At 41.4% G+C, this 139,003-nt stretch overlaps 15 protein-coding genes and 1 long non-coding RNA gene across 20 annotated transcripts in view; 6 read left to right on the top strand and 10 right to left on the bottom strand.

Annotated features, from left to right (window-relative positions):
* Window positions 1–6,093: 6,093 nt before the first annotated feature.
* LOC311502995 (uncharacterized protein) lies at window positions 6,094–11,033 on the top strand. 2 transcript variants are annotated; one of them, XM_084565477.1, is made up of 7 exons: window positions 6,094–6,237; window positions 6,516–6,857; window positions 7,743–7,832; window positions 8,329–8,393; window positions 8,711–8,789; window positions 8,888–8,918; window positions 10,672–11,033. In XM_084565477.1, the coding sequence occupies exons 1-7, from the start codon at window positions 6,204–6,206 to the stop codon at window positions 10,814–10,816; spliced, it is 786 nt and encodes a 261-aa protein (XP_084421603.1). In that variant the 5' UTR covers window positions 6,094–6,203; the 3' UTR covers window positions 10,817–11,033. The 2 variants fall into 2 exon arrangements, with proteins under 2 accessions (XP_084421603.1, XP_084421604.1); XM_084565478.1 differs by having other exon boundaries at window positions 8,891–8,918.
* A 9,125-nt stretch (window positions 11,034–20,158) lies between these two features.
* On the bottom strand, window positions 20,159–21,028 carry LOC311502944 (histone H2B 1/2-like). The gene has a single exon (XM_084565406.1). The coding sequence runs from the start codon at window positions 20,750–20,752 to the stop codon at window positions 20,336–20,338; it is 417 nt and encodes a 138-aa protein (XP_084421532.1). The 5' UTR covers window positions 20,753–21,028; the 3' UTR covers window positions 20,159–20,335.
* A 23,574-nt stretch (window positions 21,029–44,602) lies between these two features.
* On the top strand, window positions 44,603–46,577 carry LOC311501972 (cornifelin homolog B-like). Its single transcript, XM_084564046.1, has 3 exons — window positions 44,603–45,418; window positions 45,814–45,968; window positions 46,203–46,577. Exons 1-3 carry the CDS (start codon window positions 45,322–45,324, stop codon window positions 46,323–46,325), a joined length of 375 nt encoding a protein of 124 aa, XP_084420172.1. The 5' UTR covers window positions 44,603–45,321; the 3' UTR covers window positions 46,326–46,577.
* Window positions 46,578–46,775: 198 nt separating this feature from the next.
* On the top strand, window positions 46,776–49,153 carry nhp2 (NHP2 ribonucleoprotein homolog (yeast)). Its single transcript, XM_084564184.1, has 4 exons — window positions 46,776–47,046; window positions 47,352–47,421; window positions 47,508–47,613; window positions 48,775–49,153. The coding sequence occupies exons 1-4, from the start codon at window positions 46,878–46,880 to the stop codon at window positions 48,898–48,900; spliced, it is 471 nt and encodes a 156-aa protein (XP_084420310.1). The 5' UTR covers window positions 46,776–46,877; the 3' UTR covers window positions 48,901–49,153.
* Window positions 49,154–56,642: 7,489 nt separating this feature from the next.
* On the bottom strand, window positions 56,643–58,160 carry foxi3a (forkhead box I3a; the record flags this gene model as incomplete). The annotated part of the gene is made up of 2 exons (XM_084564312.1): window positions 56,643–57,280; window positions 57,626–58,160. The coding sequence occupies 2 exons, from the start codon at window positions 58,158–58,160 to the stop codon at window positions 56,643–56,645; spliced, it is 1,173 nt and encodes a 390-aa protein (XP_084420438.1).
* Window positions 58,161–60,355: 2,195 nt separating this feature from the next.
* On the bottom strand, window positions 60,356–70,192 carry lcp2a (lymphocyte cytosolic protein 2a). The gene is made up of 22 exons (XM_084564151.1): window positions 70,022–70,192; window positions 69,688–69,929; window positions 68,944–69,006; window positions 68,348–68,394; window positions 67,725–67,793; window positions 67,502–67,524; window positions 67,236–67,276; window positions 66,735–66,903; window positions 66,426–66,514; window positions 66,260–66,323; window positions 65,242–65,310; window positions 65,059–65,081; window positions 64,884–64,903; window positions 64,082–64,186; window positions 63,964–63,982; window positions 63,729–63,744; window positions 63,194–63,278; window positions 62,640–62,686; window positions 62,336–62,406; window positions 61,759–61,833; window positions 61,403–61,552; window positions 60,356–61,096 (listed from the first exon to the last, which is right to left on the bottom strand). Exons 2-22 carry the CDS (start codon window positions 69,763–69,765, stop codon window positions 60,947–60,949), a joined length of 1,473 nt encoding a protein of 490 aa, XP_084420277.1. The 5' UTR covers window positions 69,766–69,929; window positions 70,022–70,192; the 3' UTR covers window positions 60,356–60,946.
* Window positions 70,193–73,537: 3,345 nt separating this feature from the next.
* On the bottom strand, window positions 73,538–76,551 carry zmat2 (zinc finger, matrin-type 2). The gene is made up of 6 exons (XM_084564520.1): window positions 76,468–76,551; window positions 75,685–75,784; window positions 74,850–74,973; window positions 74,583–74,656; window positions 74,146–74,291; window positions 73,538–74,056 (listed from the first exon to the last, which is right to left on the bottom strand). Exons 1-6 carry the CDS (start codon window positions 76,534–76,536, stop codon window positions 73,913–73,915), a joined length of 657 nt encoding a protein of 218 aa, XP_084420646.1. The 5' UTR covers window positions 76,537–76,551; the 3' UTR covers window positions 73,538–73,912.
* A 390-nt stretch (window positions 76,552–76,941) lies between these two features.
* Window positions 76,942–83,413, top strand: slbp2 (stem-loop binding protein 2). Its single transcript, XM_084564633.1, has 9 exons — window positions 76,942–77,015; window positions 77,698–77,862; window positions 78,821–78,901; window positions 79,203–79,280; window positions 79,982–80,125; window positions 80,434–80,595; window positions 80,674–80,824; window positions 82,079–82,205; window positions 82,479–83,413. The coding sequence occupies exons 1-9, from the start codon at window positions 76,963–76,965 to the stop codon at window positions 82,541–82,543; spliced, it is 1,026 nt and encodes a 341-aa protein (XP_084420759.1). The 5' UTR covers window positions 76,942–76,962; the 3' UTR covers window positions 82,544–83,413.
* Window positions 83,414–86,426: 3,013 nt separating this feature from the next.
* On the top strand, window positions 86,427–93,048 carry fam53c (family with sequence similarity 53 member C). Of its 2 annotated transcripts, XM_084564631.1 has the most exons (4): window positions 86,633–86,699; window positions 87,553–87,610; window positions 87,692–88,701; window positions 88,960–93,048. In XM_084564631.1, exons 2-4 carry the CDS (start codon window positions 87,604–87,606, stop codon window positions 89,248–89,250), a joined length of 1,308 nt encoding a protein of 435 aa, XP_084420757.1. In that variant the 5' UTR covers window positions 86,633–86,699; window positions 87,553–87,603; the 3' UTR covers window positions 89,251–93,048. The 2 variants fall into 2 exon arrangements, with proteins under 2 accessions (XP_084420758.1, XP_084420757.1); XM_084564632.1 differs by having other exon boundaries at window positions 86,427–86,699; window positions 87,553–88,701.
* An 828-nt stretch (window positions 93,049–93,876) lies between these two features.
* Window positions 93,877–95,867, bottom strand: LOC311503073 (heat shock protein beta-11-like). The gene has a single exon (XM_084565589.1). The coding sequence runs from the start codon at window positions 94,899–94,901 to the stop codon at window positions 94,254–94,256; it is 648 nt and encodes a 215-aa protein (XP_084421715.1). The 5' UTR covers window positions 94,902–95,867; the 3' UTR covers window positions 93,877–94,253.
* Window positions 95,868–96,176: 309 nt separating this feature from the next.
* LOC311501973 (dynein regulatory complex subunit 2-like) lies at window positions 96,177–99,837 on the bottom strand. Of its 2 annotated transcripts, none has more exons than XM_084564048.1 (8): window positions 99,445–99,837; window positions 99,192–99,359; window positions 98,935–99,104; window positions 98,509–98,659; window positions 97,977–98,135; window positions 97,530–97,748; window positions 97,082–97,207; window positions 96,177–96,998 (listed from the first exon to the last, which is right to left on the bottom strand). In XM_084564048.1, the coding sequence occupies exons 1-8, from the start codon at window positions 99,571–99,573 to the stop codon at window positions 96,726–96,728; spliced, it is 1,395 nt and encodes a 464-aa protein (XP_084420174.1). In that variant the 5' UTR covers window positions 99,574–99,837; the 3' UTR covers window positions 96,177–96,725. The 2 variants fall into 2 exon arrangements, with proteins under 2 accessions (XP_084420174.1, XP_084420173.1); XM_084564047.1 differs by having other exon boundaries at window positions 96,177–97,010.
* A 3,341-nt stretch (window positions 99,838–103,178) lies between these two features.
* LOC311502337 (early growth response protein 1-like) lies at window positions 103,179–105,614 on the top strand. The gene is made up of 2 exons (XM_084564521.1): window positions 103,179–103,874; window positions 104,080–105,614. Exons 1-2 carry the CDS (start codon window positions 103,676–103,678, stop codon window positions 105,186–105,188), a joined length of 1,308 nt encoding a protein of 435 aa, XP_084420647.1. The 5' UTR covers window positions 103,179–103,675; the 3' UTR covers window positions 105,189–105,614.
* Window positions 105,615–109,561: 3,947 nt separating this feature from the next.
* LOC311502846 lies at window positions 109,562–111,660 on the bottom strand. The gene is made up of 4 exons (XR_014699557.1): window positions 111,599–111,660; window positions 111,402–111,428; window positions 110,964–111,045; window positions 109,562–110,630 (listed from the first exon to the last, which is right to left on the bottom strand). It is a non-coding gene; the product is annotated as an uncharacterized lncRNA (long non-coding RNA).
* A 7,055-nt stretch (window positions 111,661–118,715) lies between these two features.
* On the bottom strand, window positions 118,716–122,728 carry timd4 (T cell immunoglobulin and mucin domain containing 4; the record flags this gene model as incomplete). Its single annotated transcript, XM_084564313.1, has 8 exons — window positions 118,716–119,076; window positions 119,729–119,762; window positions 119,856–119,967; window positions 121,245–121,341; window positions 121,398–121,469; window positions 121,567–121,871; window positions 122,081–122,259; window positions 122,668–122,728. The coding sequence occupies 8 exons, from the start codon at window positions 122,726–122,728 to the stop codon at window positions 118,992–118,994; spliced, it is 945 nt and encodes a 314-aa protein (XP_084420439.1). The 3' UTR covers window positions 118,716–118,991.
* Window positions 122,729–125,054: 2,326 nt separating this feature from the next.
* Window positions 125,055–134,118, bottom strand: LOC311502351 (uncharacterized protein). Its single transcript, XM_084564535.1, has 5 exons — window positions 133,482–134,118; window positions 128,515–128,720; window positions 126,954–127,065; window positions 126,303–126,486; window positions 125,055–126,170 (listed from the first exon to the last, which is right to left on the bottom strand). Exons 1-5 carry the CDS (start codon window positions 133,938–133,940, stop codon window positions 126,121–126,123), a joined length of 1,011 nt encoding a protein of 336 aa, XP_084420661.1. The 5' UTR covers window positions 133,941–134,118; the 3' UTR covers window positions 125,055–126,120.
* Window positions 134,119–136,263: 2,145 nt separating this feature from the next.
* Window positions 136,264–139,003, bottom strand: part of LOC311502976 (uncharacterized protein) — a 3,764-nt gene continuing 1,024 nt past the window's right edge. The window contains exons 2-5 of one of the 2 annotated variants that reach the window (XM_084565458.1): window positions 138,254–138,459; window positions 137,690–137,807; window positions 137,340–137,523; window positions 136,264–137,217 (exon numbers count right to left, since the gene is read on the bottom strand). In XM_084565458.1, the coding sequence (XP_084421584.1) occupies window positions 137,168–137,217; window positions 137,340–137,523; window positions 137,690–137,807; window positions 138,254–138,459 (558 nt within the window). In that variant the 3' untranslated portion in view covers window positions 136,264–137,167. Of the gene's footprint in view, window positions 137,524–137,689; window positions 137,808–138,253; window positions 138,460–139,003 lie in introns of both variants that reach the window. The other variant, XM_084565457.1, reaches the window with a different exon arrangement.

The raw sequence follows: 139,003 nt of genomic DNA on the forward strand, positions 1-139,003 counted from the left end.
ATACAAAAAGCTCAAAATTGATCAGAAATTACTGTGTTTTGCTCTTTGTATTTTTTTTTTTTTTGTTCTTCTTCCTTCTTGTACCCTTATTTTTGCAGTGCTGTACCCTGCATCTCAAAAACTTTATCTCTGTGATACTGTAATTCTTGTTCTTTGATGATATGAACCTGTAACCAGTCGAAATCTATTGAGCAGTCAGTACTGAAAACAAATGGAAAGCACAATGTTCAGGGCCATACAATTTGTTTATTGTACCATATATACAGCCAACAACATGGTCTATGATTGTTGCTCGAATTTCATCGGATATTTCCACTTTTTGTCTTCCTCTTCCTCTTCGTCCTCCTCTTTCTCTCTCTTGCCCTCCTCCTCTTTCTCCTCGTCCCCCACCTCGCATACGCACTCATCCTCGTCCTCTCACATAAATTCTTCTGTCCATTCTCACAGTTTCTCATTCCCACCTTCAACAACCTGTTTGCTCTCTGAACTGGCTTATATTGGTTGTCACATCATTTGAAACAAGTGAAATCAGTTTTGACTGATTGTGTTCAATCAATGACATTTCTGCTCTCTTTATATGTAATTGTTGCCACTTGTGTTTACCAGTATGGATGACATGTGCATTAGAGTGCAGAATGTGTTTTAAGAATGAGAATGTGTTTAGAGTTTTGCTAAACCATGTGAAATGGTTTAAGGTATTGACAACAGACTGAACAGTTAGCTTAATGAGTTCAAGCAACTGAGAACCTTCTTCAGCCAATGGATTTTAGTGTTTTAGCAACTGAGAAAAACTGTAAAAACGTTGATAGGTCGTTGGAATAACGTCCAATGGTGACAGCTGTTTCTCTTGCTGATGCTGGCAGGTCTTCATAATCAGTGTTTTAGTTCTGTCTCTTTGTTTGTCTTTGTGTTATTTACAGTTTTTTACAATCACTTTGCTACTATTTTCAGAACCTTGATGTCATTTTTCACAACTCTAGACACAAAACTCACAACCAATGATCAAAATGCACATTTTTCAAAACTCTAACCCTTTTCTCAATTGCTTGGATACAATACACATAAAACTTATATCATTTGTTCATTCAAAAAAAATCACCTGTTCAATATGATACAACTTAACATCAAAATACTACTATTTCAAAAGGCAATTCACACATTACATTTCAAATGAGTGTCTATTCATTTCCTTACAATGATCTAATTATCAATTGATACAACTGCTCAAAATAATAAGTAACTGTTGCATTACTCTGAATGCATAGTTGTATGGAAACAAATCCAAATCCACAACACAGAGTTGATGACAATGTAGAAGTACAGTAATCACTCCTGTTTTGTTTCTTACATGTACAGTACAAGCAAGCAAGTTGAGGAACACCGCATTTGATGTTTTACAGTACTGTCTTTTATTTTCTACTGTATTTCATAGCTAATTACAGTATTTTTGCTTTGATTCAAATACTGTAAACCTATGTTGTGATTGTACTGTCTTGAATTTCCCCTTGGGGATCAATAAAGTATCTATCTATCTATCTATCTATCTATCTATCTATCTATCTATCTATCTCTATCTAGTGTTTTGCATCAATATACTGCATTACAAACTTTGTTCAATGATTCCACTGTGTCTGTAGTATTCTCTCTACTACTGCAGTACTTTTACAGAGATGTATTTACTGTACTGTACATGTAGTACCATAATGAAACCTGTATCACCTATTTTGTTCTACAATATTTAATGATTGTACGAACAATGACACAGTGAAACTATCGGTTGCTTGTGTGTGGGTGATCTATAGTTCTGTTTCAATGGTATTTCACAGTAAATTTGTTTTTTGAACCAATGATTGTGCAAGTGCAAGATTTATTTAAAGATGTGAATGCACAATGCAATGTTTTGAACATTAGACAGCCTGTATTACAAGTGATAACCGTTTTGAGTTTTGTGTCTAGAGTTGTGAAAAATGACATCAAGGTTCTGAAAATAGTAGCAAAGTGATTGTAAAAAACTGTAACACGATCAGAATCAGATGCTGGTGTCGAACCTGAACCAGTTTGATGTTGTTTGTCTCCTCCTGGCGGCCAAACTACTGAACTGCAGCTGCTCAGATGAACGTGACATGAACGGGTATAAAAGATGCTCTGGAATTTTATTTGTATGACATTTTTCAAGCATGAAATGCAGCTAAAATAACTTCAAATAAAAAACAAATAAAAAGAAAAACAATTATTTCCTGTATCTGAGACGTCAAAATAAAAACCGGTCCAGAATCCAGTTCAGCACGTTGATCCGGTTCGTCAGAAACCTCTATCCCAATCACTGCAGTCTTCCTCTCAGACAGGTAACATTATCACATGTTCTTCTTCTTCTTCTGCTTTAATTTGTTGTTTTCACAGGAACAAAGACGTGAACTGGTTATTCTACAGTAGGCTTTTATATTTGTCTGTTTGTTCAAAAACCTGTTTCCTGTACAGCTGAGAAGAGTCCACAACAAACTCCATTCAAATATCTTTTGATTTAACATCTGCCCGGTGGAGGATGAGCTGGACGGTGTCGAATCAGCCTCAGGTCATTTCCTCTTTTGCAGATGAGTGGGCTTCTGGGATCTGTGACTGCTGCCATGACATGAAACAATGTACAGTAACACGGTTTATAACCAGAAGGCGGACTGGTACAAAAAAAGTCGGCCCTGGCATTTTGTACCAGACAGACCCACCAAATTCGATAGTGCACACATTTTCGGTCTTTTTGGTCTCTTGAATGTGTATTCCAACTATGCAACTCCTTAAAACCACGTACCTTAAGCCAGGGGTTCCCAAACTTTTCCATGCCAAGGCCCCCTTAACAGCATTAGCTTCTGACCGAGGACCCACTTTGCAAACCCACGGACAATGCTACAAAATATGTAAAGAAACATCAACTATTAGAATGTTTTTTCTTACTTTTATTCACTATTCAATAACTATTACATTTGTTTAGCATAAGTGCTGCCTCATATTTTCTGATTTTAGTTGGCCAGGAGTTCTCAGGTTTTTTTGCAGCAGTGTCCTCCTCAGCAGGGCTGTTGGTCTGTTCCTTCAGTCTCTTTCTTGTCAAAAGAACTGTCCATTTACACAGATTATGAGGTCATGAACAATGTTTCTACTGGCAGGGAATCAGAAAGATGAGCATGGCAAATAACATTTCGATCATATTGAAATTATTATAATGTTATTATTTTATATTTTATTATACTATGAAAATGATTTAAAAATAATTAGATTGTATTTTTTTATTTTTGCAATTTTTTTCTTATCTCCCCTCCAATTGTCCGAGCCCCCAGGAGGCCTCCTCCCCTACTTTGAAAACCACTGCCTTAAGCCATGCAATGAGTTAACGGGAATCCGTGAGAGTGGACAAATACTTCCAAAAGTGTCATTTATTAACACTACAAAAATGTATACTCCACCACTCCATCACAGTAATGAATCTCAAAGCAGCATTCATCCGTTTTTACTGGTGAATATCGTTTGCACTACTGGATTTCTGTCATTTTGTTGTGGGTGGTGATCCAAAAAGCTCTGTAACATAGAAGGCTCGGGACAGACAAAGTAAATTATGTCCTCCTGCTTTCTCGCTGTGTCTCTCCTCACTGTCGCCAACACTCTCCTCTCTCTCAGTAACACTCTCCTCTTCTGGGGATGCTATCTCAACCTAGCTCAACAAAACATGAATAGAGACTGTGGGGTGAGTTTTTTTCCTTCTTTCTTTTTAAACATAAGGATATAGTCGGGTCCAGAATTACTTGATTCTCTGATAAACAGACACACAGCTGCATTGATACAACACTGGCAATGAACAAAATGATGTCATTTTAAGAAATGTGATGTTCTTTCATTGTAGCCTACATTGTGTTTAGCCACCTAGGCTACATAGAAACTGATCCAAACTCATTTTTCTAGGCCTAAAAAGTAGCTTGACCTAGGCCTACTAGTTAAACAATTAATAGCCTAATAACGAAGTCAGAATGACTCACTTTTCATGTTGGTGAGTGGTGGCTTTACATTTATAAATACACCTAGAATTATTGGATTCTCTTGTAAAGAGGCGCACAGCTGCATTGGCATAACATAGGCAACAGACAAAATGATATAATTTTGTGAAAGTGTGAGTTTCTTTTATTTCTGTACATTGTCCCTAAACACCAACATAAAAACTATCAAACACATTTTCCCAGGGCCAAAAAGTAGCATAGCCTTGGGCTAGCCTACTACTCACACCACAAACAATAATCGTCTAATAATGAAAGTAGAATGCTGCTCGCTGACTTACTGTTATTGCTGGTGAATAGTGGTTTTAAAAAAGTGTTCTCACATTCAAGACTATTTAGTTCAGGATAACGTTATGTTCATCCTCCATTGCAGTGCACACTGGCGCACCGAGCCAAAGGGAGGAGGTGTTTCATGATATGATTGGTCCAGCCCCGAGAAAATAACCACTCACTGATCTTATCTCGTCTGATCTTCTGTAACAGCGAAGGGTCGCAGGGGGGCTGGAGCCTATCCCAGCTGTCTATCACAGGGCAAGAAGCGGGGGTACATCCTGGACAGGTCACCAGTCTATCGCAGGGCTAACACAGAGAGACAGACAACCACTCACATCCACACCTACAGCCAATTTAGAATCACCAATTAATCTAATGAGGATGTCTTTGGATGGTGGGAGGAAGCTGGAGTACCCAGAGAGAACCCACGCAGACACAGGGAGAACATGCAAACTCCACACAGAAAGGCCCAATCGGCCCTGGAACCTTCTTGCTGTGAGGCATCAGTGCTAACCACCACGCCACTGTGCCGCCCCCAAAAAATAACCAACTAACACTAAAACAAAAGTGTCGGGAGTGACAAATAGCACGCTGGCCCACCGGGAAAAGGCCCAGATGCCAGTCCGTCCCTGATCTGATCTACCTCATTTGACATCTTGAATTGGTCAGTATGTCTATGTTAGCTATCCCACAAGTCACTTTCATTTTTCTCTTTTGCTTATTGTTGTGTGTATTAGCCTCCTTCCGATTAATCGAAATGCAATTGCCTGTAAACAAAAATATATATATATATTTTTACAGGCGATTACTTTCCATCATATGTATGGGGGGGTGATGTTGATGTAACAGTACGCTAAGTGGCTTTACAATGTTTGATGTTCAGATGAAAATAAATGAAATTAAAAAAAATAATAAAAAATCAGTGTTTGTTGTGATTATGTAGTTGTGTGTTCTGGTTATTTGAGCATGATTAAACATGCTTTTAATATGGCAATAAAAAAATTAAGCGTCCCCCCCCAAGCATGTGGCAGGATTCAGGGAGCACCAACCTAGTCAGGACACAGAGATAATTCATCCCACCTCACAGGTATGGCATATCAAGATGCTGATTAGACAGCATGAATATGGCACAGGTGTGCCTTAGGCTGGCCACAATGATATATGTATGTAATAATAATAATATGTATATGTCTATAGTTATTGGGATCTGAAACCGCAAGCAGTTGGCAGCAATTGTTGCAAACAGGAAGTCACAAGTTCATCGTGATCTGAAACCGTGGCCAACCGACTACATCCTGTCTACCCTGATAATATTATACAACTACATATTCAATTCGATGCTTGTCAGACAATGTGCTAGATTTCCTTGTGTTGTCACTTTCTTTAGAGTTTCTCATTACATTAAATTATAATTTATGTAGAGCATCTTGTTGTCATAGTGACAGCTGGTTGCTAGGGAGTGTGGAATGGCTGCAGATCACTGATGTCTGATCTGATCCTGATAATGTTTCATCTCCATCGTTGTCTGCTAAAGGTTCATGCTGCTGATGTACGAAGGCAGCTGATCTAAAGAGCCACACTTTCTGTCTCCATTTAAAACCATCGAAACACCTCTCTGACTCTGGCCTTCAATGAAATAAGTAGCAGAGATTAAGGGTCCTCAGCAAGATGCAGCATCATCGACTTTCATGAGAACCAGGTCTCACCCAGTCTCTTTGTGGTTTTTCTTTCTGCAGCTGGTGCTTCTAGTTTTTATTAAGTTGAGGAGTCAACTTGCACGTTTTAATGGAGGGTCCTCACAGAGCTAGAAAGAGGAGTGAGTGTTTGTGTGGTGACGTGTTGTGTTGAAATTTGTTGCTGAGTATTCACACTCACACTCAGCGCTCAGTGTTCATCATGAAGATCGTACTGCTACTCGCTCTACTCTCAGGTTTGTTTAAAGACGCCTCTCTATCTGTTACTACGGAGATATAATATAATATAATATAATATAATATAATATAATGTTGTGTTTGAATTGTCAGAATTATATAAAAACACTTCCTTTTTTCTGAATCAAAGTTGCAGCTCAGATTTTATGTAGTTTAATTATCAGATCTTCAGCTGGTGATTTTAATAAATCCCAGATGAAACAAATAGTTGCTCTTAGACAATAATGAGACAATAACTGAGTTGAATTTTAACTTCCTATCCTTCTTTTACTTACAGTGTCTCGATGCAGCAGCAGTGGAGTTGTTGGTCATCCTGGTCAGGACGTCACTCTGAACTGTAAATATGATGTAAAGAAATATGGAGCTCTGACAGTTTGTTGGGGTCGAGGAGATTTACCAAGCAGAGGCTGCAGTGATCAGCTGATCTACATAAAGGGAAATAAAGTGACAGAAAGACGTTCTAGCAGGTATCAGCTGCTGGGACAACTGGACCAAGGAGACGTTTCTCTGACAATAGTGAAGATCACTGAAAACGACGCTGGAAAATATGGATGTAGAGTGATGATACCTGGACTATTTAATGATGATAGCTATCACGTGGATCTGAGTGTGGAGAGAGGTGAGAATATGATTCTACAAATAATAAGATTTGAGTCTGTTAGTAAAAACCTGATCCAAAACTAAAACATGATTTAATATTAATTATAAAACAATCACTGTGGTCTGAAACATGAAGACATTTGTTTTTAAAAAATCACGGAAACACAAACTTTATTCAGAGTGGGTAAAGCAGGTCTGTGCTTCTATACCATGGTTACAGGTGGTATATTGATATATGATGATAGATAGATAGATAGATAGATACTTTATTAATCCCGAGGGAAATTCAAGCATCCAGTAGCAGTAACATACATTGAACATACAATACAAAAGCTATATAAAAAATAGAAAGTAACTAGAAATAAAATGTTTTATACAACTATAAACTATGTTAAAAATATAAAGTGACCAGAAGAAGTAGAAGGTTTTTTTTTTTGTTGTTGTTGTTTTTTTTATAAATATGAGAACTACAAATGGGGAGGACTGTGTGCAATTAAATTAAATTAGATGTAGCTATAGAGCAAACAGACTCCTCAGCAAATCCAGTTATTATTCTTCATTATGAGCATTAGCATTAGCATTAGCCCTCAGTCGTTCATTAACTTCCTGTTTCCTAACGTGGGGAAACAATGTAAGTATTTCGTGAAAAATGTCAACGTTTACATCCACATCAGCTGATTGTGCTACGTTGGCTTAGCTCGTCAGAAGTGTGTGTCTCAGCTGTTCTGTTGTTGATTCTTGTCTGATTCTGGTTAAAGTTTCCTAACGTCACATGAACATTGAATGAAAGAAGCTTCTTACTGACGACAGATCAAACTGATCGATAAAACATAAAGTGGTTTCATGTGAAGCAGACTGAGGTCTTCCTGATGTTAATGGTGTTTGTGTCAATTGTCTGTTTCAGCTACGCCAACAACCACACCGCCAACAACCACACCAACAACCTCTCACACTGAGACGTCGACCTGGCAGACAACAGCTAATGAGACGACAGGTAATCAGATCAACGAGGAAGTAGTTCAAGATAAAGTACTTGCTGATAAAACGAGGTGTTTCAGCTTTGATTTGATTAGCGTTCAGTTCAGAATCAGCATTTAGAATCAAACAGATCTCAGATCAGTTTAAATAACCTTTATCAACGCGTGAAAATCAAACGACCTGATTGGAATGAAACATCAAATATAGTGGAATGTCCTTTAGAGGATTAGATGTGTTCCTATGTATGTTCCTGTTGATAATGACGCTTTAGATTGTTGAGACAGAGCTGATAAAAACATAAAGATCCATTGTCAAATGTTTGGACTGAGTCAGTTCCTTATTTTCCAGCTGACGTCAGATTTGATCAGAGTTACCAGAGTTCAGTCTTCAATACAGCAGATAGGAAGTTCTGCTTCCTTGAATCAAGAGTCCAGTTATATCTGTCGATCATGACGTCCTGCTGCTGACACAGCTGTCCTAAAAACATCTACTTTCATTTCCTCCTCCTGCAGATCACATGACATCCATGGACGACAACATCCCAACTTCCTCCTTCAGCGACATCAAGGATACAGAGGTGACAAAACATGAAGTCTCCCTGTGTGAGATGACAAATTAGACTTGAAAAATCACTTCCTGTAGATTTAACAAGCACAAAACATAAAAAATAAAATGAACATTCATAAAAAAAAAAGAAAGAAAAAATGTTTTCAAAGAAGCTCGCTTGGTTAGGATTGGGGTTGACGCTAGGGTTGACGCTTGGTGTAGGAGTAATGCTAGGGGTAGGGATGAGGCTAGGTTTGGCCTTGTGCTGAGGTTTAGTGTTTGGAAATTTATCATGTCAATTCAAGTTTCATACAAAGATAGAAACCCTATTTTTTCTCTTTGCTACAGGAAGCCAATGGTCTGATAGTGGTTCTGGTTTGCGTTCTGTTTGGGTCTGTGGTTCTGGTCGCTGCACTCGTCGTCATCGGTGAGTTCCGCGAATTTAAAGTTTTTCCAAAGCTGAAGTTCTCCAAAGTTTGTGCAACGAAGGCGAAATTCTCTCTGATCATCCTGTTTGTGTCTCAGCAGCCAGAAGATGTCGGCGAATCGACAAACTGTGAGTGACTCATATTTAATGTTCCACTTCCTAATTTTTCTGAACACTGGCGTCTTAAATTCTGACCGTTACTGACTCAGCTGTGCTGTGTGACAGAGTGTGTTAAGAATGAAACTCGTGAACGAGAATAAGATCAGAAAACCACACGGCAGATTTCAGAAACTCAGAGTCGAATACAACCCACAACCTTTATTCTACCCACTCGGACAAGAAACGATGAGAAAAGATCAGATGTTCATCAGCTGCAGATGAAAACCACGTGACAATGGTTGAAAGCTCAGACTGGAGCCAGACTGATCAATAATCTAATCAGCTGATTGTTTAAAGCTGCAACTGATTATTAGAAGACTAGGGTTTGAAGAATATCTATACATCTTAGACTAAACATCTGCTCCAACTGTTTCCAGAGTGATATCATCTCTAAAACAAATGAGAACAGTTAAATTTTGGTCATCAGGAGCAGCAGTTTTTCAGTTTCCATTGCTTCATCTTTGAGCAGAAATAGAAACTTTGAAACCTCTGAGGTTTCATGAGTTTTCATTCTGGAAATGTCACGGGTGCAATGTCACGTCATATGACTAATCAGAAAGTGACTAGTTAACCTCAATAAGTAACGCTGAGGTTCTTCCTGCTGCCTTATAACCAATAACGTCACAATAAACACGTCAAGAGGGATCACAACTAACGATCCTCTCCATCCAGTCATCAAAGCTCCTGATGAACTTTGAAACACAAAATGTTAAAAAAAAAAAGAAGCAAATATTAACAGAGATCACAGAGTTAACTTTCAAAGAACCTTCAGAAAAGTTCTTCCGAGTTTATTCAGTTAACGCAGCTGTTCCCAAACTTTTTCGGCCACGCACCCCCTTCTATATCCCAACCACGCTGACGCACCCCAAATCCCCCACAACCCACAACATAAATAACAAAGAGCATAGGCTCAGGAACACATAAAAAAATGAGGATCCATCTGACGATTTTCAAGTGCAGCACAGCTGGCTCAGTTAGTTGCGCATATACAGTGCATAGAAGAAGATAACTTCTTCTCCACCACTGTATTTTTCATCTCACGCACCCCCTAGAGGCAGTTCAAGCACCCCAAGGGGTGCGCGCACCACACTTTGGGAATCCCTGAGTTAACGGAAAGAGAACCTTCACATTTTAGAGAAATTCCAGTTAACCTCCAGAAATTCACCTTAAAAAAACGTTAAATTAATTTTCACAGAACGTTCATGAGAGCATTCAGATAACCTTCAGAGAACCTTTTGTTTGAGCTGAAACAGAAACACCTCAGAGGTTTCTTGCCAGAAATGACTCACTGAGTAACAGCTTTGTTCTGTTCTCTTATATCCAAGAACGTCAAAGTGAGGAGCGACCGCAACTAACAATCTTCACAAAAAAGTCAAATTAACTTTTTGGAAACACTAAAAGATAAATGTCAAAAAAGCAAACACTGCATAAAACCTCAAAAATATTCAGATTATCGTGAAAATGTAGAAGGAAAAACGTAAAATCAAGGAGTTTGAGACGTTAAAGTTTTAAAACATTACACCTTTTACAAAAAAGAAAAAAAAATCAATCAGCTTAGATGAATTTAAAATGTGAAATTATTTGTGTTGGACCAAGACGTTCATTTCAACAAACTGAGAGAGATAAATTCAGGCTGATGTGTTTTTGTTTTTTTAATAAAAAGTTTTTAATTTTGACAGATGTTTTTTGTTCATTATGGATTAAAGTTGCGTTTCTGTCTCAGCGTCCAGCAGCAGGTCAGCACTCCAGTCCAGTTCACTTCCACCTCGTCGACCCTGCATCTGCACAGTCGAGGCTCTGCAGTGGAGAACATCTATGAGATAGACAGGAGTGGAGACAGGGGAGGAGACTACGAGTACTGCCCCTGAGTGCTGAAGCTCTGCCCACAGTCCTGCCTCTGAGCATTAAAGGAGTTGTTTAATGAATGAACTCTGAAAACATTCAGCTCCACTACAAATCCCAGAGAGAACTGCTGTGGGAAATATCCAGCCACAGAGCTTCACTCATTCTTGCTGTGTTCACAACAAATGCAGAAATCACCAGTTTGTTAACAACCTCCATGTCAGGTCAACTTTTGGCACTGTATTATATATATACATATATATAAATTATATAAAAACACCAGCAGTCGTCTTCATTTGTTCTACAATGCTGGAGAGTGACAGGAACATGTGCGGTTGTGGCTCAGTAGTTAGTCTGTGTTAACAGTGTTAACAGTTCAATCCCTGGAATGTGCAACATGCTGAAGTGTCCTTGAGGAAGACACTCAAACCCCAGTTGCTCCCAGTGCATGGCACTGATGTGTGAATGTGTGTGTGCTTGTGTTGAGCGAATGGATAGACGCGTCTGTGACCGTAAAGTGCTAAGAGTAACAATAAGTAGAAAATTGCTATATAAAAACAAGGCCATTTACCATTTACCATAATTCCAACAGCCTTCACTAAATCGTTACAGAACGTTCAGTTAACTTTCAGATTTTGTTTATTAACCTTCGCAGAACCAATGTTAATGGTGACAGACATTTTAGATTTAGTCTCAGTTTTCTACATTTTAGTCATTTTTATCTTTCATAGTTTTAGTCAACAAAAAGTAATTTCATTTTTGTCAACTTTTAATTATTACACTAGTCCAACTGCAATTAACAACATTATTTTTTATGTCGTACTTAAACAAAATAGAAAATGTTTTTTTCCTGAAACGTCAAATTAAAATTAAACTCGTACGTTCAGAATCAGTACAATGTCTGAACATATTCCTGACATAACTTGTCTTCCAGTTCATTCCAGAGGAAAGTACTCATAACCGTTGGGGTGGTAATTCAAGTACAAACATAATGAGGTGAAACTATTTTGGGTGAACTCATTTAAAAGCTAAATAGCATTCAAATCTTAAACAGTAAATTGAAGGTTTGCAATTTGAATGGTCGACAGTATTAGCCTACTTTGTATTTGGACTCATACACAAGAAGGATTCATACCAGGAACTACATTTATGGACATTTTCAACTAAATGCTGAATCTTAATCCATTATCCACTCTACTGTCCACGGTTTAAAAGGCAATAACTTAATTTAACTCGTAAAGTACTTAGATGAGACTTCTTTAACTTCGTCAGCTACCACCAGTTTACAACTTAACCATATTTTCAGAAAATGTTCAGTAAATCTTTAAAGAACGGTCAGTTATCCAACAGAGAACATTAAGTTAACCTCCAGAGAATGTTCATAACCTTTAGAGAACATTCAGTTAATCCCTAGAGAACCAGTAACCTTCAGAAAATGTTTATTTACCTTTATTCTTTGCTCTCCGGGTGTTTCTGAGGCTTTATTTTAATAAAACGTTGATATGACGTTGGTGACAGTTGTTTCTTTTGCTGTTCCTGGCAGGTCTTTATAATCAGTGTTTAAGTTCTGTCTCTTTGTTTGTCTTTGTGTAATTTAACATGATCAGAATCAGATGCTGGTGTCAAACCTGAACCAGTTTGATGTTGTTTGTCTCCTCCTGGCGGCCAAACTACTGAACTGCAGCTGCTTAGATGAACATGACATGAACGGGTATAAAAGATGCTCTCGAATTTTATTTGTATGACATTTTTCAAGCATGAAATGCAGCTAAAATAACTTCAAATAAAAAACAAATAAAAAGAAAAACAAGTATTTCCTGTGTCTGAGATGTCAAAATAAAAACCGGTGTTTGAGTCTTCCTCTCAGACAGGTAACATAATCAAATCAAATCAAATCAAGTATATTTATATGGCACTTTTCATACCTATTAAAAGCAATACAAAGTGCCTCACAGAGGCTAAAAACAGCAAAAACAGAACAAAAAATCCAACCCTCCCACCCCATAAGAACACAGAGACATGAGACACACACATACCCCCCCCCCCCCCCCCCCCCACACACACACACACACACACACCCCACCCCCACCCCCCACCCCCAACACACATACACACACACACCCACACACACACCCCACACACACCCCGCACAAGAGAGACATGGCTAGACACCGAGACCTGGAGCAAGGAAAGAGCCACCTTTGGGGCCCAACCACACCAAGAGGGCCTCCAGCCCACGACTACAGGGAGCACTGCCATAGAGAGACAGCCCCGACCCGGGTCGACAGGAGGCCCCACACCAAGGTGCAAAGCCCTCCAGCCACCAGGGCCAGAGCCGCCCATAGGACAGCACCCCCGTGAGTAGACCAGCAGCAACTCCCAGTGTGGTCGGCCCCCATGAGGAAACACTGGGGCTAAAAGCCAAGGACTAAAACTGTAAAATAGGACAAAATGACCAATGTAGATAAAATGCTTTTCAGCTCATAAAATTAAAACATGTATTTGTAACATATAAATTAAAAATTAAAATGGAAAAGAAAATGACAAAAAAGTCTGATAAAAACTACTAAAAGCTAAAAATTGCTAAAAACTGAGGGACTAAAACTAAAACTGTAAAATGGGATAAAAACGTACAATATAGATAAAAACATGTAGCTAAAGCATATAGTTAAAATGTAAAAGTCTGATTAAAAGGAGGAAGATAATAATTTAGAAAGTCAATTAAAAGCCTGATTGAAAAGGTGGGTCTTGAGCCTCTTTTTAAAAACATCAACAGTCTCTCTTATCACCTGTTCTTCTGCTTCTTCTTCTTCTTCTGCTTTAAACAGGAACAAAGACGTGAACTGGTTATTCTATAGTAGGCTTTTATATTTGTCTGTTTGTTCAAAAACCTGTTTCCTGTACAGCTGAGAAGAGTCCACACCAAACTCCATTCAAATATCTTTTGATTTAACATCTGCCCGGTGGAGGATGAGCTGGACGGTGTCAAGTCAGCCTCAGGTCGTTTCCTCTGATGCAGATGAGTGGGCATCTGGGATCTGTGACTGCTACCACTACATGAAACAATGTACAGTAACACGGTTTATAACCAGAAGGCGGACTGGGACAAAAAAAATCGGCCCTGGCATTTTGTACCAGACAGACCCACCAAATTCGATAGTGCACACATTTCTTGCCTTTTTGGTCTCTTGAATGTGTATACCAACTGTGCAACTCCTTAAAACCACATACATTAAGGCATGCAATGAGTTAACAGGAATCAGTGAGATATTTCCAAATACTTCCAAAAGTGTCATTTATTAACACTACAAAAATGTATACTCCACCACTCCATCACAGTAATGAATCTTAAAGCAGCATTCATCTGTTTTTACTGGTGAATACCCTTTGGACTACTGGATTTCTGTCATTTTGTTGTGGGTGGTGATCCAAAAAGCTCTGTAACATAGAAGGCTCAGGACGGACAAAGTAATCTATGTCCTGCTTTCTTGCTGTGTCTCTCCTCGCAAACACTCTCCTCTCTCAGTAACACTCTCCTCTTCTGGGGATGCTATCTTAACCTAGCTCAACAAAACATGAATAGAGGCTGTGTTTTCTTTTTCTTTTTTTTTTTTTTAAACACAAGGATATAGTCAGGTCCAGAATTATTGGATTCTCTGATAAACAGACACACAGCTGCACTGATAAAACACTGGCAATGAACAAAATTATGTCATTTTAAAAAGTGTGATGTTATTTCTTTGTAGCCTATATTGTGTTTAACCACCTAAGCTACATAAAAACTGCCCCGAACTCATTTTTCCAGGCCTAAAAAGTAGCTTAGCCTAGGCCTACTAGTTAAACAATTAATAGCCTAATAATGAAGTCAGAATGACTCACTTTTCATGTTGGTGAGTGGTGGCTTTACATTTATGAATACACCTAGAATTATTGGATTCTCTTGTAACGAGGTGCACAGCTCCATTGGCATAACATAGGCAACAGACAAAATAATATAAATTTTAAAAGTGCGATTTTCTTTCATTTCTGTTCATTGTCCCTAAACACCTACATAAAAACTGCCTAACACATTTTCCCAGGGCCAAAAAGTAGCATAGCCTTGGGCTAATCTACTACTCACAAACAGTAATAGTCTAATAATGAAAGTAGAATGCTGCTCACTGACTTACTGTTATTGTTGGCGAATAGTGGTTTTAAAAAAGTGTTCTCACATTCAAGACTACTTAGTTCAGGATAACGTTATGTTCATCCTACAGCACTGTACACCGGCACACCGATCCAAAGGGAGGAGGTGTTTCATGATATGATTGGACCAGCCCAGAGAAAATAAACACTCACTCACTCACTCGTCTCGTTTGATCTTCTGTAACCGCTTGTCCTGCGAAGGTTCGCAGGGGGGCTGGAGCCTATCCCAGCTGTCTATCACAGGACTAACACAGAGAGACAGACAAGCATTCACACTCACACCTACAGAACAATGTAGAATCACCAATTAATCTAATGAGCATGTTTTGGATGGTGGGAGGAAGCTGGAGTACCTGGAGAGAACCCACGCAGACACAGGGAGACCATGCAAACTCCACACAGAAAGGCCCAATCGGCCCTGGAACCTTCTTTTTGTGAGGTATCAGTGCTAACCACCACGCCACTGTGCCACCCCCGAAAAATAACCAACTAACCCTAACCAATATGTTAATTAAAAAAGGGTCAGCAGTAACGGTCCAAATAGCCCGTTGGCCCACCGGGAAAATGCCTGGTGGGCCAGATGGCCAGTTCGTCCCTGATCTGATCTATCTCATTTGACATCTTGAATCAGTCAGTATGTATATTAGCTATCCCACAAGTCACTTTTTCTTCTCTTTCGCTTATTGTTGTGTTTTTTTCAGCCTCCCTTCCAGGGGCGGATGCTGTATAGGGGCGATTTGGGCAACGCCCTACCAGCTGGGAGAAAGAGGATCTTTTTTTTTTACAAATTCTATCACAGCAAAAGTAGTTTTCAGTGTTCTAGACATATTATCCGTCATCAGAATCGTCAGGTTCAAGTCGCGTTTCAAATGGTCCCGCCTCTCTGGGCGAATTCATCAACGTGGAAAATCGCCCCAGCTTCTCCCATTGACTCTCATGTTAAAACTTTTTTTTTCGGAAAATGAGCCTTCAATGCATTTTCAATGAGGATTCGGGGCTCGCCCTAACGCGCTTGAGTCATACGTAACTGAGCAAAGAGATGGCTGCTTGATTGGACAATTCATCAATCAATCACGTCCATCAGGAAGCATTCGCGCAATTTTCGTCGGTCGGCTGAATTGACTGTATATACTAGGTCGGCTGTGGAGAAGAAAAGGATGAAGGAGTTGGGACCCGACTGTCCGGACTTAAACATTTCGCAGCAGGCTACTGATCGTGGGAGGACATACACAAGGAGCTTCACCTCAAACGTGTATGCTAAACGGCTTTTTTTGTTTCCCCTGCGTGCTGTTTCAAAGTCCCGGGACAGAGATGTTATGGACTACAACGGGAATGAAGGACTTAAAACTAGGGCCGGGACTTTAACTTGTTAATTAAGATTAATTAATTACACAAAAATAACGGGTTAATCATTTTTTACGCATTTTAATCACGCTTATTTTTGCACCGCGGAACGTTTCTCACTGGATGAGTTCGGCGGACCGATTATAGTGGAGCACCAACTAGCGTCGTTACTTCCATAGACATATATACATAGACGCCTCATTAAGCGGGTTGGCCCGCTGCTGCGATACGTCAACGTCGCCGCCATATGGTAGAGGCGGCTCTGCCCCGCGAACCAATACGAGTCAATGGAGTGAACTTTATTAAGCGTCTGTTACTACGTGCTATAAGTTAATTCCTCTCATTTACACATTCACACACGGACGTATACATTCAGAAAACCGTTAGGAACCTAAAACTACGTCTGTAATGGTCTCTGATGATTATAAACGTGAACTATTCTTTATATGTTCAGTGTACAGATCGGCATCAAACCACTCGATGTATTTTATAATGTTTTCACGAGTGTTTAGCTGTTACTGTGATGATACATGGCAGTCAAAATATTGAATCTGTGTCTATAATAACCACCTGACATGGAAATGAGACATCTGTATTAATAAACAGCACCAGCATTTACATGGTACTGATGTTGATTAATCGTTTTTATATTTTAACGACTAATATTGACAATCATTGGGACAAGAAAATTAACAAAAGTCTGCAAATCATAATAAAGTAAAATGAAATAATAATAATGGCATAAAATACTGCAATTGCCTGGTCTAAACCATACTCTTTGATTTATTTATTTTTTTTTAGAAGGAAACAGATTAAAGAACATATATACATACTTATATTTATACACCTGTGTGTGCAAGGAAACAGATTAAAAAACACATACTTATATCAATACAGCTTTATTCATTCATTTGTTCATCTTCTATACCCGATTATTCCTGCTAAGGGTCGCTGGGGTCTGCTGAAGCCTATCCCAGCTGTCATCGGGCGAAAGGCAGGGGTACACCCTGGACAGGTCACCAGTCCATCGCAGGGCTAACACAGAGACAGACAACCATTCAATTCTAGCACAGCATCCGAGTATTACACACAACATAAATAGAGTAAAAATTACAATTGTGCAAATATAAGTATAAGGACAATTATTGCACATTGTCCTTGGGTGGTGTGTGTGCATGTGCATATTCTGATTCTGATTCTGATTCAGTGATTCCTTCACATTCATACAGGACTAAAACATTTTCAGTCAGTGTGGCATTGATTTATCTAATCCTTACAGCCTAGTGATACACCTAGCCTTTGGAGATGAGCTGGGAAACAGAACACAGAAGGAACAGCTCCATCTCTGCTAGCTAAGCAACTTTGAACACTCCGAGTAGTTAATTCGGGGCAATTTAGTTAAATACGACTGACTTCTTGGTTGTTTGAAGGCTGGTTTTAACGCGGGACTTCATAGTATTATGCGCGGGACTTGTAGTATCAACAAAAGTATGCATATTCTGATCTCAAAATGATGTTGTAATGATCAAATACAGTCAAAAGTAATTGTTCTGTCTTACTTGTGAAAAGTAATCCAGTGGAATCGGGTTTCGCTTGTCATTCGATTGAAACATTTCCAAGCAGCACACGAATGAGGCATCTTCCGACCGGTGATCGCTCCAGTTTGCCACTTCCAATATGGCGGCGACGCTGACGTACGGTACAGCGCTCAATGGGGCGTCTATGTATATACACTATATTACCAAAAGTATTCGCTCACCTGCCTTTACTCATTCTATGAACTGAAGTGCCATCCCATTCCTAACTCATAGAATTCAATATGATGTCGGTCCACCTTTTGCAGCTATTACAGCTTCAACTCTTCTGGGAAGACTGTCCACAAGGTTGAGGAGAGTGTTTATAGGAATTTTTGACCATTCTTCCAAAAGCGCATTGGTGAGGTCACACACTGATGTTGGTCGAGAAGGCCTGGCTCTCAGTCTCCGCTCTAATTCATCCCAAAGGTGTTCTATCGGGTTCAGGTCAGGACTCTGTGCAGGCCAGTCAAGTTCATCCACACCAGACTCTGTCATCCACGTCTTTATGGACCTTGCTTTGTGCACTGGTGCACAGTCATGTTGGAAGAGGAAGGGGCCCGCTCCAAACTGTTCCCACAAGGTTGGGAGCATGGAATTGTCCAAAATGTTTTGGTATCCTGAAGCATTCAATGTTCCTTTCACTGGAACTAAGGGGCCAAGCCCAGCTCCTGAAAAACAACCCCATACCATAATTCCTCCTCCACCAAATTTCACAGTTGGCACAATGCAATCTGAAATGTACCGTTCTCCTGGCAACCTCCAAACCCAGACTCGTCCATCAGATTGCCAGATGGAAAAGCGTGATTCATCACTCCAGAGAACGCGTCTCCACTGCTCTAGAGGCCAGTGGCGGCGTGCTTTACACCATTGCATCCGACGCCTTGCATTGCACTTGGTGATGTGTGGCTTGGCTGCAGCTGCTCGGCCATGGAAACCCATTCCATGAAGCTCTCTGCGTACTGTACTTGGGCTAATCTGAAGGTCACATGAAGTTTGTAGCTCTGTAGCAATTGACTGTGCAGAAAGTCGGCGACCTCTTTGCACTATGCGCTTCAGCATCCGCTGACCCCTCTCCGTCACTTTACGTGGCCTACCACTTCGTGGCTGAGTTGCTGTTTTTCCCAAACGCTTCCATTTTGTTATAATAGAGCTGACAGTTGACTGTGGAATATTTAGGAGCGAGAAAATTTCACGACTGGATTTGTTGCACAAGTGGCATCCTATGACAGTTCCACGCTGGAATTCACTGAGCTCCTGAGAGCGGCCCATTCTTTCACAAATGTCTTGTTTCACAGTCTGCATGCCTGAGTGCTTGAATTTATACACCTGGGGCCAGGCCAAGTGATTAGAACACCTGATTCTGATCATTTGAATGGGTGAGCAAATACTTTTGGTAATATAGTGTATGTCTATGGTTACTTCAGACTACAAACCACAGTGAACATGAACGAAGAAGCTGATGAGACCGCTTTGGTTGGCCCCTTGGATGGGAAATTTCAGTCATTATTCAATGGTATACTAAAAATCCATATGAAAAAATAACTGTTCTCAGGTCAAATATTTATATGCGATTAAAATGTTTGATGTATTAGCATTTTTAAACTTGCTGGATTTTACAAGGCAAATAAATTAAGTTAAAACTTAGTTCCATGGCCCCATTTGTCTTTGTAAGGAGATGTTCTATTTTGTCTTTATTATTTTGTCAGAATGCACCAGAATGCTTAGTTTGTACGTGAAAATCACAAAAATCTACTGGGGGAGGATGCCCCCAGAGCCTCCTACAGGGGTTTGATTTACAAACTTTGCGCCCCCCCTAATACAAAATTCACCAGCCGCCACTGCTCCCTTCGATTATATATATTTTATTTATTTATTTTTTTACAGCCGATTACTTTTCACCCTATGCATGGGGTGGGAAGGTGATGATGTAACATATGCTCAGTGGCTGTACATTGTTCATTTGAATGAAAATAATTTGATAAAATAAAAAAGGTTAGTGTTTCAGTTCAATTCAAATGTGAGCACATTGTTGTGATCGTTATGTAGTTATGCATATTCTGGTCATTTCAGCAAGATTAAACATGCATGTAATATGGCAATAAAAAGCTTGCCTTTCTTTGCCCTGTCCCAAGATGTGGGGGTGTGCACCAAACAAATAACAAAAAAAAAAAAAAAAAAAAAAAAAAAAAAACCAAGAACCCTATTCTAGAAAATTAATGAAATACATAGATTACTTCCTGTACAGAGTGTATTTAAACAATTTTCATTAAAATGTTTGACATAAGTATAAATTCTGCTGATCATTTAATAAACTCTAAAGCTCATTGCATGTAGCATCTTCTAGTCCCTTGTTTTGTTTTTTTAAAAAAGGTAAGATTCTCTAGAGTTGTAGTGAGTGGCTCTTAAAAGAGCCTTTGTTGTTTGCTTTAGAACAGCAGTTTACTTGGAGCTGGTGTACTTGGTGACAGCCTTTGTGCCCTCAGACACAGCGTGCTTAGCCAGCTCTCCGGGGAGCAGCAGGCGGACGGCGGTCTGGATCTCCCTGGAGGTGATAGTGGAGCGCTTGTTGTAGTGAGCCAGACGGGAGGCCTCACCGGCGATCCGCTCGAAGATGTCGCTGACGAACGAGTTCATGATGCTCATTGCCTTGGAGGAGATACCGGTGTCGGGGTGAACCTGCTTCAATACCTTGTACACATAGATGGCGTAGCTCTCCTTCCTAGTCTTTCTCCTTTTCTTTCCGCCTTTAGCGGCGGTCTTGGTCACGGCTTTCTTGGAGCCCTTCTTGGGCGCTTTAACTGGATCAGGCATGATTACTTCTTTTACGTCCTCAAAAGATACTGTGAAGCGGCGCATGGCGCTGGATTTATATCCACTACATGTAAATCATGCTGTGCTGTTGCTTGACAACGATTGGTTGTTTTCTGAATGAGACTGCGCATGTGCAGTTTAACCGTTATTCCTGCGCTGAATAGTTTGAAATGACTTCCTGAAACAGAAGGCCTACAATATTCTACATTTATTTTTACCAACATGATGATACTGATTAAACACTGTAGATTAATAACCTACATTCCTATTAGTTTTTGACTCATGTTTAGATACAGTCTTCTGAATAAAGAATTGAAACTAGAATCATAACACAACATAACACAAGTTTACATTGAATAAATAGAAATCTGGTCATTTCATCTAAATCTTTTAAATATGGAAGAAAAGCCCATAGTTACAGTGATGTGGCTGTTTCTAAGAAATTGGGAATGGCTACGTGTTACCATGGCAACACCGGAAGTTAGGGTGAGATCGGTATATTTTATTTCTGATTGTGTTTTTATTGTTTACATAAATTTATGATGAAACCTTTTGCAGTGTAACTCATGAAAATTATATTGGACTTTACTGAATTTTTTTCTTAAAGTTAAAATTGTTGTGAGAGGTCACTTCCGGTTTTGAGTAACGTGAGCGGCAGGATGTGGACAAGAGATGAGAGAAGACTATCTACTGCTGGCTAACCAGGCGTACACGGTAATTATTCTGAATACTGAAGCTTGTTTACGTTTGTACAAGAGAGTAATTTCTGAGAACGTTGAATATGAAATATGTATTTTTTGTTCCAGAATAAAGTGGTTGTGGACATCAGTAAGAAGCGTGAATCTTGTGACCAGGGTAGATATAAAACTATTTAAACCATACTTTTTTATTTGATACCGAGACCTACACGTCTGATTTGGTGCACATACTAGTACCAGTGACCAACTTTTACCTAAATGTTTGAATGTGTAAACCTGCTTAGAGGCTGCCGCCCACTGGTCCAACTCTACACATTGCTCTCTGAATGAATGGATGGGTCAAAACAGCCGGAACATAATTTCCCCTCGGGGATCAATACAGTCAGTATACAATGACCTGGAAAACTGAGAACCTTCACAGACTTGACAAGACAAAGTTTGGTTTTGTTGCTGGCTAACTTAAAAAAAAGCAAGACCGAGTGAAAGAGAAGAGGTGCCAGCAGAGTATATTTATAGATTCTATCTATTAGAAATAGAAGCATACACTGCCTGGCCAAAACAAAAGTTGCATGGACTAGCCCCACATCCCATGTCTGACTTTCTTGAAAAGAAAAGGGCTCACCACAGTCTCAGGACCAGGACCTCATCAAGAGGGGACTGTGAGGTCCCACACAGAAAAACAGCCTTTGGACAAAATGCTTTCTGTAAAGGCCAGTAACAGTCTTCCACTCCCTATAAGGGAGTGTCCCACATTACAAACCTCAAGCAGTAGTTGAAAGCAAACCAGTCTTGTAACCATTGACTTCTGTTTTCTTAGTAATGTACTGTCTTGTGATGTGCTCTTACTGTGATCTATTGTCCTGCCCTATGTCTTATCATGTTTTTCTGTGACCTGCCTAAGGACTGCAGATGCAAATTAGCCTTGTTGCTATAATTCGGCATATTTACATCTATTGCTGTCTGAATAGATGTTCACTGATGTGCACCGTCCCTATCAAATAAATGAATGAATAAGGTGGTATTGCAGCCTTTGAGTCTTTTTAACTTGATGCTGAGAATAAGATTTATTAACATTATCCAGTGCGACTTAAGACTTGCTGTCTTTTTTGTTTGTTTCTTTGTTTGTTTGTTGTTTTCTCATCTTCACATCTTAAGATTGTTGCTAGGTTCTGAAACAGCAAGCAGTTGACAGCAAATGTTGCAAACAGGAAGTCACAAGCTCATCGTGGTATGAAACCGTGGCCAGCCAACTACACCCTGTCTACCCTGGTAATATTACACAACTACATTTTCAGGTCACTGCTCGTCAGACAATGTTCTAGATTCCATTGTGTTGTCACTTTCTTTAGAGTTTCTCATTACATTACATTAAATTATAATTTATGTAGAGCATCTTGTTGTCATAGTGACAGCTGGTTGCTAGGGTGTATGGAGTGGTTGTTAAGGAATTCATACATATTCACATCAGAACAACAACAGTGCGAGGGGAATCTTGGTGGCGCTGTCACATTAATGAACAGACTCAGGGCTAATGTAGCTAATACTGCTCTCAGCAGATCACTGATGTCTGATCCTGATAATGTTTCATCTCCATCGTTGTCTGCTCCAGGTGCATGCTGCTGATGTATGAGGACAGCAGACAGCCTCAGGGACTCCCTTGATGTTAAAGGAGATTCATACAGTCACGATATTTCAGATCTTCAAAGAAATTCAGATGTTCAAAATAGCTGAGATGATGCAGATGTCCCAGATGTTGCGTAGCCTGCTTTTCCAGTTCTTTCCTTATCTTGAGCGTCCTGTAGAGGAAGGTGAACATCTTGTCTCCATGATGTGATGGATCAGCAGCAACACAGATGAGTCTAATAAAGTTAGAAATAAAATCACTTCCTGTCTCCATTTAAAACCATAAAAACACCTCTCTGACTCTGGCCTTCGAATAAATAAGTAGTAGAGATTAAGGATCCTCAGTGAGAAGCAGCAGCATCTCAGTGGCTTTCATGAGAACCAGGTCTCACCCAGTCTGTTTGTGGTTTTCCTTCTTTCTGCAGTGGGGGCTTCTAGTTTTTATTAAGTTGAGGAGGCAACTGGCACGTTTTAATGGAGGGTCCTCACAGAGCTAGAAAGAGGAGTGAGTGTTTGTGTGGTGATGTGTTGTGTGAAATTTGTTGCTGAGTATTCACACACTCAGCGCTCAGTGTTCATCATGAAGATCGTACTGCTGCTCGCTCTGCTCTCAGGTTTGTTTAAAGACTCCTCTCTATCTGTTACTGCTGAGATAAATAATATAATATAATATCATATAATATGTATCAAACCTGCAGCTCAGATTTTATGTAGTTTAATTATCAGATTTTCAGCTGGTGATTTTAATAAATCCCAGATGAAACAAATAGTTGCTCTCAGACAATAATGAGACAATAACTGAGCTGAATTTTAACTTCCTGTCCTTCTTTTGCCTACAGTGTCTCGATGCAGCAGCAGCAGAGTTGTTGGTCATCCTGGTCAGAACGTCACTCTGAAGTGTACATATGATATAAAGAAACATGATGCTCTGACAGTTTGTTGGGGTCGAGGAGATATACCAAACAGCGGCTGCAACGATCAGCTGATCTACACAGATGGATATAAAGTGACAGAAAGACGTTCTAGCAGGTATCAGCTACTGGGACGACTGGACCAAGGAGACGTTTCTCTGACGATAGTGAAGATCACTGAAGACGACGCTGGAAGATATGGATGTAGAGTGATGATACCTGGACCATTTAATGATGATAAATATCACATGGATCTGAGTGTGGAGAGAGGTGAGAATATGATTCTACAAATAATAAGATTTGAGTCTGTTAGTAAAAACCTGATCCAAAACTAAAACATGATTTAATATTATAAACAATCGCTGTGGTGTGAAACATGAAGAACATTTTTTAAAAAAGAAATTCACAGAAACACAAACTTCATGTCTGTGAGTAAAGCGGACGTGTGCTTCTATTCCATGATTACAGGTGGTATATTAATATACAATGATGTAGCGATACAGCAGACAGACTCTCCTCAGCAAATCCAGTTATTATTCTTCATTATTAGCATTAGCCCTCAGTTGTTCATTAACTTTCTTTTTCCTAACATGGGGAAACAACATAAGGATTTAGTGAAAGAAACGTCAACGTTTACGTCGACATCAGGTGATTGTGCTACGTTGGCTTAGCTCATCAGAAGTGTGTGTCTCAGCTGTTCTGTTGTTGATTCTTGTCTGATTCTGGTTGACGTTTCCTAACGTCAGATAAACACTGAATGAAAGGATCCTCTTACTGACGACAAATCAAACTGATCGATAAAACATAAAGTGGTTTCATGTGAAGCAGACTGAGGTCTTCCTGATGTTAATGCTGTTTGTGTCAATTGTCTGTTTCAGCTACGCCAACAACCACACCGCCAACAACCACACCAACAACCTCTCACACTGAGACGTCGACCTGGCAGACAACAGCTAATGGGACGACAGGTAATCAGATCAACGAGGAGGTAGTTCAAGATAAAGTACCTGTTAATAAAACGAGGTGTTTCAGCTTTGATTTCATTAGAGTTCAGTTCAGAATCAGCATTTAGAATCAAACAGATCTCAGATCAGTTTGAATGAGCTTTATCAACACATGAAAATCAAATGACCTGATTGGAACGAAACATCCAATATAGTGGCATCTCCTGTAGAGGATGTGTTTCTATCCCAGTTGATCATGCCGCTTTAGTTTGTTGAGACAGAACTGATGAAAACACAAAGATTCATAGTCAAATGTTTGGATTGAGGGGCGGCACAGTGGAGAGGTGGTTAACACTGATGCCTCACAGCAAGTAAGGTCCCGGGTTCGAATCCATGGGCCGACTGGGCCTTTCTGTGTGGAGTTTGCATGTTCTCCCTGTGTCGGGTACCCCGGCTTCCTCCCACTGTCCAAAGACATGCTCATTAGGTTAATTGGTGATTCTAAATTGAATGTGTGTGTCTCTCTGTGTTAGCCCTGCGATAGACTGGCGACCTGTCCAGGGTGTACCCCGCCTCTCGCCGTCCAGCAGGCCCCGCGACCCTTCACAGGAATAAGCCGTTACAGAAGATGAATGAATGAATGAATGAATGTTTGGATTGAGTCAGTTCCTTATTTTCCAACTGACGTCAGATTTGACCGGAGGACCAGAGTTTAGTCTTCAAGTTCTGCTTCCTTGAATCAAGAGTCCAGTTATATCTGTTGCTCATGACGTCCTGCTGCTGACACAGCTGTCTTAAAATCATCTGCTTTCGTTTCCTCTACCTGCAGGTCACATGACCTCCATGGACGACAACATCGCATCTTCCTCCTTCAGCGACATCAAGAATACCGAGGTGACAAACATGAAGTCTTCCTGTGTGAGGAATCACTTCCTGTAGATTTAACAAGTGCAAAACATAAAAAATAAAATGAACATACATAAAAAAAAGAATTTCAAAGAAGCTCACTTGGTTCGGATTACGGTTGAGGCTAGGGTTGACGCTTGGTGTAGGAGTAGCCTAATGCTAGGGGTAGGGATGAGGCTAGGTTTGGCCTTGTGCTGAAGTTTAGTGTTTGGAAATTCATTATGTCAATTCAAGTTTCATACAAAGATAGAGACCCTATTTTTTCTCTTTGTTACAGGAAGCCAATGGTCTGATAGTGGTTCTGGTGTGCGTTCTGTTTGGGTCCATGGTTCTGGTCGCTGCACTCGTCGTCATCGGTGAGTTCCGCGGATTTAAAGTTTTTCCAAAGCTGAAGTTCTCCAAAGTTTGTGTCACGAAGGCGAATTTCTCTCTGATTATCCTGTTTGTGTCTCAGCAGCCAGAAGATGTCGGCGAATCGACAAACTGTGAGTGACTCATATTTAATGTTCCAATCCCTAATTTTTCTGAACACTGGCGTCTTAAATTCTGGCCGTTACTGACTCAGCTGTGCTGTACGACAGAGTGTGTTAAAACTGAAACTCAAGAATGAGAATAAGATCAGAAAACCACACGGCAAATTTCAGAAACTCAGAGCCGAACACAACCCACAACCTTTATTCTTTCCACTCGGACAAGAAAAGACGAGAAAAGATCAGATGATCAGCTGCAGATGAAAACCACGTGACAATGGTTGAAAGCTCAGACTGAAGCCAGACTGATCAATAATCTAATCAGCTGATTGTTTAAAGCTGCAACTGATTATTAGAAGACTAGGGTTTGAAGAATATCTATACATCTTAGACTAAACATCTGCTCCAACTGTTTCCAGAGTGATATCATCTCTAAAACAATTGAGAACCATTACATTTTGGTCATCAGGAGCAGCAAGTTTTCAGTTTCCATTGCTTCGTCTTTGAGCAGAAACAGAAACTTTGAAACCTCTGAGGTTTCATGTGTTTTCATTTTGGAAATGTCACGGCCGCAATTTTCACGCTCATGTGACTAACCAGAAAGTGACTAGTTGACCTTAATAAGTAACGCTGAGGTTCTTCCTGCTGTCTTATAACCAAAAACGTGACAATGAAAATGTCAAGAGGGATCACAACTAACGATCCTCTCCATCTAGTCATCAAATCTCCTGATGAACTTTGAAACACGAAATGTTAAAAAATATATATATAAAAATATCAACAGAGAATACAGAGTTAACTTTCAAAGAACCTTCAGAAAAGTTCTTTAGTTTATTCAGTTAACGAAAAGAAAACCTTCACATTTTAGAGAAATTCCAGTTAACCTCCAGAGGATTTGAAGTTCACCTTAAAAAAACGTTAAATTAATTTTCACAAAACATTCATGAGAACATTCAGGTATCCTTCAGAAAACCTTTTGTTTGAGCAGAAACAGAAACACCTCAGAGGAAATGACTCACTGAGTAACAGCTCTGTTCTGTCCTCTTATATCCAAGAACATCAAAGTGAGGAGCGACAAAAACTAACAATCTTCACAGTCAAATTACCTTTTTGGAAACACTAAAAGATAAATGTCGAAGGAAACACTGAACAAAATCTCAAAACCTTTTTAATTCTGACAGATGTTTTTTGTTCATTATGGATTAAAGTTGCGTTTGTGTCTCAGCGTCCAGCAGCAGGTCAGCACTCCAGTCCAGTTCACTTCCACCTCATCAACCCTGCATCTGCACAGTCAAGGCTCTGCAGTGGAGAACGTCTATGATATAGACGGGGGAGGAGACAGGGGCGGAGACTACGAGTACTGCCCCTGAGTGCAGAAGCTCTGCCCACAGTCCTGCCTCTGAGCATTAAAGGAGTTGTTTAATGAATGAACTCTGAACACATTCAGCTCCACTACAAATCCCAGAGAGCACTGCTGTGGGAAATATCCAGCCACAGAGCTTCACTCATTCTTGCTGTGTTCACAACCGATGCAGTAATCACCAGTTTGTTAACAACCTCCATGTCAGGTCAACTTTTGGCATTGTATTATATAAATAGTATACAATATATGTATATATCAACACCAGCAGTCGTCTTCATTTGTTCTACAATGCTGGAGAGTGAAAGCAACATGTGCGGCTGTGGCTCAGTCGTTAGTGTGGGTTGTCCACGAACCAGAGGGTTAACAGTTCGATCCCTAGAATGTGCAACATGCTGAAGTGTCCTTGAGGAAGACACTCAAACATCAGTTGCCCCCAGTGTGTGGCACTGATGTGTGAATGTGTGTGTGCTTGTGTTGAGCGAATGGGTAGATGCGTCAGTGACTGTAAAGCGCTTTGAGTAACAATAAGTAGAAAATTGCTATATAAAAACAAGGCCATTTACCAACAGCCTTCAGAGAACCTTCAGTAAATCTTTACAGAACTTTCAGATATTGTTTAATAACCTTCAGAGAACCAATGTTTATGGAAAGAGACATTTTTGATTTAGTCTCAGTTTTCTACATTTCAGTCAATTGTATCTTAGTTTTAGTCAACAAAAAGCCATTTAATTTTTGTCAACTTTTAATTATTACATTAGTCCAACTGCAATTAACAACATTAATTTTATGTCATATTTAAACAAAACAGAAAATGTTTTTCCTGAAACTAAACCTAAAATTAATAAAACTCATATGTTCATCGTTAGCTTACCACAAGTTACCAGAAGCCATATTAGGCTAACTTTACCATAATTTTCAGAAAATGTTCAGTAAATCTTTAAAGAATGTTCAGTTATCCAACAGACATCATTAAATTAACCTCCAGAGATTTGCTCTCCGCGTATTTCTGAGTCTTTAATTTAATAAAACGCTGATAGGACATTGGGGATAGGACATTCTCTTGCTGTTCCTGGCAGGTCTTTATAATCAGTGTTTTAGTTCTGTCTCTTTGTCTTTGTGTTATTTAACATGATCAGAATCAGTGTCAAATCTGTACCTGTTTGATGTTGTTTGTCTCCTCCTGGCGGCTAAACTACTGAACTGCAGCTGCTCAGTTGAACATGACATGAACGTCTGCATGAACGGGTATAAAAGATGCTCTGGAATTTTATTTGTATGACATTTTACAAGCATGAAATGCAGCTAAAATAACTTCAAATAAAAAACAAATAAAAAGAAAAACAAGTATTTCCTGTGTCTGAGACATCAAAATAAAAACCAGTGTTTGAGTCTTCCTCTCAGACAGGTAACATTATCACCTCTTCTTCTTCTTCTGCTTTTATTTGTTGTTTTCACAGGAACAAAGACATGAACTAGTTATTCTACAGTAGGCTTTTATATTTGTCTGTATGTTCAAAAACCTGTTTCCTGTACAGCTGAGAAGAGTCCACACCAAACTCCATTCAAATATCTTTTGATTTAACATCTGCCCGGTGGAGGATGAGCTGGACGGTGTGGAATCAGCCTCAGGTCGTTTCCTCTGATGCCCTGGCATGTTATACCAGATAGACCCACCAAATTCGATAACGCACACCTTTTCGTTCTTTTTGGTCTCTTGAATGTGTATACCAACTGTGCAACTCCTTAAAACCACGTACCTTAAGGCATGCAATGTGTTAACGGGAATCCGTGAGATACTTCCAAATACTTCCAAAAGTGTCAATATATTAACACTACAAAAATGTATACTCCACCACTCAATCACAGTAATGAATCTTAAAGCAGCATTCATCTGTTTTTACTGGTAAATACCCTTTGCACTACTGGATTTCTGTCATTTTGTTGTGGGTGGTGATCCAAAAAGCTCTGTAACATAGAAGGCTCAGGACGGGCAAAGTAATCTATGGCCTGCTTTCTCACTGTGTCTCTCCTCACTGTCGCAAACACTCTCCTCTCTCTCAGTAACACTCTTCTCTTCTGGGGATGCTATCTCAACCTAGCTCAACAAAACTTGAATAGAGACTGTGGGGTGAGGATATAGTCAGGTCCAGAATTATTGGATTCTCTGATAAACAGACACACAGCTGCATTGATACAACACTGGCAATGAACAAAATTATGTAATTTTAAAAAGTGATGTTCTTTCATTGTAGCCTACATTGTGTTTAACCACCTAGGCTACATAAAAACTGATCCAAACTCATTTTTCCAGGCCTAAAAAGTAGCTTAGCCTAGGCCTACTAGTTAAACAATTAATAGCCTAATAACGAAGTCAGAATGCTGCCCGATGACTCACTTTTCATGTTGGTGAGTGGTGGCTTTACATTTATAAATATGGATAGAATTATTGGATTCTCTTGTAAAGAGGCGCACAGCATTGGCATAACATATACATTTTGAAAGTGCGATTTTCTTTCATTTCTGTTCATTGTCACTAACAACTTACATAAAAACTGCCTAACACATTTTCCCAGGGCCAAAAAGTACCATAGCCTTGGGCTAGCCTACTACTCACCCCACAAACAATAATAGTCCAATAATGAAAGTAGAATGCTGCTCGCTGACTTACTGTTATTGTTGGTGAATAGTGGTTTTAAAAAAGTGTTTTCACATTCAAGACTATTTAGTTCAGGATAACATTATGTTCATCCTACAGCACTGTACACCAACGCAACGAGCCAAAGGAAGGAGGTGTTTCATGATATGATCGGTCCAGCCCCGAGAAAATAATACTCACTCACCCAGCTGTCTATCACAGGGCTAACACAGAGAGACAGACAACCACTCACACTCACACCTACAGAACAATGTAGAATTACTAATTAAATTAATGAGGATGTCTTTGGATGGTGGGAGGAAGCTGGAGTACCTGGAGAGAACCCACGCAGACACAGGGAGAACATGCACACTCCACACAGAAAGGCCCAATCGGCCCTGGAACCTTCTTGCTGTGAGGCATCAGTGCTAGCCACCACGCCACTGTGCCGCCCCCGAAAAATAACCAACTAACCCTAACCAATATGTTAATTAAAACAAAAGTGTCTGCAGTAACGGCCCAAATAGCACGCTGGCCCACCAGGAAAATGCCTGGTGGGCCAGATGGCCAGTCCGTCCCTGATCTGATCTACCTCATCTGACATCTTGAATCAGTCAGTATGTCTATATTAGCTATCGCACAAGTCACTTTTTCATTTTTGTTTTTCTCCTTTGCTTATTGTTGTGTGTTTAAGCCTCCCTTCGATTATATATATATATATATATATATTTTACAGCCGATTACTTTTCACCCTATGTATGGGGGGGAGATGATGTAACGTTATGCTCAGTGGCTGTACATTATTTGTTTGTTCAAATGAAAATAATTTGATAAAAAAAAAAGTTTAGTGTTTCAGTTTAATTCAAATGTGAGAGCACATTGTTGTGATTGTGATTATGTAGTTATGTGTGTTCTGGTCATTTCAGCATGATTGCCTTTAATATGGCAATAAAAAGCTTGCCCTTTTTTGCTCTCCCTTGAAAATGTGACAACTGATTGGACAAACGCTAGCGACTGAAAAAAAATGTAATTTAAATCATTTATGGAAGAAAAGCCCATAGTGATGTGGTTGTTTTTAAGAGTTTGGGAAACAAAGCATTTATTCACAGGTCTAGTACTGAACATGTGAGGTAAATAAATGCATTACATTCTTATATATTTGCCATGATTAAACCATTTAAATTATACTCTTTTGTTTGATACAGAGACCTACACGTCTGTTTTGTTGCACATACTAGTACCAGTGACCAATTTTTACATAATTTTTTGAATGTGTAAACCTGCTTAGAGGCCGCCCCCCACTGCTCCAGCTCTACACATTACTCTATGAGCGAATGGATGTGTCAAAACAGCAGGAACATAATTTCTCAGAAGCGTTAGCCACATTAATAAACAGCCTCAGTGCTAACGTTGCTCTCAGCAGATAACTGACGTCTAATCTGATCCTGATAACATTTCATCTCCATCATTGTCTGCTAAAGGTTCATGCTGCTTATGTATGAGGACAGCATATCTGAAGAGCCAACCTCAGGGAGTCCCCTGATGTTAAAGGAGATTGAGATGTTTGAGATGTTACAAATCTTCATACATTCAAGATATTTCTTCAAAGAAATTCAGATATTCAGAATAGCTGAGATGATGCAGATGTTACAGATGCGTAGCCTTCTTTTCCAGTTCTTTCCTTACCTTGGGCGTCCTATAGAGGAAGGTGAACATCTTGTCTCCATGATGTGATGGATCAGCAGCAACACAGGTGACTCTAATAAAGTTAGAAATAAAATTACTTCCTGTCTCCATTTAAAACCATAAAAACACCTCTCTGACAGAGTTTAAGGGTCCTCAGCGAGAAGCAGCAGCATCTCAGAGGTTTTCATGAGAACCGAGTCTCACCCACTCTGTTTGTGGTTTTCCTTCTTTCTGCACCTGGTGCTTCTAGTTTTTATTAAGTTGAGGAGGCAACTAGCACGTTTTAATGGAGGGTCCTCACAGAGCTAGAAAGAGGAGTGAGTGTTTGTGTGGTGACGTGTTGAAATTTGTTGCTGAGTATTGACACTCAAACTCAGCGCTCAGTGTTCATCATGAAGATCGTACTGCTACTTGCTCTGCTCTCAGGTTAGTTTAAAGACGCCTCTCTATCTGTTACTGCTGAGATACAATATAATATAATATAATATAATATAATATAATATAATAATATTGTGTTTGAATTGTCAGAATTATATAAAAAACACTTGCCTTTGATTTTTAACTTCCTGTCCTTCTTTTGCCTACAGTGTCTCGATGCAGCAGCAGAGTTGTTGGTCATCCTGGTCAGGGCGTCACTCTGAACTGTAAATATGATGTAAAGAAATATGGTGCTCTGACAGTTTGTTGGGGTCGAGGAGATTTACCAAACAGCGGCTGCAGCGATCAGTTGATCTCCACAGATGGATATAAAGTGACAGAAAGACGTTCTAGCAGGTATCAGCTGCTGGGACGACTGGACCAAGGAGACGTTTCTCTGACGATAGTGAAGATCACTGAAAACGACGCTGGAAGATATGGATGTAGAGTTGAGATACCTGGAATATTTAATGATAAGAAATATCACATGGATCTGAGTGTGGAGAGAGGTGAGAATATGATTCTACAAATAATAAGATTTGAGTGTGTTAGTAAAAACCTGATCCAAAACTAAAACATGATTTAATATTAATTATAAAACAATCGCTGTGGTCTGACACATGAAGAACATTTTTTTTAAGAAATCACAGAAACACAAGACACCACCGACTTCATGTCAGAGTGGGTGAAGCGGACCTTTGCTTCTATACCATGGTTACAGGTGGTATATTAATATATGATGATGTAGCGATACAGCAGACAGACTCTCCTCAGAAAATCCAGTTGTTATTCTTCATTATTAGCATTAGCATTAGCATTAGGCCTCAGTTGTTTATCAACTTCCTGTTTCCTAACGTGGGGAAACAATGTAAGGATTTAGTGAAAGAAACATCGTTTACATCCACATCAGCTGACTGATGTTTGTGTCAGCTGTTCTGTTGTTGATTTTTGTCTGATTCTGGTTGAAGTCTCTTCACGTCAGATGAATGTTGAATGAAAGAAGCTTCTTATTGACGACAGAATGGGCTCTCAAGTCTCACACACGCATTTCGACCCGTTCACACGCTCACACGCCACACTTTGTATTTCTCACGCAGATAAATTACCAGAATAACGCGCACCAAGTTGCGCCGCTATTTTTTAAAACAGTGGAACAGGTCGGAATCAAGCGGGTACCCGTACAGTTCAGAAGGCGCCTATCACGCACCAGCCAATCAAATAAAAAGAATATCTACGGAACAGCCAATCAAAGACCAAGGTACGTTTTAACCGTTTGATATTTTGGTATAAATAACACATTCAAAAACCAGAAACAGGTCGTTTTTTCGTTTTTCTAATTTTGGGCAAAAAACGGAAATCGACAATTCGGCTTGATTTTTCGTTTTTTTGTTTGTACTGACAAAACAAATTTACCACTCAATATTTCGTTTCCATTGGTGGGTGGGCCTTCGGCACCCCATTGCCTCTGATTGGCTAGTGTGTTCCATCAATTATATTTGTGCTGTGCTCTTCAAAATAAAGGTCCTCGCGTACGTCTTGGTCTTTAGACAGTGAAATGTTACAGTTTTTCTCAGTTGCTAAAACACTAAAATCCATTGGCTGAAGAAAGTTCTCAGTTGCTTGAACTCATTAAGCTAACTGTTCAGTCTGTTGTCAATACCTTAAACCATTTCACATGGTTTAGCAAAACTCTAAACACATTCTCATTCTTAAAACACATTCTGCACTCTAATGCACATGTCATCCATACTGGTAAACACAAGTGGCAACAATTACATATAAAGAGAGCAGAAATGTCATTGATTGAACACAATCAGTCAAAACTGATTTCACTTGTTTCAAATGATGTGACAACCAATATAAGCCAGTTCAGAGAGCAAACAGGTTGTTGAAAGTGGGAATGAGAAAGTGTGAGAATGGACAGAAGAATTTATGTGAGAGGACGAGGACGAGTGCGTATGCGAGGTGGGGGACGAGGAGAAAGAGGAGGAGGGCAAGAAAGAGAAAGAGGAGGACGAAGAGGAAGAGGAAGAGGAAGACAAAGAGTGGAAATATCCGATGAAATTCGAGCAACAATCATAGACCATGTTGTTGGCTGTATATGGTACAATAAACAAATTGTATGGCCCTGAACATTGTGCTTTCCATTTGTTTTCAGTACTGACTGCTCAATAGATTTCGACTGGTTACAGGTTCATATCATCAAAGAACAAGAATTACAGTATCACAGAGATAAAGTTTTTGAGATGCAGGGTACAGCACTGTAAAAATAAGGGTACAAGAAGGAGGAAGAACAAAAAAAAAAATGCAAAGAGCAAAACAGTAATTTCTGATAAATTTTGAGCTTTTTGTATAATGACAGAAACATATGAAATTTGTTTTGAGATTAAAAATGTACTTCTCCCTGAGAACTATATGTTTTGAACAATGTGTTTTCTATTTTTTGGTGTATTGTTTACTGACTGCTTGATAGTGTATGTAATTTTGAGCAATTTGTTTATTATTCGAGAGCAGTGTTTGATTTTGAGCACAGGTAAAACTGTTTTGAGGCCAAAGTTTCATTTTGGGCACACGTAAAACTGTTTTGAGGCGAAAGTTTCATTTTGGGCACACGTAAAACTGTTTTGAGGCGAAAGTTTCATTTTGGGCACACGTAAAACAGTTTTGAGGCAAAAGTTCGATTTTGCAAGAGGAGTCAGAGGTTTTGTAAATCGTGCTTGAAGCTGAGGTTTTGTGTTTAAGGTTTTGAGAAAATGGAGCAAGGTTTCAGAAATTGTGTTTTAGCAATTGAGAAAAACTGTAACACAAATATATTGCGACAGACAGACGAGACTACGTTATGATCACAGACCATACTTATACTGGCGGCTATGACGGCCTTTAGCTTCATTATGCTCTCACTCCAGCGTGTCGAATCAAGAGAAAAAGCTAGGCTAAATAAATAAAAACAATAAAGTAATGCAACAGCGTATTGTATTGACTGTTAATGTGCAGTTGATTGACTAAAACGCACCATGTCTTTTTTGAAAATGAAAGTACCATAGTATGTTTTCTGAGGATGTACTGTGAACAGTGATGTCTGCTCTCAATAATTAGAAATATCACTGGCATAATTATGACATATGGCAAGGGGAAGCACGCCAAAGGTTAGTTGCAAAAAAATGACCAGCAGGTGTCGCACTACATGAACCTTTTCATCAATAGATTTGTTCTCTCAAAAAATACAAAGAGAAATATAGATATGTTGACAGCCACAACAAACAGAGACAGTGGGAATCATATGGAGCAACTGTTGTGCTGTAAAACTTTCCTTGACATCTCATCCAGATACTTTCAGTTAGAATCAAGCTCCCACTGGACTGTAGCCCCCACAGCTGTGATCACATGGACCCACTTGATAACAGGCAAAACACACTCACTGTAATTCTGCACACTGGTTAGAGATTCATCCTACCAGATATGGTCGAGTAAAAAGAACCTCCTAGTTTTCAGGTCTACTCAAGCAGGGTGACTATATATGTACTTAACCAAATCCCTGAGTAAGAAAAAAAAAAAATGATTTTGCACAATTATGCCTGTAGCTGCTATCCATGATGCTACCTGAAGTGATTATGAAATTCAGAGAGGAAATAAAATTGGTATGTGTAATAGGTATGTGTATCAAATAAAATATTAAATCAAATTTATTTGAGTCCATCTGTATGTTTGCCCGAGTTAAAACATATTTAAATATACAGCCACTAACTTTGACTGCTGTAAAAATATATCAGATAAATATTTTTTTCAACTTTTTTTGCTCAGATCTGTTAATCAGCTTCAGCCCTGATCAAAACTACTAAATATTAAAAAATAAATCAAAATTTTAACCCTTTTAATGCCAATTTAGAAAATAAAGTCACTGATATGGGGAAAATTACACGCAAAATGACCTACTTTCAACATAAAAAATGATCGGAAACAGGAGATTTTTTACCTGTTATCACAGTCTTGGATATGTCAAAGATTAGTAACATCATTGACTTGGAAGCATATTTAGTTTTTGTGCAGCATCAGATTTTCATTAAAACTTCCTTTCATACTGTTTTTGCCCCATAGACTCCCATTATAACCACATTATTTGAATGCACAGAGATGACACTAAATAACAATGCATTTTACAATCTTGGTGATTCCCCCTGTTCAGAAGGACTCAAATTTAGCGATTTTACAGTTGACCACCAAATTGTGCCATTTACCCATTACATAGGCCTGTTGTACAAAAAGCTTAGTTTCTGTATTTGATATACGGAATTTATGAGAATATTAGTGTGTGTGTGGGCGTGTGGTGGTGGTGGGTGTGGGGTGGGGGGTGGAAATGAAAGGGTTAAAGTAGTGACTGCAGGGCTGTCCTCAGGAGCGTGAGTTCAAATTATGTGTGTGACCTTTGTGCACTGACACTGATATAAGCAAAACAGCTCTCAGAACTACACAAGTCAACAAAAACAGAGTGCAAGTGTTTTTACGCACCTGCTGGCCTGCTGGCCTTTTGATCTTGAGAAGAGTAGCCCTGGCATTCAGAAATACAGAGAGTCTACGTAGAGTAAACACAAAGTAAATCTATGTAAGGTCCCAGTGGTCATTCGCTCGTGAGAAGAGCAAGAGGAAACATAAAGAGGCACTTCAGCATCAGAGAAGCTCTCAAAATTATTATGGAGACTGAATCCCCATGCCAGTGAGCTGCAGGATCCATCAGGAATGTCATCCTGCTCAGCACGAGGAACCGGGAGCCAGCAGTGACACAAGGCCCAAAGAAGAAGCCATCGTCGTCGCCTACAACCGCTGCAAAGATGGTGTCAACAATCTGGACAAGGTATGTGCCAGAACATATTTACCACATGGATCCTATTCCTGTACATTTTTACTGAATTTGTGTGCTTGTGCTTGCATTTTGTGTGTTGATAATGTTTGCATGATTATTCTCACTGTTATGTGCAGCTTTAGAAAAACAAAAAAAATACATATCGTTAATGAAATCAGTACTTATTGGTTTCTTGTTCTTTAAAGGTTGTCGGCACCTATAACATCAAAAGGAGGACGGTGGCCACCGGTGTTATTTTTTAACATGGTGGACGTCTGAGCATATAATGCTTGTGTTATTTTCATTGCTGTGGATCCCTACTGGAACCAGAGAAAGCACTTCAGGAAGAGGCTTTCCTTGGAAGAGCTGGGAAATTCTTTGGTGTCTCCAGCAATTCTAAGGAGAGTGCCTTCCGTGTGCACCAGTTATTGCGGCACTGGTGAGAGAGATGCGGGTTGCTGCAACTGCCCCGTCAGAGCCAGAGCCAGCAGCAGTCACCAGTAGCTCAGGAGGGAAGAGGGGAACCTGCACGTTGTACAAAGGACTGAAAAGGAGAACGGTCGCCACTTGCATTTGTTGTGGAGAACACACATGCAAAGTGCACCGGATGACATGCTGCAAGTCTTGCTTTAAAGACTGAACACACACAACCCCACACACACCCACCCACACACACCCACCACACCCACACCCACCACCACCACACGCCCACACACCCACACACACACTAATATTCTCATAAATTCCGTATATCAAATACAGAAACTAAGCTTTTTGTACAACAGGCCTATGTAATGGGTAAATGGCACAATTTGGTGGTCAACTGTAAAATCGCTAAATTTGAGTCCTTCTGAACAGGGGGAATCACCAAGATTGTAAAATGCATTGTTATTTAGTGTCATCTCTGTGCATTCAAATAATGTGGTTATAATGGGAGTCTATGGGGCAAAAACAGTATGAAAGGAAGTTTTAATGAAAATCTGATGCTGCACAAAAACTAAATATGCTTCCAAGTCAATGATGTTACTAATCTTTGACATATCCAAGACTGTGATAACAGGTAAAAAATCTCCTGTTTCCGATCATTTTTTATGTTGAAAGTAGGTCATTTTGCGTGTAATTTTCCCCATATCAGTGACTTTATTTTCTAAATTGGCATTAAAAGGGTTAAAATTTTGATTTATTTTTTAATATTTAGTAGTTTTGATCAGGGCTGAAGCTGATTAACAGATCTGAGCAAAAAAAGTTGAAAAAAATATTTATCTGATATATTTTTACAGCAGTCAAAGTTAGTGGCTGTATATTTAAATATGTTTTAACTCGGGCAAACATACAGATGGACTCAAATAAATTTGATTTAATATTTTATTTGATACACATACCTATTACACATACCAATTTTATTTCCTCTCTGAATTTCATAATCACTTCAGGTAGCATCATGGATAGCAGCTACAGGCATAATTGTGCAAAATCATTTTTTTTTTTTCTTACTCAGGGATTTGGTTAAGTACATATATAGTCACCCTGCTTGAGTAGACCTGAAAACTAGGAGGTTCTTTTTACTCGACCATATCTGGTAGGATGAATCTCTAACCAGTGTGCAGAATTACAGTGAGTGTGTTTTGCCTGTTATCAAGTGGGTCCATGTGATCACAGCTGTGGGGGCTACAGTCCAGTGGGAGCTTGATTCTAACTGAAAGTATCTGGATGAGATGTCAAGGAAAGTTTTACAGCACAACAGTTGCTCCATATGATTCCCACTGTCTCTGTTTGTTGTGGCTGTCAACATATCTATATTTCTCTTTGTATTTTTTGAGAGAACAAATCTATTGATGAAAAGGTTCATGTAGTGCGACACCTGCTGGTCATTTTTTTGCAACTAACCTTTGGCGTGCTTCCCCTTGCCATATGTCATAATTATGCCAGTGATATTTCTAATTATTGAGAGCAGACATCACTGTTCACAGTACATCCTCAGAAAACATACTATGGTACTTTCATTTTCAAAAAAGACATGGTGCGTTTTAGTCAATCAACTGCACATTAACAGTCAATACAATACGCTGTTGCATTACTTTATTGTTTTTATTTATTTAGCCTAGCTTTTTCTCTTGATTCGACACGCTGGAGTGAGAGCATAATGAAGCTAAAGGCCGTCATAGCCGCCAGTATAAGTATGGTCTGTGATCATAACGTAGTCTCGTCTGTCTGTCGCAATATATTTGTGTTAACATTTCACTGTCTAAAGACCAAGACGTACGCGAGGACCTTTATTTTGAAGAGCACAGCACAAATATAATTGATGGAACACACTAGCCAATCAGAGGCAATGGGGTGCCGAAGGCCCACCCACCAATGGAAACGAAATATTGAGTGGTAAATTTGTTTTGTCAGTACAAACAAAAAAACGAAAAATCAAGCCGAATTGTCGATTTCCGTTTTTTGCCCAAAATTAGAAAAACGAAAAAACGACCTGTTTCTGGTTTTTGAATGTGTTATTTATACCAAAATATCAAACGGTTAAAACGTACCTTGGTCGTTCTGCTTTTCCATTTCGTATTTTTGATGTGAGTCTAAAATTGAAATATGAAAAACCAACCATTTGTTTCCCTTTGTGTTAGATTAAAAAACAAATAACAAATAACCAGTCACTTTTTCATTTTTTGATTTTTGATTGCCATTTGAAAATGGAAAGAACGACTGATACACGGATTGTAAGTCATCTCATCATTTGATTTTTGTTGCTGGGGAATATTGTGTTCAGGCAGCTCATAATCAGTAATGTTAGCAGTTGACCAGTGTGTGAACTAGCCTAGCTAGCCAGCTGAATCACGGTTAATTTCAGCAGCTATTCTGACACTTGTTTTTTAGTCTTAGTTCAGGACACATTATTCACATAGCTTTTCTCTTAGGCCACCGCTTAGTTTTTTCTTTAACGTTATTCACAAAGCAGTTGAGACCAACTTCTAGGAAGGACATTACCAACTTAAAATGAGATTTAAAAAAAAAAAAAAAGCTCTGCTTTGCTTGAAGGCTCAGGCTAAATTATGCAATACCATATTATTGATAAGCTCAGACATTATCAGACACACACACACACCTGCACTAAGAAATGCTGAATTAAATAAATATTTTTATTTGTGTGAATTTATGTGTCATTTATCAGATCAAAGCCCCGTCCCCACTCCAACCAAATTCCTGCCGTCGCCGCCAAAATCTCACTCTGAACTCAGTTCAAAACTTGAGAGCCCTGTCAAACTGATCAATAAAACATAAAGTGGTTTCATGTGAAGCAGACTGAGGTCTTCCTGATGTTAATGCTGTTTGTGTCAATTGTCTGTTTCAGCTACGCTAACGACCACACCAACAACCTCTCACACTGAGAGGTCGACCTGGCTGACAACAGCTAATGAGACGACAGGTAATCAGATCAACGAGGAAGTAGTTCAAGATAAAGTACCTGCTGATAAAACAGGGAGTTTCAGCTTTGACTTGATTGGAGTTCAGTTCAGAATCAGCATTTAGAATCAAACAGATCAAAGATCAGTTTGAATAACCTTTATCAAAATATGAAAATCAAACGACCTGATTGAAACGAAACATCAAATATAGTGGAGTATCCTTTAGAGCAGTGGTTCCCAAAGTGGGGGGCGCGCCCCCTAGGGGGGTCGCAGAGACATTGCAGGGGTGGCGCAGGGCGCGGATCGAATTAGAGGGTGACAATTTTCCGGGACGCCCGCGAGTCACGGTATTCCTGCGGGTGTCCCGCGGTACGGGAGTCATTTTCACTGTAGGTAACATGATAGGGATGGGATAGAGCAAATAATCAACGGGAGCCGGAGATTAAATAAAAAAATGACGCTGCAATGCGGTGAGCGCGCCTAACTTTAGACAACAACATGGTGAGCGGGATGGGATTTAGGAGTCTTTATCTCGGGATTTTGCGGGACAGGATTTCTTTGGTGGGGCAGTTACGTGATCGGGATGTGACAGGAGTATTTTTGTGGGCTCGGGATGGGATGGGAGCGATGAGATGCACAGGTTTTTGACGGGCTCCCACGCAAACGCAAAGCTGTTACACTGAACATATTACACAGTAAAGTTTACTTTTATTTGTTCAAAAAGGCTGATATTTGTATTAATTACGATGTGTGAAATAAACTACAACAGAGTCTGACTTTTTTTTCTGGGGGAGGGGGGCGTGAAAATTTTCTCATGTAGGCTACCAAAGGGGGGCCGAAAAAGTTTGGGAACCACTGCTTTAGAGGATTAGGTGTGTTCCTGTCCCTGTTGATCATGACGCTTTACTTTGTTGAGACAGCAGATGAAAACACAAAGATCCATTGTCAAATGTTTGGATTGAGTCAGTTCCTTATTTTCCAGTTGACATCAGATTTGACCGGAAATACCAGAGTTCAGTCTTCAATACAGCAGACAGGAAGTTCTGCTTTCTTGAATCAAGAGTCCAGTTATATCTGTCGATCATGACGGCCTGATGCTGATACAGCTGTCCTAAAAATATCTGCTTTCATTTCCATCGCCTGCAGGTCACATGACCTCCATGGACGACAACATCCCGACTTCCTCCATAAGCGACATCAAGAATACTGAGGTGACAAACATGAAGTCTTCCTGTGAGAGAGGATAGATGTGACTTGAAAATCCCTTCCTGTAGATTTAACAAGTGCAAAACATAAAAAATAAAATGAAAATACATTTAAAAAAAAAAAAAAAAAAAGATTTCAAAGAAGGATTAGGGTTGACGCTAGGGTTAATACTAGTTATAGGAGTAATGCTAGGGGTAGGGATAAGGCTAGCTTTAGTGTTGTGCTGAGGTTTAGTGTTTAGAAATTTATCATGTCAATTAAAGTTCCATACAAGGATAGAAATCCTATTTTTTTTCTCTCTACAGGAAGCATGTGATCTGATAGTGGTTCTGGTGTGCGTTCTGTTTGGGTCCGTGGTTCTGGTCACTGCACTCGTTGTCATCGGTGAGTTCCGTGAATTTAAAGTTTTTCCAAAGCTAAAGTTCTCCAAAGTTTGTGCCGCAAAGGCGAAATTCTCTCTGATCATCCTGTTTGTGTCTCAGCAGCCAGAAGATGTCGGCGAATCGACAGACTGTGAGTGACTCACATTTAATGTTCCACTTCCTAATTTTTCTGAACACTGGCGTCTTAAATTCAGGCCATTACTGACTCTGCTGTGCTGTGCGACAGAGTGTGTTAAGAGTGTGTAACTCATGAACGAGAATAAGATCAGAAAACCACACGGCAGATTTCAGAAACTTGAGTCGAACACAACCCACAACCTTTATTCTTTCCACTCGGACAACAAAAGATGAGAAAAGCTCAGATGTTCATCAGCTGCAGATGAAAACCACGTGACAATGGTTGAAAGCTCAGACTGGAGCCAGACTTAACAATAATCTAATCAGCTGATTGTTTAAAGCTGCAACTGATTATTAGAAGACTAGGGTTTGAAGAATATCTATACATCTTAGACTAAACATCTGCTCCAACTGTTTCCAGAGTGATATCATCTCTAAAACAATTGAGAACAGTTAAATTTTGGTCATCAGGAGCAGCAGGTTTTCAGTTTCCATTGCTTCATCTTTGAGCATAACCAGAAACTTTAAAACCTCTGAGGTTTCGGGTGTTTTCATTTTGGAAATGTCACAGCTGCAATGTCAAGTCATGTGACTAACCAGAAAGTGACTAGTTAACCTCAATAAGTAATGCTGAGGTTCTTCCTGCTGTCTTATAACCAAGAACGTCACAATGAACATGTCAAGAGGAATCACAACTATCGATCCTCTCCATCCGGTCATCAAATCTCCTGATGAACTTTGAAACACGAAATGTTAAAAAAAAAAAAGAAGCAAATATCAACAGACAACAAAGAGTTAACTTTCAAAGAACCTTCAAAAAGGTTTACAGTAATCTTCCAAGTTGATTCAGTTAACGGAAAGAGAATCTTCACACCTTAGGGAAATTCCAGTTAACCTCCAGAGAACTTGAAGTTCACCTTAAAAGAACATTAAATTAATTTTCACAGAAAGTTCATGAGAACATTCAGGTAACCTGCAGAGAACCTTTTGTTTGAGCAGAAACAGAAAAACCCCAGAGGTTTCTTGCAGGAAATGAGTCACTGACTAACAAAGTGGAACATGGACCTACTCTAAAGCTTTGTTCTGTTCTCTTATATCCAAGAACGTCAAAGTGAGGAGCGACGACAACTAACAATCTTCACTGTCAAATTAACTTTTTTGGAAAAACTAAAAGATAAATGTCCACAAAACCTCAAAAATATTGAGAATATAATGAAAATATAGAAGGAAAAACGTAAAATCGAGGTATTTGAGACGTTAGAGTTATAAAAATGAAACTTTTTACCAAAAAAAATCAATCAGCTTAGATTAATTTAAAATGTCAAATTATTTGTGTTGGATCAAGACGTTCAGTTCAACAAACCGAGAGAGATGAATTGAGGCTGATTTTTTGTTTGTTTTGTTTTTTTTTTTTGTTTTTTTTTTTTTTATAAAAAGTTTTGAATTCTGACCGATCTTTTTGTTCATTATGGATTAAAGTTGCGTCTCTGTCTCAGCGTCCAGCAGCAGGTCAGCACTCCTGTCCACTTCACTTCCACCTCGTCAACCCTGCATCCGCACAGTCAAGGCTCGGTGGGGTCAGGTGAGAACGTCTATGAGATAGATGGGGGTGGAGACGGGGGCGGAGACTACGAGTACTGCCCCTGAGTGCAGAAGCTCTGCCCACAGTCCTGTCTCTGAGCATTAAAGGAGTTGTTTAATGAATGAACTCCAGCCACAGAGCTTCACTCATTCTTGATGTGTTCACAACAAATGCAACAAATATATATATATATATATTTATATATATATATAAACACCAGCAGTCATCTTGAACTCTGAGCAGTGACAGAGTGTGAGACCATTCACATGAACAATAACAATAACTCTGCACTATCAAATTCCTTGTATGTGCACATACTTGGCCATTAAAGCTGATTCTGATTCTGATTCTGATTTGCTCTACAATGCTGGAGAGTGACAGGAACATGGCTGTGGCTCAGTAGAAAGAATGGGTTGTCCACGAACCAGAGGGTTAACAGTTCAATCCCTGGAATGTGCCACGTGCTGAAGTGTCCTTGAGGACACTGAACACCCAGTTGCTCCCAGTGCGTGGCACTGATGTGTGAATGTGTGTGTACTTGTGTTAAAGTACATAGATGAGACTTCTATTACTTCATCGTTAGCTTATCACAAGTTACCAGAAGCCATATTTGGCTAACTTTACCATCATTTTAAGAAAATGTTCAGCTATCCAACAGAAAACATTAAGTTAACGTCCAGAGAATGTTCATAACTTTAGAGAACATTTAGTTAATCCTTAGAGAACCATCAATAACCTTAAAAATTGCTCTGTTCATGTTTCTGATGCTTTAATTTAATAAAAACGTTGATAGGTTGATGGAATAACGTCTGATGGTGACAGTTGTCTCTCTTGCTGTTCCTGGCAGGTCTTTATAATCAGTGTTTTAATTCTGTCTCTTTGTTTGTCTTTGTACTACTTAACATGATCAGAATCAGTGCTGGTGTCAAACCTGAACCAGTCTGATGTTGTTTGTCTCCTCCTCGCAGCCAAACTACTAAACTGTAATTACTCAGATGAACGTGACATGAACGGGTATAAAAGATGCTCTGGAATTTTATTTGTATGACATTTATCAAGCATGAAATGCATCTAAAATAACTTCAAATAAAAAACAAATAAAATGAAAAACAAGTATTTCCTGTGGCTGAGACGTCAAAATAAAAGGCTTTCAGCTGTGATGACATGAAGACAGAATCCAGTTCAGCACGTTGATCCGGTTCGTCAGAAACCTCCATCCCAATCAGAGCAGTCTTCCTACCAGACAGGTAACATTATCACCTGTTCTTCTTCTGCTTTAATTTGTTGTTTTCACAGGAACAAAGACGTGAACTGGTCATTCGACTACAGCTTTTATATTTGTTTGTTTGTTCAAAAACCTGTTCCATGCTGAGAAGAGTCCACACCAAACTCCATTCAAATACCTTTTGATTTAACATCTGCCCGGTGGAGGATGAGCTGGACGGTGTCGAGTCAGCCCCAGGTCGTTTCCTTTGATGCAGATGAGTGGGCGTCTGGGATCTGTGACTGCTGCCACGACATGAAACAATGTACAGTAACACAGTTTATAACCTTTATTGATTCTGTACAAACTGAAATATGACATTTAATATAAAATGTTAAGGCTTTAAATGATCAGACCAGTTGAAATATATCTGCAAGTTTTCTTCTAAACAGCTAATATGGATGTAAACCAAACTCTATTCAAGTATCTGCCATTTTAATTTTTAATTTCCAATGTTTCTTTTGTCTACACTCCATTCAAATATTGATTTCACATATTAAAAAAAATGTAAATAAATATCTTTGAATGCTGTAAGGACCAACACACCAGTAAATAGTCACTTCAAATAGTAATTAAACAAATACAAATAAAGGCCTGTAAACACTTGAAGATAAAACTTGAAGAAAATCTGATTAAAATATAATGAATGCTTGTCTTCAGGCTGCTTCGCATGCTGGTGTTGTCCCTGCTTTGCCTGTAAAACCACTAAAGAGTTCGGTCAGTGTCTCTGTCTCCCCCTGCTTGACGTGTGTGGTTGTGTCCATCCCGTGTCCATGTCCATGAGGGCCTCCGTCCGTCTGCGCTACGGCATCAAAGTAGGGACACAAAGCTTCGCTCACTACTTCCATTACCAGTAACAGAGCTCTGAACTGTGAAGAATTGTTTGATGTTAGCGACGTAACACAGCGGCCTTCAGACAGCCTGAGATTACTAATGCAGCTAATACCCATTGTTATGTCACTCAAACTTGCTTCACAGTTTGGGCCTGTTTGGTTGGTTGGTTGATTCATTAACTCATAGATCACTAACCCTTTATGTGGTGCGTTCAGGGAACCTTGTGCAACGACTGTCTGTGCTCCACCTTCTGTCTGCCCTGCGTCTGGTGTCAGATGTCCACCGAGATGAAGAAGAGGGAGATTCCCGCCATGCTGGGTGACATCATCTCCCGCTGATGACGCGATCGCTGTGACGACAAAACAACAACCGATAGTTGATCAATAGTATTCTGTTATTTGTTTACTACTAACCTCATCCGATACTCTTATTCTTTTTATGTTTATCAGCTATTCATTTAATTTATTTTGTTCCTCAACTGTCATTAAATATTCAATTAACCTCTTTTGATTATATTAAATTATTAAACACATTTTGTTTCAAGCTGAATCCAACATTCAATAAACTGAAACTGTTGTTCAGTATTTTCATGAACTGAATCAAAGTCACACTTTTTATTTATACATAAGTTTTCAAATCGTTTTTTTTTTTTCCTTTTAATATGTGCAAATACATCATATAAATTCGGTTTTATTACATTTCAGAAGAAAAAAAAATGTCTTGTGTGGTCTTTTATTTTGAAGGGTCAGCTGTTGTTCCGCTTTCAAACAAACAGTAGAAGAAGAAATCGAAACCCACGTGTGGTCTTCTTCGCGTGTTGATACCAGGAGAAGCTAACAGCTTAAAGATTGTTGTTTATCGTCGATTATTGGTCGGACCAATCGATCAGGATGACTAAGGTGAAGAAGGAGAAGGCTGCGACGGACGGAGAGGAGGCGGCGGCGGCTACCGGAGGAACGGAGAAGTCCTACGAGGAGCTGATCGCGAATCTGAACCAGGTCGCTCAGCCGCTGGCCTCCAGAAAACTCAGCAAGAAGCTCTACAAATGCGTCAAAAAAGGTGAAAACGAAGAAGAAGGGAGCTACTAACACTCAGTCCGCTTAGTCCGTGCCGAACCCTGTTCAAAAATTAACGAATTTAAAGGTCTTCGTTTGACAACAGATAATATAATAAATTTAGCACATTAGATTATACACGTTATGTACGAATCACTGCACGCATTCATTCGGCATATATACTTTTGACCGGCTTGTGTTGAGATCCTCCTGCAGACTGCGGTGTTGATAACAGGCTGTTTATATAACCTGATCTAAAAATTACAGATTTTTCAATGAAGTCTGGTTTACTGTGTTTCCTGTTTCCAGCTGCTAAAGTGAAGAACATCCGGAGAGGAGTGAAGGAAGTTCAGAAGTTCATCAACAAAGGAGAGAAAGGGTGAGTGTCCCTCCATGTTGTCTTCTCGTTAAAGATGTTGTCTTCTTCTAGAATGATTTAACGCATTTAACCTGTTTTTCTCTCAGTATTGTTGTGTTGGCCGGTGACACTCTACCCATCGACGTCTACTGCCACCTGCCGGTCATGTGTGAGGACAGGAACCTGCCGTACGCCTACATCCCCTCCAAAGTGGTGAGCCAGTTAGCTGTTAGCACACAGCAGCAAACATTCAATATAGTAATAGCACAGAATTGCATGACTAGTAGTAGATAGGATATTAGAGGGCAAGAGCTCTGTGCCAGAGAAAAGAAAGTGGAGGATGCGAGAGAGGAGAGAGAAGAAAGAAGGAGGACATGTGTTTGGTGCATCGTCCCCCAGCAGCCTGGGCCTATAGCAGCATCACTAAGGGATGGTTTAGTCCAGCCCTAACTATAAGCCTGATCAAAAAGGAAAGTTTTAAGCCTGACCTTAAAAATAGAGAGAGTGTCTGCCTCCCGAACCCAAACTGGGAGCTGGTTCCACAGGAGAGGAGCCTGATAGCTGAAAGCTCTGCCTCCCATTCTACTTGTTGAAATTCTAGGAACCACAAGTAGGCCTGCACTTTCAGACCGAAGTGATCTGTCGGGATGATATGGTACAATGAGGTCTTTAAGATACGATGGAGCTAGGCCTTTAAGGGCCTTGTATGTAAGCAAGAGGATTTTAAATTCTATTCTAGACTTTAAAGGGAGCCAGTGAAGAGAAGATAAAACTGGAGTAATATGATCTCTCTTGCTAATTCCTGTCAATGCTCTTGCTGCGGCATTTTGAATCAATTGGAGGTTTTTTAAAGAGCTATTTGGACAGCCAGACAGTAATGAATTACAATAATCCAGTCTGGACGACACAAATGCATGAACTAGTTTTTCAGCATCACTCTGAGACAGGATGTTCCTAATTTTGACGATATTACGCAGGTGAAAGAAGGCAGTCCTGGTTACTTGCTTTATGTGCAATTTAAAGGACATATCCTCGTCAAATATAACACCAAAGTTTTTCACAATAGTACTGGAGGCCAAGGTAATGCCATCCAAAGAAACCATGTGATTAGATAATCTCTGAGATGCTTAGGACCAAATACAATAACTTCTGTTTTGTCTGAGTTTAAGAGTAGGAAATTACAGTTACAATTATTTATGACATGCTAACATCACAGATCTAATAACCATGCTAATATTTCAGATGAAGTAATAATAACCAGGATATCGACATGTTAACATTACAGCTATAATAACCAGGCTAACGACATGCTAACCTTACAGCTATACTGCCGTTTTTTCGTCCATTCACGTCTGACTTTTATTTTGAAATCAGGATCTGGGTTCATCAGCGGGCTCCAAGAGGCCGACCTGCGTCATCCTGATCAAACCTCACCAGGATTATCAGGACACCTACGACGAGTGTGTGGAGGAGGTGTCCAACTTGCCCAAAGCTCTCTGAGACACCAGCCAGTCAGAGACCAACTAGACCCACGCTAACAGTTCCTACCTGCTGCCAGTGTCTGTGCTAAGCTAGGCTAATTGCCTCGTGAACCACAGTTTCCCAGCTGGAAGAATAAGGATATTTTTCTACAACTGATTTCTGATCAGTAGTCTCTAAAGAACAGTGTTTGTTTTTTATTTTGTATGAAAGCTGATGTTCCTCATATTTGTTCATTCTGTTTTTTATTATTAAAAGACGTGTGAAGAGTGAAGTCTGTTCTGTGTTTGAGATGTTTACTGTCTTAAAGCATAAAGACATTTTAAGTCATAAAACAGTTTATATAACAGAACTACCTCTATAAAAAAGAATTCAACCTCTTGGATAAAAGATAAAAGTTTTATACTTTTTAAGACTGGAAAACACAAAAAAAAATATTTTTGTTGTGGTGAATCGCCCACCTGTTCCTTACTCTGAGTTTTTAACTGAATTCTCTTCTAAGTGTTTATGTTATTCAGTGCTTAGAACAGATAAAGTCATTATAGGTGACTGTTGATGTCAGTGACAGCCTTAGCTCTTCATTTACATCATTATTAGATCCAATTGTCTTTTCTCAGAATGTAAACGGATCAACTCGCTGTTTTAATCACAGCTTAGATCTTGTGCTAACATACAGCATAGAAACTGAAGGTTTGACAGTATTTACTCATAACCCTCTTTTGTCCGATCATTACCTAACATTTGAATTTACAATAATGAATTACACAGGAATTGGAAAGACATTACAGTAGATGCCTATATACATATAAGGAGTTAATTTCTTCATTATTTACCTCAGTGCCATGTGCCAATGATGTGGACGACAGCAACCACAATTTAACTCCTACACAAACAGATTATTTTGTTCATGGCACTGCAGCATCGCTTAGTACAACACTAAACTTAGTTGCCCTTCTGAAAAAGAAGGTCATGAATTGGAGGAGGCTAGCTCCCTGGTATATCCTGCTAGCATTAGTGCTGCATTTGACTCTATTGATCACAATATTTCACTACAGAGACATGAAAGTGTGATCAAGATTAAAGGAACTGCATTAGACTGGTTTGAATCCTATCTGTCTGACAGATTCCAGTTTGTCGATGTCAACAATGATTCTTCTACTTATACAAAAGTAAGTTATGGAGTTCCTCGGGGGTTCTGTGCTAATACTCTTCACATTATACATGTTTCCTTTAGGCAATCTTATCTGACTTGTATTTTTTTACTCTTAAACTCAGACAAGTCATTGTATCTGGCCTTAACATCTCAGAGATTCATGTACGCTTTAGTCAGATGTATGCATCTATGACTGATGTATGTTTATCTCGTTTCTCCTACTGTTCTCTTCTCTCTTTTCTGTCTCTACCCGGCTGGCCTTAGGCAGATGGGTCCCTCCATATGAGCTGGGCTCTGCTCAAGGCTTCTTCCTGTTAAAAGGGAGTTTTTCCATGCCACCATCGCCTTCAGGCTTGCTCTGGTGGTTTCAGGCCGGGTTTCAGAACTTATGTTGTAAAGCGTCTTACGACAATTTGTATTGTTATTGACACTATGTAAATGATACTGAATTGAATTGAATCTTCTGTAACCGCTTAATAAAATTTATAAAAGGAATAAAGTCTACTTAGTTTCACAGTTAACACAAAATAAAAAGAAGAGCATTGACTGTAAAACCCCCAGAAAGTTTTATTCTTGCTCTTCAGAACAATCTGCATTGTTCGACCACACGGGGGCAGCAGAGCATCACTGAGTCTAATGATCATCTTTAAACTGGTCTGACCAAACCGCACATGACCACGCTTAAAAGAAGAAACAAAATGTTATAGTTTCATAAAAGAAGTTTAATGCAAACTATTAATTGTTAATGATTAAATAGCTGCTAAAGATATTTCTGTCACTCCTATATATTTTACATGCAAGTAAAGCATTTACATTAATATTTATTAAATAATTTATTAAAAAAATCTCACTAAGCTCTAATGTATATATATGTGTATGTGTGTGTAATTATAATAGATATATAATTTTAATGGAAACCACTTTTTTTTTTTTGATAGAATCATGGTGAATAAAGTTTGAGGTAATCAGCTCGGTGAAATTGTAAATGAGTAAAAAGTATAAAATGAAACGCTTGTGTAAAAGTGTATGGAAATAGTTCTGAAGTATGTCAGTGTGTTCTAAATTACAGGAAACATGAGAGCTCTCCAGGTATTTGAAACCATTTTTACATATTGTTTTTGACATTTTATTTTTGATAACAACAAAGAATTGAGTTAAGGTCAAGAGATCCTTGAATCAGTTCAAGTGTCTTACTGAGCGGGGTTTAAGGAGGCCTTCATGAGGTACCAGGAAACCTCGAGGGGAACCTTCAGAATTTAAGGGTCTGCTCGATGCATTCAATGGGACTTTACAGTCTTTAATATGCTAGTGTCACAGATATAATACTCATGCAAACGTCACATAACAGGAACACGGTTTCAGGGACTTTTTTAACCTGGAGGTGTAACTGAACCGAGACCCTCTGGGTGGGAGCCCCTTTGTCTGTTTGGCCCCTGGCCCTCAGAGAGTCTAGGCATAGCTCTGTGGTTGGAATCTGCTGTTGAAGCAGCCTTTGAGGATAGAAGAAGTTAAAGCTAAATGATCAGACGTGAAACTGTAAAAAGTGTCTGAACAGAGCAGGTGTAGCTCCAGCGAACAGGTTCCTCCTCAGTCCGACCCGCCGACCTGCTCAGACACGTCCACCTCATCCCTCTTCTCTGTGATGTGAATAAACTCCTGTCAACACTCAGCCCGAGGGAACAGAAACTTTCCACTGCTAAGACCCGAAGACGACAGAAGGAAACATCCAGAGAAAGAAAGTGATGCTGTCTGTTAGAGATGTTTCACCGAGTGTTTTGGGGGGTACTCCCTGAATTCAGATTTCCAGGGTCGCTGAGAGGTTCTTAGAAAATCCTGATTAGGTTCTATAGCCTCTTCAATGACATGTTCTATGGATCCTTTACGTTGCCTTTAGAGGATTTCACAGGTTTTCTCGATTCTTTCAGTTGGTTCAAAGTTTCCAGGAGGGTTAATGTTGTGCCTGAGGGTTATCTAAGGTCCAATAATGACATCCAGAATATATTAAACCATCCAAACGGATTGGGGCTTTCTAGGAGATGTTCTAGGGGATGCATTTATCATCTTCTAAGGAGTTCATTTGGGTTAACTGAGACGGCAACATGAGTCCTGATGATAAACAGTCTTTAGGCAGGTTCTGAAAAAGTTGATTCAGACAACGTTTGATAAGTTCTAGAAGTTCAAGAAGATTCCTCAAGGGGTTTTAGGGGGTCGGTCATTTTTAGGGGTTAAAAGAGGATTAGGGTTCTCTGTGACTCTTTAAGGGTGTTTGCATTTGCTATGCTGTAGCAGGTTCTCTAAGTCTTTATGGAGCTTGGCTGTTTTCAGTTGTTTATTTTGATATTTTGGGATCATTTCGGGGCTAATGGGTCTCAGAGATATTTAGGAAAATGTGACAGTCCTGGTTCTAGGGTCCCATCTACCATTAAAGGGTCCTCTGTGTTTTTTAGAGAATTTAAGTTTCCTTTAAAATGTCTAAAGGTTCACTTTGGGGTTCTCTGTGTTAGTTAAAGGAAAATCCTTGAGGTAGTTCCATATTATCTTTGTTTAAAATGATGCTTTTGTGCATTCCCTGTCTCTGTATGAATGCTCAGCAGATTTTTTTAAATCCACCGACAACTCATTAACTGTTTTCTGAGCAGAAACCTGCAGGTGAGCCGCCCTGATGCTCCCACCCGATATCTGTCGATTGTTGGGGCTTAAACCCGATCTGATGTCACATTAACGGACGCGACAGGAAGCATACGGGTCGTCTCCATTAAATCTGTCAGGATACCAGCATGACAAGACGACCGCCGGATCAAATTTAACTGTGGGTTTTACTCAAGCTGTGAAGACTTGACTTCCCTCGGGGGTCAAAAAGTCTTCAGAGCGTAAAATGTCAAGTTTAGAGGTGAAGACGTGACTAAAATGAGGATGAGGGGAGTTAGGTTAGAGAAATGTTCAGTGAAATGTCTGAGAACCGAACTTTATTGTTGCTTCATTGTCTCCAGTGTGTTACAGTGTGTGTGACGTTATGCAAATGTGAAGCAACCAGTCGTCAGCCTGGCGGTTAGCAAGATCGACCACACACACATAGCGGCATTGTGCCAGCAGTTCTGTCAGTGTTGCTGCCTGCTGACGTGCCCCTGAGCATCAAGGCTTGGAGAGTGGTGATGACACGTCTCGTCACAGGAGGGATCAGACAGTTTAATCCAGCACAGACAGATCCACCTCTAAGAACAAGCCCGAGAGGTTGTTGAATAGCTTCAGGTTCTAATCAGTTTGAAGCATTTCAGGAAACTCGCCTCAGTTTTGGGAGACTTGTTTTGTTGTAGATGGACTCAGAAAAGACTCAGAAAAGACACCAGAAAACTGTAGTGAAGAGGTTCACCCATGACTGAGGGAATATCAACAAAAACTAGACTGACATCCAGGTGTATCAGGAGAACAGACCCACAACACATCATCTTCACCTCTTCTTCCCATCAGGGAGATGCTACAGGAGTGAAATCAAGTCTTGGAAAGGTCCCGATAAGACATCTCATTAACATCTGCTCACTACTGTCTAGCATTAAGTAGATGTGTTCACATGTGGCATTAAAATGTGTCTAAATATTCCTCACTGCAACTATCTCTAAAGCAAACACTACAGCTAACTCTAAAGCTAACACTAAAGGTAACACTATATCTATCTCTAAAGCTGACACTACAGCTAAAACTGAAGCCAACCTAGTGAAATAAGATTTATTAATCGTTTATTTTATAGTTTTTTGTTTGTTTCCTTTCTGTATATAGCTGCTGTTGGGAGTCAGTGAAACGTAATTTCATTCTTTGTGCGCTTCTTTGTGCGCTAACTTCAATTACAAAGTTAATTTAAACTGAACATTTGTTTAACTGTGTGTTTCTTGATGACCCTGATGAAGCGTCGCTCTAATGGAGTCTGAACGTCCTCCATGTACCTTGGTAGAAGGTGAAGGTCAGACATACAACCTGTTCTGCAGATTGATGGTAAAGTTTAATAATTCTGAATTAAATCTACATCTCTATCCATATCTAATGTAAACACTTGAATCCACTGACACGTTAAACAAGGAGGAGGATCATTCAACACTCCCTCCTGTCTCCCTCCTAGTCTGAGATGCAAATGCTGTGGTTTAATGGAGACCAGTGGGGGGTGTTTTGTGGGGGGGTTGCCTCCACATGCTGCCTTGATGAAGCATGTGGCCGTAAACAGGCGACACACTCCGAGGCCTCGTCCTGCTGTTGTGTCAATAACGGTGTGATGAAGACTATCAGATCCTGATACGATGGGATGTTTGGCGTGTCAACAAGTGGCACACTTACACTCAGCCATTAACAACACACCCTAACCCAGACATGGTGCTACTCTAACCTTAAAGTTTTCACTTCTAAATTTAAACACTTACTTCAGGAGGACTTGATGTTTTTGTCTCAAACAGGGAGGCTCCTCAGTCACGGACAGACAGAGAATAAAACCAGCCACAGTCCCAAAGCTGTTTCGCTAACCACTGAACTGCAGTTCCAGTCTAACTTACAGCTAACACTATGTTAACACTAGAGTTAACACAGAGGTTAACACCAGAGCTCGTGCACAGCTGCTAATAAAGCTAACACCAAAACTAACACTTACAGTTAAGAATAAAACATACAGCTACAACTCTAAAAATAACATTAGCTCCAATTCTATAGCTAACCTACAACTCACAATAAACCCTTAAAACAACCCCTAAAAGTGAAAACCGAATTCTAAAGTTAACAATAAAGCCAATCTACAGCGAACACTGAAGCTGAATCTCAAAACTAACCCTAGAGCTAGCCCTATAGCTAATCTAAGTTAAAACTACAGCTAACCTGCAGCTAAAAACTAAAACTAACAGAGTTGAGACTAAATCCTCAGCTAACACGGAAATGAACACTAAAGCTAACACTCAAAGGGGCATCCAGGATTAAAACATTCGACACAGTGAGCGACCGCACGGGTTCACTCAGTATCAGTTCTGTTCCCCTTCCAAAAAAACTGAACGAAAATCCATCTGACAAGAAAGAGTCACAAAGAATAATTAATATAAAGTAATTATTTGATTTGATTTCACATTCAACGTTGTTTTATTCTTTTAAAATATAACCCGATGTTACGCCTGTCTGCAGCCTCATAGTGAATTATACAACACACACACACACACACACACACAGTGTTGTATGTAAACAAACAATCAGACGTGATGAGTCAGCAGTATTGATCAGTCAGAGTGATAGCCTCCCCACACATACACACACACACACACACACACACACACACACACACACACACACACACAAGTCCTCTTTCTGTTTTATGAGGACCTTCCATTCACATATTACATTCATGCATTCATGGGCCCCTAATTATGACCTCCACCTTCAAACCCAGTCGTTCATCAGTCACATTCATCATGTTAGAGCTCAGAAGGATTCATTCATTCATTCATTCATTCATTCACTGCAGACCTGAGATCAGATTCATGTGTCTTTCCCACTGAACATCAACTAGATGTGACTTCGCTGTCTGTGGGAAATCCGAGCACTGCTGACATAACCGCTCTGATCTATAATCTCCTATACTGCTGAGTCACTGAAACTCATTCAAACGCTGAGAGGTCACATGACTCAGCAGATTCACAAGCCACAGGACCCCTCTGTTTGTTTACTCTGTTTGTTTGCTTGTTTGTTTGTTTGAAGGTGCTGAAGAATCTTCATGGGAACAAGTATACTTTCGCTTTGTCTTCTTTCGTGCAACTGTTCAGGGGCCACAGAGCCTCAGGTTCCCCTGTCTGGCTCACAGACCTGCACTGATCTGGTTTACAGCAAGTCGCGTGGTTTAAAATAGGCTTGAGGCATGAACACATTTTTATTATTTATAAAAACTTCGAACCTCAATGTGGAATCTATACAGAAAACTGAGAAACCTGATGCTACTCAGGTTATAGAAAGATGCTAACTACACCGCTAAAACCATGGGAGGATGCTAACTACACTGCTTAATTCAGAAAAAGTTGTTATCTATACAATTAAAGAAATAGATGGCTGCTAACTCCACAAGCTGAAGTAACAGAAGATGCTAACTATATATATATAGTTATGGAAGGACGCTAACAGCTAACGTCAATGTGCTATATTAAATTAAATCTATAGCTCTCTAAAGCTAAATTATCTGTAGATGTAAAAGTATTAACTTTGTTTTTTCCTTTTGTTTTTCCACAAATTTAAGAACGAAAGCAGCAACATCAGTTCATACCGAAGAGGAAATAATAGCAGCTAAGCTAGCTAGCATAGCAATGTTACTTTTACATCCTTATGAATTTGAAGTGATTTAGTCAAACCTCCTTTAAAAATCCCAATATATACAGCATCAACCTGTCAAATTATATTATTCAGAATTACTCTGTCTTTGTGTATTTTTAGTTTCATATGAACAGGATTCACTCTATTCACCGCCAGTTTTTCCTCTTTTTTTTATTCCAAACTCATATTTACATTAGAACACAACTTTAAGTTTAAGATAATATTAAAAAACAATAAATAGAAACATTCAGTCTTTACATCCATCAACATTTATAACTCAACATAAAACTCAGAGGAGAACCAGCGGGTCGAGGGGCAGAGCCTCAGGGAACACCCCAGAGAACAGAGGCTCATGCTGGGTCTCCACATAATGCAGATGCTGGGTCTCCTGGAGCTCAGACGGAGGACAGGACATCGTCTGCAGGTCTATGTAGAGTGGTGGGGGGGCGCTCTGAGGATCGGCGAGAGGGGAGAAATGTGGGGGAGTCGACTCAGAGGAGAAGAAGAGGGGAGAGGGTGAGGAGCGGAGGCGGGGAGAGGAGCTGCAGGTGTCCCACTGTGGCACCACAGCGCCGGGGGAGTAAGAGCACATGTATCCCTGAGGTGGTGGAGGTGGAGGTGGAGTGACGTGGTCTGGTACCTGCATGTAGAGGGAGGAAGAGTGAGGAGGAGGAGGAGGAGGAGGAGGAGGGAGGAGGAGAGAGTCCTGGAGGTGACACAGGAAGCTGTCGGCATCTGAGAGAAGAGGAGGAAGGTCGGTGTTGCCGCTGCAGTGCGTGATGGGAAGTTTGGGGCAGGGCATTGATGATGAAGAGGAGGAGGAGGAAGGTTTCTCGCTGTCAGCCTTCCTCTTCCTCTTTCTGCGGAAGTTACCGTTGTCGAACATCTTCTCACAGTTTGGATCCAGAGTCCAGTAGTTTCCCTTTCCTGCAGAGAGGAGGAAGAGGAGGAGGAAGGTTAAAGAAAAGCACCAGCAGCTGTTTCTGTTCTTTCGAATTCAATAAAATAAAATCATGAAATAAACATCCAGAAAGTATTCAGAGCTACTGTTAGCTAGGAGGCTAAGCTTGGAGGAGCTACTGAACTCTCTTTAACAACCTTCTTAAATCAGTTGCTTTTACTAATGGAAGAAACCTGCAGCTAATCTAGTTTGTTTTTGTTAAACATTAGAAGAATGAAGCCACTTCTAAATTGTTGATTAGTATTTTCTTCAATAAAATAAAAGTCTGACTCTTTTTCAGGGGTAGGGAGGGAGGCGTGGTTCTGTCTTACCTGGGTCCTTCTCGTCTCGGGGTACTTTGCAGAAACAGTCGTTGAGGGACAGGTTGTGGCGGATGGAGTTCTGCCAGCCGGCCTTGTTGCGGCTGTAGAAGGGGAAGTTCTCTGAGACGTAGCGGTAGATCTGGCTGAGGGTCAGCCGCTGCTCTGGCGAGCTCTGGATTGCCATGGCGATGAGGGCGGAGTAGGAGTAGGGTGGACGGACCAGGCTCAGGATGTCATCTGTGGAGGACAGCGAGAACCAGGGGCCGTTGAAGAGCATGGAGCCCTGGAGGCCATGGAGGTGAGGGAAGAGGCCTCTGAAGGCTGGAGGGAGGCCTGGGGGGGCCCCTGTGGCCCCAGTCAGGAGGCCCTGGTCCGGGCAACTGATGGATGGTTGAAACCATGGAGATGGGCTGCAGTCGGGTGGAGGTGAAGGACTGTACAGGCTGAAGTCGGACGGCTCGACTCCCAGAGACAGAAGTTCCTGCTGGGGGAGGGAGCGTCCACATGGTGGAGGGGACAGACCTTGTGGCACAAAGGACTCCATGCTGTTTATTCCTCTCTGTCTCCTCTGTCTACACCTGCCGCTCACCTGAGACACTTATACTCTGTGGCCCCACCCACACACGAGGTGATTGGCGGCTGCAGGTGAGACACTGAAGGGTGGGGGGCTGATTTGAATAAGAACAAGTTGGATTCCTGCCCTGAGGTTTGTCAGCCTGTTACAGTTTCAGACGTTACAGTCATAAAGATTTCAGTTTCACTTTTTATTATTTCCTGAAACACACAAAGAACCACATAATAAAACCGAACATGTGTTTATGATCAAATTATTTTATTAACTATCATTTATTGTTTGTTTTGTTGGTTCCAGCTACTTAAATGTGAGCTCTGCTCAATAAACTCAACTCTGAGCTTCTGAAGCGTTTTCTGATTTCATTTAATTTTCATTTTTATTTGGCACATTTAAATTACGATAAAACACAACAACAATAACATTACTGAAAGTGCATGAACAATACACAATTAAAGAAAGAAAAGGCAAAAAGACATGCCGGGGAAACCCCAAAAACCCTCGAGGGGCTTGATTAGGAGGGCTCCCCAAAATAACATTTAAACAAAATAACATTTAAACTGATCATTCCTCATTAAATCACTGAAGATCCATTAGGTTCTTAAATTAAATGCAAATTAAATTACAGCCTTTAAAGGTTTTTATTTGTTTGTTTTCCAGATGAGTCTGTGACTTTTATTTTGAAATTCTAAACTGAAGGGATTTTCAGTAGTTCCAACCAACCAGCACAAGTTCAGCAGAAATTATTTTAAGAACAACAAGAAAAGATATTTACAGTCAATTATATTCGCAGTTGAAGAAGATGAAGTGGTAAAAAAAATAAATAAAAATGTTTAGATCCGTTAAAAACTGATTCAAAAGAAGACTGTCCAAGAGAGAACATCTTAACTAAAGCTGGAAAGGTGAGCAAATCCTAGAAGTCATGTGACTGAACATTAAAGGCTGATGATGTAATAATCAAGACTATTACTGCGACCCTTCACAGGACAAGCGGTTACAGATGATGAATGAATGAATGAATGAATGAAGACTATTTCAGGGTCCGGTTGGCGCCCCCTTCAGGCTGCAGTCTTCATTACAGACTAAAGAGTTCATTTAATTTTCTGTGTGAGTTTCCACTGATTCATGTGGTCTGACTCTGGATCAACTTCAAGAGACACTGAACACAAACACAACAGCAGCTGCTGTTTGAGGTGTCGCCCAAATCCATTGTTTCTCAAATGCCCCAAACACATCACATTAGCATAAAAGAGGACGGATTCCTCTAATCAGTCTGACCAAGAAGGAACTTTCTCCTGTTAAGTCCAGGAAGCTAGGAGGAGCTACTGTTAGCTGGAAGGCTAGGAACCTAGGAAGAGCTACTATTAGCTGAGAGACTGGGAAGCTAGCAGGAGCTACTGTTAGCTACTGTTCTTTGGAGCCTATCCCAGAGGCGGGGTACACCCTGGACAGGTCTCCAGCCTATCACAGAGAGACAGACAACCATTCACACTCACATTTAGAATCACCACTGAACCTAACCAGCATGTCTTTGGACAGTGGGAGCAAGCCAGAGTACCCAGACAGAACCCAGCAGACACAGGGAGAACATGCAAACTCCACACAGAAAGGCCCCGTTGCCCCATGGATTCAAATCTGGAATCTTCTTGTTGTGAGGCTTCAGTTCTAACCACCATGTCACTGTGCTGCCTCTTCCTGAACTAATTTTCTCTAAATCAGTTCCAAACACTGAACTGAGTATCTGTCTGTGTCTGAACTGAATCAGATAGCCCTCCTTATCTGTTCACATGACTCTCGACAGTTGGCAATGGCAGCGTTAATCTTGGCGGTGCCTTCAAGGACGACGCAGACTAAACAACACTGTCTGAACTACAACGGACTGATGACTGGGATTAAACAGGGAGGAAGGTGTGTGTGTGTTGTAGGGGTTGGTGGGAAAAAGTAACAGGACACCTTTAACTGTCAAACAAATCCACATATCTGCACTGAACAAGTATTTTCACACGCAGTAAACAATGTCAGTCATGTTAGCATTTCACCGAGAGTTAAACTTCCTTTTCCTAATTATTATAAAAACCTGAAATGAAGGAAGCTTTGCACATCAGTTTATTGTTTTTATTGAACTAAAGGAAGAAAAAGAAATTACAAATCAGTACTTTGATGAGTGTTTGCTTTTAATTATCACCTTCTTATTTATTTATTTATTTTGTTCATCTTTATGTGTTTTATTCTTGTTTTTGTTATAGTTCTTATTGGAAACTCTTAAAATCAATTCATCTTTTAAGAGACAGCTCGACACATTGATGTTTCGGGAAGTTTTATTGAGTGACAAAAGCTGAGACACACTGACAGTGAATTAAAAAACACACCAGATGGTTGATGAATAGGTTTGGGTGGTAAATACAATCATGATAGATATCACTAAGATCAGGTTAACAGTTTCAGCAATAAGCATCTAAGCATAGTTTGAACGTGGAATATATGTCATCCAGGAAGTGCTGACAGACATCAGAATGTAAAAGCAAAACATTTCAAAGTGGAAAAGGTTTTAAAAGTCTGAAAGGATTGCAATCTCCGGAGAATAAAGACAACAAACAGTAAAAACAAGGAAATAAAGCAACATGTGCAAAAACCTGATATCTTTTTATCTGCTGTCAAAAACCTTCCAGTAAGCTGGAATACATTTGAGGTCAACATTCATCTAAACGGGGTTTCCCTCTGCTTTAGTTTAGCGACGGGTTGGATCAGGACCCATCTGGTCAGGACCAGTTCTGTCCAGTCATGTAATATGCGGCCGGGTCGGACAGCATACACTGGTTCTGTTGGCCAGAGCCCCGGTTTTTAGCATCGATGAGGAGCAGAGGAGATTGGGAGTAATGGCAGATGATGTCGGTGACTGACGGGAATGACTGGAAACACAAAACAAACACTGATTATACTGCCCTCTACAGGCCAAACACGGTCACTAAGTCTGATTATACTGCCTTTCATAGGTCAAACACTGTCACTACTGCCCTCTACAGGCCAAATACTGTCACTAAGTCTGATTATACTGCTTTTCACAGGTCAAACACTGTCACTACTGCCCTCTACAGGCCAAATACAGACACTACTGCCCTCTACAAGCCAAACATGGTCACTGCTGCCCTCTTCAAGTCAAACACGGTCAATGCATCTAATTATTCTGAGGAGAATGTGGTGTACTTTGTTTTTACCTCCTGGGCCTTGAGTCCGGTTCCCAGCTGGAACTGCTGGTTCTGCTGTCTGATCTGGATGTTGTAGACCTTGTTCTGGTAGAGGACCATCAGGGTGAAGGGCTGGTTGGCAAGCTGCCGTGTGCTGTCCCTCACCAGGTATGCCCCATCCTCCACAGAGAAGGAGACAGACATGTAAAACTATTGAACACAGAAAGTAACTAAAGGAATACTTCTGGTCACGTCATCTCAGGAGGAAATGTTTTCTACTGCATCCAAAAATTAAGATGAAATTCTTAAGTCCTGTTGCCCTTGTTACATCCAAATAAGGTACATTTTTATTAAAATCATAAAAGTCCTTGTGTTGTTCTTGTTACCTTGCAGACTCGTTTCAGACATCCTTCAGCCTGACCCCGAGTCACTTTACCCACATACCAGCAAGGATCAAGCTCCTGCACACAGACACACATAAAAATAAAAAATAAACCTTTAGCAAAAATTATTAGTTTTTTAACTGTTTGCACACACGGACTGCAGACTATAGCCGAAGAACTGGTCATGGTTTCTATTATTTGTTGGGTTTGAGCCAGAGGTGAAGCTCATGAAGGAGGTTCAGGAGACACAAAGACAACAGCACCACCTGCTGTTCAGACTGAGGAGCATCCACATACTCAGATTCAACCACACTTTGAAACACAACACACTTTAACAGAGCAATAAGGACAGCAAAAATAATAATATAAATGAATACAGCTTACTTCATACAAATTTTAAAACATTAAAAGTAAGAAAAAATATATATTTTCTCTCAGAGAAATCATTAACCTAACAAGCATGTCTTTAAACAGTGGGAGGAAATAGCCGAAGAGAACCCACGCAGACAGAGGGAGAACATGCAAACTCCACACAGAAAGGCCCACATGTGGAAAGAACAAAGGTGTGATTTTGTGTTACCTGTGTGTATCCTGTTGTTGGTGGAGGAGGACGAAACGACTGTCTGTCGCTTCTTTTGTCGTCGGCCATCCCTGCAAACACACACCGTTATCAGAAAAAAAAAAAAAAAAAACTTTTTCTAAATGTCTGTTACTGGTTATATCCCGTTATGACTCCAGGATTAAAATGGCATCCAGGTGTAGAGGACATATTAGAAGAAGACTTAGTCCTCACCACGTCGTTTGGTGGTGTACTCAGTGAGGAAGAGATTGAGGACTTTTCCCAAAATGTCATACTACTGCTTGAATGTTAGTGTTGTTCTTACCAGAGGGCATTTTGTGAGGCAGAGATCCTGAGACATTGGAAGGAAGACTGCAAAAATAAAAACACATATTTATTTAATAATGTTAAGAAACATTTAACTAGTCATCATTGATGATATGATGATTTCTGGAAATAATAAAAAAAATATATATTTCCATCAGAGACCAGTCGTGGTGTTCCACAGGGCTCCAATCTCAAGCCACTATTATTTGTCCTAACTGAATTTACTTTGTTTATCCACTGAGCAAATTATAAGAAAAACATTTAACTTAAACAATCATGAAAAGTTCGAACAATAACAATTAATTGTCCTATTGTTTTTTACATAAAAAAAAAAAAAGTCCAGACAAACGCTGACTGGGACAAGAGATTAAAAGACATAAGGAGAAAAAACAGAAGACTACAAACAGATTAAATAAATGAAGAATGTGTCTGTGGTGTAGAATTTGACAGTTGTGACATTTTGTTTCTGTAGAGTTTTGAAGGTAAAGTCAGAGGTCGTATGCATATAGACTGATTTTGTTGTTTAGGGGTCAAATAAAACTGTAAATTTACCTGTCGCCGTGGCGTGATGGAGGGCCAGGGAGTCCAGGGCGGGGGGGCAGGCTTTTATGGAGGGGAAATGTGCTACTTTTAGAAGCTGGAAGAGAGAAGCAGGATTTGGAGAATAAGTACAACTCTAAAGTCATAAACACTGGAGAATGGGAACACTCAGTACGACCCATCTTTATTTAACACACAGCAGCTTGTCAAGAAAAAAATTATCTACACACAAAGATCCACAGTGTCTGTAGTCATAAGATTCACCTGCTACACAAGTATTATACGTAAAAAAAATATTTTTACATTTACACATTCAAGTCCAGTGTTCATTATATAAATCATCCATGATTATAAAAGAAATCTACATGTCTGAAAAAACATCAAAACTAAAATATGTCCCATATTTTTGAACAGAACTTCACTGTGGGAAACTTCCTCCTGAGTGATCGGAAAACTAGAGCAGACTAGTGTTTGATATTTTGGCTTTTGCTTAAATGTTAAAGGAAAAAAATGAAATGAAAAAGTAAAATAGCCGAATAGATCTCACCATCGTCGTGTGGTTGCTGATAAGAGAAAAGAAGAAAAGATTCAGAGTTCAGTTCAGTTCAGTCCAAGAATTATTTTACACTTTTAAAACATAATTTAATGTGCATAAATATCTCTTATGTTTTAATGTAAAACACTTTGAATGACTTGAAGTGTGAATGTTTGCAGGCACAAACTCACTGTACAAATAAAAACATCTACAAAACTCATTCTCTGAATAAAAAACAAAAACTTACATCTCGCCATCCATCAAACCTGTTAGATAAAAAAACGTAATTAGCCAAAAAAAATAGAAACAAAGATGATTAATCAAAAAGCCGGTGAGACAACAACTGAGTGGTTTCTCTTAAGGACCTGTTGGGTGATGCCCTGGCTGACGAGTTGCTTCTGCTGACAGAGGTGTTGGATGGAGGAAGAACAGGAGGTTTGGCTATGGTGGGAGGAGGCGGGAAGTCCAACCTGAACACACCAATAAAGTATTCACTCAGTGGCCAGTTCATTAGGAACACTAGTGAGAACAGTCGAGCACAAAATCCTCAGCTTTAGTGTCTAATAACAGAGAGAAATGCTGATTCAACTGTGTTTTCATTGTGCAGAACTGTTGAACTGGCACATGTTCCTAATGTTTTTACATAGTAGTCAGTGGGCTAAGCTAAATAACAGAAACACTTTATTGTTTAATCAGCACCACAAATTCCATCCTCCACTTCCATCATCCAGGTGAATCATCATCAAGGATGTTTCTGGTCTAGTTCAGTACCTGATCAGAAGAAATACACGACTAATCGACACCGCTATTGTTTTTCATCCCTGATAAACCGGATTAATCAGGTATACTTGTTGCATCCATCTTAACGAGACTGTGAAACGACACTAGGACTATTGCTTCATAAGAAATAACAGAGGAATTAATCAGACAGGTGTTACTGGGGTATGTTGGTGGAACAATAAACGTTTTATGGTGCAACTAATCCAGATTATTAAACCAGTTTTTTTTGAGGCATGAAGTCAGATTTAAAAGTGAGTCATTTAGCCTACTGTTCCACCGCTTAAGCTCGGACTAACCTGTAAACCTAACACCCTGACAGCTAGTGACTGTTGCTTAGGGAATAAATTATGTCAAAGATAACAAACATGAGTTAGCGTGAGTACAAACCTCCGGGACTGACTGCCAGACTGTAAAAGACAAAAATAAAGTAAATCAGTAAAAAACAAAAGTATCTGCTGTCACTCCAGCTTCAGTCCATTGTTTGTTGTTTTATGTTGTTTGTTGTTTGTTGTTATATAATTTCATGTATAAACTAATCACGGTCTTTCATTTTACTTCTCACCTTGTCCGCTGCGCCAGGAGGACCTGTGAAGAAGAAAACAGTACAATGGACTGATTAGCTTTACAAGTTTGCATTTTTTTAGAGAGGCGTTGAAAATGATGAAGAGGACGATATAATGAAGTCAGAAAACGGGTTGAGAGTAAAGACAGATGAATGAGAGTTGTAGGCGATGAAGGATCAGACCTCTCATGTGGGCGCTGGAGTCTCTTCCTGGTTTGGTGTTACGAGAGATCGCCGGCGGTGCTGAAGGAACTGAACACATCAACAAAAATAGAATAGAATAGGTCTTTATTGTCATTGCCACAAGTACAACGATGAGTACAAAGCGTTAATGCTTTAATCAGGAGATAATTAATAATGAAAATAAATATTAGAATGAGAATCTGATTTATTGATCAATGGGACAAGTTATAGTGAAAAACTGGAGGCATGAAATGGGCGGTACCAGTCATATGACCCTGGTCTCTATGACCCTGGTCTCAATGCCACGGGTCTCTATGACCCTGGTCTCTATGATCCTGGTCTCAATGCCACGGGTCTCTCTATGACCGGGGTCTCTATGATCCGGGTCTCTATGACCCTGGTCTCCATGGATAGGTCAGACTTCAGTGTCAGTAACATTGTGCCCGTTACTATGTCAGATTAATTAGTGATAAACTAAAATGTCTTCTAGATTAGATAGTAGAAAACACCCTGATAGCAATGATATCATTCTGAACTCATTCGGCTACCCATTGACTAGAACTGGACCAAGAGTTTATAGAAATACCACAAAGCACACATATTCTACAAAGGTTCTAGTAAAACTAGAACCAGGCCCACTCTCCATTTGGACATTTGGAGAACCAAAGTACCCAAAGTATTCAACATTGACTCAACAGATGCATCACACATGCATGACGTTGAGATTCTGTCAGGCAAGTCACCATGTGCTGTATAGTAAATGAAGAATCATGTGGATAGACTCAAAAGGACCACACATGTACAAGACAGTTACCTAGGTAACCAGTGCCTGGGATGTCCACTAAAGACCAACTGTCAGCTACAAATAGAATCGATTTATACTCAGACATTACTTTATATCAACAAAGTGAAGTTATCAGTGGAAACTAGGAGCTTTTACAGGATCTCAGACAAACATCCAGCTGTTTGACACTGTTGCCATGATGACAGTGTCTTTTAGCATCACTGCCCTACTTACATTTTGCTGATGGTCGTCCAGCATTGTGAGGTGAGGGGTCTCTCCTAGAGGCCGGCTCTCTGGGCTGAATGAAATAATAAAAATAATGTAATAAATTAAGTTCACTAGTGGCCCTGTGGTGCCTGTGCAGGAGTCTGGGTATTGAAAGGAGTTTGAGTAGACTCACCATGGACAGAGTAGACGGAGTGGAGACAGGGGGGCGGGGACACGGGGCAGGGGGCGGAGCCATGGACGCCACATGGTTATCCCTGTTATCTGTAAGAACAGACACAATTCAATTATTCTTTAACTTTATTTAATCTTAAATTTGTCATTTCGTCTTTAATTTGTCCCAGATTTTACTAATGTTTACATTTGAAACGATTGATTGCCCCTGCAGACTGACATAAACGCTTCCTGTTGATTCCTTCCTGTTCAGTGTTTGAAGGTCATCTGTCAGTGACTGATTCTGATATTTTAACGTGTTCATTTTTACCGATGTACTCCCCATCCCCGATGGGCACGCTGGGGTGGAAATTGTGAGACTGGTCCCCTTCAGAGGGTGGAGGCTCATAGTCGTCATCGTTTGGAGACTCATAGTCTCCACCGCTGCCATCCTCATCTCCGCTGTACGGACTCTCATAGTCTTCATCGAAGTCTTCATCCTGAAGGGAAACCAGTGAGGAAACAGAGAAACAGCCTTTAAATTATTTTCAAATAAACATGTTCAGTTGTGCAAAAAGAACTATTAATATTTTTTTTTTTCATATTATATTTCTTCATTTTTTTTTTTACCCAACATTTAATTAATTTCTGACTTAAGAATCCACATTTATTTATTTATGTACTTTTGTGGAACAAAACAGTGAAATGAATTTAAACAAATATGAAACGTCTTCACGTGTCACCTCCAGATTGTCTCTCTTGTATAAGTTTGATATACGATAATTAATGATATTCAGCAAATAAACAGAAAGATGGTCAAGGTCAAACTCACAAACTCGTCTTCTCCCCAGCCTTGAACATCAGTGCCTGTGTCTGCAGAGAGAAATTATTTTAGTTGGCTGATTTAAGATTAAATTAAAGCTTTAACTGAGACATAATTCACACCACAGCTATAATAATCATCAATAGAATTTAGATTATAACTTGAAACTTCTGATGGTATACATGTGTCACAAGATGTAGTGTGAATATAAAAACTAATAAACGTGAGGAATATTTTAAATCTTCTGCTTGGGTTTAAAGTATAAAAGCTCTTACCTGGAGCGTGATACGTGGTCTGTCTGTGACAGAAAGAACGTTTTTAAAAACACAAACCAACATGTTTGGACACACAACACAATCACAAAAAGACAAAAACTGGGGACTTTAACTCTTCATGAGAATCCATAATGATTTAATAATTACTCTTTAAATCAAACACTGTGTTTGCAGCATTTGAAGCCATGACATTTTAGATTTCAGACTATTTGCCTAAACTTACTTTTTACCAAACGGAAACAAACTCTTCCCCTCCTTCTTGCCAATTTCGCTGCTGATCTTGGAGATCATCCTGCAGAGATACAACCAGACAGTCCATCAATCACAGCCCCAAACGTCTTCTATCAGAATCTACGATGCAGAGATGGAAGTGTTTCATATGTTTTTGGAGTTTAGTTCTTCGGAGATTCAAATCAGATAATGAGGTGAAATTAAATTTATTTATTTATAATAAATACATTTATTTATAATAAATAAATAAATACTTGGATAAAAGAGGATGTTCCTCCTTTCACCCTGTCTGATCTGATCTAATCTGATCTGATCTGATCTGGATGATAAAATATTCTCCAGTTGAATGAAGACACCTCAGCAGGACAGAAGCTCCATGTTGGACAGACGAGCGTCACCTCTTCCATCATGCTCATCATACAGAGGTTGTGAGCTGCACTCAGTCCAAATACTTTTGAACACTTTGAACGCTATCAGGCAGAAGAACAGTATGTCCCTCACAGTTTCCTCTGTACTCATATAAACCATCTTCAGCGAGCTGAAACAAACCAAACTCTGAAACCATGGCACTGCTAACTGCAGTACCACCATGCAGCAACAGGAGGTGGTACTCACGGAGCATGAAGTTTGGGGAATTTCTGGAGGTCGTTTTCACTCAGATTCTGGAAAGACAAAATATGGTGTGAAGACAATGATACATGGAGCAGCTTACCTTTTCCTTCCCTATAGCCTTCTGACATGCTTCAGATATGGAGTTATTCAAGGACCAAGTCTAGGAGCTCTCTTATTCTGTCTGATCTGACCTGATTGTCTTGTCTTGTCTTGTCTTTTGGTCTGTTCTGGTCTGGCCCTGTTCTTTTCTGTTCTGTTCTGGTTTGATCTGGTCTGGTTTGACCTGGTCTGGTCTGGTCTGGTCTGTGTAAATACCATTCCAGATGTTTATTTCCAGGTCAGAGTTTTAACAAAGACCAGTTCACATTAGACCAGGTTTCAGGTGCAGCTGTGATCTGGTTAGACGGCCTCTGTGGTTAGCACATTCGGCTTTTAATCAACAGGATGGTGGTTAGAGCTGTTGACGATGAACATCCTAGGCCACAGTAATGTTTAACTTAGTTCACACATAGCTGGAGGTAAACCTCTGACTCTTGCTGATAATAACCGACGCTTAGATGATTGGAATCCTGATGTTTAGTCTTTGTTCCTGAACTCACCACGAATCTGGGGCCGTTGATCGAGTTCTTCATCACGACTTTGTCGCAGCCGGACAGATTCATCTGCACAAGAGAGAGGTTCAGAGCAAAGCCTTGAATCTTAATGAATATTAATAGCAACTCATCCATTTCTACACAGATGATACAGTCTTGTTCGATTACAACTTCAACTCGAGATACTTCAAGATTAGAGTCGAAGCTGATAAGACCAAACATGTTTACCCATAATTCTTGCTAGATTCAGATTCTGTGACCAAGTAGATCGGTATGCTGTATGCTGTATTAATTTTGAGGCAGTTGTACTTTCTTTCTGTTCTAAAGTGACATAAAAATGGCTTCATCAGACAAGAGGGTTGGAGCCTTATCCAGAAGAGACGGATAAGACATTTTCAAGAACACAGAAAGGGGAAACCCGGCAACTTTGTCACACATTCACTCTTCTCTCAGATGTGAATACTGTACTTCTTTGAGCTAAAAGAAAAAAGACAATGTTCCTGTTTTACGCGTCTGAAGACGTGTTAGTTCGTTAGTCAGTTTGGAAACGATTTATTCTTTATGTGGTGACTTAAGTTTGGTTTTAGTTTTGCAGAGAACTGGTTGCTCTTTGTCCTTCTTCCAAATAAACGCTAAGCTGGATCGTTCTTAGTGATCAGGTCATAGTTCAACTGTGCAGACAAACTTTCTATCTGCGGGAAGTGAACTCAGGATCTCTGACAATAAAGACCACAGATAGAAAATCCTCACCCTCCTCAGATAGTCTGCCAGCTGCTGTGGATTCCACCCCATCACCTCCGACTTGGACGGCGTTCTGTCTGAACTCATCGTGGGTTGTCTCCTCGACTCAAAGACGCAACGATGAGACTGAAGGCTTGTCGTCAAACTTTTTGTTCACTCTAACAGGAGGAGACCAACATCTGACAAACAGTGGATCAGTTTGTTTTGTTTTTCGTTCCGACGTCGGGCCTCGTTGCTCCAACAGCTCCTTCCTGTGAAACGTGAAAACCAGACTTCTCTTAAAGACTGACAAAAAAACAAATGAACCACCGTCTTCAGGTTTTACTTCCTCAAACCGACTCACCCGTCTCTACCTCGCCGAGCGTCCCTCCAAGCGAAGCATCCAGACGCGAGGGAGGAAAGTGCAGGCAGACATGTCAACGAGGACCCAAAATGGCTTCCTTCTTCCTGACTCCCACTCTTTCAGCGTCTCTCTCTCTCTTTCTCTATCTATCTATCTCTTTATTACCTCTCTTTCCTCCCTTCTGTCTCACTCCCTCCCTCCCTCTCTCAGAGGAAGTGACTGTTCAAGCCACAGAGCGGAACAGACGCTGCAGTTGCACCCACTCGCTGCAACAACTTGACAAGAAACACCAGATAAAAAACTCACACATGACACCGGCTCTGGATCAGCCTCAGAGTCGAGTTTGTCATCGAGCAGAAGTTAGCGCTGAACCCAGGTCGGCTCAGAGACAGACTGAAACTTTAAACTTGAGCGAGATACACAAAGTAGATAATACCAATACTGTAAAAGCCATGTTTAATCCAGATTAAAAACTAAAAGTATTCACCGGCTTCGCAGACATTCAGACGACCACAAATCCACAGGAAATGCTTCACTGACCAGAGGATGGAAAACAGGATGTAAACAAATAAAGATGTACACACATGTTCAGCTAATGCTAATAGACAAGCTAACACATTGGGATCTGGAAATAAGGTGTACCTTGAACAAAACAATTCACATGTTAAAATCTGTAAACAGGATATTATCTCATCGGCCGTTTCATTAGGTACACTAGTGAAACCATATGAAGGTTCCGGTGTTCAGCTTTAGTTCTTAATAACGGAACGAGATGATTATTCAACTGTGTTTTCAATGTGTTGAAGTACTGAACTGTAGCTTGTTCTAAAATATGGATCATCTCCTCAAATCAGTCTGGTTTAACAGCACCATGAACTCCATCCTCCACAATGATCATCAAGTTAAATCACCACTCAGCTCAACATAATTTAGATTAGAACCACTTCACTTGTGTACCTAATGAATGGACTACAGAGTGTAGGTTCCTCGGGGTTGAAAAACACCCTGAGAACATAGATGAGCTGAAACTATTCTGTTACAGTTATTTATATTAGCTATAGCTGCGTCAAACTATTGAGAAACTTTTATTCTCTCATATTTTCTGTGTTTCTTTCTCAGACATGTGACGCTCAAACTCTGTGGTCCACAGGAGAGAGGAGAAAACAGGAGAACAGTTCTTCAGACAGACTTCCTGAAATCCTGACGGGAGGGGTGCATTCTGGGAGCTCCATAAATAAATGACCACACATGCAGAAGTTTAAGCTGACGGTAATATCTCCACCGCAGTGTGAAAAATGCAAAGCGTCTGAAATAACCTGATTAATCAACCAGAGAAGAAGAAGAACGTTGAACTTCCTGTTTAGAGACACTTGGTTGTTGTTCCCTTAAAGGATGAAGGTTATGTTTGAACACATCCCCAGAGACTTTCTTCTATTATTTTCTATTGAAATCACAACATTTCAGTTTAAAGCTGGTCCATATCTCTGAGTCCTTCAGGTCTCAGAGGCCAGAATTGTCTACATTTCTGCATAAAAACAGCTCAAGACATCTGTCCATGAGCTGGGTCATGCAGCGAGACAACAAGTCCAAGAACACAAGTCGTTCTACAACAGAATGGTTAAAGAAGACATTAATCCAATAGAAATGTTGTGGAAGTACCTGAAGCAAACAGTTGATGTGAGGAAACCCACCAACATCTCAGAACTGAAGTGGTTCTGTTCTGAGGAATGGGCTAAAATTCCTCCAAACTGCTGTAAATGACAGATCAGCAGTTATTGGAAATGTTTAGTTGATGTTATTGCTGCACAAGGAGGTGACAGCAGACACTGAAAACAAGGGCACTTAGTTTACATCTCACTGATATGTAATATTGGCTCATTTTAGTCTAATATTTCTGTATCATGTGTTTCATTGATGTTTTGCATAATTTCTACGAAGAAATGTAGAAAATAATTTATATTTTTATGTTTTTACCTTATGTACTCATATTTTCTTTTACTCATCAACAAGGACACTACATGCCGTACGGAGTATGATCTTGTACGTGTTAAATAAACTGATAACAAACTCTTGAATTGGAAATGAAGAGAGTTTCCTCTGCTGCAAAGAAGCTACGTCGCCTTCGTCAGTTCTTCAGACACCTAAGATGGAACTTGAATTTGTCTTTTTGAGTTGGGCACCCTGCAGACTTCTCTGTCGGCTCATAATTCAGCAAACAGCCCAGAGGAGAGGAAACCAACTTCCTCTTCTTCTTCCTTTAGACAAGACTTCCGCTTGAGGCAGACTCTGAGACGTCAGGTGATGTAACTTCCTGTCTCTGCGGCAGGTGTAATGATCTTTTTTTAGTTTTCATGAAAGGAGCCTACACTGTAATGGACAGTGAAGGCATCATGCCAAGATCTGTCACTGGTTTAAACATGATCAATCGTCTGATGTAGGTTCAAGTGCAAACTCTCTCTGTTTCTGTGGCCTGGCTGCATGGACCACCAACTACCTCACCAACAGGCCGCAGTATGTGAGGCTTCGCAACTGTGTGTCTGATGTGGTAGTCTGCGTGCTGCGTGGACAGTCTCCATCACCAACTTGTTGACTGGTGTGCACTGAACCGCCTGCACATCAGTGCCAGCAAGACGAAGGAGGTGGTGATTGACTTCAGCAGGAAAGTACTTCACTTTGCACTGGTGAACATCCAGGGCTTGGACATTGAGGTCGTGGAGGAATACAAATACCTGGGGGTTCACCTCAGCGATAAACTGGACTGGACACACAACACAAACACCCTGTACAATAAGGGCCAAAGTCGTCTTCACCTGCTGAGACGACTGAGGTCCTTTGGGATGTGCAGGTCACTGCTCAGGACTTTCTATGACTCTGTGGTGGCTTCTGCCGTCCTGTATGCAGTGGTCTGCTGGAGCAGTGGGAGCTCAGAGAGGGACAGGAGGAGACCGAACAAGCTGGTCAGACTCTGTCCTGGACTCTGGACTGCTCTCTGGACTCTATCGAGGAGGTGGGTGAGAGGAGGATGTTGGCCAAGCTGACATCAATGGACAACCCCTCTCACCCACTGCATCAGACTGTAGGAGACCTAAGCAGCTCCTTCAGCAGCATACTACTGCACCCACGCTGCAAGAATGAACGCTACCGCAGGTCCTTCATACCAACTGCCATTAGGCTGTACAATACCAGCCTGAGTCATAAATAACCCACACATTTTTGTTTTTTTACAGTCATTGTTTAAATATGCGTTTTGTACTGCGTTATATTGCATGAACCACTACCTCACCATATACCACCATATTTTTGTATATATTTTTCAAATTTGTTCGTTTTTTTGTAATTTTCCTGTCGAATTCGTTATTGTTTTTTGTATATATCTTTGCCAAATTCCACGCTACTGTGACATGGAAATTTCCCATACATGTCTTGTGTCTTGGAACATGTAAAACAGGAAGCAGACGTCTGATTCCAGAATAAAATGGACTTCTGTTTAAGATCAATAACATTTCAGCGACTCAATCAGAGAAGAATTTATTTATTCAGATCAATATTGGAGACTTTGATTCCAAAATAAACCAGAACATCACACGGAGGAAAGGTCCCTGAAAGCATCAGAAGATGAAGAATAAGAAAACGACGAACTTTTAATCAAACTTTTTAATCTGCATTTTTTCTTTTTAATATATGAAGCAGAAAAAACAAACATTTATTTAACGTGTTGTGGTGTCACCTGTGGCCACTGTCCCCTCTGTGTCTGACAGGAAGCAGCCGGTTGAAACAGACAAGTCTACCAAAATAAAAGCCTGGCGGAGGTTAAAGTCTGAAGCAGGAGCTGCTCCGTGCTGCGTTTACAGTCTCAGGTGTGAACAGCTTCCTGTTCCAGGTCAAATGACGTCAGTGAGTTTTCTTGGATGAGCCGAAGCCGGAGAAACCCATGACGGCCGCCATCTCGTCATCCTCCTCGAAGTCCACGTCCTCCTCCGCCCGCCGCTTCCTCTCTTTCAGCTTCTCCTTCTTGTAGGCTTTCGCTTTCTCTTCCTGACACAACAACAAAATAATACTTTTTTCATGTCATGGATTCAATCAGACGTCATTCATCAACTGAAAACCCTTGAACGCCTCCTCACCTCCTCCCGCAGCTCCTTCATGCGCTCCTCGAAGTCGTACTCCTTCTGCTTCTCCTCCAGCTTCTTCTTGTTCACCTCAAATCGTTTCTTCACCTGATCTAGAGACGAGCGCTCCACCCGCATTGACATGCCCAGATTCCTCTGGTCTGCTCAAACACAAACACATATGTGGAAACAGATTTTAACTGAGCCCTTTGATTGGTCCAACAGTGGGCTCCTCCTTTGTCAAGGCTAGTGTTAACAACCATGCTAACGTTTTCTTATCCTCTACCTTTCTCATCAGTTTTCTTACCCTCTACCTACTCTTGTCGATTCAATGCTAACTAGCAACCTAGCAACAATAACATAGGAACGCGGAGCCTGACAAAGAGGTGGGAGCCCTCAGATTGGTGGCCAGTGTACCAATCAGCAAGGCGTCACTTCAGCTGTGAACTCACGTTTCTTCCCGTTGATGTGATCCAGGAAGTTGATGGAGTCTTTGACCACGCAGTCACAGACGTTGCAGTAATAACTGAAAGAGAAAAAGAGAAAAGCTTCTTGTTGAATTACCTGTGATTATGTTTTTAAACAAACAGAAAAGTTCAAACATCAAGATTTAACTGCATCAGCTCTTGGAAAGTTTGTTTGATTCCACAGTTTGTTTCCATTGAGTCTAAGAAGTTAAATAACTAATCATAATCAAATCATTAGGTTCTTGGTCGTACCCGCCCATCTCCGCCTGAGGAGTGGTCTTTGTGATGACAATGGTCTTCCCCAGCTTGGACTCCAGGTCCACCTTGTAGTCTCGGTGACGCAGGAGCTCCCGCTTGACGGGTGGAGCCGTCTTCCCTGAAAGACAACGAATAAAAGATCAAAGACGTCACAGTTTCAACTCGTCGTCTCTCAAACTACGATCTGTGTCTGGCTTTACCATGACTGAAAAGTTACAATCATCAGGAAATAAATCATCTATAAAGAAAAAGAAACAAGTCGGAGGGAGAGTAGAACTCCCTGACAGGAAGTTGCCATCTTAAATTCTTCATCTTCTGTAACCGCTTGTCCTGTGAAGGGTGGCAGGGGGCTGGAACCTATCCATCGGGTGAGATACAGGGTACACCCTGGACAGGTCGCCAGTCTATCACAGGGTATCACACACCTACGATTTTAGAATCACCAATTAACCTAACGAGCATGTCTTTGGATGGTGGGAGGAAGCCGGGGTACCCAGACAGAACCCAAGCAGATAAAAGGAGAACATGCAAACTCCACACCGAGAGGCCCCAGTCGGCCTGGATTCAAACCCAGAGTCATCCTAAATTATGGACCAATAACTATTTCTTCACTAAAGGTTGAATGAAGCAACAGTTCATGTTGTTGTAGTAAATTAAAGTCAAGTTATCATGAAAGTCTTGGTTTTCCCTTGACTGTGTGATGGAATACAGGCTATTATTTGGATAGACTGAATATTAGCTACTTTGGCAAACTTCCTGTCAGAGAGACCAACTTTGTCACACTTTAAATCTCCACCAGTAGGAAGTAAATTAACTTCCATCTTCTCACCATCTCTCTTCTCCCGGTCTCTCTCCTCCGCCAGACGTTTCTGGGCGAGGTTCTCGAACTCGTCTTTGTCCCATTTTCGCCGGAAGTCGGTCTTGCTGGACTAGAAGAGAAAACGAAGGCGTCTCAGTAAAACGTGGACATGGAGGAGACTTCCAGTCAGTTGGTCTGTGGTCTTTGATATCAATTACCTGCTGCATCGAGGCTGATCAGGTTTATAACTATATGATAACACTAAAATAACAGCTGTTAACACAGAGGATGCTGATTCAAAATGTAAATTATTATTTGGATATGATTAATTGACAACAATAAATTCATAGAGCACACTGTGACGCACTCAAAACTCTGATTATTTAATTGATTATTTTTATTTTGCGTTTCCGTTCCACTTCCTGTGTTCGAGCCAACGACCGGAAGTCCTTTTGTTGTTGAAGGTAGCGGAGCTCATGCTAACTCTTAGCATCCTCGTTCTGTTTCAGGGCTACGGCAGGAAAACTCAAGTGAACAGAAAACAGTTCGCGCTTAATGTAAAATATTTAAAACTACATAAGTGAACGCCGCTACGTTTGAAATAAACCCGGAAACGTTCGCTTTCTTGTAAGTTAGCAGGCTATCTACCGTTAGCTGCAAGCTCGAAACGGCTTTTTAAACATTTTAATCGGACTCAGTCGGAGTTATTTTCGAATCAGATCAATAGATTTACTCGGACTGAAGAGATATAAGAAACACCTGCATCATTTTGTACTGTTTAAGACGTTAAAATAGCTCCGGTCTGACACTCACCCCACTGCCAGACGCCATCTTGTTTATTCTGTGACCGGAAACAGCAGCGTTGTTGTTTTTCTTGAACATCGCCGCCTGCAGGAGCGGAGACACATAGCGGATTTTATTATTACTCACCTGTTGTTTCAAGTGTTTACGGTCAATTACCATGTCATGAATAAAAATAATTTATTAAAATCATCATATTCTGTTTCCATGTTTTTTATTTTATGAATGTAACTCAATATGGTCAATAAAAAATCATCAAAGTACTTGTGATGGTTACGTTCAGGTCACAAAAATGTATTTAAAAATATTAATTAAGTTCTGTGGTAAGATTAAGAAGAAGTCACGTGATTCTTTCCTTCACTTGTTCGGCTCTGAGACCGGAAGTGCCCCAGGTGATGCGCCCCTCCCCCTCCCCTCCGCAGGTGCAGCTCATTAAAAAGATGTGAAAGCGGAATCATGGCGTCTGTCCGTCTCAAGTGAAGGCGCCAAACTCAAAGTGCAACAGAAATGTCAACGAGTGGAGTGGAAACGGCTGCGCGGAGCCCGCTGCTCTCCTCCAGGTGTGTAGAACCAGAACCAGAACCAGAGCCAGAGCCGAAATAATCCAGACAGGTTTCAGTGCAGAGCTGGTGAAGGTTATCTTTATTCCCTGTAACTGATATGACAATAATCGGAACAATACGGAACCCCCCGACCCCTGCACCCCCCTCCCCTCTAAAAAATTAATGAAATTTAGTGTTGAAGAAAAATTACTTGGATTCTTTGTGGAGAAGGATCTGCTTCTCTCTAGGTTAATTGTCCTCAGTGATGTCCTCTGAAGGTTTAATTTGGACTCTAATAATTAGAACCATCGACCTGTTCAGTGTCTGAGCAGTAGGCCTCATTAACAGATAAAAAAAAAAAACATTATGATTTCCATAAAAGTCAAAAATTTTACAAAAAAAAAATAAAAACCTCATTTAAGTGAAGCAGCTGGTACACTAAGCCCTGGACTGTGCCTCTCAGGCTCCTTTAGAAGCTGCAGGACGAGGTTGGTGTTGGAAATAACTGACATGTTTTTACATTATTTTAATTTGATATACTTTATATAAGTATTTCAGGGGAAAATAATTTAGCCCAAACTCTTTTTAAAGCAGTAACTTAATTCGTTTTCATGGCCCAAAAGTGTTTAACTAATTCATGCCAAGTGAACCCTGCTCTCTCAGGTTCTGATTGTTTCTGAAGGTTCAGTTCTGTCTCCAGCTTCTGTTTCAGCCCGTGGTCGTGTGTCTGTGCAAAGGGCTGGTCCGTGGCCATGTGGAACGGCCTTCCTGACCCGGTGCTGGCCGCCGCTGCCCCCTCTGGATGCTCAGCCCCTGAGCCGTGGCTCCTCCCCGGCTGCAGCTCTGTCTATGACAGCCTGGTTAGGTACGAGGAAACACCCGCCTCCACCCTAGTTTAGCAGTCTGAAGGAACTGACTGCGCTGGTCTGTATCTGATTAAACGGCTAAATATGATATTCCTTCCAGTCAAAGATGGAGATCTGCTAGCAACAGGAGACTTAAGACCATGATCTGGCTTAATTTAACCCAAAAACCTCCATTAAAAACAAAGAATATGAATTTTAGCTGAGGCTTGTCGTTTTCTAACAATGGAAAGGTTCAACAAGGAGAGGTCAAGAGAGCCAGTTAATGCCATGATGGCTCCTAAAAGCATGTGGAGCTCCCCCTGGTGGCTGGCTGCAGTATATATCATACAAATTTACAAAGTCTGAATCCATGATGGAGCTGGATTTAAATGTTGTTAGTAACTGGTGGAAGTGGATCAGAGAGCAGTGGTAACCTTCTAGAGGATGGATGGACAGCTCATCCAGAACCTGGACCCAGTTCTAGCCTAGTTTGACCAAAAGGAAGAGAAGACACGGCGCCATCTTGGTTCTACAGCCTGTGCTCTACACCTGACTCTTGCTAATACAGCAACTTATGGTTAGAGTTACTTTATATTTGTAAATAAAAAAAAAAAGTACACACTTGTGTCCTTGAACATGTAAGGACATAAGTTTTGAGGTTTGACTCCAAAGAGATGGCGTCGTGGAGCTTAATCAAACAATGAGGTAGATGGAGATGAGGAGGTTTAGGTTGTCAGGTAATTGAAGGGGATGGAAGAGTTTTTGGGATGACCATGAGGAGGAGGATGAAGCTGCTGCTGTGAATTTGAAGCTCGGGGACAAAAAAATGTTTGGTTCAGTGAATAACAGTGGTGACGTAGGACAGATTTTGACAGGAAAGGGAAGACGACAATCCTGAGGGACAGATTTTCCTCCTGATCTTCATGTCAGTGTGTAACCCGTGGTTAATTTGTGGTTCATGTCTCGTTGTCTTCACAGTAACGTGTCTCCGATGCCGTCTCCTCCTGCTGCCAGTGGACTGCGAGGACGAGAGCGAGCATCCAGCAGCAAACCTCGCAGGTCTCCAGTTTATTTTACCTTCCTCTTAATAAGGGCAGACTAACGATTTAATTCATTGAGGCTTACAGTACACCGGTTTATATCAGAGCTCTTCAGAGAATCAGAGCTGATTGTTGGACAGAACTTTGTCTTGTTTAGGTGGATGTTAAATCCCTGATAAATGAAAAGTTTTCAGGACTGTTTGCTGATGGTTTAAGTAGCTGTTTTTACAGTGTACAGATGGCTAGCAGGGCATGAATATTAGAAATGTTTTTTATTGATAATGGAGGTTTAATGAGGATATTTTTCTGACACACTGCAGGTCGTCCATCTTGGAGCGCTGCATCCTGAAAGTGTCCACCAGCAGTGTGGCGGTGGGGACGGACGACGTAGACAAGAGGTCGGTACGACTCTCTGCTGATCTGCTTCTTCAACACGTTTTAATTTATCGACGGAGGCACTTGTAGATCAAACAGTACGTGACGAAGAAGTGAACCTGGTTAATAAATCATCTCGAAACGTCTTCTATCACGTTCAGAGATTAAACTTTTAAAAGGAGGAGAATCTCTCAAACCTTCAGGCTAAATTCTGCTAAACTCCCTGTTTTAGTTGGTGGTTTTCTGTCCGATGAATGTACCATGATCATGGAGATGGTTTTCTTTTGACTTTTAAAATAGTGCTAGTTTTCTATTTGAAATCTAGCATTTTATGTTTTTCCCGATGAGCTTGTGTGCAGCGTCAGAGACGATCTGCAGGAAACGAAATTAAAAAGAAAACTAGCGTTAGCACTGGAAGCGTCTGAACTCAGAAAGTGGTTGGTGTGACTATAAAAAGCAATGAAGACTGAAATGTTTATCAGGTTCTCGTTTTATTTAGGATTAGCATATGACAATAACTGAAGACAAAAATATCTAAAGTGGAGACCAGGGTTGAATTATAACCTACTGGACACAGACTAATTCGTCTTGGATGATATATAACACAACTCAGTGGGGATTGAGTAAGAGTGTTTTTGGATTCGGTGACATTAGACTGGAGTGTTAAACAGACGGATTTAAAGTTTTATTTTTTAAGTGTTTTTCTTTCTCCGTATTCCTGCAGGCCCCCCCTCGGCCGTTGTTACCCTCGCCTGCCGGACCCAGCCAACACGGAGACCAATGCTGCAGTTCTGAAGCGGCGGCAGAAACAGATTCAGTACGGAAAGAACACCAGCGGCTACCAGAACTACCTGCAGCAGGTCCCCAAGTGAGAACGCACGTTACATACAAATGTTTGTATCTCCGAAACCAATTCAGTTAACCTTTCCTCTGTGTTCCATGTTTAGTGAGCCAAAACAATCAATTAGAAAATTGCAGCCAGACATACTGAATGGACCAATCACAGCTTTTGCGGTCTCTGCGTTGCGTCCCAGCGCATAGTTACTTTTCTGGGGAGGTGCACGTGGGTTACGGCGCTAGGGTCTGCGCGAGGTCTACGTATGCTCTGTTGCCGTAGCTTCTGCGTCAACTTAACGCAGAAATCTAAACCACCTATAACTCTGATCTCGTTTTCAGACACCTGAGGGATCCTAAGCTCCACCCGTCCACCCCCAACAAATACAGGAAGTACAGCCGGCGCTCCTGGGACATGCAGGTGCGTCTGTGGAGACGAGCTCTGCACCTGTGGGACCCTCCAATCAGCAACCAGGACGACACGGTGGACCCTGTGGAGCAGTTGTAGGGTCTTCCTCTTTTCCACCTTCTTCCTCCTCTAAATAATTAACAGTTTTAAGGAACTGTGATATATTTGTGTAGGCAGAGCCAGCTGGCGAAGATGACCTCTGACCTCTGTGAGGACGGAGGAGATGACCAGAGAGAGAAGGAGACTCTAGTGGCCTCTAAAGCCTCCTCTGTGTGTCATCCGTCAGCCGCCATGTCTCTGGAGCTTCCTGGAGCCTGGACACCGGTAATTCATGATGATGATAATCAAAATTATCGTAATTATTGTAACATTGTGTCCGTTACTATGTCTAGTGATGGTGATAAACTAAAATGTCTTCTAGATTTAGATGGTAGAAAACACCCAATGATATCTTTCTGAACTCATTCAGCAACCCCTTGACTAGAACTGGACCAAGGGTTTATAGAAATACCACAAAGCTCACATATTCTACAAAGGTTCTTGTAAAAATAGAACCAGGCCGACTCTTTGTTTGGACATTTGGAGAACCAAATTGTGCCACGTTGGGTTTTTACCTCTTGGAAGTAAATCTGGCTACAGAATACTACTTATTCCCACTACAGGAGGCGATGTACACATGAAATTTTGATGTTTTCTCCGTATGGCTGTCCACACATGCAACGCCCCTAGGAAACCTGTCACCAAAGCATGCTACATATCAGTGCTAAGCTAACTTCAGTACGAGATTGCGATGTTGTGTATATCTGTTGTACCACCATTAGTCCAAAATCAGTGAAGAAAATGTTCATCTGCAGCAGATTTCAACTTCAAAATATATGAAATTAAAATAAACTCGGTTTACAGTGAGACAAAGAAAGAGAAAAAGGCACCATCCTCTGAAATATCAAGACTGAGTTCCTGAATTAATTTAATTCTGATTCCATATAAATTACTAGATGGAGACAAATTACCATGTATGAAATTAAGGCACATGGTTTAAAAATGAAATGCTTGTTTTAATTGGTGAACGATAAAGTCCTAAATTCAGTAATGAACTCATTACATTTTCTGAGAAAAGTCGGGCTTGAGTTTTTGGAAGTTGATTGCTTTTAATGTGAAGCTTCAGCAGCAGGAGACGTTCAACTCAGACACAGCTGTTGGTTCATTCAGGGGTTTAGGAGTCCAATAATTCAATAATAAGTCTTAAAAGTCAATGGCAACAGGAAGTGGTAAAATTAAGGTTGAAAATATTTTCTCAGGGCTGTGTTGCTACTGATTTCCTGATTAAATTATGAGAATTTTATTTGGATATTGTTTAGTAATAGAGGTTTTCAACAAATTATTCTCCCTCTAGTTATCATCTTTCATGTGTCGTCTTTTCCAGCTCTTCTCTCTTGTTCTGGACTAAGATTCTAATGAGATGGAAGATGATTAAAAAGAATATGGATCTGATCTTTTAAATGAAGACCGATTTGATTAATGTTGTTGAAGTGTGTTCTGCGCTCCATGACCTCCCCTCCTTGTTTTTCTTGTCTGTAGCTGGAGACGAGCCGCCGGCCTGTTCGCTCTCCTCCCGGCTTCAGCTACTCCCTCCAAGGTCAGCTGACACCTGACGACAACATGGCCGACTGGCTCCGCCTCCTGCTGGAGGCCGACCACACCCAAGGTGAGGTCACTGGCGGCCTGATGACCGTTGGCGTCAATGAAGGCACCAAAGCTAACTGTTACCAAACTAACAAGAGGCTAACTTAACGTTGGACATATTATTATAAAACTAAATACTCAGCACTTCAACTAACAGGATGCACATTACAGAATCCATAAAAATATAAACATTTCCTCAAATTAAAAAGACTAAAATGTCTCTGGCTTTTGTGACTGAAATCTGAAACATGTTTTGATCATAAGATGATTTATTTTTTTTGTTTGTTTCCCTTAGATTTTGGCTCTGACGATCAGCAGGTTCCTGTGTTTTCCGATCAGCTTCTGTGGAATCCATACTGACCATGGGAGGATGTCTTGGCTCCATCATGTTTGATCCTGAACGTGTCACCGTTAGATCTGTGTGTGTGTGCGCGTGTGTGTGTGAGTGCTTTCCAGCATCTTTGTCTTTTTAAGATGATTGAAGGGTTACTATGACGACAGCAGGGATGCGATTGGGTCCTTGAGCCAAGTCGCGCCCCGTCCCGCCGATCTACGTTAGGTTTTCCCGGCGGCTCCTGAAGGCATCTCCTCTGGGTTTTTCCATTGACGGCCGAGCTCTGACCTGAATGTTTTTTGTTTGCACTTGAATATTTTTTTTGTTGAACTGCATCAGATGGAGTACATCATCACTGCGTCATGTTCTGCACAAACAAAGGAAAAGCTGCTAATTTATTCTGTACCTGGAGTCACTATTCTTTTGTGTTTTGTCAATGTGGTGTCACTGTTGTCGTCTTAGGTCCACCTACCCTCACCTTCGGGCTCTGCCGTCTTTGTCTCTGTCCGGATGGGGCTGCCGTGTTTTTTCTCAAAAACAAAACAAAACAAAAAAAACCTGGTTAGTCGGAATAAGGCTGTCGCTTTGTGTTGCTGTGAGTTTTTTCTTTTACTTTTTTCTCAATTTGTCGTTTTTGTGCTTCTTGAGTATCGAGAGCAAAACTGAAAGATGTGATTAATAAAGATGTAAATAAAGTGTTATGAACTCACCAGTTGGTCTGATTTCTTCTGATCTAAAACAAAAAAAATATTTTTAATGCGGGTTTGTCCTTTAACCTTTTAACCATCGCTGCTCCTGCTGTAAACAAGCCGCCGTGCCAGCACGAGAACACCAACTCCCAGCATGCTGCGCGCTGCTGGTGAATTCTGCTCGTCGCTGCATGATTTTTTTTTTATGTACTTATTTCTGCTGTGGTGGTGATGTGTCGTCTCTGTTAAGACGCGAGGAAATAAAAATAATAATAAAAAAAGAAATAATCGGCAGGTGCTGTGAGGAGGTGAAGCACCGCCCCTCCTCCTCCTCCGGTTGGCACCGTAAACGTTATTTATGAATGCCCGCCGCTCACGGGCGTGTGCACGCTGATTCTTCTTTATTATTATTATTATTATTATGTTTTGATCGTTTGCGGACATTGATCGAGGCCGATGTTCGGGTCTGGACTGGAGCCTGCGCTGCCCGCTCCGTGCGGTTAAACCCCGACTTTAATTCCTCGTGCTCGGTTTGGTGCTGACAGCGGCGACGGCGGCGGCGGCGGGCGGAGCGGTGTTCTGCTCTTTAATAATACTGGGTCAATACACCGAGCACCGCTGCTGTCTGCCAGCCCGCCGGAGCCGTCTCACCCCGCCACCCACAAGGTAAGCACACCTCCCCGGCTGAGAGGGAGAGAAAACAGCGGTTGTTTGGTTCGGTGGTTACGTGTGCGGCTGCTCTCTGTCCGGGCTGCATCCCGCAGCATCCCGCCGTGTTTTCCTCCTCACAGGCCGGCCACACGCTTCCATCACCACCGATAATGTGACTGTCATCAACCTGTACCGCTTGCATTGTGAACCGGTGCGTTGGAGGGTTCGGATTTGTTCAGGAATAATGTGTCCGGGATGAATTAATGGAGAGTGCTGAATCGGGAGCATCCCGTCTGATGTCTGCTGGTTTGTTTGTTAAATCACGGCGGCTATCGATGCTAGCAGCTCACTTAGCTACCGTTAGCCGTTGTTAGCTACCGTTAGCCGCTGTTAGCTGCCGTTAGCCGCTGTTAGCTGCCGTTAGCCGCTGCCCCTTGGTGCAGCCAGGCGGACACTGTAGCTGCCTGCTAGCCCCGCAGAGCATCCCGAAGCCCCGCAGTGTGTGAGGCTGTTGAGGAGACCAGATTTAGTCCGGTAGTTTGAATTCGGGGACTGAAATCAGTGATTTATTTATCCGACCTTGACAGAAAAAACGGATGACTTATTATTTATAGCTAGCTAGCTAACACCTCAGGTGAGCTACGCCGCAGCGAGCTGGGTGATGTCAGCGGACATCAATCGGACACAAATCCGAATAATGACATTTTCTGCGCGGTTCCGTTCAGATTTGATAACGACATGTCGACACCTGTCCCGAACTGACACAAGGGAGACTTCACACGGGCGTGCTAGCATCCCTCATTGAAAACAATGCATTAGCCACAAGCTACCAGCAGCAGCTGTGGATGCTGAGCGGCCTCAGTGAGTCCGGCAGCAGAGCGGTTAAACTCAGGCTGTAGCACGGCCTCCTCTGCCGGGGTCAGCCTGTCATCACCGGACATCAAACCTCCAGCCGCACAACTATCAGGGGCCCTTCTGTCTGGGGGGGCCTCAAACATCATGAGTCCATCCACATTTGGGGACAGTATCTGCGGATTACGGGGCTGCAGTTTATGATTATTTACATGATAAAATAATGAGTCCATTTATTCTTGACATGAGTCGTGTGTCGGGTTCTGTTCGACCCAAAAACTCCTGGAGTTTCCTCCTGAGGCCACAAAACTCCCAATTATCCATCAGGTCGGACTCCAAGCTATGATCCAACCTCTGTGAGGAACTACAGGCATGTTTCTGGCGTGAGGATGGCGAGAAGCGACCCCGCCAACATGCTAGCAACTCAGACTGGCTGCTAGCTTTCAAACCCCCTTAATTCAATTAAAATGTATTTATTTATTCATATTGACTCAAATCTTTTTTTACAAAACCAAGAGCCTGACTCATGGCTCCAGATAATTGTTGCAGTGATTTCAGTAACAGTAAAGGTTCTTGGTCGTCCAGATCAGTCTAATTTTCCTTCTTAATTTTTTCCGCTGCGGGCCGTAACTTTTTCAGAAAGGGGCCACAATGCTCTATGGATGGAAAATGGCCAACACATAAAAGATGTGAAACTAGAGGAAAATACTGAGGCGACACAAATCTCTGGAACCAATGACAACGTTAGTTTGGTGGAAATCTTTCACAAGTAAAATTTATTTATATGGAATGAGAATTAAATTAATTCAGGAACGCAGTCTTGATATTTCAGAGGATGGTGTCTTTTGATTTGTTGTGGAAATCTGCTTTTTCACTTATTTTTGACATTTTATACGAATGTAGAGGGGAGGAAAAATACCTCTTCACTGTTACTCTTCTGTCCGTCACCACATTAAGCCCCTCCCACATGATCTAATTGGCCTGGCAGATCTTTGCTGGAGCAGAATCAGTTCCCAACGGAGAGACTCCAGAACAACTTGGATCTCTTCTTACAAGGTTGTACACTGTTTCTGTAGCTACGCCACTAAATCCTACAAATAGATCAACTGGACTTTTAATGTTTCCTGAAGATGCTTCTTCAGAACTGAAAAATGGCCGGAAAGTACATTTTCAGTTTTCGGCCGAAAGACTTTTATCAACGAAACAGGAAGTTGTGATGACGCAAGCAACAACCGCAGCCAGCACGGGCATGTCTGCCGTGTAGGCGTATTTCAATATATAAAGTATTATATAAATATTATGTAAAGACCCACTGATAGCGATTTGCAAAACGTGTAAGGCTGAAATTTCAAGAGGCGTGCATCTGCAAAGAATTTCTCCATGTCATCATTTATCATACTAATCATACTAATAATTGTCATAATAATTTCTTTCGGTGTTTCGGCCAAGAATTTTCATTTCGGTGCATCCCTAGTCTAAAGTGGATGTGGGAGATTTTTACATCTCCAGTAATCAATTAAACCTCAAACCAGAACTCAGAAGCTTGAACTTTAATAAACCAACATGGCTGCAGATCAGCTGTTAGTCGATGATGTTACCATGAGACCTCACCTGTCTGTTCTTTGCCTCCAGGTGTGCTGCTGGGTGGCAACAGCTGACGGATGATGCCCTTGTGAGAGTGGGCAGGGCTACTCTGCCCTGAGGCAGCAAGGAGGAGGAGTCTCAGCCCTCGGTACCTCCCCCTTCTTCACCTGCTATACCTGACCAAACGGACGGACAAACAGACGGCCATAGCTCTCCCCTCCCTCCTCCTCCTCCCTTCTCTCCCCCTTTCTATCCCTCTCCTGTCCCTGCCTCCTCCTCCTCCCCGTCTCCCTCCCTCGTCTCCCTCCTCGTCTCGTGTCATCATGCTCTGGTCACGCTGCTGGTGGAGAGTCTGAGGAAGCAGACTCTGGAAGGCAACCCTGCTCAGTCTGGGGACTTCTACCTGGTGAGTGCCTCACCTGTAACCAGGACAGAAATCAAGCCATAAAGAGTGACTATAGCCAGATTTGATGCTGAGAATATTGGATACTGATTTCAACAATGATGCTGTGAGCTAGCGTTAGCTGAGCCAGTACTGTGCATGCTGTGTGACCAAACATGATAAAAAAACATTCTTATTAAGATTAGGAAAAATAGCCTTCCTGTCTAGTTCATTAGATACACTAAAGAAGAATGTTTAGTTGATGTAGAAACATCGTCAGAAAGGTGGTGATTCACCTGGATGATCGTGGAGTTTGTGGCGCTGTTAAACTGAGCTAACTTGGAGAGATAATTCATATTTTGGAACAAGCTGTAAAGCCTCTCGCATGTTAAGTTCTCCTTTATTTTAGAGAACTGAACCGTGGAAGCTTCCATTCCTCACAGTAATGTCACTGCTGAGAAACGAACATCTCCGATTGAGGAAATAATCAACACGATCACACCAATAATGAACCACCTGATGAATCACACACACAGCCTCCTCATATTCAATAATTTCATGAATTGAGTCGTATTTTGAGCAGCATAGATGGAAGTACAGTGGTTTTAGTAGATTTAACAAATTCACTATTTTACTGTTCTACTACTAATTACTGTTAATCAGTTGTGTGACGCCTCCATCTGTCTGAATTCTTCCTAAAAACAAATGAAACATGAGTATAACATGTTCTGCTAACAAGCCTGGTGGAGCTGTGGACACCTACTGCACCATCTAGTGGACACCTGGAGGAACGTGCAGCTCCTCTTCAGGCAGTTAATGTTTGACAGTCCTGTGTAATAATGGATTTGTTTGAAGACTTATTGGATTTAACTTTCAGTCCCTGCTGGACCCCAAAACCCTCGCAGAGTGCTGGCCCCCAGATGGCTTGATGCCTGGTGAGTGTCTCAGAGTCATTAAGCGTTACCTGTCCTCTCCTGAGACAACTTTAATCCTCATTCTTCTCTATGTCCTCTCAGAGAGCAGCTACTGGCAGCTCTGCCCTCCCTCCAAGTCTGGCCTGCAGGGAGGGTTGCTGAGCTCTAGTTTCCCTCCGGGCCCCGTGCCCCTGGTGCCCCCAGATGCTCACCTGCAAGAGGGAGGCGACCCCCTGGATGGGGCCCCCTCTCAGCAGCACCAGCAGCACCGGCCCCTGGCGCCCAGCACTTCAGCGTCCGAGTCGTCCCTCCCTGGAGCCGCGGCGGCACCCCCTGGCCCTGGGCTCCCTCCCCCTCCTCCCCCGCCCCCCAAACGGCACTGCCGCTCACTGTCGGTGCCCGAGGACTTGTCGCGCTGCCGGTACACCTGGCGGCCCAGCGCCTCACGGGTCTGGACTCCCGTCAGTCGGCAACAGTGCCATGGAGGAGCTGGGGGAGGTGCCACAGGAGGGGGGCTGGGTGGCGGAGCTACGGGGGGAGGAGGTGCCTGTCCTCTCCGCGCTCCCAGCTCCTCCCTAAACTCATCACTGCACTCCTCGTCCAGCCCAACCTTCTTCAGCCTGGCGTTGTCGCCGGACTCCCCACTTCCCTGGAGCTTCCCCTGGGACCCCAGCGAGGCGGCGGCAGGGGGTGGAGCCTGCTGCTGCTTCTTCCCCTCCCCCTCCTCTTGCTCTTCCTCTCCTTCCCCCCTCCACCCGCCTCCCCCTCCTCAGAGGCGTTTCTCACTCTCCCCTGTGCTAATCAGAGACTCCGCCGCCTCCACCTTCCTCCCCCCGCCTCCGGTGCCGAGCCAAGCTGTGGCGGGTGCGATGGCGCCTCCGCCGGGCTGCTGCACAGCCGTGGCAGGAATAACGGCAGGGGTCCCAGTACCTGTCTCGCCCTCCTCAGCCTGCAGCACACCCTCGTCTCTGCGCCGCAGCCTCCCGCCGCAGCTGCCACGCTGCCACTCGCAGCCCTGTGACCTGCTGCTGCTCAAACCGGGTCTGAAGAGGAGACGCGACCCCGACAGACCCTGCGCCCGACCGGTCCTCGATTTCACCAAGATGACACAGGTACATCAGAAATCCACAGCTTTTTATCCATGTGGTCGGTTTGAGTCGGTAAAGTGACGTCTCCTTCAAGTTTGTGATGGAGGAACTGGTTCTGGTTTGATGTTTGGAGGAAAAATGTAAAATTTGTGAAGTGTCTCACAAAATTAAGTTACAATGCTAAATACTTTACTGCTATACTGCTAAATTAGCTGTAAATTATTTCTGCTTTCCTGGACTCCATGTTTAAAATCCTCTCGTCTCTTCCTGTCATCCATTCAGACTCGCAGCATTGACCCACAGTGTCTAGAGCGCAGCGGCAGCAGGCTGGCCTGCGGCGGCGACATCTTCATGGGCATGGAGCCCTTCATGGGCGACTTCCGGGGCTCCTGCTCGCCGGCCGAGTGCCTGGGCAGGACCAGCATTGGGCCCCTGAGCGAGAGTGACGAGGAGTGTGACGAGGATGACGACGAGCGGGAGGAGGAGACGGTGGAGCGCGAGGCGGCAGCGCAGCAGGCGGTGTTTGAGAGGGACTGTACAGAACTGGACTTGAACTTAATAGAAGAAAATTAAGGTATTTGTAAATGAAGGCTGTTCTCTGTTCAGTTTTATTTTTAAATTATGTGACCCACCCCCCTCCACTCACCCCCTACCCATGGACCGCCATCATCTCTACACCGCCTCCTTGCCACCAATCAGCAAGGCTCTCAGGAACAACACCTTCTCATGGGATGAGCTGTTTGATGACGACAGTGATGATGTGACTACCAGCAGCCTCAGCCGGGCCCCCCACTCGACGGTCCCGGTGTCTTCCAACACAAGCTGCTGAGTCTCTGTGAAACCTTGACGTCTGACGAGGCGTCCGCTCGCTGCAGCGCCGCCTGAAACCGCAGCATCACGCCGCCAGGCGCTTTGCCGATTAGAAATAACTTTAGGTCTGACAAAAAACGAAACCACAACCCTGTCACATCAAAACTTCTCCTTCTGTTTTAGTGGCGGTTGACTGACATCAAAGCTACCCAAAAATAAATTACAGATCTAATCTCTTTCAGCGATCATCATCAAAAAAAAACTGAAGTGCTTCGACTAATGACCTTAAAACTTAAAAGTGAACGTTAAAAGAAGAAAAATATCAGTCAATATCAATTTAAATGAGAATTATTATTATTATTATTATATTCTGAAAGTTTCAGTCTTAAAAATAAATTAAAAAATAATTAAATCTGATTCCAAAGGGACAAAACTTGACACCGTGAAAAGTTTTAACCACAAAGATTAAAATTGTTAATCGTAAAGTCACGATGAACTGTTCACGACTTTAGCTGTTGGACTTGTTCAGGATAATTCACAGCGTCTGTCGAAACTTAATACGAACCAGTCACGTGACCTCGGCGTGGTGATGCATTCAGGGTTGCTGCTGTTTGGCGATGTCGTCCTGTCAGACGTCACTGCAGGCAGGTAGTCACTGATGCTGTTGTTCACCTGAGTGTTTGCACATTCCTGCTGCTCACCTGTCGCTGAACAAACACTGTGTGCGTGTGTGCGTGTGTGTGTGCGTGTGTGTCACCCCTGGTGGTCATGTGACCTGTGTCGAGATTAAATCCAGATTGTGACTTTTCGTTTGTGTATTTAAAACTTTAACCATCACTGAAGAACACGTTTGATAGCTAATCAATAACCAACTGATCAGAAACATTAGCACATTAGTGGTGGTTAGGTCCTGTCATATACTGCATCTGGCCACCAGGGGGCGCCAAACCGAAAGAAATAAAATCCACATTGTTTTTGTTTCAGACTTCTTACAACAACTACTTTTACTGTGATTCATGATCAAATATGATTTGAAACTAGTTTCATTCTAGGAAAAGATCTTCCAGCGCTTCCAGTTGCTGATCGATTAGTCATCTTTAGTGAAACACTGAAAACAGACAAGCAGCGTTTTTAAATTCTGGGTTCAGTCTGACTGAAGCTGGACGGCAACACCAAGTGTGAACTGAAAACAAGATTTCAACAGAAACAGAAGTACATTTGCAGCCATTTTGTTTTCAGTTGTTTGAGTGAGATCGCCCATCGCAACAGATTTTATTTATTTTTGTCAAACGGTTTCAGAAGTACGATTGAAACATAAACCCAGGAGACAATCAACATGTAAACAGTAACAGAAATGTCCCTGAATACATCAAAAAGGATTCAGTAACGAGTATGATGAGAAAATGTCAGTGGATATTAATGAAACTTTAACTGTTACATGTTTGGATATTTGTTTAAAAGCAGCAAATCCACTGAGTAAAAAGAGGGGAAATGTGTTCTGCCCTCTAAATGCAGTCATTATGCCACTGAGGTTTGTAATATACAGGCTAGTTACAGCTAGCTGCTGAGCTAAGCTAAGCTAATTTACACACTTCATCCTAAAAAATGTGCTTTGTTTCTTCAACAAATTAATGTACCAATGCTAAACGCTAATTAGTCAAGCTTAGCAAAGTAGCGGTGGCTGCTGCAATTGTTCATTGATATGTTTCAGCATCAGAACAGTTTAAAAACCTGAAAGAAGAAGTGTGTAAATTACCTTCAGCTACCATAGCTCAGCAGCTGGCTGTATCCAGAGTGCTGCCAAGCTAAACTTAGTTTACACACTAATGTTAATTTCATAAGAAAAAAAGTAACACCAAATGAACTGCAATGTCAAAGACTAATTAGCAGAGCTTTGTAAAATTGTTGTAGCTTCTGCCTCTGACTTCAGGTCATCAGTTGATTCTCTTGATTATATTTGGCTCATTAGCTTAAATGAGGAAGAAAATTAAGGACATGTGGGTTGTAGAGTCTGCACCTAAAGAGTCTCTGTAGTCTTTCTGTTATTTTCAGAGGACAAAGTTAAGATTTTATCATTTCACATCTGTTTCTGTTTCTCAGTTTCTGTAGTACCTGCTGTATACCTCTATGGGGTAGTGTTTCAGTCAGTTTTCTGTCATGTTGATGAAAAAGCTGTGGCTGACTCTTAAAGGAACAGTTCAGCATTTTGGGAAATATGATTGCATTTTCTTTATTGTGGAGGACAAAGATGATGTTAACCCATGATATTTATTAAAAATGGATGCTGGCGTTAGCTTAAACAGAAACAAAAAGAGTCTTCCACAGGTTTGTCAGATGAGGTCTTAATGCTGTGTTCACAATTTACCATTTAAACTCAGATTATGATATTGGGAATTTATTTTGTGTTATTGGAGTAGCTTCTTTGAAAGTGTTGATGTCTGGTGATCAATGTTAGCATTCAAGCTAAGTCAATAATCCAAAATGTTGAACTGCTCCTTTAAGGAAAGATTAAAGTTTCTAAAAGAGCAGTCAGAAAGTTGATGACTCCAGAGATAATGAAGATAATGACTAATATAGCTCAGAAGCTGGCTGTAAACAGGCTGACGCTAGCTATAGCTAATTTATGCATTTCTTGTTTCTTGTATTTGAGAAGGTGATCTGATGCTTTCGCATATTCAATTATTGATCTAGCAGCTGAAGCAAATCTTAATTTCATAAAGAAAGAAGTAAGTGCTTGTAATGCTAAAGGCTAATTGGGTTAGCTTAGCAAAGTAGTAGTAGCTGCTGCAATCAAACATTAATATGTTGGAGCATCGGATCAGTTTTCCAAATACAGGAAAGAAGAAGTGTGCAAATTAGCTTCAGCTAGTATGGCAGCAGCTGGCTATATTCAGGTCATTGGTTGTGATGTTAGCATTTGGGCTAAGTGAATAAGCCACAATGTTGAACTGCTCCTTTAAGGAAATATTGAATTTGCTAAAATAGCAGTCAAAAAGTTGAAGGCTTAGTTCACCCAAATTCATGAATGAAAAGTTAAATTCAAAGAAAACGTCCAGTAAACCACCATGAACTCTGTGTCCCCGTAAACCATTATGCACTCAGTGTCCCCGTAAACCATCACGCACTCAGTGTCCCCGTAAACCATCGTGCACTCAGTGTCCCCGTAAACCACTTCACACACACACGTCCCGTCCACCTGGTCTGTTGGTTTGTTTCGCTCCATAACATGCAACATAAGCCTTAACTGAACATATTCTATTATTCTGTAAATCCAAATGTTAAAAAGGAGGAAAAAAATGGAAAACTTAACGAAGAGGAAACGTGTTCTGTAGCTGTTCAGTTTTTAGTCCTTTTGGTTCTTTTTTTCTGCAGTTTTTTCTTAATATTTCTAATCTGATGTCTGAAAAATAAAATAAAAAAAAAAAACAAGGAGGAGGAGCCGTCGTGTACAGAGTTAGCGGAGAGTCTCGGACATCTCGTCTTTTAGAAATGTTTTTTATTGTATGTGATTTCAATAACACAAAACAACAACGACCACATGGTAATTTGAAAAAGAAAAAAAAAAAACGGTTTGTGAATAAATTAAGTTTATTGAGAATTATTTTACAAAGAAAGAGATAAACTGGTGTCCTGTGTTTATTGTCATCACTTGGGTTAAACATAAAAGACTCGAGGTTTACATCAGTAGATAATAAATTAGCTTCATTATCATAAAAGCAGCTGCCTGTAATCAGTGCTGCTGGCTCAAGTTAATGTGCACACTAAGCTTAGTTTTATAGGAAAAACAAGTAACTTGCAATGCTAAAAGTTAATTAGTCGAGCTTAGCGGAGTAGTAGTAGCAGCTTCCTCTGACTTCAGGTCATTAGATGATAAATTTGATTAAATTTGGCTCATTAGTTTAAAATGAGGAAGAACATCAAAGACATATTTTGTTTGAACAACGGGAAATTATATTATGTATTTAGTACAATTTAAAAGAAAGTCAAAGTCACAATTTTTGCACAACTTAGCTCTTTAATGTTAGCAGAGATAAAACAAACAAACAAAATATAAAATAATTAGTTTCACAAATGTGTCTTTGACCGCATTTGTTTTGAAGCAGCTGTTTTTTTCTTTCAGACTTTAAAGAATTAAAAACAGAAACTTCCTGTCTGTCTAGAGATGGGTGAAAATGCGAGAAGCTTCACTCTGTTGTTTTTGTAATTAAGGAAAGTTTAAAAAATATAAATAAATAATAATAATAATAAATACTTCTGAATAGTTTACATAAAAGTCAACCTGCAGGTGAACTACTTTTATACTTGAATTAAAGATTTGATTGATTCATTTTAGACCAAATATTTGTTTTCATCAACAATGACAGAGCAACAGAAAAATATGTTCAGTTATTTATTGCAGTTTAAAAGGGAGAAAAAGTTTTAAAGTCACTTTTTTTTTACAGGAGAACTTTTCCCTACAAGCTGCTCCTAAATGTAACACAAAATTTGAAATAATTAGTTTCACAAATGTTTCTTCTTTCAGACTTTAGAGTTTAAATAAAGAATTAAAAACATCAACTTGCTGTCTGTCCAGAGATGGGTGAAAAGATTAGAAGCTTCACTCTGGTGTTGTTTTAAAAATAATATATTAATAATAATAATATATCTTAATATAATTAAGAAAAGGTTTAATGAGAAAATAAACTACTCTACATGAAAGTCAAAGTTCAGGTGAAGAACACCGGCGTCCATCAATACAACAAAGATAAGTGAAATATTGAGATGCGTCACTTGTTCTCAGCTGGGTTACTCCCGTCTGCTCCCCCACTGGAGGAGGAAGGGGCGGGAGAGGAGGAGGAGGAGGTGATGGCTGGGGCAGAGGTGACGCTAATGGGGACGATCCTCTCCTTCCCATCGGGCAGTGCTCTCTCTCGGGGCGCCTGGATCTGTAGCCGACCGCCCACCAGCGAGCAAGTGACGGCCTCGGGGTCGACGCCGTCCGGCAGGTCGAACTCCTGCCTGAACTCCTGACACCGGTAGGAGAACGAGCCCTTCCCATTCTCCTGCTTCTTCTCCGTCCTCCCGCTCACCCTCAGCTTCCTGCCCACCTGTTTGACGGACAGCTCCTCCGGGCAGAACTCCTTCGTGTCCAGGCTGAGGGCAAAGCTGTCACCGTCCCTCCCCAGCTCCTGGAAGGCGATAGGTTTGAAGGAGGAGGAGGAGGTGGTGTGGTCGATCTCCTCAAAGATCTTCTGGTGCAGCCTCTCCATGTACTCCATGCTGTGACGCATCTCCTGCATGTGGCGGATCATCTCCTGCTCCATGTGGAAGACGAGCGGTCGGGTGTCGGGCCACAGGCTGCGGACGGGCCAGTGCAGGTCCAGGAAGGGGCTCATGGCGACGGGGGACGGCTGGAAGACGCTGGAACACAACATGCTGGAAGTCTGGTTTCAGTCTGCGTGTGTCCCCCAGTGTCCCGCCTGCTCCTTATATATACACATCCACCGACAACACACCCTCAGCTGGCGGAAAGTTCCAGCTGCTTTCACCTGCTTTAATAAGACCATGACTGTGTCCTGCAGAAATAGAACAAAGCTCAGACGGGTCGGCACGCGGCTGCTCCACACACACGCCGGTGTTCCAGTCTCTGTGAGGACCGAGCCACTGACGTGATGCAGCTAAAAGTGAACCTAGAGAGGTGCAGACAAAATGTCCCCACAACGTCCCCTCCACCTCCCACCGGTGCAGTGGGTCCCGGTCCTCTAGGGCAGGGGTCTTCAACGTTTTCCAGGCCAAGGACCCCCAATCTGATGGAGAGATGGAGCGGGGACCCCCTACTTATATATATATATTGTATAAAATTGTGTTTTATATTAAACCGGTCCTATAGTGCCTTGTAGAAATGTACCTTGTTGTTCTGCATTCAATACTAAGATATTAAAATAACAAACAGGTTAATATATTCATGAGGTGGAGGCTGTTGCTGTGCTTGTGATATCTTTTTTTTGGCGTGTTAAAAATCGATCCATTTTTTCATTTCTCTCTTCAAAACAGCTGCCAGCTACTAGCATGAATGAGCTCACGGGGAACCTGACAGAGTGTGTCACATACGGCCTCGTGAGTGGCACAGCAGCATAGATCGTTTATTTACATCAAGATGGTTGACTCTGTTGCCGTTTATGATCACTACTATCAGGAAATCGCCCATAAATATATGTTATATAATAGTTAGAGCCTTGATTCTTTTCCCCATAATCCCCAAGCTGTATAACATTTAAAAAGAACTTCATGTGTGTTTAAAAAAAATTGTGGAGGTGAATATAAAAAAATGTCTAATCAATCAAAACATTTTCGCGACCCCCCTGCAGTACCTCCGCGGACCCCCTAGGGGTCGCGGACCCCCTGTTGAAGACCTCTGCTCTAGGGGTCATTACATGGTGCTTCTACCGTCACATCCAGTCATCTTCTGGTTGGTCTGCTGGACACCAGTCAGAGAGCTAAAAAGGGCTCAATCCGTTTGTTATTGAACTGAAGAAGAGTTTGTTTTTGTGTTATGGGACGTCCACTAGAGACCGACTTTCGGCCACAAAGACATGGGCGACCAGATAACTGATTTAGTCGTTTCCGGGAGAATTAAAAAACTAAAATTTAATGATTTACGTTATGAATCATTTATATTTGTCATTCGCTGAAGGTATAAAAGGTAGGCTAAAAGTAGGTTGCGCAGTAAATCTTGAGTTTGAAATGCTGGTAAGTGATGTTAGACCTCCAGGATTATCCTCTGACTTGTTCCGTGGTTTCTATTTTTGCCTCTATTCCGTTTAGTTTTATTATTAACGGTTAGATCTTAGCGGTGTGACTACGCCTCTAAATAACCGGCTCACGAAGACAGTGTCGTTACCGGGGGATTAGCTCAAATGGTAGAGCGCTCGCTTAGCATGCGAGAGGTAGCGGGATCGATGCCCGCATCCTCCAGCTTTTTTTCTTCTTATTTTTTTCTTCTCGTGGTGAATAACATTTTCATTCACTCTACCAAAGACGTAACAATAAAACACTACGGCGTGGAAATTGCTGCTCTGCGTTTGTATTAATTACAGTTTGAGTTTAATTATCGTCTCAGTATTTTTATTTTTATGTTTCATAGAATTAAACAGGTGAATTAATGAATAAATAATTCTATCAGAGAAATAAACAAACCCGTCACCATGGCAAACAACATTGACCAGGAGCTGGAGATGAATTTCAGACGTGAAAACAGGTCACAGGGAGTGTTTGATGGCGTGGGCGGCTTCGACAACGACGTGCCGTTGGTTGGCGGCGAATGGCGGGACGCTAGTGGTGGTGGTCGGAGCCCGGGTCACGGCCAGAGAGGCGCCGTGTCCATCCAGGGCGTCCTGGTGGTGAAGCAGCAGGAGTTGGAGCTGCTCGTTCTCTCGGCTCACGCTCTCCTGTTGCTTCTTTAGAGCTTCCCGTTGCTGCAGGGCGGCGTTGAGGCGCTGCATCAGCTGCTGCAGCTCCAGGAACTCAGACACCTGCAAATCAGTCTGGGTCAAAGGTAAAAAAAAAAAACTCCACCTGTTGTTGCTATGAATGAGAGGATGACGCTGAATGCTACCTTAGCTGCCGTGTTTCTGTTCTGTTCCTCTATGTGGGGTGGTGATAATGATGATGAAGATAAGACTCTTTCATGCTGCCTCTCCAGTTTGCAGCACATCTCAGCCACTCTCAGGACTTTCTCACCCTGAAACATGAAGCAGAGGATGATCTTACTTCCAGCACTGGTCGAGGCCGGCAGCTGCTTGCAATAGCTCTTGTTGGATCTCTCTCTCTTTCCAGTTTATTTTACTTTTTGCTTCTCTTTCTTGTGTATATATTTATCTTTTATACCCTACACTTTTCTGCCCTTTTTGTATGCTGTTGTACTTATTTTTATGAGCTGGGGTCGACGGGTGGAGAAGCAGAGTTCACGTTGACGACCATTTTATGATTTAGACTCTGACACATGTTTTTTTGTCATCTGAACTAACTATCTAAACTAACTCTGCGGCAGAGGGGGAGCTCACCTTGCCGATGACGGCTTGCAGCTTCTTAGCAGTGGCGTCGCTCTGGACAGTGAGCTCGATCAGCTGATTTCTCGCTGCTGTGCGAGCCCGGGTCAGCTGATCCCGAAGCTCATGACACCTCCGGTTCACCTGTTTTTTGGCGGCAGTCAGGTCGTTCTCCATCGAGTTTTGTCCGGTTGTACTGGAGGTCAGCTGGTCCCTCAGCTGGACGGTATTGTCCTGAAAGAGATGGAAGGGAAATCTCTCAGAGGTTGTGGGGTTTTCTCATTTCAGTTCAGGGGCCACATGCTTTGTTGATCTTCTGATTGGTCTGCTGATCACCAATCAGAGGGCCCTATGGTTGTGTTAGTTGCTATTATTGTAGGAGACCCAGATGCTAACGCCAGCTGAAGAACATGGTTAGAAGATGATGACAGGAGCTGAATGTGGGGCTGAGAGTTTTCTGACCTGCAGCTTCTTGTTTTTCTTCAGGTAAACGTCGATCTTCTTCTGGATTTCGGACTCAGTCTTTTCCAGCTGTTCTGAGCGTTGGATGTTCTGCTGCAGAGCCTCCTGGTCCTGGTAAGTGCTGTGCTCATTCTGCTCGATGGTCTTCAGATCTGCCATCTGTCACAGAGAGAGGAATAGGCCTCAGCAGACCCTAACATCTGACACACAGGACTGCAAGATAAAGTAGAAGCCATTACACCTTCACTGGAAATGAAGTGGAGCTCCCCCTGGTGTCTGACTACAGTAGAGGTCATAAACCCAGCCCCCTCCATGTTAGTGGGAGGGACTTGGGTCAAACTAAAACACTAAAGTGCAGGACAGGTACATTTCAGGCAGTTTATATTATGTTGATGTATGTTCTAGTGTCTCAAAAGTTTCATTTTAGCTACTTATCATGATGATTGCTCAGACCCTGGATCCAAACTCTCATTTTTTCTACAGTCCATAGTCTGACACATAAAGATCAGAAGGAATAGTTTTCATCTCCTACCCCTTCCTCAAGCGCGCTCATATGCAGCGCCAGTTTTTCTTCGTACAGCGCCTGGACTGTGAGTGTGTCGTCTTTGTTTTGCTGCTCTGTGAACAACTTCTGGTTGTGCAATTTGACTCGTTGCTGCTGAGACAGAGCCAGCATCTGCTTCCTGGAAACACACAGGGATTTGGTGGATCACTGTTCATTTTGTTAACGAGCTAAAACTAATATCTTATGATAAAAACTATGATGAAATATTAATGAGACAAGACTAAAATGTTATTAGATGTGATGAGATGTTATTTTTCGGTCTTTTATGTGTCTCCCAGTCATGTGATTGGATGATATCAATTAGCTTTAGCTACCAAAGCTAGCAAGCTGCTGAACATTTGAAGGAGCATCACTCTGATGCTTGCAGGAGAAGCTGTGTCTCCTCAGACTGACCTCTCATCGGTGAACATGGAGCTGAGGTCCTGCAGGCAGATCTCCCACTGCTCCTGCAGACTGGCCAGCCGTTTGTCTTGCTGAGCCCTCAGACTATCCACGTGCTGCAGGTGAGCTTGTTGCACCTGAGCCGCCTGAAGCTCCGCCTCCTCCAGGTCACACACCATCTTCTGCAGCACAGACGGAGAGAGAGAGAGACGACACAGAAAGTCAACAGGTTAACGGTTAATGGGTGAAGACTGGTTCAGCGCTCTCACCTTGATGACGCTGTCCAGGTCGTCCAGCTGCCTCCCAAAAGTCTGCCTCAGAACAGTCAGGTCTTTCCTCAGCTCGGTGTCTCGGGTCTGACGGAGAATCGTCCTCCAGCCTTCATCCAGCTTCAGCAGGTTCACCGCCGTGTTCCTCTGCTCCTTCTGCAGCTTGTCCTGGTCCACACAGAGAGACACGTCCACCGCTCAGTTTCCGTCCACTTTTACCAAGACAGATTTTACAGTAAGTGTCCTGAGTCACCTTCAGAAACAACGTGAGCGTCTCCTCCTTCTTCTTGGCCATCTCCTCCTCAGCCTGAGCTCTCTGCTGCAGGAGCACCAGCCTCTCCTCCTCCGTCTTCACGCCATCCTTCTTCCCTTTCTTCGGCATCGTCTCTCCTCCTCCTCACACTGCTGGTGGTTTGTTCTGATTCTCGACTGCAGCAGAAAACTCTGATATTGTTTGCTGTGATATTTCAGATGAAGTCTGATGAATCTAAACATATTTTTGCCATAGGTTAGCTTAGAGGGATGAGTTCTAGTATTCAGGTCGTTACTCATTCTGGGTGGCAACGTTTAAAACAATCCAAACCGTCAAACTCCTACTACAACCTCACCAAACATCCACATTCAACTATTTACTGACTGCTTCATTTTACACAGGAAACAGCAGACATGTTTAGTCACAGGATTCTTCTCCTTCTTCTTCTTTGATTTTTGGAAGCTTTGACGCTAGACAACCACCATTAAAACAGAAAAGGAAGAGGAATTGAGATTTATGGAAGATCTCGTAAACTCCCAAGGTTCAGGCTCAATCCAATCATTTTATAAATCCCTGGATCGGAACTGATAATGATCAGGACATCCCTAGTAACAGATAACCTCATCGTGGCAGCTCTGTACTCTTTCATTCATTCATTCATTCATTCATTCATTCATCTTCTGTAACCGCTTATTCCTGTGAAGGGTCGCAGGGTCTGCTGGAGCCTATCCCAGCTGTCATGGGGCGAGACAGGGAGCCAGTCTATCGCAGGGCTAACACAGAGAGACAGACAACCATTCACACTCACATTCACACCTACGGCCAATTTAGAATCACCAATTAACCGGAGTACCCGTAGAGAACCCGCTCTCGAGGCGTCCTTGAGTGTCTTTACCTCCCACATAGCAAAACTGGTCTGGCCCAGTGATGGACCACACAACCCACTTGCACTTGTCCCACATGCACGAATGAATTACGGTCCTTTAGTGGGCCACATCTGGCATCCAAAATGTGGGCCACATAAGGCCCATAACTCAGCCAAACTGTACAACCAGAGCTGGCCCTAATCTGGCCACATCTGGGCCATGTTCGGTTCATATGCCTTATGCCAGTGCCGACTGAATGCCACCTCTGCCAGCTTCACGCCAAATCTGGGCCAAACGTCACTGCTATGTGGGAAATGAAAATGTATTATTATTATTATTATTATTAGGGTCATATTACAAACAAAGACAAAGCAGCAGATTGTCTCATTATGTAAAGTGACAAAGAAATCGCATTAAATCGCATAAAAAAAAAAAAGTAAATAAATAATCCGATTGTCAGAGATCAGAATTTGGTCGGTTCTAACCCGGATGTTGGTTAGCTTTAGCTTCAGCCTCATCGGAAACTGTGTCCACGCCGTCATATTTGTAATTAAGATAAACGATTCGTAGAGAAGAGCTGCATTCACAGCTTTGTTAATAACGTTAGGAAACATCCGCAGACCGATACCTCCGTTGTTTAAATCCTCTAAAGTTAGCTAAGGAGTTAAGCTAGCTGTTTGTTAGCAACGGAAAAGCGTCTTCCGGCTAATTTTAAAGTAGTTTTAAATTAATTACACGCTTTACCGTTTCTGCTGTTTTATATTTTTAAGAGAGATGTGAATTGTATTTATTTATTATGTTTTACCTGCCGGGAAGAACAACTGGAACTCTGTCGACTCAAAACCTCGGCTGCAGTGCGTTTGTGTGGAGTCTCCATGGCAACAGCTACACAGACGATCCGCCATGTTGGACGACCGAAGATCACGTGACAGCTGTTTGTCGGGTGAAATCAAACTTAAAGCTGCTTCGAGGCTCTTCTTCGATTTCTTTCAGATAAAAAGACTCTCGGTCAGCCGAATTAACTATTACCAGCTTATATCTGCTATGTTCCGCTGTATTGACCGACTGATGCCTCTGAATCACATCCATACTTAAAACACTTAAAAACCTGCGGATTCCCGGGCAGGTTCTGAACAGACTCTCTTGTCTGATTTCCTCCAGGGAGCCACTGCTTCCTTTGTATTCCTGTGGAAATGAACCTCCAGAGAAACTTCTAAAAGCAGCTGATCTGTGAGGTAAACATCACACAATTAGAAAATGAAAATCTGTAATAGTTTATGCATTGATTCATTAATTAACCTTTTACTACTTAGCTTAGACTTTTACTGTAAATACAGGACTAGCAGAATATACTTTGACCACTTTATTAGGAACTCCTGCTTTATTTTAATCTTTAACTTTTACATCTTAGCAATAAAATTTATATTAGGGTGAGTTTTTTAAAACATTTTTAAAAATGAGTAACAAATCTTTTTCATACAATGAATATTTTTTATAATCTTTTAAATATTTCTCTGTTCAAAATTAGAAAGTTCTCTTCTTTCTTCTTCCTCTTCCTGTTGTTCTATCTTTCTGTTATATCATTTGAAGAAATATTATTAAAAAATATTATTATTATTTTACGTGCAGACCCATGAACCTCTCTTGTGTGCTAGAGTTCTTCTTCATCTTTTATTTTTAATAGCGATGGGCAAATAAGCCTCAAGGTGGATCACTGCCACCAACTGGACTGGAAAAAATCTAAATTAGATTCTTTTAAAATTAGATGATACAGACAGACAGACAGAACTTCATGTTCTGTCTGTTGTCATATTTGAGAGGCTGGAAAAATGAAAAATCACTAAGAGGGTTTCTGTGTTTACTTGGTTATTACATGTTCAACGCTTTCTGATTGGTCTGATGTAGGACAAGCGAGGCTAGGAATGTCTTGATCGGTATAAGGCTTCAGTGAAGTCTCCCGTTTTAAAGTCGGTTAGCTAGCGTCATAGTTGCCAAAAATAAAAGAAGAAGAGATAAGACGAGAAAAGACTTTAGGAATCAACAGGGGGCCAACTTTAGGACAACACTTGGTTAAGGCCTCCAGTTTAATCTGGGATTCCAGACATCCCTGTCTCTAGTGACACTTTCCACTTCTTCCAGATGGATCCAAAGGCATTCCCAGGCCAGATGAGATATAAAATCCCTCCATGAATTCGGGGTCTCCTCTCATTTCACCTGTAAACCTCCAAAGGAAGGAAACCTGGAGAAATCCTCAGCATGATGTGTGTCTGAGCTCAGCCACCCTACTGAGGAACCTCCTTGTATTCACCATTCGTCTCTACCAGTCCAGTTGAGGGTTGGAAATCAAACTCCTTCTCTTGGGGAAGGAACTCGCTTACAACCACAGCCTCAGACTTTCTGACTCTAACCCCATAAATGTGACAATGTTTTCTTTCTGCTTTTTAAAGTAATTTATGGATGACTTTTGAGATTTAGATGCTTCACTCTGCCCCAACCACCAATTTAAACAGTTGTTGCATGGCAACTGGGTTGCAGCAGTGCCAGATTAGTTTATAATATTAATAATATCACATATTTATAATGTTCTGTGTGTGTCTGTGTTTTCAGTTCTGTGAAACACATGAAACCTTTTATTTCATTCTCCAACGTCCTCCTCTGTCTCTTGTGTTTGTGCAGCGCAGTCTGACAGGAAAACGCCCATATAAGGCAGGAAGGAAGCGATGACGCAGCTGGAAGATCTCCATGTGACGTAGGCCTGTGACGTGTCTCCGGGGGTTTCCGGCTATGGCCGCGCGCCTCGCCTGCGTGGCCGCCGCGTTCCGGGTTCGGCAAGGCGGGACGGGACGCATGAGCCGCACGGACCAGGGTGCAGGTCCAGAGTGAACCGGGACGTCCTGAGGAAGCGCGGAGACAGCGGTCGCCGTGTCTGCGCGCTCACCTCTCTGACCAAATATGGGCTTCCTCCCTGCCATATTTGGGAACGTACGTCATGTAGGAGTCTTTATAAAGCCGGGAATCCTCATTGAGGACTTGACAGAACTCAAGTTCAAGTTGTGAGCGTCGGCACGTGAACACACACTGACCGCCCGCGCGACCGGAAACAAACACCTGGAGTTGTTTACTTTCTCTGATGACGCAGCAGCTCCGTGTCTCCCACCAACATCTGTCTGAACCCCCCCGGAGCTCTTCAGCCTCCAGCCTTGGCTTCCTCCGAGCAGCACCGGCCCCAGCAGAAGCAGCAGCAGTCCGGCTCCCCCCGGGCTTCAGGAGCGGAGTCCGTCCCCGTCCCCCCGCAGGATCAGCTCCCGGAGCGGCTGAGCTCGGCATCCACCACCGCAGCCTCTGACTCCTCTTCCTCCAGAGACATGGCAGCGACCAAAGCGGAGCTGCTCCTGTCCGCCCTGCAGATCTCAGACCCGCTGTCCTGCATGCAGCCGCCGCTCTCCCCGCTGGACGGATACTCGAAGCTGGAGGAGCTGACCATGTTGCTGCAGAACGCCGCGGCCGGAGGCTCCCTGCTGGAAGGAGCCGGGCTGCTGGGCGGAGAGCCCGGGGAGTACGGAGGTGAGAATGTGACGAATAATTAATAATTCAATATAGTAAAAGTGTAAATAGGCAGTTTTTAGAGACACGGAATTTAAATGTGATTTATTGAATGCATTGACACTAACTTATAATCATTAATGAAAGAATTAATGCTTAAATGTTTGAATATAACTCCCTGTTTTTCTGTATCAGGTGTCATTTACCTCTTCTTCTTCTCTTTTAGATGCTCTATTAGACCTCCCAGACCTGCAGAGCCTCCCCCCTCTCACCCCCCGCCTCCCCTCTCTGGCCTATAGTGGCCGCTTCACTTTCGAGCCTTCCACCTCGGCCCCATGCAGCGGCAGTGGTCTGTGGGCAGAGCCTCTGCTCAGCCTGTTGGTCAGCGTGGCGACTCAGCCCCCTGCTTCCTGTAGCTTCTCCAGCTCTTCATCATCGGACACATCATCATCATCCTCTTCCTCATCCCAGCTGAACTTCAGCTCTGCCAACGTCTCCTCCGTCTTCTCTGCGACCCCAACGTACACCTCCGCTGCTGGGTCTGACCAGCTCCTCCCCCTGGCCGACTCCCAGCCAACCTTCCAGCCGCAGGGCCCCCCTCCTGCCTACCCCTCCTCCAGACTGGGCCTCCAGCAGTCCTCCTTGGGCGTACCAATGCTTCCTGACTACCTCCTGACACATGCACAGCCTCCAGCCTCCGGCGAGCTTGGCCATAACCAGAACCAGGACCAGAAGGCACAGCAGCCTCCGCTCACGCCACTCTCCACCATCAAGGCCTTTTCCTCACAGATCCAGCCGCCAGGCTCCGCCTATCAGCTCACCAGGTCCAGCAAGCCCAGGAAGTCACCAGCAGGCCGACAGTGCAAGACGCCGTCGCATGAGCGGCCATACGCCTGTCCAGCCGACGGCTGCGACCGCCGTTTCTCCCGCTCTGACGAGCTCACCCGCCATGTGCGGGTGCATACGGGCCAGAAGCCGTTTCAGTGTCGCATTTGCATGCGCAGCTTCAGCCGCAGTGACCACCTGACCACGCACATCCGCACGCACACCGGGGAGAAACCGTTTGCCTGCACCGAGTGCGGTCGCAAGTTTGCCCGAAGTGACGAGCGTAAGAGGCACACCAAGATCCACCAGAGGCAGCGGGAGCGCAAGGCTGACAAGAACATTACCACGTGCTCGCCCGCTCACAGCTCCTCCTCTTCCTCTTCCTCCTCCTCCTGCTTCACCTCCTCCTCCTCCACGCTGTCACACGTCTACACCTCCTCGCCGTCCCCACACTTCCACTCCTCCTCCTGCTCCTCTCCAATGGGGAGTTCTCAGCCAGAGCTCTGTTGACGGACAGGAAGTCCCCCTGACCCACCATGACCTCTGACCTCTGACCTCAGACTGATGCTCTCTTAACATGAAGCAGACTTTTTATTTTCATGTGTGAGAGTGTTTGAGGGTCTGTACATAATGTTTACATGTACATATGTTTTGCCTACTGAGTAGGTTCTGGGATGTTTGTATGTTTACATGCAGCTCACTGCTTTTTTACATGTTTCCTCTTTAAAGAATAAAATGTCCAAATCCTGACGCTGCTTTTATTTCAGACTTTACACAACAAGATGAACATGTTAATGCAGACAGGAGGAGCTACTAGCTGGGAGGCTAGGAATCTAGGAAGAACTACTATAAGCTAGGAAGAGCTACTGTTAGCTAGGAGGCTAGGAAGCTCTGATGAACTTTTTTTTAATTTTTCAAAGATGAGTTTCAGTGTCTAGACAGAGTCACATTTTCCTAAAGAGGCGTCAGAATAAAATGATTGATTGATGAGATTTGGGAGCGTTTAATTCCTTACAGGTGAGTGAAGTTTGTGTTGGTCGGCTCTTAAAGAATAAAGCGTCTAAATCCTGACGCTGCTTTTATTTCAGACGTTACACAACACCATATCTGTCCTGCAGGAAGTTCAATTAAAATCTTTATTTGCATTTACAGTGTCTGATAAAAGAGACAATAAAAGGTTCATCCTGTGGATTTTAGTCAGCAGCAAATCCTCCCTGTGTGTGTGTTTCTGTCTTTAGTAGATTGTGGGGACCAAACTGTGGCGAAACACTGACGATGTGGGTCCATGTTGGCCATTGATTTGAATGAAAGGGTCCTCACAAGCATAGAAACACCAGTCTGTGTACGTGTGTGTGCGTGCCACTGGCAGCGAGGCCAGATCCCCGCAGGAAAAAAACAACACCGCTTCAGCCCAAATATGGTCCTTCCTGTCGCTGCAGCGGACGTCCTGCTGCCCATATAAGGAGCTTCCTACTGGCGGCACGCCCAGACGCTGTAAGAACCAGACGGACAGGGAGCGCAGGTTGAACCGGAGAGAGTGTGTAAAAGTATTTAGGCTGCAGAAAACGCACGTTGTAAAACACCTGGGTTCAGGTTTATCTGCAGTGATAAAAATAAATCGACGGAGAGTGGACTGTTGAGACATTTGAAGCGCTGTTTAGCAAAACAAGCTGAGGACTGGGTTACAAACTGCGATATATCTAGATAACAGTCGTCGTGTTTGTCAGCGGTTTCCGTAGTGTAGTGGTTATCACGTTCGCCTCACACGCGAAAGGTCCCCGGTTCGAAACCGGGCGGAAACATGTTTTTTTTTTTTTTTTTTTCTAATTAGTTAATTGAGTGAATGATTACAAGCAACATTATAATCATTTGTTGTGGCATAAACTAAAGGATTGTCCTCTATTATCTTAAAAAAATTGTATTATTTGTTCTTTTTGCAGCTTTAGGTATTGTTAGAGTTTTAAATTGAATTAAACAACATACAGTATATTGTTTGTATGTGTTTATTTCTGTATACATTTCAACTTGTATTCACACTGTTTATTTCTTAATGAATGTTGTCATTTTCATCCTCCATGGGGGAAAATAACTTCATAACAGGAACACTGAACGTGTTACTGTTACATCTGAATTGTTGTCACACTAAATGCATAAGAAAAAACTAACCTTTCATCTCTCTCTCTCTCTTTGCTTAGCGTCGCCCTTCCCTCAAGCTTTTCCAACACAAATACTAAACACTAAACCGACATTCAGCTAATATGTGAAGAACGCAGGAGGTGTCGGAATGACTCCACACAACATGATTTTATGTATACAATGAATGTCAGTCAGTCATTTGAGGGGTTTGAGGCCCAGAGGAGCAAGAAATAACTGTAGCAGCAACAAAAGGTGACATCTCCACAAACACTAAAACCAACAGTCTTATAAGCAGCTAGGCAAGGAGCAAGGAGTAGGATTAGCTTGGAAGCTAAGAAGAGCTACTATTAGCCTGGAGGCTAGGAAGCTAGGAAGAGGTACTATTAGCTTGGAGGCTAGTAAGCTAGGAGGAGCTACTAGGCTAGCAAATCATTCACACAGCAGGGGTGCTACAGAGCAGTGGTTTTACACACAGACAGCACAGATGCAGTGAGAGTGTTTTGGGTTTTTTTCTTTTAATTTCTTGTTAAGGTGAATTTGTATTTCTAGACAGAGACTAAATTTAATGCATCTCCTGCAAGCAAAAGAAGCCTCTGAATAAAATGAACAGACAGGCACCCCTGTAGTGTGGTCACGTTGGATTCAGATTTAGGAGCATTTGATGCGTTACAGGGGGGTGAGGCTTGAGTTGGTTGGTGCGGGAGGTGCCAAGATGTTGGTCTCGTTTTGGTTGTGATGTGAAGAAGGCCTGAAAAACATAGAGACACAGAGACAAAGAGTCAGTCTGTCTGCTCTTTGTTGGTTCGTGTCTGTTGTCGCGGTGTTGGTGATGGTTTCCAGAACCACAATTATTACATGAAGAGAAAATGTGAGGAAGATAGACTGAAGAAGAAAAGGAAGGTGACGGATCAACTGTAAAAACATCCTCACGTCAATGCAGAAGCAGTCGCTTCTTCTTCTTCTTCTTCTTCTTCTTCTTCTCCTTCTTCTCCTCCTCTTCTTTCTCCTTCTTCTTCCTCTTCAGATGACTCTGAGGACTCTGAGGAAACTGCAGCTATGAGTCCAACAGCCAGCACTGTAACACACAGAGACAGTTTTCTTCTCATCTTTAACTCTTTCCATGTTTTATTTCATGGTTCTAACACAGCAACATTATTATAATTATAATCACCACATCAATGCAAAGTCCAATGAATCAAAACTAAACTAAAGTCAGACCAGATTGTAGAATAAAGTACTTCTAGTGAAGATATTCACCTTGTTTTATGTTGTCATAGCTTTCATTCAGCCTTAAAATCTACACACGACACCTTTGGACTATGACCCCTTAACCCTTTATAGGGCACTCATTGAAATACTTGGAACTTCAACATTTCAACCCTAGAGAGTTATTGTAGGGCATAAGAAGACTTTTTTGCTTTTGTGAATTAGAACATAAGTGCTGATTCAGGCACTTGTCAACATACACATTATCACATTAGACAACATAAGGTCTCTTCTTCATACCTAATAAAGCAGTTATGCTCAGCGTTGGTGCAGAGGTGGACCTTGCAGACCACAGTTGACTCTGATTTGACCTGAGAATGTTGCCTTGATCTTCTCTGATTGGCAGAGTGAAAACCACATGCTTCTAAACCTCACTATGTGACACAGGGACGCAATTTAAAATACCAAATATGGTTCTTTGCCCCATAAAGGGCTGGGTCCGTTATTTGGGAGAGAACACATCAGAAACATATCCAGTAAAACACTAATTTCTTAAATGGAGTTCTGAATGTAAAAACTAGCTAGTTTTACCAGTTAATTCAGCCAATTCAATATCACCTCCATGTAAAGCTGCAGGTGAACACATCAGACTACTCACAGGCCAGTAGGGTGAATCTCAGAGGACCCATGTCTGGATGACGGCAAACCTTCTCTTCACTGATGCAGAAGAAAACAAAATCTCCTCGGAATCCACCTCAGTTTTTATAGTCTGGAAAGTTCTGAGTCACAGACTCAGACTGTTTAGTCAAGAACAGGACTCACCAGTTGGCTGAGTTCACATGACATTCACAGGATAACTGTAAGTACATAATCTATATAATGAATGAACATTGTTATTGATATAGACAGTACACACTGTACAGAATGTTTTACATCAGCTCAAATGAATATTTATTAGTAAGATTCCTTCATCAGTTTGAAACCCACTGTAGTCTCTAGCTTTTTGTCCGCCCGGGTTATGGGAAATTGCAGTTCTCTTACCATTTTTTTTAGATTACCTAATTAGACATGTAATACCTTTCATATGAAACATAATTCAGAACTCCTTATTTACACATACTGCACACAACCTCAACACATCTGTTCATTGCAAGCAAACATGAATGCATGAAACTGCTGGCGGACTGTTTCTGGTGAGTGTGACGGTGTTTCTTTGTGGACTGACTGTAAGCACCGGCCATCAGAAGACATCTAAATTAAACTGGTTGTAGAATCATTTTCACACTTTTAATAACTTATTTAATATTGGCTACCTGAGGCCTTTGAGGGACAAAGAGCAGAATAAAGTCTTGCATGTGCTTAGTGTTCAAACATGGAGGTGTTGCCCTCTCGTCAAGCTTATCCGAACATTATGCTGAACTCACCCTCCAGGCAGAAACTGTGTTAAACAGACACTCATGTGACAAATGCAGGAGGTGTCGGAACCGCTCCAAACTAAATTATTATATTCTTTGTTCTATTTACTTTCTCTGTGGAAGCATATTTGTCTGACTGAAATGTGACTGCAGCACAATGAATATGTCAGTCTGGATGACATGACTAGACCCCCAAACGTACTCACTATCACCTTCCTTCAAACACTGGTAGTGTCAGCGTGTCGTGGCAGCTAATACTAAACCTAAACTAAGTTGATACTCATTGGAAAGATTATGATGTTGCTTCATATCAACTGTGTCACATCTCCACAAACACTAAAACCAACAGCCTAGATGAGGAGCTAGGAGGCACTACTATTAGCTGAGAGGCTAGGATTTTAACCATTTTAACAGCTTGAGTGTTGCTGGTCTGATGCTGGGTGATTCCATGTCCTCCTGAATATGGGTAAATAAAAGGCCTCATCTGTTACACACGCCAAACCTGCCTGTGGGTCATTTTATTGCTGTAACATTCAGCGGTAATTGTGGTCCATCTTACACACCTCTTCCACCAAAACGCAAAGCCATGGAGAAGTATTATCAGGACTCCCTCTCTGCTGCCTGAATCCTGCATAGCTCATGTTTTTTCATGCCATGGACATTCCATTGACGGTCATTGATGGCATGACCTTTGAAACATCAGTCGCAACGGTCACATCCTAGAGAGTGATGACTGGAAAACAGCTTTTGAAACAGCATGAGGCCTCTTTAAATAAATGCCGAGACACTTTGTCTTTATGTTTGCATATGATATACTTGCTTTCACCACAAACCCTACCACCAGCAAGGGGCGCTGCAGGACAGTGCTTATAACAAGACACGGCACAGTTCCAATGAGTGTTTCTCATTTTTTATTGCTCAAACATAAATTAGAATTTCAAATACAGACAGCAGAAATGAAATGATCTAGATATCTGCATTTTAGGACAAAGAGATTCAAAGAAAAATAAGAGATAACAGAGTCCCAACTCCTTCTAGAGCTTCTAGAGATCATCAGCGGCTGAAGCTTGTCCCTGGATATTAAGCCTTTGTTGAGCAACCTCAGCAAGTTTGGTTTCCATGGCTTGGCGGGCTTCTTCAGGCATTGGCCGTATTCTGTGGTCTTTCTCTGGTAGTACGAGCAGAAATTGCAGCTCTGGAAATGGAGACGGAGAGACAAGGATGACTCATCTTATCATGCAGCAGTGTTAGAAATATTAGAAATAAGGCTGTGGCTCAAGTTCTTAGCAGAACTTTGCTGATAAAGTGGCTTTGTGATAGTCAGAAATCGTCATCAGAACTGATAGAAAGAGTGGCTGGGTATTAACAGCTCTCTCGTTGGAGAAGCAGCCACTCTCTGTGGAAGATCTGTGTTACATTCTTTTGAACACAACAGTCATTTCTGCTCTTCACCTTTACAAACAGAAGATGAGCAGATGTGGACAAGGAAAAGACAGAAAGACTAAAAGAGATAAAAGAGTGTTCTGACCTGACGTTTGAGGCAACAGTAGCAGCAGCAGCTGCAACCTGCTCTACTTTTTCACCATTGAATTCTGGGGTCTGTGAGGAAACTGCAAAGCACCAGAAAACAGTTACAAGGAGGAACATGAACATGAGTCAGACTCTCTCAACATGTCGCTACGTTTGAATCTGTTTAATGCTCCTGGCCTTTTTAATCTATCTGCTGGATGTACGTATGAGAAACATACGAATTAAAATGTTTCTAGAAAGCTAAAACATTGTGACATGGAAATCATTGTAACTGAAGCATCAAGCTAATCCGCTCTCCACCTGCATGCAAACCTGACTGCTGTTAGGCATCAGGGGACAGTCAAACTCAACTTAAACCCTTGTCCAAGGACTCATATTGTGAATGATTGTAGCATAAATACAGCACGTCCCCACACACAACATCTTTAGTTCTTACCTGCAGCTATGAGTCCGACGGCCAACACTGAAACACACACAGACATATTTCTTGTCAGCTTTAACTCTCTCTATTCAATAAGGTTTTCATGGCTCTAACACAGCAGCATTTTTACAGACTCAGTCAATCTGCTATCACGTCTATATGCGTACAGTTTGTCTATCTAAAGCTGCACGTGAACACATCAGACTACTCACAGGCCAGCAGGGTGAACCTCAGAGAAAACATGTCTGGATGATGGCAAACCTTCTCTTCGCAGATGGTGAAGAAAGTGAAGTCTCCTCTGAATCCACTTCAGCTTTTATAGTCTGGAAAGTTCTGAGTCAGGGACTCAGGTTGTTTGGTCAAGAACAGGACTCGCTGGTCGGCTGAGATCATCAACATCTGGTGTTATACTGACAGTTGAAAATATACAAATAAGATCTTCATGACCTTCAGTGTCAGCTGATCTTAGCCAACCAACAAGTCTTGTTCTTGATAAAACCGCCTGAATCTATGACTCAGGACTTCACATGGTGACTGTTTGACAGAGGGTGATTAAGCAGAGCAGAGAGGACATGGTGGACCAGATAAATCTGCCCTGGAGCTGCCTTCAAACTAAACCCAACAGGGTTCTGTGGAGGTGTACTCATGTTGATTTGTGCTTTAGAGAGTCTGCAATGTGAAACAATCCCAAAATGTTTTATTTCTCTGATTGACTCCTTTGTTAATGCTAACGCCGTTCCCTCTCTTCATTCACTCTCTGACTTACTAGACCACCGCTGCTCTCTCTCGTCCATTGACCCTGGGAGGATGGGCCAAGTGTAAACGTTGTGTTAACAAATAGTAGGTGACAAATGCTACTAATCATACCTTAAGGCCATCAACTGTGGTTCTTCAACAGTTACATGTTAAATAATGATGTGGAAACAGATAGTCAAGAAACAGTTTAGAAAAGTTTACAGCCATTCTATAGGCCAAAAAGGCTGACATCAAGCTAACGTGTGATAATATCACAGTAACATGCCAATGTTCACAATTTAGATTAGTTTATTTTGGTTTGATTTTATTTATTAAGTATCAGTAAGAACTTAAATTGTCTCTGGACATTTTACACAACCCAGAGCCTGAAACATCCAGAGCAGCACTAAGTTGACAGTGGCAACAAAAACTCTCAACAGGAAGAAACTCTGAGCAGCTCATGTGAAAATGAGGAACGATGTGTTCATAAATAAATCTAGACTAACCATACAAGCAGCATAGAGGATTCAAACAAGAGTATGTGATACTAAGTGATACCTGAAATATATTGATTGAGATTGATAATGGATTTAAAGGGAGGATAGAGTCTGTATGCCAAGTATTCACCGTTTGTTGTTTCTTATGTTTTTTGTTCTTATATTGTAAAGTTCTTCCATGGTGTTTAGTCTTGCTTTACTTCCTGTGTGTTGCCCACTTTGTTGGATTGGTTACTTGTGAGCTTCACCCTCACTGGTCTCACCTGTGTAGTCCTGCCTTTCCCTTTGCTCTTTGTCAAGTCCTCTGTGATATTTGACCCTGTGAAGTCACTCCTGTGGGTTGTCCATGTTTTCCCATGTTTTTATTTTTTTTTGTCTCATTTTTGGTCTGCACCTGTATTTTGGATAATGTTTTGGATACACTGCCTTTTCTGCAGCATTCAGCATTGTCATTGATGGATCCACTTTTGTTTGTCTGATCATCTATGAGTCCACACACGATCCAGTGTTTCCTGGATGTGTGACTGTTTTTCTTTGTGAGCCAGGTGTAAAAGTCGACCGTCAGAATAAAATGAACATCTGCATTTAAGGCCACGTCCACACGTACGAAAACGATATTTTTCCTCTCCGTTTTCGAGGGCATCGTTTCAAGAAATATCCGCGTCCACACAGATCCGTTTCAGCACGACCGAAAACGCTACTTCATATTCCAGGCCTATAGGTAACGCTGTTTCAGTTTCAGAAATTCACCAAAAACGGAGAGGAAGAGGCGGAGCATGCGCACAAATCTTGAGTAGAGGTGTGCGATACCGCTAGATTTGGTATCGATCCGATACCAAGTAAATACAGGGCCAGTATCGCCGATACCGATATCGATACTTTTTAATAATTAAGGTGGACGCACCATCAATCTAAATCTGAATGAATTTTCATGACATTTTAAGTGTTTTTGTGATTTCCCTTTTGAATTATTAATCAGTTAAAATCCAGTACAGAATCTGGGCAAAGTTTATAAGTAAATACAAAATACTTTATTATCACAATAAAAGTTTTTGTTCAGAAACAACACAAAATGATCACTTGAGGACAAGTAAAAACAAATTATTTTTCAGGCAGAGTGTTCAGAAACTACAATAAAAACTAAATTTATTGCACTTCTTTCTGGATTTTATTTTTCTTAAATAAACAAAGTGTACAAAATTATCACTCCACAACAAATACGATAAATAATGTAAGGAAGTGTTTAGGCAATACAGTACAAAAAATAAGACAACATTTCTCCCCTTTAGTGCACTTTTTTTCTTCTTTTCAGGGTTCTGTAGGGGCTAGGTGGGCGGGGGATTTTAAAAATTTCCATATACAAGTTTGTTGTGTTACCACTGTATCTTACAGCCTTTTTACAAATAGTACAACTTGCTATCGTTTCATTTTCGGACCGAAAATATAACCAAACAGCCCTACTCTTTCTCTCGTTGTGTGTAATGCGTTGCTACTGGTCTGGCCTGGCTGGTAGCGGTGGGCGGTGTTCGGTCACCTGGCGCCGCGGAGTCACGTGACTGTACAAGAAACACAGGAGGGGGGAGGAGGAGCAAAATGAGCCCGATCTGCTCTGTGACAGCAGCGGCATTTAGACAGAGTCGGGTCGCCTCTTTAATGAAACGAGAGAAACTGAAACTTAAGTATCGATCTCATTACATTGGTATCGATCAATCTCGATACCAACGTTGGTATCGATATTATCGATATTTCGATCGATCCGCCCACCACTAATCTTGAGCGCTGTTTACAAATTGCCCTTTTTGCTCAGCGTGGTGGCACAGGAGCATGATATTTTGCCCTAGTAACCCTAATAGGCTCAATATCTTCTCCAGCATGAAAACTAGCATGTAGTCCGCCATTGTTGTTGATGTTGTTACGAGACGTCTCGCGGGATGTGGAAGGCTGCTCGGGAGTGTGGCGATGACGTCATCGCTTTCGCCGTTTTCGCCGTCCACATAGAAACGCAAGAGCTGCGTTTGCGAATTTCTCCACCCTGGGACCCGTTTTCAGAAAAGTGCGTTTTAGGGCTATGCGTTTACAGGATACGTGTGGACGCTCGGCCAAAACGATGAAAAACTTCTGCGTTTCAGCGTTTTTGTGTTTCCGTGTGGACGGCCCCTTTAAAATACTTGTAAAATAGTTTCTGCACTCTGCTGCAAAGTGGCTCAATCTTCAGATTCAGATCCCCCTGACTGTGATAAAAGTTGAACGCTCCACACTTGAATGTGATAATGTGATCACCATTGAACCATTGGATGCTTGAGACACAATGGAGCAAAGCACAAAATGGGGACCATCAGTGTTCAAACATCAAGGGGAATTTAGTAGCACCTTCCCCTCTGTCCTCCCCAAACATGAAACCCAACCAGCCCAAACAGCTTTCGAAACAGCATGAGGCCTCTTGAAATAAATGCTGAGACCTTCATGGCAAACTAAAAAACTTTGTCTTTATGTTTGCATATGACATACTTGCCTTCTCCACAAACCCTACCACCAGTAGGGGGCGCCGCAGGACAGTGCTTATACAAAGACAGTTCCAATGAGTGTTTCTCATATTTTATTGCTCAAACATAAAGTAGAATTTCAAATACAGACAGCAGACATGAAATGATCTAGATATCTGCATTTTAGGACAAAGAGATTCAAAGAAAAATAAGAGATAACAGAGTCCCAACTCCTTCTAGAGCTTCTAGAGATCAGCGGCTGAAGCTTGTCCCTGGATATTAAGCCTTTGTTGAGCAACCTCAGCAAGTTTGGCTTCCATGGCTTGGCGGGCTTCTTCAGGCATTGGTTGTTTGTCTCTGTGGTCTTTCTCTGGTAGTACGTGCAGAAATTGCAGCTCTGGAAATGGAGACGGAGAGACAAGGATGACTCATCTCATCATGCAGCAGTGTTAGAAATATTAGAAATAAGGCTGTGGCCCAAGTTCTTAGCAGAACTTTGCTGATAAAGTGGCTTTGTGATAGTCAGAAATCGTCATCAGAACTGACAGAAAGAGTGAAAAGTCAGATGGATATTAAAAGCTCTCTCGTTGGAGAAGCAGCCACTCTCTGTGGAAGATCTGTTTTACATTCTTTTGAACACAACAGTCCCTTCTGCTCTTCACCTTTACAAACAGAAGATGAGCAGATGTGGATGAGGAAAAGACAGAAAGACTAAAAGAGATAAAAGAGTGTTCTGACCTGACGTTTGAGGCAACAGTAGCAGCAGCAGCTGCAACCTGCTCTACTTTTTCACCATTGAATTCTGGGGTCTGTGAGGAAACTGCAAAGCACCAGAAAACAGTTACAAGGAGGAACATGAACATGAGTCAGACTCTCTCAACATGTCGCTACTTCTGAATCTGTTTAATGCTCCTGGCCTTTTTAATCTATCTGCTGGATGTATGTATGAGAAACATACGAATTTAAAATGTTTTTAGAAAGCTAAAAACATTGTGACATGGAAATCATTGTAACTGAAGCATCAAGCTAATCCACTCTCCACCTGGATGCAAACCTGACTGCTGTTAGGCATCAGGGGACAGTCAAACTCAACTTAAACCCTTGTCCAAGGACTCATATTGTGAATGATTGTAGCATAAATACAGCACGTCCCCACACACAACATCTTTAGTTCTTACCTGCAGCTATGAGTCCGACGGCCAACACTGAAACACACACAGACATATTTCTTGTCAGCTTTAACTCACTCTATTCAATAAGGTTTTCATGGCTCTAACACAGCAGCATTTTTACAGACTCAGTCAATCTGCTATCACGTCTATATGCGTACAGTTTGTCTATCTAAAGCTGCACGTGAACACATCAGACTACTCACAGGCCAGCAGGGTGAACCTCAGAGAAAACATGTCTGGATGACGGCAAACCTTCTCTTCGCAGATGGTGAAGAAAGTGAAGTCTCCTCTGAATCCACTTCAGCTTTTATAGTCTGGAAAGTTTTGAGTCAGGGACTCAGATTGTTTGGTCAAGAACAGGACTCGCTGGTCGGCTGAGATCATCAACATCTGGTGTTATACTGACAGTTGAAAATATACAAATAAGATCTTCATGACCTTCAGTGTCAGCTGATCTTAGCCAACCAACAAGTCTTGTTCTTGATAAAACTGCCTGAATCTATGACTCAGGACTTCACATGGTGGCTGTTTGACAGAGGGTGATTAAGCAGAGCAGAGAGGACATGGTGGACCAGATAAATCTGCCCTGGAGCTGCCTTCAAACTAAACCCAACAGGGTTCTGTGGAGGTGTACTCATGTTGATTTGTGCTTTAGAGAGTCTGCAACGTGAAACAATCCCAAAATGTTTTATTTCTCTGATTGACTCCTTTGTTAATGCTAACGCCGTTCCCTCTCTTCATTCACTCTCTGGCTTGCTAGACCACCACGGCTCTCTCTCGTCCATTGACCCTGGGAGGATGGGCCAAGTGTAAACGTTGTGTTAACAAATAGTAGGTGACAAATGCTACTAATCATACATTAAGGCCATCAACTGTGGTTCTTCAACAGTTACATGTTAAATAATGATGTAGAAAGAGATAGTCAAGAAACAGTTTAGAAAAGTTTACAGCCATTCTATTGATTCTGGGCCAAAAAGGCTGACATTAAGCTAACGTGTGATAATATCACAGTAATATGCCAATGGTCACAATTTAGATTAGTTTATTTTGGTTTGATTTTATTTATAAAGTATCAGTAAGAACTTAAATTGTCTCTGGACATTTTACACAACCCAGAGCCTGAAACATCCAGAGCAGCACTAAGTTGACAGTGGCAACAAAAACTCTCAACAGGAAGAAACTCTGAGCAGCTCATGTGAAAATGAGGAACGATGTGTTCATAAATAAATCTAGACTAACCATACAAGCAGCATAGAGGATTCAAACAAGAGTATGTGATACTAAGTGATACCCGAAATATATTGATTGAGATTGATAATGGATTTAAAGGGAGGATAGAGTCGGCATGCCAAGTATTCACCGTTTGTTGTTTCTTATGTTTTTTGTTCTTATATTGTAAAGTTCTTCCATGGTGTTTAGTCTTGCTTTACTTCTTGTGTGTTGCCCACTTTGTTGGATTGGTTTCTACTTGTGAGCTCCACTCTCATTGGTCTCACCTGTGTAGTCCTGCCTTTCCCTTTGCTCTTTGTCAAGTCCTCTGTGATATTTGACCCTGTGAAGTCACTCCTGTGGGTTGTCCATGTTTTCCCAAGTTTTTTTTTGTCTCATTTTTGGTCCTGCACCTGTATTTTGGGTAATGTTTTGGATACACTGCTTTTTCTGCAGCATTCAGCATTGTCATTGATGGATCCACTTTTGTTTGTCTGTCCAGTGTTTCCTGGATGTATGACTGGTTTTCTTTGTGAGCCAGGTGTAAAAGATGAACATCTGCATTTAGTAAAATAGTTGTAAAATAGTTTCTGCACTCTGCTGCAAAGTGGCTCAATCTTCAGATTCAGATCCACCTGACTGTGATAAAAGTTGAACGCTCCGCACTTGAATGTGATCACCACTGAACCATTGGCTGCTTGAGACACAATGGAGCAAAGCACAAAATGGAGACCCAGCATCAGTGTTCAAACATCGAGGGGAATTTAGTAGCGCCTTCCCCTCTGGCCTCCCCAAACATGAACCCCCACCAACATCACCGCCACCCCCAGGCAACAACAGATACGGCAATTTCCTCCAAACCAATATTTGACAAACACAGGATAAGTTACGAGTTCGGGGTGTGGACACCCTGCAGACATTGAAGTGTGATTGTTGATAAGCAGCTGTTTTGCTGTGCTGAGGGTGAATTAAACCATCGTGGCCCTGCAATATTTGTGCATCATTCTTATTTTTCAATAAGAGAACAAAATGTCTCCCGAACCATTCAGTATTTATTGCTGTAACGCAGTACGTACATAATAATGAATGTAGCAAGCAACAAAGTCGCCTATTGGAACTGTTTTTAAGTCCAGGCTTTAAGACTTCCTGATTTTGGTAGAGCTACCTTCCGTCAAGCAGTCCACCTCATCCAAAATGCCAGTGCCTCTCAAAGCACCTTGACTTTGGGCCCAAACATACTTGAGTACATCACAGAGAAGCAAGTGTGGATTTAGTTCCTGATTTTAAAGAAATAACAGGATCTTATCTGTAGCACAAATGAGCCTTAAGCAGGACAAAAACACCAGATACACATGTAGAAATGTCAAGTTTTTTCAGTATCAGCATGCGGAGTAGATTATAAACAGCAGTGGCTAATATTTTATGCACTAAATGTAATCGAATACAGGCTTAAAGCTGATGTTTTGAAGTCTCTCCTTTTATTTTGTTTCCAGGTGTGAAGGAGGCACTTCAGTCCAGAGTGTATATGTTCTCCTGCACCGGCCTCCTCATCCGGATCTCATAAATGATGTGAGGTGGCTCTTCAGAGGAGAAACTGGAGGAGAGAACAAACATCTCAACTACTGGACTGTAATTAGCTTTATGATGTTAGCATTTAGTTCTAAGCAACCTCAGAGAGATCCATTTAGTGCCCTGCTGTTTTATTTGCATCTGGAAATGGCTCTCAAACTTTATTATGAACATTGCACTTGAATGCACAAAGATCACAGCCATTGACCAGCAGGTTCATCATTTTAAAAAGGAAACAGAAAGGGATACTATTAGCTGAGCGGCTAGGAAGTTTGGAACAGGTACTATTAGCTGGGAGGCTAGGAAGCTACAAAGAGCTACAACGTTCAGGTTAAGATGAAGAGTCTTTGTTGTTTTGTTTCCTTTCATCACTTCCTGGTTCTCTGAGCTGTTCAGCTAATCAGAGTGATCTCTCTGAGTAATTTGTTCTGATTCAACATGAATCGGCTAAAAAGCTGCAGACCGAAGTAAAACTAGAGCTAACGGTGCAGTACACACCAGAAAAACCTAAAATCAAAGACGCTCAGAGATGAACCGACACCAGCAAACAGCCGATTGTCAGCTCACAGCCTTTAGGCAAAATGTTCCTGCTTAAAATCCCAGATACGATATTTATTATTTATTTAAGCTGAGTGAACATGAAACATTTTAAACGTTTGTTTTCGGCTGTAACTCACCAGCTGGTCTTTAAGGCTCTTCTATAAATTTCACCTGCATGAGAAAAAGCCAGATTTAACAATAGTCAAGCATAAAAACAAAAACTAGAAACGTATTGAAGGAAAACAGAAATAACAGAGGACGTACGCTTGAAGGCCAGAAAGAGGAAAACAGCAGCGAAGATCAACAACACGATGACGGACAGAGATAGGATGGGAATGTTGATCTGAAGGGACAGAGACGGTAGAGAGTCCTCCACCTAACAGAAAGAGAGGACGGTCTTCAGATCTAAATCTACGTGTTACTGCAGCCAGTGAAGGCAGCATAGATGCTGGAAAGGGGCAAGAAAATCATGAGGACTGGGATGAGGTTTCCAAGATGTGAAGTTCTATTCCTGGAGACGTGTTGATCTGACGCAGAAGCAAAAATCTGGCTTCAGTCGTGTGGCTAATTAGTTGGGACAGTCTAACATTAGAGTATGCAAATGGAATATGCCGACCAACTTGGAATAAGTGTGCAACTTTTGCCCTAATCACAGGTCATCACAGCCAAGACCTAGTAATCTGAACCACTGAGTAATTTACTGGGATCTGATTCATACATTTAATGCTGCAGTGCTGCTTCAAAGTTTTTGTCTACTTTAGAATTTTCCTAATTTCTGGGGAAAAAAAAAAAAAGACTCAAAACATTACAGGATTTTCACACAACTCCTGAAAGTAGACAAAGAGAAACCAATCAAATGCACGGAACCTGTTTATTCAGGAAAATAAGCCAATATTACATATCAGTGAGGTGTAAAAGTCAGTGAACCCTTTGTTTCCAGTATCTGCGGTAACCTCCTTGTGCAGCAATAACATCAACTAAATGTTTCTGGTAACAGCTGATCAGTCATCTACAGCAGCTTCATCAAACTACAGCCTCTCAGGCTATTATGGAGTGATCTTTGTCGGTTGACAACTCGTGTGGAGGGTCTTAAATCTCCTAGATTTGTTCTCAGTCTGTCTGACTGTAGATTTGTGGATTCCAAACTCTTTAGAGATGGTTTTGTAACCTGTTCCAGCCTGATGAGTAACAGTGACTCTTTTTCTAAGCTCCTCAGAAAGCTCCTTTGTCTGTACCATCGTACACTTCCAGAATCATGTGTTGTGAAGATCAAACTGAGACAAATTCCTGATTTATTTAAACTAAACCAGGAACTGAATGACACCTGAGTCTCATTACATTCATGGAAACACTTCTGAACAGATGGACTCTAATTTGACATTGAAATTAACTCATAATACTAGAGGAGCACCTCACTGATATGTAATATTGGCACATTTGAGTAATGCGTTTGACTGGGTTCTCTTTGTCGACTTTCACAACTTTTTTTATGAAGAACTGTAGAAAAGTCTGAATGAAACTGAAACTTTAAAGCAATGCTATATCTGCAAATAAATATGTTATTCCAGAGTACAACAACAGAAGAGGTCATAAGAGGAGCTGCAGAACAAGCCATCAGCTAAATGGTGATGGTGATGAACGGTGGTTGCTCACTCTGACGCTGTCCGAGTGGAGCAGGGTGGAGTTCCTCCTCAGAAGGTCCAGCTGAGACGACAGCAGGGTTTTCCAGGACACTAGAAGGAGGCAGAACCTGTTGTGAACCAGAGACGTCACAGTCTAACTAATTTTAACCCATCAGCATCTCACCTGTGGACAGTTGCGTGACTTGGTCGGTCGTCGTTGTGGTGGTCATTGGATGAGGGGGGCTGGTGACTGGAGCTGAGAAAGAAGGAAAACTCAGTTGAACAGAACTTCAGACTTGTTTCAGTTGACTGGAAAGTCTGCACACATCTTTATGAGTCAAGGTCATAGAAGCCTTTGATAATCACTCACAAAGTTTGAGGCATAAGAGGCAAAAACAAAACGAATAAATGACGGTTTGCATCGTGAGGACCGTGGATTTAGACTTCCACCATTTGTAAGCGAAGCAGGAAAGTGCCTCAAAATGTTGGTCTCACCTTTGACCACCCTCAGGTTCATTATCACCTTCTTGTCATTAAAGATCCCGTCGATGTCCACCCTGCAGCAGTATGGCCCACTGTCCGTCCGCCTCACATTCAAGATGTCCAGAGCCATCTCTCCGTCCAGAACATCCCCGGTCAGCTGATACCGGTCTGCCACCTGCAGTTTGAAATCTGACAATGAGTTTTGTGTTTGTGTTTAACCTAATATGCAAGTCTTTGTGGGAGGACCTGGGAGGACCCATGTTAGCACAGTGAGGACATGCTAACTCCAAACAAATCACTAAACAGATCTGAGCGTTTCATGTGTAGATGTAAAACAAAACGCAGTGGACTGTCTTTGGCTAGGACGAGCTGACTGCAGCAGACCTTGGAGATGACGCCATTCTCGTCCGTCTGCACCAGGATGTTGTTGCACCAGAAAGTCCCACAGCCACGACCCCAGCAAACCCGACTCAGACCGAAGCGCTTCACGGAGTACTGACAGGACAGGGAGGCCACGTCCCCCTCCATCACCTTGAACGAGGACACAGACGTAAAGTGTCCACCTGCAGCACAAATACGGACAGAGGACAAAATGTTCAAACATCTGAATCAAGACGACGGTTCACGTAAGATGATGTTATATTAAAAAGGATGACACCAGGGCATGAGGTTCGATCTACTGTTGTTCTTGCCACAAAATGGACTAATGGACTACAGAAAATAGTTTGCAGTAAACCAACGAGACACACAAGACAAGAAAAGTCACAGAGACTGAAAGAGGCCCAAAAAAACACCCTTATAAAGACTGAAAGACACACAAAGACTCAAAGAGACTTCTAAACACGACGACTCAAAGCCTCAGTGAAGGGTCACAACTCAAAAAACTATCCTGAGCTGCTGTCTCAATAAAAACAGAGCATTTGTGGTGATGTCAGACTGTTTGTAGTGATGTCAGAGCGTGAGTGTCTCACCTGAGAGGATGAAGAGGATGGCAATGAAGGTCTGAGGCATTCGAGGCGAGACGGCGTCCATCCTGTTTGTGTTCACAGTCAGACGACAACAACAAGACAGTGTGACTCTGTGACGGAGTTGGGGGTGTGTGTTAGTGTGTGTTTGCGTTGATTCTCTGAATGGCGTCTGTGTTTCCGTCATCATGAACAATGTGTTTCTCAATTTGATCAAACCTCGAAGAGTTGATCTATAAATGTTTTATATCCATGGCTTCATCACATAACTTGACTTTAACTTCATAATTTGGACTTTTTCTGTCATCTGTTCTCTTTTCTTTTTGTTCATTATTTTGACGTCACTGTGAACTTTTGTTTTAATGTGAAACCGTTTAAAGTTTTTCTGTCTTCTGACGGATGTGAAGAAAAACTAAATGAGGCGTGGACGGATGAGGATGAATGCAGCGTCTTTACACTGAAGGGAATGCTGAGGACAAATAGACGTTGTCTCTCTGGAACACACTCGGTGTGTCTTGTGTGGAGACGTCGCTGTCACACAGAGGACTCCTTTATAAACTTCAGATAATTCTGTTTCCTCCACTGCGTCTCCAGACTGACAGTTTCAGAGACTTTTATTTTGAAGAGTTGATATTTTATAAATGAAATAAATGCTTTATGGACATCAATAACAATTTTGATCAGACCTAATACAAACATTTAGTTGTGGTAACATTATACATACAACTGTTTCATACAAATAAATTACTAATCATAACTACACACTATGAAGCATCAGTAAATACATAATTCATAAAGCATCACTCTTGACATTAATAAGCAGTTTACTTGCTAAACCACTAACTTAATAAATGATCTGCTCAATAGTAAAATATGAAAATACAATTATAAATGCTTTTATAATTCTTAATTCAGCTTTTAAGACTGTTACTATAATAGGTTTAATAACTACTTTTATAAACTGCTCATTAATTTATGTAGGTGTGATGCTTTATAAATGAAGTATTTACTGATGCGTCATAGTGTGTACTTATAATTAGTAATTTATTTGTATGTAATAGTTGTATGTATAATTATAATTATAAATATAAATCAGCACACTTCTACTAAACACTAAACATGAGGCTAAAATAGTTACCGACTGAAAATAAATAGCGGTATAATAAAGTTGATTCAGATCGTCATGTAAACGTGGTTTGTGTTTGCCACAGACACACATTATTGACACAGCTACGAACTAAAGATAATATTGATCGAAGCCTGAGGGAGAGAAACTGCATCAGCCATGAGATGAGTCTCATAAGTTGGAAGTTTAAATTATGGTTTAAACAACAACAGGAAGACAAGATGGCCACAGAGACACGAAACAACTGCAAAGACGCAAAACTATCACAAAATGACCTCAAGTCACAAAACAATCAAAGAGACGCAGAACTATCACAAAGAGACACAAAGCAACCCACAGGAAACACAAAACTACCCCAAATGTCCATGAAAAGAGACAAAATGTCAATTTAAAAAGACACAAAACTACAATAAGGACACAAAAGTACAATTAAAAAAAAAACACAAAGAGAGACAAAACAACTACCAAGAGCTATAAACGTTGACAAGAGACACAAAACATCCTCGTGTCTGGTGTTATTAAGACCTCTTTCTAGTTTAGACATGTTTATTCCCACATAGCTCAGTGTCTGTAGAACTGAGGCTTGCTTTCTCTGTGTTTCTGCCGCCCTCTGCTGGTGTCTCACATTCATTTCAACATTTAAAACAACCACGGTTTGCTATCAAAACGTGTTCACGGAGGTAATTTGTTGGGGGGGGGGACACAGGGGACATGTCCCCTGCACTTTTTCAAAAGGCCGTTTTGGTCCCCTGCACTTTTTACCGTATTTACGCTATAGTAAACAGAGAAAAGTTAAGCACTAGGAGGACCAAGCGGAAAACGGCCGCTCAAGCTGAAGCCTGTTTCCCTTAGTTTAGACCCGCCCACAAGATCCTCGATTGGCTCTGCCGTTTCTTGTGTGATTGGCCGTCCCCGGTGTCACTCCACCTTGTTGTCACAACGGTCTGCTAGTCTGCGGTCAGGAGTCCTTGATAATCTGCTTCTGTAAATTGTTCGTTTGTTCTGCCTGGGTCACGTCAGTTAAAAGGATTGTAACATCAGAGGTTTAATTTGCATTAACGTTTGAATCGGTGTCCATGTGCGTATGTGCGTGCCCACATTTTATTCAATTTCTCTCCACCTGTGATGCCAGTTTGACCTGCCCACCACTGGGTGGTGCTTTGTAAATGAGGTCCGTTTACCATATATTCCATAAACAAGTGTAAAATTGGTGGTACTGAGTTGGAGTGACGTTGACTAACTAGGTCAAACACAAAATTGGGTGAGAATGTTTTGCAACCAGTCAAACAAAAAAAAATGGAACATTAAACTTAAAAGTAGCAATAGAAAACTAGAAGAACTACTAGAAAACACAGAACTGAAAGATTAAAGTTTTATTAAAAAGGAGGTCTTAGTTCGCATTTAGCTTGGTGGTTGGCTGACATTCAACAGGTTTCAGCCAAATATCGGTTTCATTGCATCAGTCCTGTCATCTGATGTCATCGATCAAATCAACAACAACTGAACCAGCCGTAAATCCAACACACCTGCATAAATCAGGAGTCTGAATTAAAGTTTAAAAAACATGTTTCCTGTCTGTTTGGATAACAAAATAAGATTTGAATCAAAATCCAGTTGAAGTTGTCAGAATCAGTCATAACTACAACTGAGATATCTCAAATTGTTAGGTATTAAATGAGATTAGATTAGTATTGAACTTTAAGGACCGTTTTTGTTTTGTTTTTTGATTTTGTGAAACTGGCTTCTGCTTCCATTTGTGACAATGACTATAAATCTATTTTAATCGAGGGATTATATTTTGGAGGTCTTAATGATCTGTATCACTAATTCTTATTTTACTTTGTTAAAGGACAGTTTCACTACAGAGAACAACCACAGAGCACAATGTAACCTTTTGACCAGAATTATTATCAGTAATAATAATTAACCTTGGACAGCATTTACAGGTAACTGCTGTATTCTTAAGCATTTTTTTTTTTTTTACACTTTTCACTCACTATTCAGGATTTCATATTTCATATCTGCATAAGTCTAAGGTCATCTCTCTGGAGCACGATTGTAATACACACATACATATACACATATATACATATGAGCATTAAACCGTTAAACTAAACACATGTACCGTACTGATTCTTATTTTACTTGGTTAAAAAAAGCGCAACATGTTTTGCAGCTGCTTCAGTTTGGAGTATTAATCTACAGAGTTGAATCTACCTTCCTAAACGGAGTCGACTTCCCCTCTGTTGTCAACCACCTTCTTCACCTCCACCTATAGCAGATTGCAGACCTCCTGTCAATCAGCCGACTTGTTTTTGTTGAGGACCTGGTATCTATGCATCACTGTCCTCATCAAGCTCGACCAGTCCTCCCTCAGCGGATTCTGGGTGAAGAAAGGTGCATAAGAGTTTGTCCACAGCTGAATAGAAGCTGGTTCAGATTATTGAGTTGTGGTGAAGTTCAATGATAGGTAGGAGAAGTCAATGGAACAGACTGTGAGCAAGTTGAGCTTTACCTGTGAAACTCTGCTCCAGTGAAATCTCTTCTTTCAGTTCAGAGCCACTGCCTTTCCACAACTCTTTCACCAAGACTTCAGCAACATCCATATTGTCAAAATCCCAAGGACGACTAATTGCTGCTTCTCCTCTATAACAGAAGCTGAGGTTCTCTCTCAGACGATTAGCACCAAACTTCAGCACCTGAAAGAGCAAAACAACAACAAGATTAAACAAAATAACTTATTCACAAGGCTCAGTAAGGAGGACCAGATCTTCAGGCCAGGTTCAGACACTCTTTAGAGGACAAGTAGCCACAAGGCAATTAATTTCACTGGTGTTTACTGTGGCCCAGGAGAAGAGGATGGAGGAAGATTATGAGAGGAAAAAGGCAAAATATCAAGAGCTGGAGCAAGAGCATTGTTAGGGGAACGGGTGGAGGACCAGGTGTAAGCCAGTGCAGGTGGACAGTCGAGATTTACAAGTCTCTCCCTGAGCAAGGCCTACAGGACACCAGGTATTTTGGCTTCTTCCTCTCCCTCCATCCTCTTCTCCCTGTCTACTGTCGGGCCATTTATGGCCACTGCTGACCCATGATTGAACAAATATATTTATTTTCTAATGTGAAATTATTCAGTTCCGTTAAGCATGAGGTGAATCAGTGAAGGTACCTGTTCGTCCACATGCAGGGCGATGCTGATGTGATCCCAAACGTAACACTCACGCCAGCCCAGCTCCTCAGTGTCCATGTGCTTTTTATCAGGTCTGCGGACCAACTTGTACCTGACAGGAAGAGTAGGTTTCATTGACTTTTACAACTCACTGATAAGAACAAATTATACATTTTATTAGTTTCTCCATTATTGCCCATGAATGTCTACTTCTTGTCTTCATTATTGTTATTAATGAAGTAGGGAAGTGGTGTTAAGGATCTTGCCTAAGGGACTGTAAGACAACAGGTTCAAGTCTGATCTCCATCAATTTCTAATTCAGGGTACCAGGCCTTAAACTGGCAGCTGCCCACTGCTCAGCAGATGTTGGGATCTACAAGTATCTTGGAATCGCAAATGGAGATGATGAAGCGGCCACAAGCGTCCATGGCTCAGTAGGTAGACTGGGTTGTAAAGAAATCCAGGGTCGGCTCTTGGTATTTTTTTCTCATGTTCCGTCTTCCTGATGTTGCTATCAGTCTGGAATGCGACATCTACCACTACAACCCTCTTCTGCTGTTTTTCTGCTTGGTTAGCCATTACCAGTCCTTCTCGATCCCAGCTCGGTCATTCTCCACTACCTTCGGAGGTGTCGTCCATCTGGACCTTGGGACTTCCAGTCCATACTCTGCGCAGATGTTGCTGTACACTATGTCTGCAACTTGGTTATGGTGTTCCATGTATGCCCTGCCTGCTAGTATCTTACACCCTGCTGTTATGTGCTGCATTGTTTCTCAGTCTGACCCCAAGGTCAGTCCAGATGTGGTAGACCCTGACCCCTATTGATCTTGTAGACCTGTCTTTCAGATCTGCAAGATCCTTTTCAAGGATTTTTGGATATCAGCCAAGGAACATACCGTGCAGGAGTTTGTCCTCCCATGATGGGTCCTGATCTTCTTTCTCTGGGTTCGGGTGTATTCATTAAATATTTCATCAGTAGGAGAATATCATCCTGGTATCATCCTTTCATCCTTCCTTCTACTAAGAGTACCACTTCAGAGGGCTGGATTGGGGCTGAAACCCTCTGTGCATTGTGAGGAACGTCCTTGTCTTCATATCACAAGGCCTCTATCTTGACCTTTTGCCAACTCATTACGCTAGCAGGGTATCCGATAACCAGATCTTGTTCTTCCCATTCAGCTCAGTTTTCAGGACTTGCCTTATTCTCTGTAAATGGTAAATGGGATTGTGTTTATATAGCGCATTTCTACTTTCTGCGACTCAAAGTGTTTTACAGTCACCATCTACCCATTCGTTCACATGAGCACACACTCGCATACCAGTACCACGAACTGGGAGGAAATGCTAGAAATAATGTGGAAGGTGAAGGCAACTGTGGTCACTGGGGAGATCAAATACTCCCCCAGACTGGACGAGTGGATGAGGCAGATCACAAGAAACAACATCTGAGATCTGTGTCCAGAGGAGTGAAGAACTAGACCAATCAACTGGCTCTAGAGACCCAAACATTGGTTAGTACCGGGCTGTAGACGTGGTTATTTCTGATGTTTGTAGTTCTTACCTGTGAGTCTCACACATGGCCTCCGGTCTCCAGATGAAGCGACCATCTCTGTAAACGCACACAGCGTTTGGATGGTCACTCAGCAAAGGATACTTTGAGAACTGCTCCTCATTGGCTGGGCTGTGGACCAGGACAGCATACTGGACTTCCTGTTTGTACAGGACAGTCTTGTGGACCCTCATGACTGGCTGCTCACCAGAGCAAAACTGGAGACAAGAGATAAAGAATCATGGATAAGAGTTCCTGTATCTGTACTGACGGAAACATTATCATTGATTCTGTTTGTCAGATTCTTATTAATCACATGTCACATGTCTTTTGCTGAAGTTTTGATGTCTCTGGTGGTTTTATATTTGTTCAAGGTTTTAGTAAAAACAGAACCAAACTGACTCTGGCGACCTGTTCAGGGTGTACACCGCCTCTTGCCTGATGACAGCTGGGAGCTGGCCCCCCCGTGAGCCTTCACACGACAAGCGGTTACAGACGATGAATGAATGAAAGAATAGAAATAAAAACACCTTGATTTAATTTTCTGTGGTTCATTCATTCATCTAATCTGTCTTTGATTAATATGTGGGTAATGGTAATAGAGGTCTATTAATGTCATGCTCATGAAGCTGTTGCACCGAACCTCTGTGCAGATGCGTGGTTTGGTCACGTGATTTATGACGTATGAACCACTTTACTGCTTCAGTCGTCACAGAAATCTTGTCACTGTTTTGGTTTACTCTGTGTTCACAGTCCAGGAGAGGTCATCAGAGGAAATGTGGATGTCCAGGAACATTATGCTCTCCAAACACCTCCCCATGTATTCATGTTCAGTCTTCCTGGGCCTCCTGTAATCCACTATGATCTCCTTGGTCTTGCTAATGTTCAGGATAAGGTTATTCCTGGAACACCACTGTATCAGATTCTGGACCTCTTCTCTGTAGTGGGTCTCATCATTGTTGGATATGAGTTGGCGAGGATGTCACTGATCTAGGAGCAGAGCGATGCTGACAAACCCAGGCTGTGGAGCTTCAGGGCCGGCACGTCCGGGAGAACAGTGTTAGAGGCTGAACTGAAGTCCACAAATAGTGAGTCAGGGCCGTGTTAAGTGCTAACGAGACAGCATCCTCCGTATAATGGTTCTTACGATTAAAATATCTGTTTTGAAGTATACATTTAAAAGGGTTTGATTTAAAACGTTTGTTTACGTTTGTAGTTTCTTGGTTCAGTTGTTTTCATTTCTACCTTTGTACCTTAAAGATGGTTTAGTCAAAAGATATTTAAGATCATATGTTGAGGCATTATGACACTTCCTTTTTGTGTATGGGCTTGGGAACTTGAGAACACTGATATCTAGTATCACTGCTGCAATGTTGTAATTTCCTTTTTTTTTGTATTATCAGAGCTCTGAGTTCTGCTGTTTCATGGTCATCATTTTGGGGAACTTAATGGTTCTTCAGAAGGCTGCTGTAATTCTGTGGGGGGATGGGGGGTGAAAACACCAGTCCCTAACATCAACAGAAATGGCGTCCTTGATGTACTTTAGGAGGATCCTCTCGAAGCACTTCATGATGACTGGGGTCAGAGCGACAGGGCGGTAATCGTTGAGGCAGGTGATGGCTGTTTTTTTGGGTGCAGGCACAATGATGGAGGACTTCAGGCAGACAGGGACCATGGAAGGCTGCAAGGACAGGTTGAAAATGTCCAGAAAAACTTCTGCCAGTTGGTCAGCACATGATTTCAGGGCCCGACTTGACACCTTATCTGGACCTTTAGCCTTGTTGGTGTTGATCCTCCTCAAGGTGGAGGTCACTTGGTGCCACTGCAGGACGAGAGGCTGATGCTGCACCTATAGCTCAGGAAGATGTACAGTCCTTCTGCTGCTTGGAGATTCAAAGCATGCGAAGAAGCTGTTTAAGGTATTGGGCAGAGTGGAGTCATGGCTGACCTGCTGGTCGCTGCGCTCGCAGTCTGTGATGGTCCTGATGCCTTTCCACATGTTATGTGGGTTGTTGTCATTGAAGTGCTTCTTGATGCGCTGCTTGTACCTGTGTTTTGCCAGCTGGATGCCCTTTTTCAGTTCTTTCTGGGCCCTGCTGTAGGTCAGCCTGTCTCCTGATCCATAGGCTTCATCGCGGGCAGGGGCCACACTGTGCCGTCCACCCATGGCTTTGTTCTGTCTAGAGTTGTCACGATACCAAAATGAGTAACCACGATACTATACCAGACAAAGTATCACGCCGGGGCAGACTCGCTGCTCGGGCCCGGTGCTTCTGCCGTAGTGAGTGTGTTGTCTCGTGTTTGTGGCTGTAAGCCGTGCGCGCATCTGGGCGAGACAGAACTTTAGCTTGTTGTTTGTTTTGAAGCGAATTTCTATCGAAGCGGAGCTGTCTTCATGGAGTTCTTTCTCCAGTAACAGGCAAACAGCCAATCATTCAGCAGCTGTGTAGTTCAGTTGCAGTAGTTGCCATATGGGTTTGTTTGCAAGGGAGTAGCATGCAGTGAGAAGCCGGGAGGAGAGTAGAGGCGGCCGCTATGTAGCGGAAACTGGCACCGGCAGTATAGTAATCCACGGTAGTACCGTGGTGTAGAATTACTAGTATAGTAGGAACCGTTACAATTTGGCACCACGGGGTACCGTGGGTATCGTGCAACTCTAGTTCTGTCCTATGACCAGTGGTTGAGTACGTCTGCATTATTTGTATATAAATGTTTTTTCCAATAAAGTTTGGGGGGAAAGCCTCAAGTCATGTCCTAGTTGGGCATGCCCATAAACTAGTTTATTTTATATTTTTAAAGTCTGATCTTTTAGAGATGTTTGTAAAAAAACACCACACACCCTGTTGCATGACCTATTTACTGGCAGTTAGTTGCATAGATAGATAGATAGATTTTGATACCGAAGGAAATTCAAGCATCCAGTAGCAGTAACATACATTGAACAAAAAGTCTCTCAGTGACACTGTCCATATGACTTTATTTTTAAAAGTATATTTACTCCAACAAATTAATTTCTTTTTGTATATTTTCGTAACTTAATATTTTCTATAATAAAATTAATTTCATTGGACTTGACCATAAATTAATTTCACAAAACTCAGTTTAAAAGCTTATGTCCGACGTAAAACGACACGCCCCGCTCACCTGCAATGGAAGAACAAGCCCGGACAGATTCTTCACTCTTCTCTGAGTGTAGCTTCGCACGTTTTCACTGAGCCTAAGGATAAAAAAATACTTCACCCACCTCAGGTAAGTAACTATTTGTATTGTTCAAAGTTAGATTTTGTCCGAATTAACATGATTGTATTGCGCTTTTTGCAAAGGCATTACTCTGTTTCCTACATTATGCTAGCTACATTAGCGCCCGCCAACGCCATTTCAAATATGCACAACAGTTCGTTACTGCCAGTGACCAGTCATTAGCTTGTGGTGAGCAGTGCAAACTACCACGGCGTCCCGGCACCATAATACAGTAGTTCTCAGCCAGCGCTGCACCTTAGCACGTAGCCACATTTCCCGCCTGCAGTAACAGATAAACAGTAGTGCTCCTCCAGGTGTCCTAACAAGAAGCTTTGCTATGGATATCCAACAGTATCTGTTGGTCCCACTGTGGTACATTCATACATTTGACAGTCATTCCAGTTGTTCCACTAACACACCTTTTCACTGAGAGGCCCCATCGGCTGCAAACACGGATTATCGGCACTGATTTGAATATACCAGTTTTATAGCTTAACAAGTGTATGCTCACCATGTACTGTACGCATAATTCATTCATTCATCTTCTGTTAATCTTCTGCTTATTCCTGTTAAGGGTCGCAGCTGTCATCGGACGAGAGGCGGGGGTACACCCTGGAAAATGCCTAACCCAGATTTCTTGATGTGTGTTAACTTTGTTGATACGTTTTGAAGCCATTTAAGTTAGATTTTTGATTAACTTGTTATTTGCATTACCATCCTTCCTCTTGATATTTTAATTAGTTAACTGCCACATAAGAGTGCTATATGATGATATCATCACAAAAAGTCAGTTGGGGTTTTACATGATGTTTTGGATTATTGCCTAAAGTTGGGTCCGTTATGAAGGACCTTTGGACACAGCCACACCTTTCCATGCATTAATTTAGATTGCCCATGTTCTTTTAAATGCTCTGCTAATGTCTTTTAAAGGTGTTCTGCTAATATGAGGTCAGATGTTCATGCTTGTAAATTTTTGCAAAAGTGTTAATGTTAATGTAGAAATGTTTTTAATATTATGTACTCGTGCTACCCTCTTGCATAATCTCTCTCTGTCTGTCCATTCGTTTGGGGTCCCAGAGACCCCAAGGGTAGCACGAGGGCTAAGCAGCACATTATAAGCTGAGGTCATGTTCTTTTATGCACTGTATATGGATGGACTTGGTTTTTCATACTATCTACCTCATTACCACTGTTTGGACATGGTAGTGATTTAATAAATGTTCAAAATTGATATCTCTCTTTATTTGTTAAATGTATGATAATGCTAACTAATTAATGGTAACTAAAACAAAGAAAGGGAGAATGCTTTTTACATTGGTTTTACTAAATTTCTTGCCCGTTGTTTACAAATGCTACTTAATATTTTAGCATACACTGAAATGCATATTATTAGGCTCTCCTTACTCAAATTACTAGTTAGTTTGCTAAACTTCCAAAAAGTGGTTGGAAATGTTGCCTTAATTTTTTTGAGTTAGATCTAAGGTAACCGTTTTTACAGTGTACAATACAAAAACTAAATAAAAAATAGAAAGTAACTAGAAATAAAATGTTTTATACAACTATAAACTATGTTAAAAATATAAAGTGACCAGTAGAGGTAGAAGTTTTTTTTATAAATAACATATATAGCATAACACTCTCATGATCCCTGCTCCAATTCATCAGGTGAGAAGGAGTTAAATAATTATCTTTTCAAGGAACTGAATCCAAAAATGCAGACAAACTGACTGACTGAGTACCTGCTCGCTGTACGCCTTCAGAACCTCCTCCAGGGGGAAGGTGAAGCGGTACGAGCCCACCCTGGACGTCTCCAGAAAGGCCGGGGAGCTGGCGAACTTCCACAGGAAGCTCTGCTGGGTGGCAGCCTGCTCCTCCGTCCGGTCTGGGAAGGTTTTCTCCAGGAGTCTGGTCTCAGCTGACCTCATCTCTTCTGGCCCCACAGCCAGATTCCACCACAGCAGACTGTCTGTAGGAGACTTGAAGCCTTTATCCCTCCTGATAAAACGTAAACCCTCTTTCTTTGTGTCGTATTTCAGATGAGACACGTGAAACTCGGGTTTAGGGTATTCTGGGATGCCTTCCTTGAAGAGATACTGGTTTTTCAGACTTTGAGCTTCCTGTTTCAAATGATACAGCTTCAAGTGTCGTCTGTATCGAACATGATATCGATGTCCTTTCCTGTCTGTGTGTTCCTGCATGGCGTCTGATCACAAAGACAAATGAAAACTTCCTGCTTCTCACAATACTGCTCACTGTCAGTGCTCACTGTCAGCTGATGCACAGAGGAGTGAACGCAGTCATACCGATCATACCGGACCAGTTTAGACCACACCCACTGACTGAGACATTCTGATGTCAGGAAACAAAACTGAAAGTAAACCGTGTGTGAGTTTCATTTCCTAACCACCGTAGATTGGAGGATGCAGGCGTCAAACATATGGCCCGTGGGCCAAAATGGCCCACCAAACAGTCCAACCTGGCCCACAGCATCAATTTGCAAAGTGCGAAAATTACATAGAAGGCTGAAATTTATCAATGAAAATAACTGCTATTCCTAATTTGTCCACTGTTTTAGTCAGAGAAGTGGACACAACACAACACTGAGACCCAGGACCAAACAGCAGACAGTATGTGTCCAAATTGCACTTTTTTCTTAAGATTTTTTTTTTTTCAAAGGATAGTTTATTAAATGCAAACATTCTCCTAATTTACTTGTTACTTGTTCTTCTTTGCACTAAAACAAATGGAAAAAAATCTTGAGTTGTCATTATTTATAGGTTATTATGCTGTTATGTTATTGGTCTGGCCCCTTGAGATCAAATTGGACTGTATGTGGCCCCGAACTAAAATGAGTTTGACATCCCTGCTGTAGGAACTAGTGAAGGGTCAGCCCGATGCTTCAGAGCATGAAGATTAGATTTGTGAATTTGGATTACAAAATAAATAAAAATCTGCATAAAATACAGTTCATGGTTTCTTTTTATTTTTTTATTCATCAAGTAGGAACATACAGAGAACAAATACATACTGATACATATTATAAAGGTTCCAAACAATAATAATACAGATGCTAGAACAAAAAATAAATAAATAAAGTCGTTTAAAAATAATAAAGACAAATAAAAAAGGGGTACATATGTGTTCACAATTAAAATGAGGAATTTAAAGTCTTGTAGATACTTACTTGGTAGCTATTTGATTTAGTAGACCTTTTAATGTTTCAAAATATATTCTCATTTCATTATTAAACTGGTGGATACTGGGTTTCCTTTTAGACCCATTTCCATCTTTGAACGTAAGACTCTCCAAATAGAATAAGACGATTTCAGAAGAAAATATGACTTCTGTCCATATCCTTATTTTGGACAGTAAAACATATGCTCTGTTTTTTTTTTTTTTTTGTAGGTTGATCGTAAAAAAGTGCATTAAAGGTATGTTCAGCATCAATCCAAAAGAACTGAACATAAATACAGTGATAGAATAAACACACAAGATCCAGAAAGATTGTTCTATACTTTTTATTATTAGAAACTAGTTTGTTGGCTAAATCAAGTTTGTGATTTTACACTTCTTTAACTTTGTTGTTTCTGTTTTGCTAGAGCAGGTCCATGTTTTAATTAATGTTCTAATTAAACTGCAGTCTGTGGCAAGTGACGTCGCAGTGGTTTGAGTGTTGGTGATTTGCTGGTTTGTGACAAATAGAGCTGCCTTTTGTTATACTGCTGCTTGTTTTGATGGAGCATGACAAAGAGAAAGTTTTCCCTGTGTGATAACATTTAGATCTCATCTCTCCCAATCAGATAAGTTTATTTTTTTATTTATTTTTACTTTTGTATTCTGATGTATGTGCCACAGCTGTGATTGTATGCACCACCACGAGCAGGGACCAATAACCCAATAGCAAGTTCAGTTTCAAAGTATATTCTTGGCTACTAATTTGAAAATCTAATAATTAAATGATAACTAATATCATAATTACGCCACATTATCATTCATTCATTCATTCATCTTCTGTACCCCCTTATTCCTGTTAAGGGTCGTGGGGGTCTTTAAGTAAAGAAACACAAAATGATGTTATGCCTCAAAGAACTTCCCATGCATTAATTTAGTCTTTTTTTTCTGATATTTAGTTCAGATATTTAGCTCCAGCCGTCCTCTGGCTCTGGAATCTGACCTACCGCTGTGGTTATTCTTTTAATTTCACTTTGTTTTGGGAACAGATTTCATGTTACACCATTATCTGCAAGTATGACATTTTATTTATCTCAATCACTTCCTCCCTTTCACAAAGTAATCCCTTCACCACAATCCTTCATGCATTCTCCAAAATTATTTATGATCCCACAATGCACCCTATCGAGGAGTCTCTGGAACAACTTATGATGAGACGATGAGGTTCTTCTATTCTGTGTTTTTCTTTGTTATTAAGAGCATTACAGTGTTTCTATAGGCAGCTCCTACATTTTTGAACATTTTTAAAACACATTTATTATTTTAGTTGTCTTTTAATACAATATATAATAATATTGTTGATTATCCTGAGTCCTGTGTCAAACAACAGCAGCTGTTACACTTGTTATGTCACATTCCAGAGTTTACCCAACACTAGCGAAAAAGGGACCATTCATAAGAGAATAATAATCTAGCATCCACTCAACAATTTTCAGCAATTTTATTTATTAGAGTTTAAAACAACACCGAATATACTGGCAAAGAACAGACACTTTCACAAACGTGTAATTGGATCCAACTCTTCCAAAAGAAACAGATCTATTAGTTTCCATAGCTTCCACAGTTTCACTACAAAGCACAACAGATCATCTGACCTCATGGAAACCGTAACTATAGGATATTAGACACAATATGGGTGAATGAGTTTTAATGTAACATTGCTGAGCTGAATTTCAGCCTCAGTTTAAGACCCACCCAAGTATAAGGCTTTAACTGCTGGATCCTTTGTAACTGCAGTACTCTAAAACATTTAGGTCCACCTGATTACTTTTGTAATTAGTTCTGAGTTAGCTCAGAGGTTGGCTTGACAACTGGTGTTATAATAGCAAATTTAGACAGGGCTGTATGAGATTGACATTTACCAGGCTTCAGATGAATATCTATAGTTTCATCTGTACATATCTAAAAGTACATCACGGTTATTCATTTTCTGTATATCTCATGTGACTGATCTATTTTATCAGCTACAGATATCTGCAGCGCTGTATGACTTGAAACTCTCATTTAAAAATCAAAAAAAATAAAATTAAAATGTAACAATGCATAATTCCAACATATCTGCATAACATCTCTGGAGCACATAGATAGATAGATAGATAGATAGATAGATAGATAGATAGATAGATAGATAGATAGATAGAGACAGACCTAATGTCAATCAGCCAACTCAAGCGTGTTGTTGAGGATGTGGTATCTATGGATCACTGTCCTCGTCATGCTTGGTCGGTCCTCCTCCAGCAGGTTCTGGGTGAAGAAAGATGCATAAAAGTTTGTACACAGTTGAAGAGATGCTGGTTCAGATTATTGAGTTGCTGAAGTCAGTGGAACAGACTGAGTGAGTTGATGTGTTCGCAGCTTCAAAATACCTGTGAAACTCTGCTCCAGTGAAATCTCTTTCTTCAGTGGAGAGTCACTGCCTGGCCACAACTCTTTCACCAAGACTTCAGCGATATCCATATTATCAAAATCCCAAGGACGAGTAATTGCTCCTCCACCTTTATAACAGAAGCTGAGGTTCTCTCTCAGGCGATCAGCACCAAACTCCAGCACCTGAACGAGAAAAACAACAACAAAATGAGCAACAAGTTACTGTTGTATTCTTTCCTCAGTGTGTCAATAAACAAACTCCAGTATGAAGCTGCTTCTTGTTTCCTCTCTGAACTCTTGCAGCTTCTTTAGATAAAAGCTGAATCAGTAGCAAGAACACAGAAGGTACCTGTTCGTCCATATGCAGGGCGATGGCGACATTATCCCAAACATAAAATTCAATGTCGAAATCAAACAGCTCTTCAGTTTCCATCTGGTTTTCATTAGGTCTCTGGATCAACATGTACCTGACAGGAAGAACAACAAACATTTGACTCAGATAATGATGTTCATACAACTCGTCTTCAGTTTAAAGATTCTGATCCCGTTCTGCTGTTTAATGATCTGATGGATGAACAGTCATAAGAATGAACCTCAAAGACAAACAGAGAGACAACACTGAGCCATGAACTACAACACCTCCCTTTGTGTTTTAAATCAGCAGAACATCATTAAAATCCTCGGTTACAGCAGATATGGGTTTTTGTTTTTGGGTTTTGTCTTTATTGTTTTTGATATTTTGAATCAAACAGAATGAAAAAGAAATAGTTTGGAGCTGAATGCTTCATTTGAATCAAATAAACTACAGAATATAAAATATGTACATGAAAATCCTCACATACATGAATGGAGACCCAAATGTTGGTTAGTACCGGGCTGTAGATGTGTTCTTTGTGATGTTTGTAGTTCTTACCTGTGATTCTTACACATGGCCTCTGGCCTCCAGATGAAGCGACCATCTCTGTAAACAAACACGGCGTTTGGATGGTCACTCAGCAAAGGATACTTTGAGAACTGCTCCTGATTGACTGGGCTGTGGACCAGGATGGTATGTTGGACTTCCACTTTGTGCAGGACAGTCTCGTAGACCCTCATGACTGGCTGCTCGCCAGAGCAAAACTTGTACAAGAGAGTAAAGTCACCGGAGTCAAATTCCCTGTATGTGCACATACTTGGTCATTAAAGCTGATTCTGATTCTGAGACAAGAGACAAAGAATCATGGATCAGACTTCTTCTATCTGTTCTGATCTTATCATTGATTCTGTTTGTCAGATTCTCATGAATCACATGGTGCTTGTCTTTTTTGTCTATGGTGGTTTTATTTTTGTTCCTTTTAAATCAAAAGCAAATAATTTATTGTCTCTTTCAGTCTGAACTACATAGCCAGGTTAGCGACATTCTGAGAAGCAGCAAAAAACTGATGGATGGATGCAGCAGTTAACGTCAGTATTTCTTCATTTCTATTCTTGCTGTATGCATTGAATTTGTGGGTTTTAACATCAGATAGTGTTAAAGTCATTCATATAACATATCTATAACATCTGTACATTCACTTTCACATTTTAATCTCTTCAGCCCACTGGGTGCTGGGAGGTGGAGCTCTGCCAAAAAAGACAAAATAAACTGGCAATAGCAAATAAACACATTTAGACTGAAATACAC

The sequence above is a fragment of the Chelon labrosus genome (assembly GCF_963514085.1).
Source record: "Chelon labrosus genome assembly, chromosome: 17".
Lineage (NCBI taxonomy): Eukaryota > Metazoa > Chordata > Actinopteri > Mugiliformes > Mugilidae > Chelon > Chelon labrosus.

Excerpts from the sequence above, each read along its gene's own strand:
- LOC311501973 (XM_084564047.1), bottom strand. The coding sequence starts at position 99,573 with ATGCCGAAGAAAGGGAAGAAGGATGGCGTGAAGACGGAGGAGGAGAGG. Across the intron at positions 98,136-98,508 it reads TGAGCGCGCTTGAGGAAGGG|ATGGCAGATCTGAAGACCAT; the intron begins GTAGGAGATGAA and ends TCTCTGTGACAG. Across the intron at positions 97,749-97,976 it reads AGAAAAACAAGAAGCTGCAG|GACAATACCGTCCAGCTGAG; the intron begins GTCAGAAAACTC and ends CATCTCTTTCAG.
- LOC311502944 (XM_084565406.1), bottom strand. The coding sequence starts at position 20,752 with ATGCGCCGCTTCACAGTATCTTTTGAGGACGTAAAAGAAGTAATCATG.
- nhp2 (XM_084564184.1), top strand. The coding sequence starts at position 46,878 with ATGACTAAGGTGAAGAAGGAGAAGGCTGCGACGGACGGAGAGGAGGCG. Across the intron at positions 47,422-47,507 it reads ATCAACAAAGGAGAGAAAGG|TATTGTTGTGTTGGCCGGTG; the intron begins GTGAGTGTCCCT and ends TTTTTCTCTCAG. Across the intron at positions 47,614-48,774 it reads CCTACATCCCCTCCAAAGTG|GATCTGGGTTCATCAGCGGG; the intron begins GTGAGCCAGTTA and ends TTTTGAAATCAG.
- LOC311501972 (XM_084564046.1), top strand. The coding sequence starts at position 45,322 with ATGAGCTGGACGGTGTCGAGTCAGCCCCAGGTCGTTTCCTTTGATGCA. Across the intron at positions 45,419-45,813 it reads CTGCCACGACATGAAACAAT|GCTGCTTCGCATGCTGGTGT; the intron begins GTACAGTAACAC and ends GCTTGTCTTCAG. Across the intron at positions 45,969-46,202 it reads GTCTGCGCTACGGCATCAAA|GGAACCTTGTGCAACGACTG; the intron begins GTAGGGACACAA and ends TGGTGCGTTCAG.
- LOC311502337 (XM_084564521.1), top strand. The coding sequence starts at position 103,676 with ATGGCAGCGACCAAAGCGGAGCTGCTCCTGTCCGCCCTGCAGATCTCA. Across the intron at positions 103,875-104,079 it reads AGAGCCCGGGGAGTACGGAG|ATGCTCTATTAGACCTCCCA; the intron begins GTGAGAATGTGA and ends CTTCTCTTTTAG.
- zmat2 (XM_084564520.1), bottom strand. The coding sequence starts at position 76,536 with ATGTTCAAGAAAAACAACAACGCTGCTGTTTCCGGTCACAGAATAAAC. Across the intron at positions 74,657-74,849 it reads CCTCAGGCGGAGATGGGCGG|TTATTACTGCAACGTCTGTG; the intron begins GTACGACCAAGA and ends TTTCTCTTTCAG. Across the intron at positions 74,292-74,582 it reads TCACATCAACGGGAAGAAAC|ACCAGAGGAATCTGGGCATG; the intron begins GTGAGTTCACAG and ends GTGTTTGAGCAG.
- LOC311503073 (XM_084565589.1), bottom strand. The coding sequence starts at position 94,901 with ATGTTGTGTTCCAGCGTCTTCCAGCCGTCCCCCGTCGCCATGAGCCCC.
- fam53c (XM_084564632.1), top strand. The coding sequence starts at position 87,604 with ATGCCTGGTGAGTGTCTCAGAGTCATTAAGCGTTACCTGTCCTCTCCT. Across the intron at positions 88,702-88,959 it reads ATTTCACCAAGATGACACAG|ACTCGCAGCATTGACCCACA; the intron begins GTACATCAGAAA and ends TCATCCATTCAG.
- LOC311502995 (XM_084565477.1), top strand. The coding sequence starts at position 6,204 with ATGAAGATCGTACTGCTACTCGCTCTACTCTCAG. Across the intron at positions 6,238-6,515 it reads GCTACTCGCTCTACTCTCAG|TGTCTCGATGCAGCAGCAGT; the intron begins GTTTGTTTAAAG and ends TTTTACTTACAG. Across the intron at positions 7,833-8,328 it reads AACAGCTAATGAGACGACAG|ATCACATGACATCCATGGAC; the intron begins GTAATCAGATCA and ends CTCCTCCTGCAG.
- LOC311502351 (XM_084564535.1), bottom strand. The coding sequence starts at position 133,940 with ATGCAGGAACACACAGACAGGAAAGGACATCGATATCATGTTCGATAC. Across the intron at positions 128,721-133,481 it reads TGAAGGCGTACAGCGAGCAG|TTTTGCTCTGGTGAGCAGCC; the intron begins GTACTCAGTCAG and ends TCTTGTCTCCAG. Across the intron at positions 126,171-126,302 it reads ACTGGAGCAGAGTTTCACAG|AATCCGCTGAGGGAGGACTG; the intron begins GTAAAGCTCAAC and ends TTCTTCACCCAG.
- lcp2a (XM_084564151.1), bottom strand. The coding sequence starts at position 69,765 with ATGAGTTCAGACAGAACGCCGTCCAAGTCGGAGGTGATGGGGTGGAAT. Across the intron at positions 67,794-68,347 it reads TTCCCCAAACTTCATGCTCC|GATGATCTCCAAGATCAGCA; the intron begins GTGAGTACCACC and ends GTATCTCTGCAG. Across the intron at positions 64,904-65,058 it reads CTCCTGGCGCAGCGGACAAG|TCTGGCAGTCAGTCCCGGAG; the intron begins GTGAGAAGTAAA and ends TGTCTTTTACAG.
- slbp2 (XM_084564633.1), top strand. The coding sequence starts at position 76,963 with ATGTCAACGAGTGGAGTGGAAACGGCTGCGCGGAGCCCGCTGCTCTCC. Across the intron at positions 80,126-80,433 it reads TACCTGCAGCAGGTCCCCAA|ACACCTGAGGGATCCTAAGC; the intron begins GTGAGAACGCAC and ends TCTCGTTTTCAG. Across the intron at positions 80,825-82,078 it reads TTCCTGGAGCCTGGACACCG|CTGGAGACGAGCCGCCGGCC; the intron begins GTAATTCATGAT and ends TCTTGTCTGTAG.